This window comes from Salvelinus namaycush, chromosome 4 (genome assembly GCF_016432855.1).
Source record: "Salvelinus namaycush isolate Seneca chromosome 4, SaNama_1.0, whole genome shotgun sequence".
NCBI classification, from domain to species: Eukaryota; Metazoa; Chordata; class Actinopteri; order Salmoniformes; family Salmonidae; genus Salvelinus; species Salvelinus namaycush.
The window spans coordinates 70,364,956-70,509,134 of record NC_052310.1 but is presented as its reverse complement, the minus strand read 5'-3'; the positions used below and the strand labels follow the sequence as shown (position 1 = coordinate 70,509,134).

General features: G+C 42.9%; 3 protein-coding genes, 1 long non-coding RNA gene and 1 other non-coding gene across 5 annotated transcripts in view; 3 read left to right on the top strand and 2 right to left on the bottom strand.

Annotated features, from left to right (window-relative positions):
- The window catches only part of LOC120046784 (eukaryotic elongation factor 2 kinase-like), a 20,332-nt gene extending 4,454 nt beyond the window's left edge, over positions 1 to 15,878 (bottom strand). The window contains exons 1-8 of the mRNA XM_038992290.1: positions 15,155 to 15,878; positions 14,354 to 14,637; positions 13,682 to 13,756; positions 10,659 to 10,759; positions 6,548 to 6,608; positions 6,332 to 6,369; positions 5,414 to 5,585; positions 200 to 349 (exon numbers count right to left, since the gene is read on the bottom strand). Coding sequence (XP_038848218.1) covers positions 200 to 349; positions 5,414 to 5,585; positions 6,332 to 6,369; positions 6,548 to 6,608; positions 10,659 to 10,759; positions 13,682 to 13,756; positions 14,354 to 14,602 — 846 coding nt within the window. The 5' untranslated portion in view covers positions 14,603 to 14,637; positions 15,155 to 15,878. The remainder of the gene's footprint in view (positions 1 to 199; positions 350 to 5,413; positions 5,586 to 6,331; positions 6,370 to 6,547; positions 6,609 to 10,658; positions 10,760 to 13,681; positions 13,757 to 14,353; positions 14,638 to 15,154) is intronic.
- A 19,323-nt stretch (positions 15,879 to 35,201) lies between these two features.
- On the top strand, positions 35,202 to 35,283 carry trnal-uag. Its single transcript has one exon. It is a non-coding gene; the product is annotated as a tRNA-Leu (tRNA).
- Positions 35,284 to 35,530: 247 nt separating this feature from the next.
- Positions 35,531 to 38,556, bottom strand: tha1 (threonine aldolase 1). Its single transcript, XM_038992288.1, has 7 exons — positions 38,178 to 38,556; positions 37,529 to 37,612; positions 37,190 to 37,278; positions 36,912 to 37,097; positions 36,574 to 36,711; positions 36,252 to 36,444; positions 35,531 to 36,117 (listed from the first exon to the last, which is right to left on the bottom strand). The coding sequence occupies exons 1-7, from the start codon at positions 38,467 to 38,469 to the stop codon at positions 35,810 to 35,812; spliced, it is 1,290 nt and encodes a 429-aa protein (XP_038848216.1). The 5' UTR covers positions 38,470 to 38,556; the 3' UTR covers positions 35,531 to 35,809.
- Positions 38,557 to 38,846: 290 nt separating this feature from the next.
- LOC120046783 (myocardin-related transcription factor A-like) lies at positions 38,847 to 111,039 on the top strand. The gene is made up of 7 exons (XM_038992289.1): positions 38,847 to 39,265; positions 39,695 to 39,762; positions 60,504 to 60,689; positions 107,090 to 107,155; positions 108,739 to 108,794; positions 109,163 to 109,238; positions 109,791 to 111,039. The coding sequence occupies exons 3-7, from the start codon at positions 60,566 to 60,568 to the stop codon at positions 110,057 to 110,059; spliced, it is 591 nt and encodes a 196-aa protein (XP_038848217.1). The 5' UTR covers positions 38,847 to 39,265; positions 39,695 to 39,762; positions 60,504 to 60,565; the 3' UTR covers positions 110,060 to 111,039.
- Positions 111,040 to 125,724: 14,685 nt separating this feature from the next.
- LOC120045756 lies at positions 125,725 to 126,795 on the top strand. The gene is made up of 3 exons (XR_005476756.1): positions 125,725 to 125,746; positions 126,121 to 126,196; positions 126,743 to 126,795. It is a non-coding gene; the product is annotated as an uncharacterized LOC120045756 (long non-coding RNA).
- Positions 126,796 to 144,179: the final 17,384 nt, after the last annotated feature.

The following is a 144,179-nucleotide window of genomic DNA, read 5'->3' as shown; positions in this document are numbered from 1 at the left end:
GGTTTACAGGCATTTTGATAGGTTGGAATTTCACACACAGAACAAAGAAAAATGATTAAATTTAAAACCTAGCATCTTCAATTCATAACAAAGATGAAGATGCATTGTTGGGTTCTGCAGCTCAGGAGTAATCCATGAAGTTGGCCTACACATTTACAGCAGTAACAGCCTGATGTTTTCGTCCTTGACGAAGAAGTACCTGTGGAGTGAGCCTGATGTTGTCATCCTTGACGAAGCCGGAGTTGGAGTTGTATTTGGTGTACTTCCCCTCGATGTAGTGCTCCAGGTGGTACAGAGGTTTACCTGGACGCTGCATCATCTCAATCACACACATCTGCATGATGTCCACCTGGGATTGGGAGAGAGTGACAGTGGGAATGGTTAGTTTAATTGTTAGAAAATCGTGGAAAATCCACAATCAATCATCTAATCCAGGGGTTCTTAAACTTTTTCAGCCTGGGACCCAAATGAGAAATTCTGTGTTTTCCTGGGACCCCCTCTTTTGACACCTGCAACTATACGTAAATATCGGTACTTTTCATTGCCCTTATGCCTCAAACAAATGCAATATAGACAAATAACAATGAAATATAATAATATAAATAGCTATTCATGTTTATTTTACCTCATTAAAAACACTCTTATAGTGCATTCGGAAAGTATTCAGACACCTTGACTTGTTCCACATTGTTACGTTACAGCCTTATTCTAAAATGGATTAAATTGTTTTTTCCCCCTCATCAATCTACACACAATACCCCATAATGACAAAACACTAATAGGTTTTTAGAAATGTTTGCAAATGTCAAAAATTAACAAACATTCAGACCCTTTACTCAGTACTTTGTTGAAGCACCTTTGACAGCAATTACAGCCTTGAGTCTTCTTGGGTATGACGCTACAAGCTTGGCACACCTGTACTTGGGGAGTTTCTCCCATTCTTCTTTGCAGATCTTCTCAAGCTCTGTCAGGTTGGATGGGGAGCGTCGCTGCACAGCAATTTTCACAGCAACATTTGTGGCCTGCTGGAGGTCATTTTGCAGGGCTCTGGCAGTGCTCCTCCTTGCACAAAGGCACAAAGGCGGAGGTAGCGGTCCTGCTGCTGGGTTGTTGCCCTCCTACGGCCTCCTCCACGTCTCCTGATGTACTGGCCTGTCTCCTGGTAGCGCCTCCATGCTCTGGACACTACGCTGACAGACACAGCAAACCTTCTTGCCACAGCTCGCATTGATGTGCCATCCTGGATGAGCTGCACTACCTGAGCCACTTGTGTGGGTTGTAGACTCCGTCTCATGCTACCACTAGAGTGAAAGCACCGCCAGCATTCAAAAGTGACCAAAACATCAGCCAGGAAGCATAGGAACTGAGAAGTGGTCTGTGGTCACCACCTGCAGAACCACTCCTTTATTGGGGGTGTCTTGCTAATTGCCTATAATTTCCACCTTTTGTCTATTCCATTTGCACAACAGCATGTGAAATTTATTGTCAATCAGTGTTGCTTCCTAAGTGGACAGTTTGATTTCACAGAAGTGTGATTGACTTGGAGTTACATTGTGTTGTTTAAGTGTTCCCTTTATTTTTTTGAGCAGTGTATATAACATTCTATTAGTTGCAAGAACTTTGTATAGTAATTTAAATTGAAAAATTTGAAGTTTTGAATCCGGCGTTGTTTTGCGTATCAATTCATAAACCATGTGCCATGGAATGGGTACATCGAAAATCTCTTCCCAACTATTTTGCAATTTATATGGCACAGCGGTCAGGTTTTTTGGTCCTTAAATGAAATTGGTATGTTTTTATTTATCACACTTTTCTTTAACCATTTATGTTCTTTAATACAGGGCCGACATACAAGTTCCTTACTTTTTTCTCCTTCTACTTGCCTCTTCCATTTTTGTGGTAATGCTGCAATTAATTGGTTGTAATTTTGGGTAGAGCAGACATTTCCATATGTCTGTGTTAGCTGCATGTGTGACATAACTCCACCAGTCCTATTTATGATATCATTCACTAAAATGTATACCTTTTTTAAACATTTCTTCGAAAAAGACAGTTTTTTAAATCAATTAGTATATTTTAATTTAACCACAATATTTGTTGTATTATTTGTTCTGTCTTTTCAGGTGGATTAAACTGAAATTGCAACCAACTTTCTAAGGTTTGTTTAAAAAATAAAGATATTTTGGAGATTATTTCCTTTTCAAACAACCGAAAGTGAGCAGGTGTAATCTGAATAAAGGGAAAAAGGCCCTTCTTGAACATAGGATGAGACATTCGTACCAATTTACTAGAGAACCAGTTTGGATTTAAGTATAACTTTTGTATGACTGATGCCTTTAGTGAGAGGTCTAATGCTTTAATATTTAATAATTTATGCCCTCCGAATTCATATTCGTTATATAAATAGGCCCTTTTGATTTTATCTGGCTTGCCAGTCCAAATAAAATTGAATATTTTTTGTTCATATAATTTAAAAAGCAGGTCACTAGGTGTATGCAAAACCATAAGCAAATAGGTAAACTGTGATATGACTAAAGAGTTAATCAGGGTGATTTTTCCACAAAAGACAGGTATTTTCCTTTCCATGGTAGCAAGATCTTATCTGTTTTTGCTAACTTTCTATAAAATTTATTGGAGTGAGATCATTTCTTTCTTTTGTGATTTGTATACCGAGTATGTCCACATCTCCGTCAGACCATTTAATTGGTAAACTACATGGTAATGTAAAATTGGCATTTTTAGTGATCCAATACGTAATATAGTACACATCATTATTTGGTTTTAATCCAGAGAGGATAGCAAAAGTATCTAGATCCTCTATGAAGCCGTGGAGAGACTCTAATTGTGGTTTTAAAAGAAAACATGAATCATCAGCGTACAATGACGCCTTAGTTTTTAAGCCACGGATTTCTAATCCCTTGATATTGTTTGATCTAATCTTAACAGCTAACATTTCGATGGCAATAATAAATAGATATGCCGATAGTGGACAACCTTGTTTTACTCCTCTAGATAGTATAAAACTTTCTGAGATGTAGCCATTGTTTACTATTTTACACCTAGGGTTACTATACATAACTTGAACCCATTTTATAAGAGATTCCCCAAAATTGAAATATTCTAGGCATTTATATATAAACTCCAGTCGTACTTTATCAAAAGCCTTTTCAAAATCAGCTATGAAAACCAGGCCTGGTGTCCCCGATATTTCATATTATTCTATTGTTTCCAGTACTTGTCTTATATTATCTCCAATGTATCGTCCATGTAAAAAACCTGTCTGATTAGGATGAATAATATCTGACAATACTTTTTTAATTCTAATTCAATTTTTTTATGAATTGAATTTAAAGGAGAGCCACACACTCTTGGGAGTTTGTCTGTCGAAACGTTGGATATTAGGTTATTACATAAAATTATTTAATCTGAGCTCCTAGAGTGTGCAGCTCTCCTTTAATTTTTCAAGTGTTCTACTCCATTAGCCAGCACCTCACCTAAATAGATGTGCTTTTCTTTTGCCTCTAGATCAATCAATTGAATTTACCACAGGTGGACTCCAATGAAGTTGTAGAAACATCCTAAGGATGATCAATGGAAACAGGATGCAATTGGCCCAGCGTTGTCCGGGTTTGGCCGGTGGAGGCAGTCATTGTAAAGAAAAAAATGTGTTCTTAAAACGACTTGCCTCATTAAATAAAGTTTAAATAAAAAATAAAAATACTAACGTAACAAAATGTGGGAAAAGGGAAGGGGTCTCAATACTTTATGAATGCATTGTACTCATCTGCCTAGGTTGGAACTGTTGCTGTTATAATAAGAAAACATTTTCATTCTAAACTGGAATAAGATGATTGATCACATCACAGAAGTAGACCAGAAAACACACACACAGGCTCAGTTTTTGATAGAGCAACCCTAAGTAACAGTACAGAAGAAACATGATCAGGCCTACTGTACATCTTACTGTAGAAAAAAATCTAGGTTGGAACTGTTGTTAAAATACAATAATTTGCATTCTGAATCGGAATACACTGATTGAGCACATCACACAGATGTAGACCAGAAAATACACACACAGTGCTAATGAGGTGTGTGGCTGGTTGAAGCTTTCAACAAGCATTTATATTCTGGGCTCAGTTTTTAAACCTGAGCCCAGAATATAAATGCTTGAGAATATAAAACTGAGGTCATGCTCAGCACGGAGTCAGTTTCTGTACTTGTTTTTTAAGTATGCCAGAGTTGAGAACCCTGACTCACATAGGTATGTGGTGCCAAACTGGATCAGAACATCTACTGCTTCCTCAGTCAGTCAGGAGACCGCTTCCTGCTGTAGATAAACAACCCAGAACTATGTGTGGGTTTGCCACAAAAAGCATCTGGCTTCAATCAGTTTATTCCAGTTCAAAATAAAAATTATTACTTGTATTTTAACAGCAACAGTTCCAACCTAGACTTGTTTTCAACAATCCTTTCTACAGTAAGACGTACAGTAGGCCTGATAATTTTATCTTCATATGTACTGTAACTTAGTGTTGCACTATCAGTAGCTAGCTAGCTTGCTTGCTTTGGCTAATATTAGCAATCTAACTAACGTTAATAGCTGTGTACAACGGAATTGTTTGAAAGAGAAACTCACATCTACTACTTTGAGAGATAGTATTCCCTTATTTCTGCTTATCATCACCTGTTATAAAATAACAATGCCTTGCTAGTTGACTTACTCACTGTCGTTCAGCAGTTTCCTGTTTCCTGAAGCATTCTGCCCTGTTCAGAAAAAACTCCCTGGGTTTACCATCATGGTGTGGCTGTTTGGTCAGAATGTGTTGTTTTAATTTGTTCGTTTTGAGAGACTCATTACTAAGCACTTCCCCGCACCAAACACATTGTGGGTGCCCCTCGTTATTTCTCAAAGTTTTTTATTAAACCAAGAGAGAGAACCTCATCGCTGTATTTGCGTTTCATGACAATTGAGCTGTCAGAACTTGTGGCAAACGTGACTCCATTTGATGACAGCGGTGAGTGAAGGCGAGTGAGAATGACAAGTCATTGGCTGACAGCGCATCATCTGCTGCTGAACGACAGCGCTGTGTCGTGTGGGTCGCAGAGTGATCTTCAAGAAAACTGCAGAAAAAAGATCCGGTAAACTGCGAAGCACACAGGCATCTCTCTCCCACTCACGCAGCTGCCAAACTGACATGGCTGCTAAGCAGAGAGCGCAATGAATAGAGTCCATTTACACTTGGCCAAATAAATTCCAGCAATTAATGAAATCATACTTTTACTCTAACACGTTGCGACCCACCATTAACAGGTTCGCGACCCACCCATACTTTAAGAAAGGCTGATCTAATCAATCAATCAATTGACCAATCAACTGGATGACTCATTGGTTCATTAAATGTTCCATCCATACCTGTTTGGGTGGCCTGTGGCGGTTGTACTCTTCTCCCCAGAGTTTGGCCTCCATCTGCAGCCTGACATCCTCAAAGTACACATCCCTGTCCACAGGCTCCATGTAGCGCTTCGTCACATAGTTACACGCACTCTTCCAGTTACTACTGTGGGAGAAGTTAGACAGCTTCTTCCTGCAGAAAGATGGAAAGGAAATATGGAAAAATGACAAAGATTAGAAGAATGGCACTGTACTAAAATGACAGGAACATTTAAATGTGTAAATCCAGAAGAATGTTAGTTGAGTTTCAGAATGACAAACTAAGGTGAAATACTCCTAAGGGTTTGAGTGGCGTATCTCTTGGGAATTGTGTATTTTTGCTGATAAACCATAAACATGTTTTCTATGGTGAGAACCTGTGTGTGAGCTTGTTAGTGGGTGAGGGTTTATTTATTGGACTGCCAGTGGTCTGATATAGACAGGATGGATGCCTCATTGCCTCCCCTACACTGTTCCCACAGAAAGAGATCGCATCATAATAAGGTCACAATATTAATAATATCCCAGTTGTGAACATCAGGCTACACCAGAGTAATTTCCTATATACAGAGTTCAGCAAACTTTGAGATAGAGAACTCCACTGGGTGCCATGTTGTCATGAAAAGTTTGAGAGAATTGAGAATGTGAATTAGAATGTTGTAGTCATGGAATGTTTGTTTCTGTCTAGGGATCTATCTAGGGCTCTAAACTGGACTAAATGGGTCTGAGAGAGATATTTGTGGAATGTGGATTGGGGACCTGAGCAGCTCGTACCGTCTTATCATTTTGTTTACACTGCATGAAGAGGAAAGATCACACGGCTCTGAAACTAGCAGGAACAAAAGGCCAATAAGAGGCCGTATGGAGAACATTATTAAAGATAAAGTGTGTGACACTTACGTTCTGAAGCATTCCCTCATGGCACCGCATCCAAAAGGCTGTTAGAAACCAAAAAGACAAATCAATAATTGCTGAGAAACTCAACTCACCAAGCTTAGGAAAATTTTCACATTCATGTAAACAGTGTTACTACATTCCACATACATATCCACAAGTCCAACAATGTTCTGATGAATAATAACATAGATTACTGCTGATTTAGGAGCTGAGGCATACCTGGCCAGACATCTTGATGTGCACTGTGTCTTGAGACCACTCCGCCGTGATAGCCTTGTACCTGTGATCAAGCAAATAACATTCACCAAAATTGATCAAACATTATTATTCCATTCTATATGGGCCAGAATTCTGGACTTGTTTGAGCTATATGGTGATGACTAGACAGTAGAAAATGTAACTTTGGCCACAATGCTCCATATACTGAAGGGGTCGGGGTTAGAACAAGGGGACTGAAAACAAAAACTGACAAACATTAGAGTACTTGGATTTGTTCTAACCAGGACCCGGTCTGCTTATCCTCAAATAGTCCAAATATAGTCATCCATAACCTGAAAATAGTCTAATCTATGATGTCACGTCCCCCAGGATTAAAAAGGGTTGTGAGATATTCCCTTGGTTTGGTGATGTTCAATGTCAGAGCCCAGACCCAAAGACCATGTGGGAATGCATTTATCACCCATGTGAACTTGACGTTACATGTCACAATCAATTCTCACAATTGGGACCATTAACAGTTTGTAGGGTTCCTTCTCTACACTGGATCCGATCCTAGGGGGAGAATTTCAAACACACTGTATGTACAGATTATGAATGCTTGGCTTGTCTGAGACTGGGTCAGCCATACACACTGATAAGACTCATAGCAGACCCAGAGGCAAAATATTTACACAGTCTGTCTCTGCCTAGAACTCTGTGTACCAGGGTTTTTATTCCAGTCAGGAGTCAGCCACTGCTATTGGGGGCATGGGACAAGAAGATGGTACCATGCCATTGGCTAAGAGACCAGAGAGGCTTAGGTAGAGTGAGATTACGACTAGAGTTGTCCGGCAGCCGCGAGTCATGACCGCAACCAAATTCCACATGACCGCTGAGTCACGGGAACTAGGCTTCTCCAAAACTGTGCTCTGATGCCGCTGATGGTCATTAGTAGCCTACCAAACTTTCTAATGGCCTGGTACTCAGTGCCCTACTGTTCCTCTAATCCCTCTACCAAATCAAACACTTCACGAGAGCCCTGGAGTTTGAGCAGAATAGGATCACCTTTGGCACAATGACTTCGGCGATGTCATTTACAAAATAGCCTCCAACACTCTACTCAGCAAATTGGATGCAGTCCATCACAGTTCCATCCGTTTTGTCACCAAAGCCCCATATACTACCCACCACTGCGACCTGTATGCTCTCGTTGGCTGGCCCTCGCTTCATATTCGTCGCCAAACCCACTGGCTCCAGGTCATCTATAAGTCTTTGCTAGGTAAAGCTCCGCCTTATCTCAGCTCACTGGTCACCATAGCAGCACCCACCCGTAGCACGCGCTCCAGCAGGTATATTTCACTGGTCACCCACAAAGCCTATTCCTCCTTTGGCCACCTTTCCTTCCAGTTCTCTGCTGTCAATGACTGGAATGAATTGCAAAAATCACTGAAGCTGGAGACTCATATCTCCCTCACTAACTTTAAGCATCAGCTGTCAGAGCAGCTCACAGATCACTGTATCTGTACATAGCCCATCTGTAAATAGCCCATCCCAACTGCCTCATCCCCATACTGTTATTTATTTATTTATGTTTTGCTCCTTTGCACCCCAGTATCTCTACTTGCACATTCATCTTCTGCACATCTATCACTCCAGTGTTTAATTGCTAAATTGTAATTCTCTCCACTGGGATTCTCTGCCTCTAACCCTATTACAGGGGCTGAGTCACTGGCTTACTGGTGTTGTTCCATGCCGTCTCTAGGAGGGGTGCGTCACTTGAGTGGGTTGAGTCACTGACGTGATCTTCCTGTCTGGGTTGGCGCCCCCCCTTGGATTGTGCCGTGGCGGAGATCTTTGTGGGCTATACTCGGCCTTGTCTCAAGATGGTAAGTTGGTGGTTGAAGATATCCCTCGGCAAAGTGGGTGGGGTTATATCCTGCCTGTTTGACCCTGTCCGGGGGTATAGTCGGACGGGGCCACAGTGTCTCCCAACCCCAACTGTGTCAGCCTCCAGTATTTATGCCTCGGGGTGTTAGGGTCAGTCTGTTATATCTGGAGTATTTCTCCTGTCTTAATTTAAGTGTGTATATATATATATATATATATATATATATATATATATATATATATATATATATATATATATATTATTTCTTCTCTCTCTCTCTCTCTCTCTCTCTCAGGACTACCTGGCATGATGACTCCTTGCTGTCCCCAGTCCACCTGGCCGTGCTGCTGCTCCAGTTTCAACTGTTCTGCCTGCGGCTATGGAACCCTGACCTGTTCACCGGACGTGCTACCTGTCCCAGACCTGCTGTTTTTAACTCTCTAGAGAGCAGGAGCAGTAGAGATACTATTAATGATCGGCTATGAAAAGCCAACTGACATTTAGTCCTGAGATATCAGCTGATGTAAGAAGCTGATGCCACTACGGCCTATTTATTGCCTTACCTCCCTAATCTTACCTCATTTGCACTCACTGTATATACATTTTTTCCCTATTGTGTTATTGACTGTACGTTTGTTTATTCCATGTGTAACTCTGTGTTGTTGTTTTTGTCGCACTGCTTTGCTTTATCTTGGCCAGGCTGCAGTTGTAAATGAGAACTTGTTCTCAACTGGCCTACCTGGTTAAATAAAGGTGAAATAAATGAAATATGAAATTAAATAAGTGTTTTGATAGCCTCTAAAAATGAGGAGGATCCCATCAGCTTTCTATAGGCTAGGCCTACTATATTTATTTCTCAACTTCTCTAATATTAAGCACATTTACAACAAGAGTAGCCTACCTGGTTGGCATGAAAATGAACCACGGGAAAATAGTCCCTTTATTCAGTATTCAAGTGCATACGGATGACATATCTTTTCCCCCCTGACCCTGTTCTGACAGATGCATGATAATGGTCCATTCTAAATCAAAACTATTTTCACACATATATGATTTAGATTATGTAAAGACAAGATTAAATTGAGAATAGTCTGATGGGTGAGAGAATATTCTAAGGCAAGAAACAGCACATGCATTTTTTTTGCAACTATTTCAAATCATAGTAACATTCATCATGTCTTGCCCATAGGCCTATATGTCTTGATAAGGTTTGTATCACAACTAATGTGGCCAAATAACTCTAAGTGTAGCCTATAGGCCTAGGACCCCTGGAACAAGGTTGGAGAGCCCATAGCCTATAGGCCTAGGACCCCTGGAACAGGGTTGGAGAGCCCATAGCCTATAGGCCTAGGACCCCTGGAACAGGGTTGGAGAGCCCATAGCCTACAGAGAGCCTAGTGAAACATGTGTTCCTTGTAAACCCAGTCACTGCGCAATCGCAGAGTTTTGGCTGGCCAGTGGACACTATTTAAAAGAGGATCCCATCTTTCTGGAGCTACTATATTTATTGCTCAATTCTTAAAATTAAGCACATGGATCCGCTTTACAACCGGTGTAGACTACCTGGCATATTACAAACGTAACCACTGCTAAAATTGCATAAATAACTAAATTAACCATATAGGAGGACCCGTTTCAAATTATCACCTTGTTAACGGCTCAATACAGAATAGCCGCAAGTGTACACTCCCTCAGAAATCATTTGGGAAAAATATTCCTTTTTATTTTATTGAGCCATGTTCAATTTTTTTTTCTAACTTTAAAATAATGTAACAGGAATGATGAGCAAATCTTGTCTGCTAAATGAACTAGTGTAGCTCACAGCCAGCCAGATCAGGGCCTAACATAAGGACGACTCAGAATATTCTATTCTGTTCTTCTGAAATAGGCTACATTTTCTTCATATCATGTTTCCTTAGACCTGCCTAAAATAAATAGTAATGTTCATGAGCTGAAATAAAAAATTCCAGAAATGTTCCAAATGTACAAAAAGCTTATTTCTCTCAAATTCTGTGCACAAATTTGTTTACATCCCTTTTGGCTTCAGACTAAGTGTTTTGGCGTGGGCAGGCAGACAGCCCAGATATCTGCCACAAGGGAAATTTGTGCACAGGCCAAGAAAAACTTGTAAGGGCCATAGGAAATGCAGTGATGTTTATATAATGTACTGTACCTACAGAAAGGGCAGGGGTGTGGGGATGATGTGTATTTGTCAACAACTGACACACACACATGAATATGTACCTGTATCGTATGCATGGCTCTGTCTTGACTTCCTCCAGGTGAAACTCAGCCCAGAGATCAGGCATGGCCTTGGCCTTCTCTACGGCTCTATTCCACGCCGCCTGGGACAATGGGAAACAAGACTTATCTTTTAGATAACTATCACATTGTATCACAGCTTATGCTAAGGGAAGCTACAGACACTGAGGAAACATAAATGAAACACACAGATTAGGGATATGACAGTCATGGAATTCTGGTTGATTTATTGGTCAGCCCAAAAAACAAAAACAAATTGTTAGTATTTTTTTTAAGACGCACATTTTCTCCTCTCCTCCGCTCCAGACTGCATGTGCTGCAGGGAGTCGGACACTAATGTGGTTTTCCGACAGCAAGGCTCAGATCAACATGGCAGTGTTGCCATTGTTTATACGTTCTTTCTTTATAATTTATACATGAATTGCAGAAAAGTTGGTTCCTGTTTCAGTCATGACTTTGGTCACGTTCGCATGGGTCAAACAAAAACACCCTAATTATTGGTTGACCATAGATCTTCTTACAATGCAGGCGATGGCTGCAGAATGAAGTTGGTAAAGAGCAGTCGACTAGTCAATTCCCTTTTTTGCTAAAATTCTAATAGTTTGCCTAATTTCAGTTTGTGACAAAACAAGCTGTCATTGTGTAGAGAATCATTGTACCATATAAACCCCTGTGAAATATATTTTCCATAACCCAAATTATTGAATTTCCAGCGGTTTGAAGCAGGTGTACAAAACCCAAAGTAAAAGACGCTAAAACAAAACCTAATGGGAAGCATAGAAATAGCACACATAGAACATATCTACCGCTTCTTAGACTTTCTTTCAATGAGAATGACAGATCTACAACTCAAAAGAAAGTTACATATTGCAGCTTTAAGGTTAGGATAGGAACGTCCTAAGGATCTCGGATAGCAGTGACCCACGTGGGAGAGCACCATCACTGATAGAACAATGAACCAGATATTTCACCGACGCAACTGGTTGGTGTTTCCACTCACTACCAAATATGGTGATGAGAGGAAGCCCAGTGGCCAGCAGCGGGAGAAGATGGAGCAAGATGGATTTTGGCCGACATTAAGCACATTTTCTAAACGATCAAATGTTTAATGTCAATACAGTTTTCTGTTCCCAAAACTAGAATTTGTTGCGAACAGAGTGGACTGTTATGTAAAATTTACCCGTGGCCAAAGTGGGGAGAGTTGGAGAGCTTGCTTTACGGTGTGGTGGTAAATTACAAAGATACATTTATAAACAGTCAAGCTAGTTAGCTAGCTATCAAACTACAAAGCAATCACTTTGCTAGATAGCTTAGCTAAGAAATTGCCAGCACCTAGCTTCCACTTTCCAGCAAATTATTTCACCTTCAACTGACCAGGTAATCCAATCGTATTGTCAATGTGTCTACACGCAGATTTTTTGCATGGAGGTCCCGGTAATAATCGGCGCTTTGGTCAAACATGGCAGGGAACCAAGAGACAGCGAAAATGACCTCCATGCTGAAACCTTTCTGCAGCCTTGCAAAGCACATGTGCGTCAAGTACAGCAAATCCGGACTAGACATCTGCTAAAACAGCATATGGAAAAACGAAAGAGCATTTAGTGGACTTACGGCGTGACATACTCACTATGCCACACACACTCGGTAATTTAGATAAGATATAACGTTACTCTAAGAGATGGAAATTTGTCTTCTGCTTTTAATCCAACCCCCCACCCCAGATATACGTTGCCACATTAGGTTGTAGAAGCTGGAACTGAGAGCAACCACAGTGCAGCGCCTAATAAGCAGTAGGTGGCAACTGACATCCATCTAGCCTAGTGTATATTTAGCCTGAACTATTTACATTTATATACGAAGGTCATGTTTTTAACAGGCAGAAAGCCACGTCTGGTTGGTGAGAAACACACACCGGGCATTGCACGTCAGTCCCTGGTCACCTGCAGTTTGTGTGTCCCTTCACACGTCCCCAATGATACTATATACAGCATAGCTGTGGTTGTACCCTCAATGATATCATATACAGTACATCTGTGGTTGTACCCTTGTGATCAGACACTATTTCCTCACAAAACTGCACCATAAGACACAGTAGTGGTAAGCTATGTGTAACAGTATAACTTTAGACCGTCCCCTCGCCCCGACACGGGCGCGAACCAGGGACCTTATGCACACATCAACAACGGTCGCCCACGAAGCATCGTTACCCATCGCTCCACAAAGGCCGCGGCCCTTGCAGAGCAAGGGGAAACCCTACTTCTAGGTTTCAGAGCAGGTGACGTAACTGATTGAAACGCTATTAGCGCGTACCCGCTAACTAGCTAGCCATTTCACATCCGTTACACTCACCCCCCTTTCAACCTCCTCCTTTTCCGCAGCAACCAGTGATCCGGGTCAACAGCATCAATGTAACAGTATAACTTTAAACCGTCCCCTCGCCCCGACACGGGCGCGAACCAGGGACCCTCTGCACACATCAACAACGGTCGCCCACAAAGCATCGTTACCCATCGCTCCACAAAGGCCGCGGCCCTTGCAGAGCAAGGGGAAACCCTACTTCTAGGTTTCAGAGCAGGTGACGTAACTGATTGAAACGCTATTAGCGCGTACCCGCTAACTAGCTAGCCATTTCACATCCGTTTCATATGGTACAGTATAAACAGCCTGTCTGCCTGTTGCTTTTCTGAAACAGTTTGCACCGCAGTAGAGCTGAAAATAACATTTAGAATAAGAAACAATACCCTGTTTCAACCATTATCGTCATGTGCTTATTAGATTTGCATTAGCCTAACTGTTGATATATTCCTGAGGACTCCTGCACGGGTTAGGGAAGATAAAATTACAACTAAGGAACTAATGGTCTAGATAAAACAGGTCATGCAAGTACAATGGAAGGAAGGAAGAAATGATTTAAAGATTTAATTAATGACGGGAAGGTGAGGAAAAAGGAGGCAGTCACTGATGCAAAAGGAGGGGGGAATGAAACAACGTGGTGAGTAACGTACCCGTGCATTGTCAGATAACGCCCCAAACTCGACCGACCGTTGTTGTGGAGTTTCTTTCTCTGTTTCTGTTTCATTCTATGTGGAGAGGTAGAGAAATTAACTGTTTAATATTAGCAACTTAACCATATATGAGGAGCAGAGCAAAGGATATGCGATTGGTTGACTATGTTGGTGTTGAACATTCCATGAAAAGGGAATTATTATCATGTTATTGCCAGTAGAATGTGTTTTGGAACTTGCTTCCAACATGGCGACCCATAAATTCTACAACTCAAACAGTCTGCCGAACTCTGAGGGAGGGCTATTAATTACTCCCCACTCTACAGGCTGGCCTACTGGATCAAAAGGCCAAGGGTTGCGACTCGTGCTGTGAAAGGGTTGTTTACATATGACATCATCATGTGAGGTGAGAGCTGCTCTCTGGGTACTTCCTGTTCTGAGAGTAGAGACGAGAGGGAGCTGACCTGCTGTCAGCCACAGCAATGCACACACACAAATGCACAAACACACACAGATGGCATTCTCTTGCGCTCTAGCAGTGTGAGCAAGAGCTCAGCATTTTGCATACTGACATTAGAGCAATACAGTACATGGCAACATGTTGCCAGTCAGCTGGTACTTAAAGAATCTTCTGAACCCTGGTAATATTGCACCTACACTACTGCTACTCACCTTGTACATTAAGGAGTTTTGGGGAGAGTTGGACAGCTGATTGCTGTGGACCAGGTTCTTCAGATAGCCACAGATGTCTTTGGCCTGGCTGACAGGGTCGTCTGTGATGGGACAGATGTAGTAGTCGTCCTCACCGCTATCATTAGCTTCGCTAAGGGATGGAGCACGTTGACCTGGGGTCCTCTGTTTCCCTGGGTTATGCTGAGCACTTCCCACCTCCTCCATACTAAACATCAGGTCATCCTCCATGGTGGCTTGTAGGGGTGTGTGTGATGAGTACTGGGCTGGGGAAATGCAACAGAAACACAAAGATGTGAATATGCATGTACACACAGAGATAGACCGACAGATGGCTGTAATGCCTAGTTAAATAAAGGTTCAATAAAAAACAAAAAATACAAATATTGACTCAAATGACAATCTAGCTGTGTTTAACTGTGGCCTATTCAATCAATCACAAATGCAACAAACTGTCACATGTGGATGGCAGTATTTGGTTTAGTCTTACATTGCATACAGGAACACTTGTTGAGACATCCAACTTGTACAACTATTTTATAAAGTAATAATTATTACTACACGTATTACCATTGAACAAAAACTGCAGCTAAACAGTAGTGAGGAAGGCTCAGGGCTCACCCATCAATCACACCTGTCAATTCACCTTTTCAATGTTTTGTAAAGAGTCTCAACTCTACAAAAAAGAGTAAGCCCTCAGGCTTATAAAAAAACATTTGCTGCAGTGCATTTACAGTACATGAGTGTAGACAAAGACAGACAGACAGTACTGCGGCTATTTACCTAATCTGATCAAGGGTGTACAGAGACTACTCGATGAAAATATGCATGCCTTGATAATCCTCCAACAACTTCCTCTGTCTGGCGGTATTTGCAACGTTTTCAATTAGTTGAGTTGCCTTGCTAGCTAGCTGTCATTCCAAGTCAGAGGGTCGCTGCTGAACTGTGGTGGATTCTGACTCTCCGAGGTGGCCAGAGGGTCCCGGGCGAGTCGCTCTTCTCTGTAGTTTTGTATGTTCCCTGGTTCACCCGTCCAGGTTGGCGGCGTACACGTATAGTTTAGTCTCCGAAAGCTGCACCGCTTTAGGCAGCGAGCCCAAACAATAATGTACATAAGTATATGTATGGCCACTGTGAGTGGTCACAAAAACTCAAATGAAATTAGTAGAGTTTGTCACATTTGCATGAAAAATACAGACGATACCACGTAGTGAAAGTTCAGGTCCAAAATCTAGCAAACTGTTGAAAGTCACTCTCAAGCAGCTAACGTTAGCAGTGCGACAGATGAAATGGTTAGTGCTACTCGGGCTCATTGGGACGTCCCTACCCTAACCAGCAACCCAATATAGACTGGGTTGCAACCAGAGAAGCTTCAGCGTCCGCATGCTTCCCATCCGAAACAGTTCGGAAGAGTTCGTGCACATATCATGACGACATTTTGGAAATCTGTGAGGGGTTTTTCGGCAGTTCGGGCACACGGGATTTTTCCCGAGAGGCAAGGAAGTTCGGAGCCGAAGTCTACGCCCCTTCGTCGCTGATTGGTCAAGAGTAGGGATTCTTCTGTAAAGTATTTGTTGTCGTTCAACGAGAGAACACTCGTTTCAAGCAAATGTTTTCATTTTGAAATACTGCACCAAACATCTTAGTTAGATGTAAAATTGCGGGACTAAGATATCCTAGGCAAAAACGTCAAAATTAATGACAGATTTCTTGAGTTGTGTTTAGATGAATTCTGACTGGAGGAAGTTTATACTAACTATGGCGTATCGAAATGGACAAACAGTACTATTAACGCTTTATTCTCCTTTTTCTTTTTCTTCTTCTATGACATAATGGCTGTCCGCAAACCAACTTTAAAGGTGCATGCCGCCACCTACTGTGCTGGAGTGTATAGTCAATCACAGTTTACAACGTTTTTAAATCCTCATATCTAACTCAGTACTTCTGAGAATATAAAAGAGCCCTACTAACTTCTAATAGACCCTCCCAATCCCCAAAATCCCTTCCAACGCTCCTCCCCGAACCCGTCCAACCTCAATGACCCTACACTTCAATCTTTCCCTCTCTTCAACATACTTACAACAATATAACAACATATGCTCCACCGTTTCATCGACCACACACTCCAGACACAAACCATTTACATGCTTGCCAACCAGATGTAATGACAAGTTAAATGTACAATGTATAATTTAGGGGCTGCAGGTAGCCTAATGGTTAGAGCTTTGGGCCAGTAACTGAAAGGTTGCTGGATTAATCACGTTGAGGGAGAAGTTGTTGTCCTGGCACCACACGGCCAGGTCTCTGACCTCCTCCCTATAGGCTGTCTCATCGTTGTTGGTGATCAGGCCAACCACTGTTGTGTCATCGGCAAACTTGATGGTGTTGGAGTCGTGTTTGGCCATGCAGTCATGAGTGAACAGGGATTACAGGAGGAGACTGAGCACGCATCCCTGAGGGGCCACCATGTTGAGGATCAGCGTGGCAGATGTGTTGTTACCTACCCTTACCACCTGGGGGCGGCCCATCAGGAAGTCTAGGATCCAGTTGCATAGGGAGGTGTTTAGTCCCAGGGTCCTTAGCTTAGTGAGGAGCTTTGAGGGCACTGTGGTGTTGAACGCTGATCTGTAGTCAGTGAACAACATTCTCACATAGGTGTTCCTTTTGTCCATGTGGGAAAGGGCAGTGTTGAGTGCAATAGAGGTTGCATCATCTGTGGATCTGTTGGGGCGGTATGCAAATTAGGTGGGTCTAAGGTTTCTGGGATAATGGTGTTGATGTGAGCCATGACCAGCCTTTCAAAGCACTTCATGGCTACAGATGTGAGTGCTACGGGTCGGTAGTCATTTAGGCAGGTTACCTTAGTGTTCTTGGGCACAGGGACTATGGTGGTCTGCTTGAAACATGTTGGTATTACAGACAGTCGGGGAGAGGTTGAAAATGTCAGTGAAGACACTTGCCAGTTGGTCAGCCCATGCTCGGAATACACGTCCTGGTAATCCATCTGGCCCTGCGGCCTTGTGAATGTTGACTTGTTTAAAGGTCTTACTCATATCGGCTACGGAGAGCGTGATCACACAGTTGTCCGGAACAACTGATGCTTTCATGCATGCGTCAGTGTTACTTGCCTCGAAGCGAGCATAGAAGTCATTTAGCTCGTCTGGTAGGCTCGTGTCACTGGGCAGCTCGCGGCTGTGCTTCCCTTTGTAGTCTGTAATAGTTTGCAAGCCCTGCCACATCCGACGAGCGTCTGAGCCGGTGTAGTACGATTCGATCTTAGTCCTGTATTGACACTATGCCTGTTTGATGGTTCGTTGGAGGGCATAGCGGGATTTCTTATAAACTTCCGGGTTAGAGTCCCATTCCTTGAAAGCAGCAGTTCTACCTTTTAGCTCAGTGCGGATGTTGCCTTTAATCCATGGCTTCTGGTTGAGGTATCTACGTACGGTCACTGTGGAGACAACCTCATCAATGCACTTATTGGTGACTGATGTGGTGTACTCCTCCATGACATCCGAAGAATCCCTGAACAGATTCCAGTCTGTGCTAGCAAAACAGTCCTGTAGCTTAGCATCTGCTTCATCTGACCACTTTCTTATTGACCAAGTCGCTGGTGCTTTCTGCTTTAGTTTTTGCTTGTAAGCAGGAATCAGGAGGACAGAATTATGGTCAGATTTGACAAATGGAGGGCGAGGGAGAGCTTTGTATGTGTCTCTGTGTGGAGTAAAAGTGGTCTAGAGTTTTTCCCCCTGGTTGCACATTTAACATGCTGGTAGAAATGAGGTAAAACGGATTTGAGTTTCCCTCATTAAAGTCCCCAGCCACTAGGAGCGCTGCCTCTGGATGAGCGTTTTCCTGTTTGCTTATGGCCGTATACAGCTCATTGAGTGCTGTCTTAGTGCCAGCATTGGTTTGTGGTTGTATACAGACAACTATGCAAAATACAGATGAAAACTCTCTTGGTAAATAGTGTGGTCTACAGCTTATCATGAGATACTCTACCTCAGGCGAGCAAAACCTCGAGACTTCCTTAGATTTCGTGCACCAGCTTTTGTTTAGAAATATACATAGACCGCCACCCCTTGTCTTACCAGAGGCTACTGTTCTATCCTACTGGGAAAGCTTAAAACCTGCCAGCTGTATGTTATTGATGTCGTCATTCAGCCACGACTCAGTGAAACATAAGATATTGCAGTTTTTAATGTCTCGTTGGTAGGATATACGTGATCGTAGTTCGTCTATTTTATTATCGATTGATTGTACGTTGGCTAATAGGACCGATGGTAAAGGTAGATTACCCTCTCGGCGACGGATCCTTACAAGTCACCCGGACCTTCGTCTTCGATACCTCCGTCTCTTTCTCCTGTGAATGACGGGGATGAGTGTCAATGGTGTGCATACTGGGAGCGGAGTCAGGTGCAGGAGAGCAGGGAGTTGTGAACAGGCGCACACTTTATTGAGGCAGGAGAAACCAACAGACGGACGCCACTGTGTCGAAACCTCCAGCCAATAGGAAAAAGTGTAAAATGCGCAAACAGTCACAATAATTATGTTCAAACAAATAAACATACCTCATGACAAAACACGGAATAAACAAACACCAGTCTAGCGCATCACAAATTGACACGTAACACAAAACAATTTCACACAAAGACATGAGGGGGAACAGAGGAATAAATACATGTGGTGTGATTGGGGAATGAAAACCAGGTGTGCAGGGAACAAGACAAAACAAATGGATAAATGAAAAATGAAGCGGCGATGGCTAGAAAGCCGGTGACGTCGACCGCCGAACGCCGCCCGAACAAGGAGAGGAGCCGACTTCTGCGGAAGTCGTGACAATGAGGGCCTTATCGGGCATCTGAAGTAAATCCTTCCCGGCCGACTTTTTGAAGAAAAACTATTCCTCCAGTATGGGTGAGTAATTGCTTTCATGAAATCTAGTAGCTCTTTTCGGTCATAAGACAACGGTGGCAGAAACATTATGTACAAAATAAGTTACAAGTAACGTGAAAAACATGCACAATTGGTTACGGGATCGTAAAACGGCAGCCATCTCCTTCGGCGCCATTCAGGTTTATTATAGCACATACTATGTGAAACGTTGCTGCCCTGTTATTATCGCCAACAGCTAATCTGTTAGTCTTCTGCACATCAAATTCAGGAATGTAAATGCCTGCTCCTGTGCACCCAATATCTGGGTCCTTGGATCCATCTGTGAAAAGCGGTAAAAAAAAGCATAAGAATTTCTACCAATGTAATTGTCAACCAGGTTCCCTTTATCAATAAGGCCCGATAAGGCCCTCATTGACTTCTGACCAATCTTTCCTTTTCTCTACCAAGGTTAGATAAAGAACAGGATCTGGGATTAACCATGGAGGAACATCCCCTATCACCACAGAAGAGCCAACCTCTAACTCCCTCAAACCACTCTCACCAGCAAGCTTTCCAACTGTCCAACCAAAATCATTGCCTTGTCTACTAGTATATTCCCAACAGTCATCTAGAACAGTAGTAGTGGGATGCTCAACCTCACAGCTTTTCAACCTAACCCAATAAGATAATGACAATTTTTTAGAGGTTATATCCAAAGGCATCTCACCTGCCTCCACTAGTAAGGCACATACAGATGTTGATTTAAATGCACCAATACATATCCTTAAAGCTTTATACTGGATTCTGTCCAGCTTCTGAAGCCAAGTCTTCGGCGCTGTTCCATAAACTATACACCCGTAATCAATTGTCTCCCTGCACAGTCTCATTAAAGATGAGATCCTAGCCTCTCTAGCCTTTTAATCCTAGCCTCTCTGGATTAAAACCTAATTATGACAAGTGCACCATATCACGTATTGGGAACGTTAAAAAACACAGTGTTTACACTACCTTGTAGTTTACCAATAAAATGGGCAGATGGTGAGGTAGACATACTTGGTATTCACATCTCAAAAAATATAAATGAACTTACCACAATCAATTTCAATAGTAAGTTAGCAAAAATAGATAAGATTCTGCAACAATGGAGAGATAAATACTTGCCTATTTATGGAAAAATCACATTGATTAACTCTTTGGTCCTATCACAGTTTATTTACTTACTAATGGCACTGCCTACTAAATCATATGAGCAAAAAATATTTCATTTTATTTGGAATGCTAAGCCAGACAAAATTAAACGTGCCTATTTATATAATGAATATGAGTTTGGGGGGCTAAAATGATTAAATATTAAAGCTTTAAACCTCTCACTAAAAGCTTCACTCATACATAAATTATACTTAAATCCAAAATGGTTCTCCAGTAGATTATTAAGAAAGGCTCGTCCTTTGTTCAAAAATGGCCCTTTTGCTTTTATACAGATTACAACTTCTCATTTCCGACTAATTGAAAAGGAAATTTTGTTTAAAGTATCGCCCTTTCTTAAACAAGCCATACAAAGCTGGTTACAATTTCAGTTTTATCCTCCAGAAAATATAGAACAAATATTACAACAAATGTTATGGTTCAACTCAAATATACTGATTAATAAAAAAAAACATTATTTATGGAAAACAATGTTATAAAATGGTATTATAGTTATTAATGATATTATTAATAGAAACAGGGGAGTTATGTCACATATGCAGCTATCGAAAATATATGGTTATATCTGCTCAAGCCAAACTTACAACCAACTGATTGCAGCATTACCACAAAAATGGAGGAGGCTGTAACGTTCGTCTAAGTCGTCCTCCTCCTCAGACGAGGAGAGGCGAGAAGGATCTGAGGACCAATACGCAGCGAGGTATGATGACATAATGAATTTATTTAACAAGACGAAACACTGACAAAACACTAGGGAAATACAAAACAACAAAACGACGTAGACAGACCTGAACTTACGAACTTACAATAGACACGAAGAACGCACGAACAGGAAAGACTAGCCAAACAAACGAAACAGTCCCGTGTGGTATACACAGACACAGGAACAACCACTCCACCGGCTCCGGCGGTGGACGAGGACACCACTCCACCACTGTCTTTGTCCCCCTCCTTAGCGTCCTTTGAGTGGCGACCCTCGCCCACGACCTTGGCCTAAGAATCCTCCCCAAGGCCCCCACATGATTTAGGAGGTAGCTCAGGACAGAGAGGTAGCTCAGGACAAGGAGGTAGCTCAGGACAGAGAGGTAGCTCAGGACAGAGAGGTAGCTCAGGACAGAGAGGTAGCTCAGGACAGAGAGGTAGCTCAGGACAGAGAGGTAGCTCAGGACAGAGGGGTAGCTCAGGACAGAGGGGCAGCTCAGGACAGAGGGGCAACTCCGGACAGAGGGGCAACTCCGGACAGAGAGGCAGCTCAGGACGAATAGCAGCTCCGGACTGAATGGCAGCTCCGGACTGAGTGGCAGCTCCGGACTGAGTGGCAGCTCCGGACTGAGTGGCAGCTCCGGACTGAGTGGCAGCTCCGGACTGTAGGGCAGCTCATGACTGTAGGGCAGCTCATGACTGTAGGGCAGCTCATGACTGTAGGGCAGCTCATGACTGGAGGGCAGCTCATGACTGGAGGGCAGCTCATGACTGGAGGGCAGCTCATGACTGGAGGGCAGCTCTGGCAGCTCCTGACTGGCTGGCGGCTCTGGCAGCTCCTGACTGGCTGGCGGCTCTGGCGGCTCCTGACTGGCTGGCGGCTCTGGCGGCTCCTGACTGGCTGGCGGCTCTGGCGGCTCCTGACTGGCTGGCGGCTCCTGACTGGCTGGCGGCTCTGGCGGCTCCTGACTGGCTGACGGCTCTAGCGGCTCCTGACTGACGGACGGCTCTAATGGCTCGGGACAGACGGGCGGCTCTGAAGGCTCGTGGCAGACAGATGGCTCAGACGGCGCTGGGCAGACGGATGGCTCAGACGGCGCTGGGCAGACGGATGGCTCAGACGGCGCTGGGCAGACGGATGGCTCAGACGGCGCTGGGCAGACGGATGGCTCAGACGGCGCTGGGCAGACGGATGGCTCAGACGGCGCTGGGCAGACAGGCAGCTCAGACGGTGCTGGGCAGACGAGCAGTGCAGGCAGCTCAGACGGCGCTGGGCAGACGAGCAGTGCAGACGGCGTTGAGCAGACGGCCGACTCTGACCTGCTGAGGCGCACAGTAGGCCTGGTGCGTGGTGCCGGAACTGGTGGTACCGGACTGGAGACACGCACGTCAAGGCTAGTGCGGGGAACAGGAACAGGGCACACTGGACTCTCGAGGCGCACTATAGGCCTGGTGCGTGGTACCGGAACTGGAGGTACCGGGCTGAGGGCACGCACCTCAGGGCGAGTGCGGGGAGAAGGAACAGTGCGTACAAGGCTCTGGAGACGCACAGGAGGCTTGGTGCGTGGTGCCGGAACTGGTGGTACCGGGCTGGAGACACGCACCATAGGGTTAGTGCGTGGAGGAGGAACAGGGCTTTGGAGACGCACAGGAAGCTTGGTGCGTGGTGTAGGCACTGGTGGTACTGGACAGACCGGACCGTGAAGGCGTACTGGAGGTCTTGAGAGCAGGGCTGGCACCATCCGCCCTGGCTGGATCTTCACCCTAGCCCGGCAGATGTGGGGAGCTGAGATGTTGCGCACCGGGCTAAGCACACACACCGGGGACACCGTGCGCTCCACCGCATAACACAGTGCCTGCCCGGTACGACGCCCTCTCTCTCCACTGGAAGTACGGCTGGGAGAGCTGTAGCGCCGAGCTGGCAGAGGACGTGCAGGGCTAGGGAGGCGCACAGGAGGCCTGGTGCGTGAGGCTGGCACAGTCTTAACCAGACGGCTAGCACGCACCTCAGGACGAGTATGGAGAGCTGTTCCCGGTGACATCAACTCCCCGACACGTTCAGTCGGGCGGATGTCGTGCCTTATGCACCAAACCAGCACCTCCCTCATTACTCTCTCCTCCAATTTCCCCATTAACTCCTTCACCGTCTCTGCGTCACTCACCTCCAATTCCGCCCTCACCGGCTCCTTACGGTAAGCAGGGGGAGTTGGCTCAGGTCTGACTCCTGACTCTGCCACACTCCCCGTGTGCCCCCCCCCAATACATTTTTGGGGCTGCCTCTCGGGCCTCCAGCCGCTCTGCCGTGCGAGCGCCTCATAATAGCGCCTCTCCGCCTTCGCTGCCTCCAGCTCTTCTTTGGGGCGGCGATATTCCCCTGGCTCTGCCCAGGGTCCTTTGCCGTCTAGGTCGTCCTCCCATGTCCATTTCTCCAAATAGTGCAGCCTCTCCTGCTGCAGCCTCTCCTGCTGCTGCTTGGTCCGGGTTAGGTGGGTGATTCTGTAACGTTCGTCTAAGTCGTCCTCCTCCTCAGACGAGGAGAGGCGAGAAGGATCTGAAGACCAATACGCAGCGAGGTATGATGACATAATGAATTTATTTAACAAGACGAAACACTGACAAAACACTAGGGAAATACAAAACAACAAAACGACGTAGACAGACCTGAACTTACGAACTTACAATAGACACGAAGAACGCACGAACAGGAAAGACTAGCCAAACAAACGAAACAGTCCCGTGTGGTATACACAGACACAGGAACAACCACCCACAATCCCCAACACAAAACAAGCCACCTATATATGATTCTCAATCAGGGACAACGATTGACAGCTGTCTCTGATTGAGAACCATATTAGGCTGAACACAGAAACAGACGAACTAGACACACAACATAGAATTCCCACCCAGCTCACGTCCTGACCAACACTAAACAAGCAAAACACATAAGAACTCTGGTCAGGACGTTACAGAGGCAAGTGGAAAAGGGAGAAAGTAGGGAACTTGTTTGGGTGCCATATATTAAAGATACTAATTGGCTGAAAGGAACTGGCATAATTTGTGGCGGCAGGTAGCCTAGTGTTGGACTAGTAACCGAAAGGTTGCAAGATCAAATCCCCGAGCTGACAAGGTAAAGATCTGTCGTTCTGCCCCTGAACAAGGCAGTTTACCCACTGTTCCTAGGCTGTCATTGAACATAAGAATTTGTTCTTAATTAACTGACTTGCCTAGTGTTGGGGATGAATCAGAATTAGTTGGGTAACTTAGATAAGATGTTTTATTTTCATAATATGCTTGTGAGATACTTGTCATTAGAATGTTTCCCTTCGGACTATAGGGTTGGCAGTTGCAGCCATCCCTTCTCAGCTAGGGCTTAGTCACTTGGGGCCCAGAGAGGGGAGAGGTTAGGCTTGTCTTCATATGTGAATGTGTCTGTAACTATTCCTAAACCATGTGAAGGGATGGCGTGATTAATGGGGAACCAGTTAGTTATCTCCACAATGTCTGTACGCCAGTCACTCCCTCCTTTTCCCATTGGGGGGAGGAGTATGGCAGTGTCTGGAACCATTGTATTACGCCTCTGATGTTGCCCTTCTCTTGACCTAGTATATGACCTAGAGGCTCACTCCCCTCCGTGAGCTTGTCCAGGAGGGGGTGTATTTGAGATGGGAGGATCTAGAATTGACAATTGATATATGCCATTGGATGAGGTAATGTTTTGGTACCAAGAACGAGATTAGAACCTCGTTTAGGAGACCAAACTGAATGATAACTTATAGCGAATGCTGTCTGGCTATGGGATACTCCTCTCTCAAGTCTTTCTTTGTAAACAGTTCCTATTATCTGTGGTTTGTCATGTCGACTAGGGGGTGGATCTTTGCTATAAAAGATCGCAGTTGCCATTATGTTGACCACTCTTTACTTTTTATTAGAGATACTGAAATGTTGAAAGTCAAATGCTATTGCAAAAGCTTAATTATTATTAAAGGTGAAGTTTAAGTATAACTCTGACTGGTGTGTGGTTTGCTCTCTCATCATTTGGTAATACAGGAAATTGCCACAACACTAGTTAAATAAAAGTAAAAGAAATTTGAGGATAAAAATGTTGACAGCTGTGCTGTACAGGTTGCAAAATAAATGGGAAGAGATTTTTGATGTACCAATTCCATGGCACATGGTTTATGAACTGGTACAAAAAAACTACACTTGATTCAACACTTAGTTTTTCAATTTAAATTATTATATCAAATTCTTGCCACTAACAGAATGCTATATAAATGGGTCATACAGCAATCTCAGCTCTGTTGATTTTTCTGCGAAGAGACAGAATTAATAGATAATTTATTATGGTATTGCCCCTATGTAGCTTGTTTCTGGTCACAGGTTCAGGAATGGTTAAAAAATCACAACATACGCTTAAAATGAACCTTACGAATAGCAGTGTTGGCGATTTGGAAAGCCATAGTCAGTCAATAAATAATATAATAATACTCGTAGGACAGGTTTTCATCTTTAGCTCACACTCTGTGGATACTATACGATTAGAAAGGTTAAAAAATGATGTAAAACATCACAGCACAATTGAAAAATATATGGCACATGGAAACCAAACGAGGGTGGTCTATGGTGATAGGTGGGATGGGCTGAGAATGGCTGAGGGTTGGGATTAAAGAGCTTATGTTTGGTAAAGTATTATTGTTATGTGACTGTTTTATATAACAGTACCATGTATGCTAAATGTATATGTAAAATGTATGTTCTGTATATGTAGCAGAAAAGCTGTAAAAATATATATATATATTTGTCCTCCGTGGAGGTGTTAATAAAAAATAAAAAATAATTAAATTTAAAAAATAATTGTCGTCCTGATCAGACCTCTATAAATATCCATCAACAATTGTCTGTCAGCACCCCATTCATAACCAGAGACCGAGCGCATAAGATTCACCACCTTCTTACACTTTGTTTTCAACATTTATGACAAAATCTTTCCATGTATATCGCTCATTGAACCATAGACCCAAATATTTGTCCTTAGAAACCCTCCCCATAGTCTGTCCATACAGAAACAACTGTATATTATCAGCAACTTTCTTCTTTGAGAAGAACATACAACAAGACTTCGCCACTGACAATTTAAAATCCCAGTCAATCGACCATCTTTCAACATCCACTATAGATTGTTGAATAGATTTGATCACGAGAGACATTCCTTCCCCTCTTCCAAATAGCTCAATCATCAGCATATAGGGAAGCCCCAATACCCCTACCTACATTCAAAAACACATCGTTAATCATAATGTTGAACAAAATAGGACTGATAGCGCTGCCTTGAAGAATACCATTGTCAACTCCATAGGCATCAGATAAAATGGATCCTATTTTAACTCGAAAAGAGCGATTTAAATAAGAAGGCCAAAACCCAGTTATATAATCTCACACCAATGACAAGTCTTTCCATCTTAATCAGTAGGCCTTCTCTCCACATAGTGTCACAAGCCTTTTCAATGTCAAAAAACACAGTAGCCATTACTTATTTTATGACCAAAGTTTTTCAACTTCAATGCTCACCTTTACTAATGCATCCAAAGTAGATCTACCTTTATGGAATCCACTTTGACATTGACTCAATAAACCTCTATGTTCCAGGAAATACAACAATCTATTGACTGTCATCTTTTCCATCAGTTTACAAAAGTTAGAGGTCAGTGCTATTGGTCTATAACTATCAGCACATGAAGGGTCCTTACCAGGCTTTACATAAGATCATATTACTGCACGTTTACAACCAGAAGGTATAACCCCCTCACTCCAAATCTTTTTAAATAATCCCAGGAGAACATGTACTGTATGACCTCATCAGGTAAATGCTTAAACATTACATAGCACAACTGATCATGACCTGGGGCTGTATATCCACAACCTATTAAGGCTGAACGCATCTCATGTATGGTAAAATCAGCATCCAATGAATAGTCAACACTATCCCTTTTCTTATACACATTAACATGAGCATGTAAAATCTCACATCTGCGTTGCTTATGTACTTCATCCAAGGTAACCCCACTATGTACCCTAGCAAATGTCTTCCCCAACAAGCTTTTTCTTTATCCGTTACGGCCATTTCTTGACCCACAACCAAAACTGGAATTCGAGTGGACTTTGTGGTGTATTGAGAAATGTATTATGTGTTAATGAGTTTAAAGGGTTTGCAAATAGCCAATGGGATTTGCATGCAGGGGTTGAGTTATTTGAATTATCAAATGACAATGGGGTTTCCATTCTTGCATTGAAGTGATTGGATTATGAGATGCAAGGGCGGTAAAAGTTCAATGATGTATGGGAGAGTTGGGCTGAAGACACTGTAGAGAGTAGTCAACTGTAATGTGTTAAGGAGAACATTAAATAAATCTGTTCCGTTTATTATAAGTACGCTTCAGAGTCTTCAGTAAATAGATTCAGGTTGGATATTCGACAGATATTCACCTGTAGTTTTCCTTATGTCCACCAACAGCAGTTAGGGACCGTCAACATAGTGACAAATCTATTTTTTTTTAAATGTCAATAGCTCTTTAACCATTACTCCTAAAACTTTCAAAACTGGTTCTAGCTAACCCGATGGCCTAGACACACCTTGCACACACTTTTTTTTGTCGGTTTACATCTCACACTATTTTAATTATTTATTCTAATTTTTGAAATTCAATAGTGCCTTGGTCATGTGACCCACACACCTCAAACAAGGTCCATAATGTACACCCAGTGGGCCTTGTGGTAGAATTATTGTAATCAAAAGGAGAGACTTACATTTCTTCAAAACAATCAAACTTTATTATTTAATTACAACAGTAATGGAGCTGGTCGGTAATCACCCCTGGAGGTGATCACTGAGAACTCAACGAGCTGGTTTGAGCCACAGCATTTTATAGCAAAGTCCATCCTCCTTCAGTTGACGTGACAAACAACATATGTATGGAATGGGTCACAAGGTTAAGATTTGTATGAAAGATACTTATAATTCACAGCAGACAGTATCTACTGTAAAAACAGTTCTCATTGTGTAGACTCCAATGTCTGACCCTGGGGTCATCTCTCCCTGGTACCTTATAAAACAGAAACATTAACTCATGCTCTGGAATGCGGTATCACCCAAAGACATTGTAAATCTCCCAGAGGCCCATCCTCAGTAGAATACACACAGATGAGCGTTCTAACAACCCCTTATTCTGTTGCATAAAACAACCATTTGATGCAATTACAGCATTATAACATAATCTTGCAAATTTGCTCTCACAGCCTACACATTGCACACCCTTTTGTTTCAATAGCTTCTTAGTCTTATGACTAGCCTTATATGTAGCATAACCTTTTGTTTGTCCATTTTCATCTCACACGTTTTTACATAAATATTCAATGTTTTTCGGTGTTTCTAATTTCAATAGCTCCTTGGTCATGTGACCTACAACCCTCAAACTACTTTCAGAACATCCAGTCACTAGCCTTACATATTGCATACCCTTTTGTTTGTCCATTTTCATCTAAAAAATGTTACATACATTTTTCAAACTTTCCCATTTCAATAGCTCCTTGGTCATGTGACCTACAACCCTCAAACTGGTGTCAGAATATCCACTGAGTAGCCTTATATGTAGCACAACCTTTTGTGCATTAATTTTCAAAAGTATTCAATGTTTCTAATTTCAATAGCTCCTTGGTCATGTGACCTACTGGACACAAACAAGGTTCAGAATGTCCACTGACTACCCTTCTATATTGCACACCCTTCAGTTTGTCCATTTTCATCTCACGCGGTTTTACATGCATTTTTAACGTTTTTAATTTAAATAGTTCCCTGGTCATGTGACCTACAACCCTCAAACTACTTTCAGAATATCCACTGACTAGCCTTATATATTGCACACCCTTTTGTTTGTCCGTTTTCATCTCACACGATTTTACATGAATTTTGTGAACTTTAGAATTTCAATAGCTCCTTGGTCATGTGACCTACTGACCTCAAACAAGGTCTGTAGTTCCAGGGAGTAAGCTATACTATAAGGCCAAGGGAAAGGGGTGTTGACCGGGTAGGGAGAGTAGGTGTGGAGGCCTGCAGGTCTGTACTTCCAGGGAGTAAGCCATACACTCTCAGGCCCAGGGAGAGGGCAGGCAGGCGGGCAGGGAGTGTAGGCCTAGAAGCCTCGAGTCAGAGGTCACCAGGTCAATGGGGGCCTGCCTGGAGGTCAGGAAGGCCCCAGGGAGAAGGCCCAAGTGAATATGTGTGTGAGTGACACTGTCCTTCAGGTGGGCAGAGCAGGCAGCCCACCCCTGAAGGTCCCTAGAGCCATCCCCAAATATGCACCTGGTAATCCGTCCGGTCACCCTGTGCACGGCTGGACTTAGTCACTGGAGCAAAAGTTGGACTTAGCGCAATGGGACCATTTTTCAGATTTGTCAAAAAATTATAAAAAATGATTAAAAGTACCCATATTTGGACTTGTACCCTCTCTGGTGATGGGCTAGTTACCTGTGGTCGAACCGGACCTAGCCCACCCGGAAGCCCCTCCCCCCCACCCCCAGTACTTTTTCATCACCTTCTGACACGATTATCCTATATTACATTTTATCCAAAAACTGTTTTGATTGCATGGAAATGCGCGTCTTGGCGTGCATCCCAATTGGACTTTTAATTTTCGAGATATTTATTTATTTATTTATCCTTTATTTTACCAGGTAAGTTGACTGAGAACACATTCTCATTTGCAGCAATGACCTGGGGAATAGTTACAGGGGAGAGGAGGGGGATGAAAGAGCCAATTGTAAACTGGGGATTATTAGGTGACCGTGATGGTTTGAGGGCCAGATTGGGAATTTAGCCAGGACACCGGGGTTAACACCCCTACTCTTACAATAAGTGCCATGGGATCTTTAATGACCTCAGAGAGTCAGGACACCCGTTTAACGTCCCATCCGAAAGACAGCACCCTACACAGGGCAGTGTTCCCAATCACTGCCCTGGGGCATTGGGATATTTTTTTTAGACCAGAGGAAAGAGTGCCTCCTACTGGCCCTCCAACACCACTTCCAGCAGCATCTAGTCTCCCATCCAGGGACTGACCAGGACCAACCCTGCTTAGCTTCAGAAGCAAGCCAGCAGTGGTATGCAGGGTGGTATATTAACGTTTAAAGATGTACCGAGGGTTGGGGGATTTGTAAAAGTAAAACGTCGTAACAAGGTTTCTGTAGGTGAAGGGTCATTAACGGGTTGCCAGCCGCCGGCGCGGGGCTGTGCTCCAAAAACAAAAATCTGCTGTGGGCTGGGTAGGGCAGGGGGCTCACGCCCCCGCCTCTCCCTTCCCTCTGCATGGGGTTCTTGGCCGGGAGGGTGGCTTTGGCTCGGACCGGCTACACCCCCCCTTTCCCAGCTAGGCACAGCCGCATAGTGCACATGTGGGCAGGTGCATTGGCCGTGTCCAAAGAGGATCGGGGTGAACCGGGTCTTCTGGTATCCAACATCGAGCGCTTGGGTCTCGCCCAGGACCCTTGTGTGGCTCCGGGTACCTAGCTAACCGCTCTGCGCCCCGGCGCCTGCGGGGGTTTAATGGCTCCCCTCCCGTTGCTACGGCGGCGGCGGAGCGCTCGGACACTTTCATTTGGTTTCAACTTCAAACCACTTTCATTTCATTTCAACCTCAAACCTTTTTGCTCCGTAAACTGTGACCTCTCGCTCTGGCGAAGGGCAGGTGGGGGAAAGGACAAACTAAAGGGTATGCAATGTGTAGGCCCAATGAGTGTACATTCTGAACCTTGTTTGAGGTCAGTAGGTGACATGACCAAGGAGCAATTGAAATTCTAAAGTTGACAAAATTCATGTGAAATCACCTGAGATGAAAATGGACAAACTAAAAGGTGTGCAATGTGTAGGCCAACTGAGTGTACATTCTGAACCTTGTTTGAGGTCAGTAGGTCACATGACCAAGGAGCTATTGAAATTTGAAAGTTTGAAAAATGTATGTAAAATCATGTGAGATTAAAATGGACAAACAAAAGGGTGTGCAATATATAAGGCTAGTCAGCAGATATTCTGAAAGTAGTTTGAGGGTTGTAGGTCACACGACCAGGGAACTATTGAAACTAAAAATGTTTAAAAATGCCACGGCGGTCAGCAGCGCTTATAGCAGGGCCATTCTTTTTCCTTTTCACCACAGACCATCCAAGTCCATGACTTTCATCATCCCCACCTATACCATCAGAACTATCATCCATGTCAACCACAGTCCAGCACAGCTGTTGCTACAATAATATAGAACAATGGATTCTATTTTGAAGTCAAACCTTGCGCGTCCCGGTAGCTGCAGTTGCGATCACTGAGGTATACAGAACTATTCACTCTGCACTCTAATTACTATTACTCTACCTAGTTCAACAATTCATAAAGAAATGTGGAAATGTTCATCCCGTTTTTCTTGTTTTTCAAGTGAAGCCCTTTCCCCTTTAAGGGAGTATGCGAGCATGTAGAGTAGAAGTGGTGCTTCCTCTTGAAAACTCTTTGCTTCTTGGAAGTAGGCGTGAACCTATTCTAGTAAGTAAGTAAATACATTGTGAAAATGTTTTAAAAATATATATTATTAGCTAGCTGGCTGGCTACAGCAGGCCACTGTGTGCAGGCTAATGAGCTGGTTGTTAGCTAGCAAGCCAACTTTACATACTATAGCTAAGTGAAATATCATAATTTAGTGCTGTCCCCGACTAAAAAAAACTTGGTGGACCAAGAGTTGTCTGTTCTTCGTATTTTTCCATATATAGACTCATCCTATGATTGAATAAAATCAGCTATATGTAGACTACTGAGCTCGTCTGATGCTTTAAGCACTGCGATTTAAAAATGAAGACACAAATTACTAAAGAGGGAGCCAGAGATCAATATAGCCTAACCCGAATAAAAAAATACTGTTCCCGACCCTCCTCCTCCCGCTCCTCGCTGCTGCTGGCCTTAGCAGATTCTGCCATTATGCTTCTGAAGTTGCCGGTAATAGGCTACACCAGCGGTCGGCAACCTTTTCCATTCGGAGTGCCAAGTTATCGTACCATTTCTATTGATCTGTGTGCCCTGCTGATTGATTATTGAAAGGGAGAGAACTTGAAAGATTTTTTAAATAGGATACATTGAGGAACTATTGTCATTCTCAATGGATGTAAAAACAGGCTTTGTTTACTTGCTGTTTGAGGCAAAGAAAACATTACTTTGAGAAGCTCTATAGTGATGGTGAGTTAAGACAATAAGAAATAGTATCAGATCCCCAAATAGGCACATTTCAAAGCCTACATTTGCGCACAGGCCAGGTAATCTAGGCCTAATTCTATGCGTAATCAGGTGCTTGTCCTTACTCAAGATTGACAGAAGAGCTCCAAACAAAAGACAATTAATAAATTGACAACTTATAAATGGAATGAAATAAACCAAAACTTTTCTCACAAGTGTAGCCTAGGTTGTGTGCTCGTTCAAACAACATGTCCACTCCTACAATGACAACGGTAAGACTGTAATAATAATATATTGAATGCATTAACAGAAATGACCATAACCAAACAAGAATTGTAGATTACAAATTATGGTAATTAATGGTAAATGTACTACTGGTGATACTGATGTGCAATCCCCGCGGCCTCCACAGGCGTGCCATACAGGTGCCATACAATATGTTTATATATATTTACCACTGCTTGACTAAAAAAACATAGTTCGACCAACAGCCTATCGACCAAACAATCAACCAGTCCCTATGGCGTCAGCCCTAATTGATGTAGGCCTATTTAACATTGTAAATTAAAAACTCATGCTCCAAATGTACTAGTTGGACAGGGCAGGTTGTGGGATGACATGAAAATATTCCCCAGTTTTAGTCCCTAGAGAGGAAAACTAAGAAGACAGACAGAGCGGTAATAGTCAGGCTGTCTAATTGTAATAAAATGAAGCCTGTTTCTTTGATGTCTGTCCTCAGATATGGATAGCTGTCAAAGCCTGTCTGGCGATGAAGAGGTCCCAGTAAATGTCCCAAGAGACTGCTTGCACATCCTTTTATGCCATGGTTTGTATGTGTACTTATGTTAGCAAATGTTGTATACAACAATACAGTTGAAAGTCACACACAATGTAATGTAGGCTACAAATGTATTACACTGTAGCAGGCCAATCCTTCTCCTGGAAGTATGCTGTGTGTGTAGGCTTCTGTTCTAGCCCAGCACTAACACACCTGATTTAACTTATCAAATCTAATGAGTTGATAATAATGTGTATTATTGCTGGGCTGGAATAGAAGTCTGCTCACCCAGTAGATCAGGGAGTGGAGCAAGGTTGGCCACATCTGGTATGGACTTCTTTTTTCACCCAAAATTATGCTTTAGTAATAAAGCCTACCTACTAATATGTCTAACATTTACAAACAAATTTGATTATTTGTACATTTTGAAATTATATTTTGATTAATTCAATGGTAATTCATTGACGTGAAGTGTCAATGTTCATTCATGTGTCAATGTTCGTTTCTCTTTGCTTATTTGAGCTGTTCTTGCCATAATATGGACTTGGTCTTTTACCAAATAGGGCTATCTTCTGTACACCACCCCTACCTTGTCACAACACAACTGATTGGCTCAAATGCATTAAGAAGGAAAGAAATTCCACAAATTAACTTTTAACAAGGCACATCTGTTAATTGAAATACATTCCAGGTGGCTACCTCATGAACCTGGTTGAGAGAATGCCAAGAGTGTGCAAAGCTATCATCAAGGCAAATGGTGGCTACCTTGAAGAATCTAAAATATATTTTGATTTGTTTTTTGGTTACTACATGATTCCATATATGTTATTTCATAGTTTTGATGTCTTCACTATTATTCTACAATGTAGAAAATAGTAAAAACAAAGAAACCCTTGAATAAGTAGGTGTGTCCAAACTCTTGACTGGTACTGTATATATTTAACAAACAAAAGAATACAGTATGACCCACACACCAAATACAGGATATCCCCCACCACATTTGATATGATGCATTGGTGGAGGATGCCCTGGCGTTCTGCAACGTTCACCACGTTGTCCTGAATGCCTAGACATGACAATTTAAGCCTCTCAAGGGAACAAGCCCAATGGGGTCCCATGCTATGGGGTCCCGGAGAGGAGGGACAACAGGAGGCTGAACAATTGTCGTCTCGGCTAGTTATTGGGCGATCAGGAGCAGCCAGTGGCCCTTAAAACTGACCCTGTCAAGCGTAGCTGTGATCAGGGGAAATGGTGGGAACGCATAAAGTGTTGTTGCCGGCCAATCGTGAGCGAGGGCTTCCAAACCCAAAGGGCCTGGAGGGTTCGACATCGAGAACCAGCTAAGACAATGAGTGTTCTCCTGAGATGCAAACAGGTTGCGCTCTCCTGAACCGTTCCCACAGCTGTAACACCACCTGAGGGTGTAGACTCCAGTCCACCTCCGGCGGGCCATTTCTCGAAAGCATGTCCGCTGCCTGGTTCAAGATGTGCGCTGCCAGCAGTGACGAGCCCACAGCGAGAGCTCCCGAGACATTTTGTGGAGGTGCCGTCATCTCAGTACCCCCTGGTGATTGATATACGCCACTACCATGGTGTTGTCTGATCTGACCAGGACATGCTTCCCCTCCAAGTAGGGCAGGAACTGTTGGAAGTGCATCGCGAACTGCCCTGAGCTCCAGCACATTGATTGGCTTGCCACTCCATGGGGGCTCCAGCGTCCGCTCACTGCCATGCCTCTGAACACTGCCCCCCAACCCGCTAGCGAGGTATCGGTGCACACTAGCTCCCTGCAGTGGACTCTGTTCATTATCACTCCCTCCAACAGGAAGGAGTGTGAGTGCCATTTCAACAGAGTCCTCACATACGCATTTGTCACCGATAGCGGACGATGTCTACGTCGTCTCCAATAGAAACTCTTGTTTATTGTTTTGCTTTTGGACTAATGATCATGGTATGTTTATAGCTATGTTGTATTAAAATATCCTTTTGTTTGACACATAATTTATAACGGTAGCGTGGCCGAGTGGTCTAAGGCGCTGGATTTAGGCTCCAGTCATTTCGATGGCGTGGGTTCGAATCCCACCGCTGCCAGAATATTTTAATGTTGTTTTTTCTTTCTCAACCAACCAGGTCGAACAATGTATTACGAGTTATATGGTTTTGGTAATCCAGGTAAACTACAAAATATGTGACAAGTGTCTGGACTGTTGCATAGACTGGTGATAGTAGTACATGACGCACCCATTTCGTGGTAGAACGGCCATGACAAAGACCTGTAGTGACATCTTGTGGCGTTTCATAGTCATTACATTTCAATGAGAGTCCACTCGAGGGCAGCTGCTTGTTGACAATCCCATAATTTATTAGTTTCTTAGTTAGAAAGACTTACTTCTAACAAATACGTCTGTATAAGAAACATATTCCCAAAATAAAGTATATTACCTGTATTTAAATTCATGAAAAGCTGTTATGATTAATATACATATTATTCATAAAATAATCCAAATGAAAATCAACTCTTCGCAAAGTGCTTCAAGTGAATCCCTCTAAATGAGAGATCAATGATCAGGGGCCCAACCAGCAGCTCGTCATGTTGGGGTTAAATCTATGCGAGGCTTCATTGGGCCCTGAGCCTCTGCTGAGAGTGTTGCCTGGCCACAAACTGCAGCTTTTGGATGGCCAGCTGAGTGTCCTCCAGTGAGATGCCCAGATGCCAGACGGCCCTGACAGAGCCTCCAATGTGGGGGAACATGAGTACCCGTACCCCCTGCCCCATAGCGGCCTGCTCGCCTTCCCCCACCCTAGCCATCAGGGCACAGAACTCTGTTGGGGTCAACGAGGCGTCCCGCAGACGAAACCGCAGGATGTTGGTTTCCACAGCAGCCATGTCGACCTCGTAGAGAGGCGGGTCGCACTCCAACAGAGCTACACACACACACACACACACACACACACACACACACACGCAGGTTGTGACAGAGTGGTCAAGAATATATGATGAAATAGAAACGTCCACGTGTGTGTCTTGCAGGTGTAGATTTGTGTGTTTGTGTGCCCACCCTGTGCGAAGGTCCTGGCATGACGGTGGTCTTCCTCCAGCCTGTTGATCATGTCCCCCAATGCCAGCTTGCCAGCAGCTGCCAGAATTCCCACCTGGCGCAGCCCTCCACCCAGGGCTTTACGACAACGCACCGCCCTGGAAATGAAGTCCTGAGGGCCAGCCAGCATGGTGCCCACTGGAGCACCCAGACCCTGCAACACACAGGATCATACGCAGGAGCATACGCAGGATCACACAGCAGGTAACACATAGCAGGTAACACACAGCAAAATACATAATTCCAGCTGATGGTGTGTGTGTGTATGTATATGTGTTCTGACCTTGGACAGGCAGACGCTGACGGTGTGTGTGTTTTGTAGGATTGTAGATGGGGCGACTTTCTGGGCAATGGCTGCATTCATCATTCTTGCTCCGTCCATGTGTACAGCCAGACAATATCTGTCTGCTAACGCCTTTACCTGAAGAAGAGACACGCAACAAAGCAGAGTTACAAAACCATACCTTTCTGCAAGACTCTCAAGCACTCACCTGAAGGATACACAACACACACACACACACACACACACACACACACACACACACACACACACACACACACACACACACACACACACACACACACACACACACACACACACACACACACACACACACAGACCTTCTGCAGGAAGGGTAGGGGCAGCACGCGGCCTCCCTGTATGTTGTGTGTGTTCTCCACACACACCAGGCGTGAGCGGGGGTAGTGGGCGTCGGGGTAACCATGGCGAATCTTGGACTCCAGCTGATCCAGGTCAAAGGTCCCGTCAGGTAGATTGGTCACCGTGGTGGAGTGGACACCAGCCAGCTGACACACACATTACAATCACGTGTTTTAGTGTGCACTTTAAATTTGTGTGTGCAGTGGCTGTGTGAGTAATCTGTGTGTGTTCACTGTACCTGAGCACTCCCTCCCTGCTCGTAGATGTGGAGGTGTGACAGATCTCCAACAATCATCTCGTCTCCTCTCTCCCTGCAGTGCACCATTACTGGACAACACATAAACACACCCCAAAAATATTACACAATAACTACTATGTTGATCCACCTTCTGCACAGCCATGTAGAAAGATCAGCTGTAAACCCATTGCAGATCCAGTCTCCTCTCACCAACACAACTGAACACACACACACACACACACACACACACACACACACACACACACACACACACACACACACACACACACACACACACACACACACACACACACACACACACACACACACTTCTCTCACCTGCTATGAGGTTTGCCATGGTTCCAGATGGGACATAGAGAGCTGCCTCCATCCCAAACACCTCTGCAGCCATCTTCTGGAGCTCTGTACATGCCCACCCAAATTTGCCAAATTAAATCAGGTTCATAAAAATGGAAAGGATGCATCATAAAATGATACAAACAGGACCAAGTCAGTGCAATCAGATCACAGTACCACACGAATGAATTATGCAGTGTGTGCACCCCATATGTAACAGTATAACTTTAGTACGTCCCCTCGCCCCGACACGGGCGCAAACCAGGGACCCTCTGCACACATCAACAACTGACACCCACGAAGCGTCGTTACCCATCGCTCCACAAAAGCCGCGGCCCTTGCAGAGCAAGGGGCAACACTACTAATAGGTTTCAGAGCAAGTGACGTAACTGATTGAAACGCTACTAGCGCGTACCCGCTAACTAGCTAGCCATTTCACATCCGTTACACATGCACTTCACTACAAAATGCTTATTACACTGTTTTACATATTTTTATTGATCGGCCAGAACTTTGATCGGTGAAAGATCAGTATAAAATAATCAGGTCATAATGATGAGCACCTTCTTACAAATCAGTTAAGCAACTCCATATGCTTGCCAAAACTCATACATCATCTAATTTCTCTGACCATTTACTGTTGGATCCTCCCCGAATACATCGTCCCCAACCTCGGCCTCTGCCATGGCCTGACGCATGGCCGCTCCAGGCTTGGTCACGGTGTCGCTACGGAGGTCCACTGTCCGGGCAGAGGATGCCCCGGACAGGGAAGGGTCCACTGGTTGAGCGGTCTCGTAGTAGAGTCGAGAGGGTCCTCGTCCAAGCCCCACGGGGCACACATGGCGATGTTTTGGTGAGATGACACCCCGGTTTACACACTGCAACAAGGCACGGGCCGGAATCGTTAACGTTTTTAAAAACATGTTTGCTGTCGTTTTAAGCACCGCAGAAAACCAGTTCACTCATCCATTGTTTTAGCTGTGAACTTTGGATCGTTGTATTCGACAATCATTGATTAGAACTGCCTTTCGCTGTCAGGCCAGAGTAATGGAAAAAGATCAGAAATGTACCAGAAGGTAGCGCCACAGAACATGTATTTTATTCCACCAGCCCACAACACAGAAAGAGTTCATTGCCATGATCTAACCCTGAGTTTAATGTCTATGAATTCAACTTCTCTTCATGCAAAAACAATGCCACAAAGCAAATACATGTATGCCATACATTAATCTATATTATTCCCCAAGCAGTTAACATCTCATCCAGTCGTGTGGTACTTCAAGTTGTTGCTTACTATAAGGAATTACGGATGTGCATTTCTAGCTGAGAGGAGGGTTTTCCGGTCAAAGTTTCCTTTGTGAGTCGAAGTGGTGCACCACTAAAGCCAAAGCCGTTTAACCTCGTTAACAACATTAATAACTAAAATGATAAGTAGCTAAAGAGAACACGTATTAATTTAAATAATAAAGTCACGACACAGAGAAAGATACCTTGCAATTTGGTTGAAAGCTACAGGCTCCACCGCGTGACTAGACTGACAGGTAGCTGCTAGCATCAGATGCTAAGCTAACTATTTATTGTAGCTAACTGTCTGGAGCGGGGGAGGTGGACTTGTCTAGCTATCTTTACTGTCGATATATTCGCATAAAACCATTTTCTGTTTGCTGCTGTGGAAGTATTGGATTTCGTTATTCAATAGTTCTGCGTTGGACCATTCAGGTAAGCTCCCACTGCGTAACTAACTAGCTAGTTTGCTGGATAGCTAACGTTAGCTATTGTATTGTTGTCTAAGGGTATTGTGTAACATTAGCTACGTTATTTGCTAGCTAGCTGCCACATGAGCCGATGACAGCTGTCGTGACATCCGTGGTTAGCGCAATAGTTAACTGTGGATTTGTTATCTAATCATACACATTGCCCTTGATACCGACGTTTTAACTAAGTTATCAGGCCATCATGTTGCACCATACATCTACATACACACATACATAGATAGCTGACCAGGTCCGTGTAATAATAGTTTGTATTCATGTCATGAATGATGATCTGCATCAAGATGGGGATGGAACAAATTATTGATGAAGAGTAGGCCTAACTGTAGCAATGTGCTTGGACTAAAGACACTCTCTTTTCCTTCCTCTCCTTCAGCACTCATCCCAACTGTGTGCTGAAATGGAAAAACCCTCCCATTTGTTTTCAAGTATTTAGAGGAACAGGTAAGCTCACATTTCCTGTTTAACATCCAGTCCCATCACGAATTTCCTGTTGTCAGAACAGAGCTTAGCTAGATTTCTATTTACCTTCCATTGATGAATGTAACTTATAGATATAGCTATAATACATCATCACTGTGCATTTCTTCTGAGACAAGCTGGTGACAGATGAAGGTTGCTAACAGTCAGTGTTCCTATTCATTAGTAGCTGTTTTGCACTTCTAAGATGCAAAACCCACATTCCAGCCAGGTGGGAGGCATGCCTGCTGTGTTACTTGTGAACGTGATGAGCACAGATCTGCACAGAGTATTGTAGGCGTGCAGTTGGAGGAATGCCAGAGAACTGTCCCTTCCCAATGCCATTATGTTAGCACAATGGACTACATGTTTCAACAATAACCCTCATACAGGAGAGGTGCTGGCAATGCCAAAACAACCATCAGCGATCCAGATCATTTATCTTTTTGTGATAATGTATAATATACGAAAACCTGATATTGATGTTTGGGTGTTATATAAGATATCTTTGTTGCTGTGAGAACTTGTGTGCTCAAGGATTGTGATCAACTACATGGTGACATCGCGTTCACCTCCAAAACTTGACTATGTTCTGATAATACATTGTTATTGTGACATTACGCCACCTATTGAATTGATTGTGATGTGTTCTATTGTGACTCTACCATATCTTGCATTGCAACATTATTCAAGTTCTACTGCTGCACTATGACCTCATCCACACTCAAGAATGTTGAGTTCTTGACTTGCATTGTGATGCATTGCATTGTGACATTTATTGTGTTTTGCTGCATAATGACATCATCCACCAAATGTTTAGTTCTTAGTTTACATTGTGAAGTATTTCTTTGTGACACACCATCTTAGCCTATTTGAGTTCTACTCAGTGGTGTAAATTACTTAAGTAGTACTTTAAAGTATTTTTACTTAAGTATATTTTTGGGTATCTGCACTTAACTTTACTATTTATATTTTGCACTACTTTTACTTCACTACATTCCTATAGAAAATATAGTACTTTTTTCTCCATACATTATCCCTGACACCCAAAAGTACTTGTTACATTTTGAATGCTTAGCAGGACAGGAAAATTGTGAAATTCACGCACTTATCAAGAAAATACATGGTCATACCTACTGCCTATGGTCTGGCGGACTCAATAAACACAAATGCATATTTTGTAAATAATGTTGGAGTGTGCCCCTGGCTATTCGTACATTTTAAAAATAAGAAAATGGTGCTGTCTGCTTTGCTTAATATAAGGGATTTTTTATTTATTTATACATTTACTTCTACTTTTGATACTTAAGTATATTTAAAGCCAAATAATTTTAGACTTTTACTCAAGTAGTATTTTACTGGGTGACTAATTTACTTGAATGACTTTCTATTAAGGTATCTATACTTTTACTCAAGTATGACAATTGGGTACTTTTTCCTCCACTGGTTCTACTTCTGCATAGGGCTGGGAATTGCCAGGGACCTCACGAAACAATATTATCATGATACTTAGGTGCTGCTGTGATATGTATTGCAATTCTCACTTTTCTATATGCATTGAGATTCAATACTGTGATTCTATTGCAGTTCTATGGTCCAAACATATCTCTCACCATATGTCTACTGCAGAGGGACGAGAGAGCCATGAGAAAACAAGTTTTGATCAGTCATGGAAATAAAAGTGCTGAAAAAATTGTGGCTCCCTATTACATTTTTTGATGCAGAACAAGCTATGAAGGAAAAATACTGGAGTTTCAGTGCAGGTACAGCCAACTAGCGCAAAGATGATATTGTCAAAACTATACGATATATCGGCAAAAAATAATATAGTTAAAAATACTTCCAGTTCGCTGCAGCTAGCGACTGGAACAAGCTGCAAAAACCACTCAAACTGGACAGTTTTATCTCCATCTCTTCATTCAATGACTCAATCATGGACACTCTTAATGACAGTTGTGGCTGCTTTGCGTGATGTATTGTTGTCTCTACCTTCTTGCCTTTGTGCTGTTGTCTGTGCCCAATAATGTTTGTACCATGTTGTACTGCTGCCATGTTGTTGTCATGTGGTGTTGATACCATGCTGTGTTGTCCTGTTGCTGCCATGCGATGTTGTTGTTTTAGGTCTCTCTTTATGTAGTGTTGTGGTGCGTCTCTCTTGTCGTGATGGGTTTTGTCCTATATTTTTATTTTTAATCCCAGCGCCCGTCCCCGCAGGAGGCCTTTTGCCTTTTTTACTACTGCATTGTGACATCACCCCATGCTTCGAAAACATGGCCTACAATATGAGTCTTTCAATGGACTGTCTTTCTCTCCCACATATCACTAAAGGGTTAAATGTAATTCTCTCTAAGTTGACCTGTTTCACAGATTTTTTGAAGCTGTTTCTGCTAGTCCAAGATCTCGTTCATGATAGCCTCAATTAGATAAGTGAGGGAACCACGGGCTGAGGTGGTCGCTGATGAGATGAGGTCATTGGTGGGGGTTCTACAGTTATGCAATAGGACATTGGATGATTCGATCAGACTCAATGTGCTGTAATAAACCATAATAAAGGTCAATTACGTTTTGTTGTGGTAAATTGGGTGGAAATGCCTCATGATGTGAGGTCTGAAGGATGAAACAGAGTGTTTCACCGTTTCACCGTGGAAACCCTGTTGAGATTGACCAGAAGAGGTTTTTCGGTTGGGGTGTGTCGTCTGACTGGAGACGACTTCCTCAGGCTGCTGGAACACTCAGAAGACAGAAATCCTCTCTGGCCATATGAGTTTTGTGTTTTTTTTTCCTGAGCCAGTGCCAGGAAACTGCTCCAAATCAAATTTTATTGGTCACATACACGTTTTTAGCAAATGCTATTGCGGGTGTAGCGAAATGCGTGCTTCTACATCTGCATTGCTTGCTGTTTGGGGTTTTAGGCTGGGTTTCTATATAGCATTTTGTAACATCGGCTGATGTAAAAAGAGCTTTATAAATACATTTGATTGATTCCCAGTTCAAACAGTGCAGTAGTGTATAACAATTCACACATCTAAAAGTAAAATAATGTTATTAAGAAATATCTAAATATTAGGACGAGCAATGTCGGAGTGCCATTGACTAAAATACAGTATACAGTCGTGGCCAAAAGTTTTGAGAATGACACAAATATTAATTTTCACAAAGTCTGCAGCCTCGGTTTGTATGATGGCAATTTGCATATACTCCAGAATGTTATGAAGAGTGATCAGATGAATTGCAATTAATTGCAAAGTCCCTCTTTGCCATGCAAATGAACTGAATCCCCCCCAAAAATTTCCAATGCATTTCAGCCCTGCCACAAAAGGACCAGCTGACATCATGTCAGTGATTCTCTCGTTAACACAGGTGTGAGTGTTGACGAGGACAAGGCTGGAGATCACTCTGTCATGTTGATTGAGTTCGAATAACAGACCGGAAGCTTCAAAAGGAGGGTGGTGCTTAGAATCATTGTTCTTCCTCTGTCAGCCATGGTTACCTGCAAGGAAACACGTGCCGTCATCATTGCTTTGCACAAAAAGGGCTTCACAGGCAAGGCACCTAAATCAACCATTTATCGGATCATCAAGAACTTCAAAGAGAGCGGTTCAATTGTTGTGAAGAAAGTTTCAGGGCGCCCAAAAAAGTCCAGCAAGCGCCAGGACCGTCTCCTAAAGTTGATTCAGCTGCGGGATCGGGGCACCACCAGTACAGAGCTTGCTCAGGAATGGCAGCAGGCAGGTGTGAGTGCATCTGGGACAGACTGATATTCTGCAAAAGGTACAGGGATTGGACTGCTGAGGACTGGGGTAAAGTCATTTTCTCTGATGAATCCCCTTTCCGATTGTTTGGGGCATCCGGAAAAAGCTTGTCCTGAGAAGACAAGGTGAGCACTACCATCAGTCCTATGTCATGCCAACAGTAAAGCATCCTGAGACCATTCATGTGTGGGGTTGCTTCTCAGCCAAGGGAGTGGGCTCACTCACAATTTTGCCTAAGAACACAGCCATGAATAAAGAATGGTACCAACACATCCTCCGAGAGCAACTTCTCCCAACCATCCAGGAACAGTTTGGTGACAAACAATGCCTTTTCCAGCATGATGGAGCACCTTGCCATAAGGCAAAAGTGATAACTAAGTGGCTCGGGGAACAAAACATCGATATTTAGGGTCCATGGCCAGGAAACTCCCCAGACCTTAATCCCATTGAGAACTTGTGGTCAATCCTCAAGAGGCGGGTGGACAAACAAAAACCCACAAATTCTGACCAACTCAAAGCATTGATTGTGTAAGAATGGGCTGCCATCAGGCAGGATGTGGCCCAGAAGTTAATTGACAGCATGCCAGGGCGGATTGCAGAGGTCTTGAAAAAGAAGGGTCAACACTGCAAATATTGACTCTTTGCATCAACTTCATGTAATTCTCAATAAAAGCCTTTGACACATATGAAATGCTTGTAATTATACTTCTGTATTACATAGTAACATCTGACAAAAATATCTAAAGACACTGAGGTAGCAAACTTTGTGAAAATTAATATTTTGTCATTCTCAACTTTTGGCCACGAATGTATACGGTTGAAGTCGGAAGTTTACATACACCTTAGCCAAAGACATTTAAACTCAGTTTTTCACAATTCCTGACATTTAATCCTAGTAAAAATTCCCAGTCTTAGGTCAGTTAGGATCACCACTTGATATTGAGAATGTGAAATGTCAGAATAATAGTAGAGAGAGTGATTTATTTCAGCTTTTATTTCTTTCATCACATTCCCAGTGGGTCAGAAGTTTACATACACTCAGTATTTGGTAGCATTGCCTTTAAATTGTTTAACTTGGGTCAAACGTTTCAGGTAGCCTTCCACAAGCTTCTCACAATAAGTTGGGTGAATTTTGGCCCATTCCTCCAGACAGAGCTGTTGTAACTGAGTCAGGTTTGTAGGTCTCCTTGCTCGCACACATTTTTTTCAGTTCTGCCCACAAATTTCTATAGGATTGAGGTCAGGGCTTTGTGATGGCCACTCCAATTCCTTGACTTTGTTGTCCTTAAGCCATTTTGCCACAACTTTGGAAGTATGCTTGGGGTCATTGTCCATTTGGATGACCCATTTGAGACCAAGCTTTAACTTCCTGACTGATGTCTTGAGATGTTGCTTAAAGATATCCACATAATATTCCCTCTTCATGATGCCATCTATTTTGTGAAGTGCACCAGTCCCTCCTGCAGCAGAGCACCCGCACAACATGATGCTGCCACCCCCGTGCTTCACGTTTGGGATGGTGTTCTTCGGCTTGCAAGCCTCCCCCTTTTTCCTCCAAACATAACGATGGTCATTATGGCCAAACAGTTCTATTTTTGTTTCATCTGACCAGAGGACATTTCTCCAAAAAGTACGATCTTTGTCCCCATGTGTAGTTACAAACCGTAGTCTGGCTTTTTTATGGCAGGTTTTGGAGCAGTGACTTCTTCCTTGCTGCGTGGCCTTTCAGGTTATGTTTATATAGGACTTGTTTTACTGTGGATATAGATACTTTTGTACCTGTTTCCTCCAGCATCTTCACTAGGTCCTTTGCTGTTGTTCTGGGATTGATTTGCACTATGCACCAAAGTACGTTAATCTCTAGGAGACGGAACGCGTCTCCTTCCTGAGAGGTATGACGGCTGCATAGTCCCATGGTGTTTATACTTGCGTACTATTGTTTGTACAGATGAACGTGGTACTTTCAGGCATTTGGAAATTGCTCCCAAGGATGAACCAGACTTGTGGAGGTCTACAATTTTTTTTCTGGGGTCTTGGATGATTTCTTTATATTTTCCCATGATGTCAAGCAAAGAGGCACTGAGTTTGAAGTTAGGCCTTGAAATACATCCACAGGTACACCTCCAATTGACTCAAATGATGTCAATTAGCCTATCAGAAGCTTTTAAAGCCATGACATCCTTTTCTGGAATTGTCTAAGCTGTTTAAAGGCACAGCCAACTTATTGTATGTAAACTTCTGACACACTGGAATTGTGATACAGTGGATAATCTGTCTGTAAACAATTGTTGGAAAAATTTCTTGTGTCATGCACAAAGTAGATGTCCTAACCGACTTGCTAAAACTATAGTTTGTTAACAAGAAATTTGTGGAGTGGTTGAAAAACAAGTTTTATTGACTCCAACCTAAGTGTATGTAAACTTCTGATTTGAACGGTACATATGAAATGAGTAAAACAGTATGTAAAGTGTTCTGGACTAATGATGTAAGAAATAACACAAAAAAACTAAATACTGAAAGGTTGCTAAGGAGCTAGAAGTAGAGCTGCAATGTCTGTCGGCTCAATCTCTCCAGAGAGTGCTGTATGCTGCCCCACCCAGACAGACATGGGGAGAGGGGCATTGAGGGAGACTGAGACAGATAGTAGGTTGAGCCTTGGTAGAGCAAGACAACCCCCCCCCCCCCCCCCAAAAAAAAACATATCAGCAATAACCTGAGGTTAACACAGAGATGGAGAGAGTGAACATGAGTGAGTAAGTGTGTGTGAGTGAGAATGAGGGAGGGAGGGAGAGATCCTCAGACAACACAACCTCATTGACAGGCCAGGCCTGCTTTGTTCTAGTAGCATTCCCTTGCTGCAGTCCATGGGTAGAAAACACACTCATGAAAACAAACAGAATCGACCCTGCAGTGTTATCATTTTGTCTTTTGTCGTGACCAAAAGCTCATGACAAATATATATATATATATATGGATTCCTTGTCTTATTGTTAGGAAGAATTATAGTCCAAATCAGATGTTCTGTACTATAGGATTATATAATATATTAAATAAATAATCTTATCTGTTTCTAACTACAACTATTTTGGCAAAAGCTGAGATGGGGGGTGTACATCCTCTCTTGTGCTTTTTGAGGTCCAACGACCCTAAAGGGCAGGTATTCCCAAACTACGTGCAATGCCGTCGGGGATACGCCAAATAAAAATGTGATTCACCTTGACATTTTCTAACAGTCCATTAATATTTTCGTTCGGGGCTATACATTTGGGTAAGGTTTTTTTCTTGCCTGAGTAGCTTCGTTTCACTGCCAAAATAAAACCATCCAGTGTTGCGCGAAATAACAACACAATGTCAAATACAGGTAGCCTAGTCTAATAATTAACATCCGATCACATTAACCGTTACTCTCTCGCGGGAATTCCACTAATGGTCCGTATGTAGCCAAACGTAGCTGCTGCTCTTTCCGTTTGCTCGAAAATCACTAAATGTTTTAAAACAGTAAGGCCCGCGTCCATAGAGACACATACCAGCTCTACTGGTAGTACTGTTTCTACCAGCAGTACTACACCTGCACCTGTCGACGACACAAGTTGTTCTGCTTCCACGAGCACATCCAATGCTAGCATCAGTAATTCTACATTTGTTGTTAGCCCAGCTAGTATGGACACTGACAGTTGTGAATCTGATGCAGCCGAAGAGCTCCTGCCCACTTACCCGGGAAAGCGCCGAACAACAGACATGGACGTTGGACCATCGAAGAGGCGCAAATATGATGAGAACTACATTGATTTGTGGTTCACTTACATTGGGAGTAGTGCCTTTCCTCAACCATAGTACTTTTACACATATAAACACACTATCTCACAACTCGATGAAACCTTCACTCTTGCGCAGACATTTAGAAACAAAACATGCCAATTTGAAAAATAAGCCACGGGATATTTTTGAGCGAGAATTAAGACGACTTTCGAGTAGTAAGACATGTATATAAGCAACGGATACCATTAATAAGAATGGGCTAGAAGCGTCTTACATGGTGAGCTACCGAGTGGCTAGGACAGGCAAGCCCCATACTAATGTGCAGGACTTAATTCTTCCTGCTGCCGCAGATATGGCTGGGACAATGCTGGGGAAAAATGCCCAAAAAACTATACAGACAATTTCTTCATCAAACACACTGTTTCACAACGCATCAGTGACATGGCAGGAGATGTTTTGAAACAATTACTGCTTTGCATACATGCCAGTGAATTCTATGCGTTACAGCTTTATGAGTCAACAGACGTGGCGGGCCTAGCACCTGTCTGTTATGTTTATGGGGGGTCAATTAACTTTTTAGGGATATGGGGCAGCATTTTCACTTTGGATGAATAGCGTGCCCAGAGTGAACTGCCTCCTACTCTGTCCCAGATGCTAATATATGCATATTATTATTACTATTGGATATAAAATACTCTGAAGTTTCTAAAACTGTTTGAATGATGTCTGTGAGTATAACAGAACTCATATGGCAGGCAAAAACCTGAGAAAAAATCCAAACAGGAAGTGAGAATTCTGAGGCTGGTCGATTTTCAACTCATCGCCTATTGAAATCCCAGTGGGATATGGATCTGTTTGCACTTCCTACACCTTCCACTAGATGTCAACAGTCTGTAGAACATTGAATGAAGCTTCTACTGTGATGTGGGGCCGGATGGGAGCTGTTTGAGTCAGTGGTCTGGCAGAGTGCCAGGTCCTGGTCACGCGCATTCCACATATCGACTTGCGTTCCATTACTTCTATAGACACAAAGGAATTCTCCGGTTGGAACGTTATTGAATATTTATGATAACAACATCCTAAAGATTGATTCTATACTTAGTTTGACAAGTTTCTTCGACCTGTAATATAACTTTTTTAAGTTTTCGTCCGACGTTCGCCTGGATCTGCGCGAGCGTTTGGATATGTGTACTAAACGTGCCAACAAAAGTAGCTACTTGGACATAAATAATGGACATTATCGAACAAAACAACAATTTATTGTGGAACTAGGATTCCTGGGAGTGCATTCTGATGAAGATCATCAAAGGTAAGGGAATATTTATGATGTAATTTCGTATTTCTGTTGACTCCAACATGGCGGTGAAATGTTGTTTATCTGAGCGCCGTCTCAGATTATTGCATCGTGTGCTTTTTCTGTAAAGTTTTTTTGAAATCTGACACAGCGGTTGCATTAAGAACAAGTGTATCTTTAATTCTATGTAAAACATGTATCTTTCATCAAAGTTTATGATGAGTATTTCTGTTATTTGATGTGGCTCTCTGCAATTTCTCCGGATATTTTGGAGGCATTTCTGAACATGGTGCCAATGTAAACTGAGATTTTTTTTATATAAATATGCACATTATCGAACAAAACATACATGTATTGTGTAACATGATGTCCTATGAGTGTCATCTGATGAAGATCATCAAAGGTTAGTGATTAATTTGATCTATTTCTGCTTTTTGTGACTCCTATCTTTGGCTGGGAAAATGGCTGTGTTTTATTGACTTGGCGGTGATCTAACATAATCATATGTTGTGTTTTCGCTGTAAAACATGTTTTAAATTGGACACGATGGGTAGATTAACAAGATGTTTATCTTTCATTTGCTGTATTGGACATGTTAATGTGTGAAAGTTACATATTTCAAAAAAATATTTTTGAATTTCCCGTGCTGCCTTTTCAGCGGAATGTTGTCAGGGGTTCCGCTAGCGGAACGTGTGTCCTAGAAAGGTTAAGGAAGACATCCTCTTCTGCAAACCACTGGAAACCAGGACAACAGGAGAGGATATTTTTAAAGTACTGGACAGCTTTGCGACATCAAATGGACTTTAGTGGTTAAGATGTGTTGGTATCTGTACTGATGACGCAAAAGCCATGACAGCGCATGCAAGCAGTTGCTCCCGACACCACTTGGGTACACTGCAGCATCCACCGAGAGGCTTTTGCTGCCAAGGGAATGCCTGACAGCTTGAAAGACGTTTTGGACAGTACAGTGAAAATGGTTAACTTTGTTAACTTAACTCTTGTCAGGGGGCGCTGTTTCCACTTTGGAAAAAATCGTGCCCAAATTAAACTGCCTCGTACTCTATTCTAGATCGTACAATATGCATATTATTATTACTATTGGATAGAAAACACTCAAGTTTCTAGAACTGTTTGAATTATATCTGTGAGTAAAACAGAACTCATTTTGCAGCAAACTTCCAGACAGGAAGTGAAAAATCTGAAAACGAGGCTCTGTTTCAGGGCCTGCCTATTGAATTGCCTTATATTTATGGATATGCATGCACTGCATACGCCTTCCACTAGATGTCAACAGGCAGTGGAAGGTGGAATGGGGTGTCTAGCTTGATCTGAGGTCGAACAAGAGCTCTTGGAATGACGTGTCCAGAATTTCCTTTCTCTACCTAGGCGCGGGAAGTACCTCCATATTGTCTTATGATAAGCGTTCGGTATACACGGCTAATATCTCCGGCTTTGTTTTTATTTGATACATATTAGAAAAACATCAAAGTAGGTTTTTTCAACCGAGTTTCATCAGTTTATTCAACGTTTAATGGGACTTTTGGAGTTTTCCGTTCTCTGCGTCGAGAGAAATTGGGAACGTCATCAACATTGGCTAGCCTTGTGGAGCGAATTCGACAGGAGAGAAGGACATTCTAAAACCAAACAACGATTTATTCTGGAAATAGGACTCCTTGTACAAGATTCTGATGGAAGCTCAGCAAAAGTAAGAACAATTTATGATGTTATTTCGTATTTCTGTGGAAAATGTTGAGTCCTATTCTCTGCCGTTTTGGCGGGCGCTGTCTCGCTATAACGTAAGCTGTTTGTTATGGTAAAGTTATTTGTAAAAATCTAACACGGCGGTTGCATTAAGAACCAGTGTATCTTTCATTTGCTGTCCATGTATTTTTTAGTAAAGTTTATGATGAGTTCTTTGGTCAGATTAGGTGAGTGTCCAAACTAGCTCCGGACATTCTGGTGAATCGATGCTACATATTCACAATGTATAACCACGGTTTGCAGCTCTAAATATGCACATTTTCGAACAGAACATAAGTGTATTGTATAACCTGATGTTATAAGACTGTCATCTGATGAAGTTGGTCAAGGTTAGTGATTAATTGTATATCTTTTGCTGGTTTTTGCGATCGCTACCTTTTGCTGCTAATAAATGCATTTGTGTGTTTGGCTATTGTGGTAAGCTAATATAATGCTATATTGTGTTTTCGCTGTAAAACACTTAAAAAATCGGAAATATTGGCTGGATTCACAAGATGTTTATCTTTCATTTGCTGTACACCATGTATTTTTCATAAATGTTTTATGATGAGTATTTAGGTATTTCACGTTGCTCTCTGTAATTTCTGGCTGCTTTGGTGATATTTTTGATGGTAGCTGCAATGTAAAACTATGATTTATACCTCAAATATGCACATTTTCAAACAAAACATAAATTTATTGTATAACATGTAATAAGACTGTCATCTGATGAAGTTGTTTCTTGGTTAGTGACTAATTATATCTCTATTTGGTCGGTTTTGTGATAGCTACCTATGCGGTAGAAAAATGGTGAAAATATGCGGTTGAGTCTTTTGCTATTGTGGTTAGCTAATAGAAATACATATTGTGTTTTCGCTGTAAAACATTTTAAAAATTGGAAATGATGGCTGGATTCACAAGATGTTTATCTTTCATTTGCTCTATTGGACTTGTGATTTCATGAAAATTATATTATATGATATCCCTGTCGCGTTAGGCTAGGCTATGCTAGTCAGCTTTTTTGATGAGGAGGATCCCGGATCCGGGGGAGAGAAGCGGTAGAGGTTAACTTCTTGAGCCTATGGGGGCGCCATTTCGACTTTGTTAAAATGAGTTCCCAAATTAAACTGCCTCGTACTCAATTCCTGCTCGTACAATATGCATATTATTATTACTATTGGATAGAAAACACTCTCTAGTTTCTAAAACCGTTTGAATTATTTCTCTGAGTGAAACAGAACTCATTCTGCAGCACATTTCCTGTCAGGGAGTGAGATTTCAGAAATCGAGGTCCCTGTTCTGAGGTCAGTTTATAAGTCCCCATGTAAGCCATCGGGCTACATGGACTGCATACGTCTTCCTCTAGATGTCAGTAAGCGGGGAGAATTTGAATGGAGTGGATTGCGCAATCTGGGGCCCTTTATAAGACCGTGGAACGGAAGTACCGTCCTTTTCAACGGTGCGCCTGACGCATGAAGACATCACAATGGCGTCCTGCAAACGCTTTCGTTTTAGTAGTTCTATATCTCCGGTCATGTTTTTATTCGTTATAGGTGTTAAAGACATCATAAGGTAGTTAATTTAAACCGACTTAGCAGTTTATAGCAGTTTATTGCGATTTTCTGGGATTTCTTTGTCATGCGCTTTCACGAGTTGGACACCTCTCCAGTTGGCGGCTAACATTAGCGGCTATTTCGACCGGACAAGAGGACATCTTTCAACCCAAAGACGATTGTTCTGGAGAAAGGACACCTTGCCCAAGATTCTGATGGAAGCTCAGCTAATAGTAAGCAGTCTTTATGCTGTTAATTCGTACTTATGTTGACAAATGTCAGATAATAATTCCGCCATGAATTATGGTGCGGTCTCGCTTTAGCGCACGCTGTATGCTTGAAGTAACGTTAATTTTAAAAATGTAACCCAGCGATTGCATTAAGAACTAATTTGTCTTTCAATTGCTGTCCAACCTGTATTTTTTAGTCAAGTTTTGGAATAGTTACTGATTAGAATAGGTGCCTCTTCAAAGATTTCTCCTGCCATTTTCTGGGCAGCTTTGCTACTTTTCTCATTGTATAACCACGATTTGTGCCGCTAAATATGCACATTTTCGAACAAACTCTATATGCATTGTGTAATATGATGTTATAGGACTGTCATCTGAAGAATTCTGAGAAGGTTAGTGAAAAAATTAATATCTTTTGGTGGTTTATACGTAATCGCTATGTTTGGCTTGAATCAATGCGGTTGTGATGTTTGCTATTGTGGTATGCTAATATAACGCTATATTGTGTTTTCGCTGTAAAACACTTAGAAAATCTGAAATATTGTCTGGATTCACAAGATCTGTGTCTTTCAATTGCTGTACGCTGTGTATTTTTAAGAAATGTTTTATGATGAGTAATTAGGTAATACACGTTGCTCTCTGTAGTTATTCTAGTCGCTTTGGTGAGAGTTGTGATGGTGGCTGCAATGGTAAACTATGATTTATACCTGAAATATGCACATTTTTCTAACAAAACATATGCTATACAATAAATATGTTATCAGACTGTCATCTGATGAAGTTGTTTCTTGGTTAGTGGCTATTTATATCTTTATTTGGTCGAATTTGTGATAGCTACTGATGGAGTAAAAAAGTGGTGTCTTTTGCTAACGTGGTTAGCTAATAGATTTACATATTGTGTCTTCCCTGTAAAACATTTTAAAAATCAGAAATGATGGCTGGATTCACAAGATGTGTATCTTTCATCTGGTGTCTTGGACTTGTGATTTAATGATATTTAGATGCTAGTATTTACTTGTGACGCTATGCTAGGCTATGCTAGTAGCTTTTCTACTGATGGGGGTGATCCGGGTTTGGGAGGTGTTAGAGGTTAAAGCAAGGCCCCTGAACTCTCGTGTATTTTCTGTACTATACAATGATATGGGCAGCGACCATGTAACGCTTTTACAACATACAGAAGTGCGCTGGTTATCAAGGGGCAAAGTATTTACACGTTTTTTTTAAAATTGAGAGACGAGCTTAAAAACGTCTTATGGCTGCAATCCCGGTAACGGGATCGATATGACAACAGCCAGTGAAAGTGCAGGGCGCCAAATTCAAACAACAGAAATCTCATAATTAAAATTCCTCAAACATACGTGTCTTATATCATTTTAAAGGTAATCTTGTTGTTAATCCCACCAAAGTGTCCGATTTCAAATATGCTTTTCAGCGAAAGCACTACAAACGATTATGTTAGGTCACCACCAAACCACAATAAGCACAGCCATTTTTCTAGCGAAGGATAGCAGTCACAAAAAGCAGAAATAGAGATCAAATTAATCACTAACCTTTGATGATCTTCATCAGATGACACTCATAGGACTTCATGTTACACAATAAATGCATGTTTTGTTTGATAAAGTTCATATTTATATAAAAAAATCTGTTTACATTGGCACGTTACGTTCACTAGTTCCAAAAACATCAAGTGATTTTGCATAGCCACATCGTTTCAACAGAAATACTCATCATAAATGTAGATGATAATACAAGTTATACACATGGAATTATAGATATACCTCTCCTTAATGCAACCGCTGTGTCAGATTTCAAAAAAACTTTACGGAAAAAGCTAACCATGCAATAATCTGAGACGGCTCTCAGAACAATAGGCAAATTAGCCGCCATGTTGGGGTCAACAGAAACCAGAAAATACATGATAAATGTTTCATTACCTTTGATGAACTTCATCAGAATGCAGTCCTAGGAATCCCAGGTCCACAATAAATGCTTGATTTGTTCGATAATGTCCGTTATTTATGTCCAATTAGCTACTTTGGTTAGCGCGTTTGGTAAACAATTCCAAAGTCAAAAAGCGTGTCCACTAACGTGACGAAATGTCCAAAAGTTCTGTAACAGTCAGTAGAAACATGTCAAACGATGTATTGAATCAATCTTAACAATGTTGTTAACATACATCTTGAATAACGTTCCAACCGGAGAATTACATTGACTTCAGTTGAGCGATGGAACGGAGCTGCCTCTCACATGAACGCGCGTGTTCAATGCGTGGTCACCTCATGGCAGTGATTACTCATTCCTGTCTGCTTCGGCCCCCCACCACAGCAGAGTCATTAGACAAAGTTCTATTGACTGTTGACATCTAGTGGAAGCCGTAGGAAGTGAAAACTCATCCATATCTCGCTGTAATTTCAATGAGAGCTTGGTTGAAAAACTACCAGCCTCAGAAAAATTCCAAACAGGAAGTGGAACTTCTCAGGTTTTTGCCTGCCATATGAGTTCTGCTATACTCACAGACATAATTCAAACAGTTTTAGAAACTTCAGAGTGTTTTCTATCCAATACTAATAATAATATGCATATATTAGCAACTATGACTGAGGAGCAAGCCGTTTACTCTGGGCACCTCTGTGCACCTTTCATCCAAGCTACTCAATACTGCCCCTGCAGCCATAAGAAGTTAAAGTTTTCTTTACTGACCATTTTCACTTGTCTGACCGCTTGCATGATGACGAGTTTCTCACACACCTGGCCTATCTGGGTGATGTTTTTTCTCGCCTGAATCTAGGATTACCGTGACTCTCCGCAAATATATTCAACGTGCGGTACAAAATTGAGGCTATGATTAAGAAGTTAGAGCTCTTCTCTGTCTTTATCAACAAGGACAACACACAGGTCTTTCCATAATTGTATGATTTTTTTGTGTGCAAATGAACTCAAGCTTACGGACAATGTCAAATGTGATATAGCGAAGCACCTGAGTGTGTTGGGTGCGCAATTACGCAGGTACTTTCCTGAAACGGATGACACAAACAACTGGATTCGTTATCCCTTTCATGCCCTGCCTCCAGTACACTTACCGATATCTGAACAAGAGAGCGGTTCTGTGAAAATGTTATTTAATCAGAAGCCACTGCCAGATTTCTGGATCCTGCCTTTGCAAATCTCGCTGTTAAGACACTGATGCCCTTTGCAACCACATACCTATGTGAGGGTGGATTCTTAGCCCTCACTAGCATGAAAACGAAATACAGGCACAGACTGTGTGTGGATAATGATTTAAGACTGAGACTCTCTCCAATACAGCCCAACATTGCAGAGTTATGTGCGTCCTTTCAAGCACACCCTTCTCATTAACCTGTGGTGAAGTATTCACAATTTTCGATGAACAAATAAGGTTTTATATGTAAGATGGTTAAATAAAGAACAAAATTATGGATGACTATTATTTGTGCCCTGGTCCTATAAGAGCTCAGTGTAACTTCCCACAAACCGGGTTGTGACAAACTCACACTCATTCTTATGCTTAATATATATACACTGCTCAAAAAAATAAAGGGAACACTTAAACAACACAATGTAACTCCAAGTCAATCACACTTCTGTGAAATCAAACTGTCCACTTAGGAAGCAACACTGATTGACAATAAATTTCACATGCTGTTATGCAAATAGAATAGACAACAGGTGGAAATTATAGGCAATTAGCAAGACACCCCCAATAAAGGAGTGGTTCTGCAGGTGGTGACCACAGACCACTTCTCAGTTCCTATGCTTCCTGGCTGATGTTTTGGTCACTTTTGAATGCTGGAGGTGCTTTCACTCTAGTGGTAGCATGAGACGGAGTCTACAACCCACACAAGTGGCTCAGGTAGTGCAGCTCATCCAGGATGGCACATCAAGAAGGTTTGCTGTGTCTGTCAGCGTAGTGTCCAGAGCATGGAGGCGCTACCAGGAGACAGGCCAGTACATCAGGAGACGTGGAGGAGGCCGTAGGAGGGCAACAACCCAGCAGCAGGACCGCTACCTCCGCCTTTGTGCAAGGAGGAGCAGGAGGAGCACTGCCAGAGCCCTGCAAAATGACCTCCAGCAGGCCACAAATGTGCATGTGTCTGCTCAAACGGTCAGAAACAGACTCCATGAGGGTGGTATGAGGGCCCGACGTCCACAGGTGGGGGTTGTGCTTACAGCCCAACACCGTGCAGGATGTTTGGCTTTTGCCAGAGAACACCAAGATTGGCAAATTCGCCACTGGCGCCCTGTGCTCTTCACAGATGAAAGCAGGTTCACACTGAGCACATTTGACAGACGTGACAGAGTCTGGAGACGCCGTGGAGAACGTTCTGCTGCCTGCAACATCCTCCAGCATGACCGGTTTGGCGGTGGGTCAGTCATGGTGTGGGGTGGCATTTCTTTGGGGGCCGCACAGCCCTCCATGTGCTCGCCAGAGGTAGCCTGACTGCCATTAGGTACCGAGATGAGATCCTCAGACCCCTTGTGAGACCATATGCTGGTGCGGTTGGCCCTGGGTTCCTCCTAATGCTGGACAATGCTAGACCTCATGTGGCTGGAGTGTGTCAGCAGTTCCTGCAAGAGGAAGGCATTGATGCTATGGACTGGCCCGCCCGTTCCCCAGACCTGAATCCAATTGAGCACATCTGGGACATCATGTCTCGCTCCGTCCACCAACGCCACGTTGCACCACAGACTGTCCAGGAGTTGGCGGATGCTTTAGTCCAGGTCTGGGAGGAGATCCCTCAGGAGACCATTCGCCACCTCATCAGAAGCATGCCCAGGCGTTGTAGGGAGGTCATACAGGCACGTGGAGGCCACACACACTACTGAGCCTCATTTTGACTTGTTTTAAGGACATTACATCAAAGTTGGATCAGCCTGTAGTGTGGTTTTCCACTTTAATTTTGAGTGTGACTCCAAATCCAGACCTCCATGGGTTGATCAATTTGATTTCCATTGATAATTTTTGTGTGATTTTGTTGTCAGCACATTCAACTATGTAAAGAAAAAAGTATTTAATAAGAATATTTCATTCATTCAGATCTAGGATGTGTTATTTTAGTGTTCCCTTTATTTTTTTGAGCAGTGTATATGTGTGTGTGTGTGTGGCAGGCTTACAATGATGTAAAAAAAAAAAAAAAAACATTTGAGAGTGCGCTGACCCTGGTGCTAGAGGGGGTACGCAGCTGGAGGTTGAATGTTTGAAGGGGTACGGGACTATAAAAAGTTTGGGAACCACTGCAATAGGGTAACGACCCTATATGGTAAAGACTGCGCTGAAGTCAACCATAACTTCAACAAGTGTCAGAGGTCAAGGGAAACGCAAGATGCTAATTCCTCATGATGGTTGACTTTATAATCCTTAGCCTGCAGCCATGCATTCTTAAGTTGGGTGTTCTTTCTGTGTCTGAGAGTTCCATAATTGCACAAGTGTTATGGGTTCTACCTCTCAGCCCTGAGCAACAGACAGATGTAGCTTACTCTCCTATCTATCCTAACCCTCCGCCAAAGTCTTTACAGATCTGGTCATGATGGGAGAGGGTGGGCAAAATTGGTCTTGGACAGCCACAGATTTTAGTCCTACCCCAGGTCAAATACACACCTCATAAAACTAAGTGGTCTAAATGTAAATCCAATATTAAGCTAAACGATATCATAACCGCCATCGATAAAAGACAGTACTGTGCAGCTGTCTTCATCGACCTGGCCAAGGTTTTCAACTCTGTCAATCACCGTATTTTTATCGGCAGACTCAACAGCCTTGGTTTCTCAAATGACTGCCTCGCCTGGTTCACCAACTACTTCTCAGACAGAGTTCAGTGTGTCAAATCGGAGGGCCTGTTGTCCGGACCTCTCGCAGTCTCTATGGGGGTACCACAGGGTTCAATTCTCGGGCCAACGCTCTTCTCTGTATATATCAATGATGTCGCTCTTGCTGCGGGTGGTTCCCTGATCCACCTCTACGCAGACGACACCATTCTGTATACATCTGGCCCTTCTTTGGACACTGTTAACAAATCTCCAGACGAGCTTCAACGCCATACAACACTCCTTCCGTGGCCTCCAACTGCACTTAACCTCTCTGGGATATGTGGGACAGTAGCGTCCCACCTGGCCAATATCCAGTGAAAAATGCAGAGCGCCAAATTCAAATAAATTACTATAAAAATTAAACTTTCATGAAATCACACATTCAATATACCAAATTAAAGCTACACTTGTTGTGAATCCAGCCAACGTGTCAGATTTCAAAAATGCTTTACGGCGAAAGCAAACAATGCTATTATCCGAGGATACCACCCCAGCTAACAATCACAGACCATCATATTTCAACCCTCCTGGCGCAACACAAAATGCAGAAATAAAGATATAATTCATGCCTTACCTTTGACGAGCTTCCTCTGTTGGCACTCCAATATGTCCCATAAACATCACAAATGGTCCTTTTGTTCGATTAATTCCGTCGATATATATCCAAAATGTTCATTTATTTGGCGCGTTTGATCCAGAAAAACACCGGTTCCAACTTGCACGACGTGACTACAAAATATCTCAAAAGTTACCTGTAAGCTTTGTCCAAATATTTCGAACTACTTTTGTAATAAAACTTTAACTATTTTTTCACGTAAATAATCAATAAAATTGAAGACGGGATGATCTGTGTTCAATACCGGAGGAAAACAATGTGTAGCATGCTTTCTGGTCACGCGCCTCTAACAAACAGTACACTTCACTGGAGCCTCATTCTGAACATGGCTACTTCTTAATTTCTCAACAAAAAAAAACTCAACCAAATTCTAAAGACTGTTGACATCCAGTGCAAGCGATAGGAACTGCAGGAAGGTCCCTTAGAAATCTGGATTCCCAATGAAAACCCATTGAAAAGAGTGACCTCAACAAAAAAAAGAAATCTGAAGGGTTTGTCCTCGGGGTTTTGCCTGCCAAATAAGTTCTGTTATAGTCACAGACATGATTCAAACAGTTTTAGAAACTTCAGAGTGTTTTCTATCCAATACTATTAATAATATGCATATATTAGCATCTGGAACTGAGTAGGAGGCAGTTTACTCTGGGCACGCTTTTCATCCAAACGTGAAAATGCTGCCCCCTATCCTAGAGAAGTTAAACGCTAGTAAAACGAAATGCATGCTCTTCAACCGATCGCTGCCCGCACCCGCCCGCCCGACAAGCATCACTAGTCTGGACGGTTCTGACTTAGAAAATGTGGACATCTACAAATACCTAGGTGTCTGGCTAGACTGTAAACTCTCCTTCCAGACTCATATTAAACATCTCCAATCCAAAATTAAATCTAGAATTGGCTTCCTATTTCTCAACAAAGCCTCCTTCACTCATGTTGCCAAACATGCCCTCGTAAAACTGACTATCCTACCGATCCTTGACTTCGGCGATGTCATTTACAAAATAGCCTCCAACACTCTACTCAGCAAACTGGATGCAGTCTATCACAGTGCCATCCATTTTGTCACCAAAGCCCCATATACTACCCACCGCTGTGACCTGTATGCTTTCATCGGCTGGCCCTCGCTACATATTCGTCGCCATACCCACTGGCTCAAGGTCATCTATAAGTCTTTGCTAGGTAAAGCCCCGCCTTATCTCAGCTCACTGCTCATCATAACAACACTCACCCGTAACACGCGCTCCAGCAGGTATATTTCACTGGTCATCCCCAAAGCCAACACCTCCTTTTGCCGCCTTTCCTTCCAGTTCTTTGCTGCCAATGACTGGAACGAATTGCAAAAATCACTGAAGTTGAAGACTTATATCTCCCTCACTAACTTTAAGCATCAGCTATCTGAGCAGCTTACCGATCGCTGCAGCTGTAAATAGCCTATCCAATCTACCTACCTCATCCCCATATTGTTTTTTACTTTTTTGCTCTTTTGCACACCAGTATTTCTACTTGCACATCTATCTATCCACATCTATTCATTTGCAAAGTTGTAATTACTTTGCTACTATTGCCTATTTATTTCCTTGCCTCTTGCCATTTGCACACACTGTGTATATATATACTTTTTCTGTTGTGTTATTGACTGTACGTTTGTTTATTCCACATGTAACTCTGTTGTTTGTGTTGTTGTTTTTGTCGCACTGCTTTCCTTTATCTTGGCCAGATCGCAGTTGTAAATGTGAACTTGTTCTCAACTGGCCTACCTGGTTAAATAAAGGTGAAAAAATAAAGAAAAAGCTGATAAGCTAAATCAAGTGTTTTAGTGCCGGGGTGGAACGAAAGCCTGCATACCCTGCAGTTTCTTGGATCAGAGTTCCCCACCTCGTTCAAATTATCTTTTCTGCGTAGGACCATTTACAAACCTAACCAACCTCCTTTTAATTTTTTTTTCTTTTCTCACAGGTCTCTCTGTCACCCTGGCAACGCTGGAGCCACAGGATGGGACGGAGCCAAATACCGGCATCATGGTTGTTGCTGTAGCACCCGGCTCCGCACCTAGCCCGCGGAGCGAAGCAGTGACTAATGAGCTACAGGAGATGACTCTGCAGCCCGCCTCCAACAACATGCCTGTGCGGGACAGGAAGAATGGTGAGTTGGTGTTACAGGGAAAACGTTCCCTATTGTCCTATACAATTCTCTTTCATCAACTATCAGACATACTGTATCAATCAAATTTATTCAGAACTTATTCCATAATTTTCCTGAGTTCACTGTCCTATGTGTTACACTCTATGCAATGCACTGCCCTTCTGTTTAAATTTCCATTAATTACATTTCCATTCAGAGGTGGGGGAAAGAAAATGTCACTTTTTACATTTGCATATGTAAAAGGAACAGATTACATGCAGGTAACTTCCAAAATAAAGGAAACGCCAACATAAAGTGCCTTAATAGGGCGTTGGGCCACCACGAGCAGCCATAACAGCTTCAATGCGCCTTGGAATAGATTCTACAAGTGTCTGGAACTCTATTGGAGGGATGCGACACCATTCTTCCATGAGAAATGACATAAATTGTTGTTTTGTGGTGGTGGAAAACGATGTCAGGCACTGCTCCAGATTCTCCCATAAGTTTTCAATCGGGTTGAGATTTGGTGACTGAGACACACACACCCTTTAAACCCCCTATGTACCTTTGAGACTCCTCTTTCAAAGTCACTGAGATCTCTTCTAGCCATGGTAGCCATAATAATGGGCAACTGGGCATTTTCCTACATGACGCTAAGCATGATGGCATGTTAATTGCTTAATTAATTCCTGAACCACACCTGTATGGATGCACCTGCTTTCAGTATACGTCGTAACCCTCATTTACTCAAGTGTTTTTCCTTTGTTTTGGCAGTTACCTGCAAGTGTTAAGGTGGGAAAAAAACTGTTCATGAAAAGCAGAAGTTCAGTATGAGGTGTTTCTGTACAGCTCTCCCAGCCATGTACCAGTGGACAGCTTACATCTCCACAGGAGAGGGTTTAGAGAGATGGAGATTAGCTGGTCAGATGAGGATGAAGGAGATGGAGGGTATGTATGATGTAAAGTATCATTGCTGATACTGAGACTGGTAGTGTTCATGATGATGGAGTTGCTGCATTGATTCATTATCTGCTACTGTTGTTATTGTGACTAGGTCCCTAGATTGTATCTCATTGAGACAGCTAATTGTAAGGGGAGTGAAATGGTGAAAGTTACATTAAGTTTGCTTAACAAGATTTGCTTAAGAACCAGATGGGAGTCTCAGTGAAGGCCAGGATGGATAGACCCTCCCTGCAAAGTGAATTACAATGCTAGAAGGTTGAGGTTTAGAGTTTACCCCCCCAGCCCCAGGGCACCACTCCCCGTTTTAAGCAATCCCTACCTGGGCTAATAACGCTTCATACAGGGCATGTTGGCTGGCTGCTAGTTGCAGACATGTTGTAGCAGGACCTTCCCAGTCTCTTATTTGACAACATGGTGGAAGAGACAGAGGAATGTTAGCAAGGCTATCAGTCCATTACATTGATCTAGTCTACCATCTTATTGCTCTCTGAACGGCAGCTATGACCCACCACATCAATGAAACCCTATTTACTCTATGGGCCCTGGTCAAAAGTAGTACACAACATTTGGGATGCAACCTCCTATCTAGTCTATGACAATCTTGATGCCCTGTGCACGGCAGCTATGAGGTTGGTGCTCTCTCTCTTCCAAGTAGAGTTATGCAATCTCTCATTCCACGTGTAAAACCAAGCTCATGCTGTTCTCTAGGTCACAAAATGTTGACCCTGAGGACCTGCATATTTGCACTATAAATTGTGCCAAAATTGAGCTTGTTTCTCAATATAAGTACCTGGGTGTCTGGATTGAAGACAAGTTATCCTTTGTAACGCATATAGAGAATCTGACTAAGAAGCTAAGATCCAAGATAATTTTTTATATAGAAATAAATCATGCCTCAGTATTAACAATAGGAGAAAGATTGTTCAAACAACGCTTCTCCCTGTATTGAATTTTGGTGATATTGTTTACATGCATGCGGCAACCTCTGTTTTGAAACCCTTAGATGCAGTCTACCATTCAGCAATGCGTTTTATCACAAGGGACAATTTTAGGACATTGTAGTCTGTATAAAAATGTGGGATGTACCTCTGTCTTTAAGAAGAGAGCTGCTTTCTCTATTTATGTATTTACAGTCAATCTTACAGACACTCCCTTCATATGTAACTTTATTAATGAAGTTAAGAATCATAAGTTACCAAACCCGTTCTCATGAATGGATAACACTAGAGATCCCTTTAATCTCCACAGATCTGGGAATATCTTCATTTTGTTTTTTTGCCCCTAATTTGTGGAACAGAGTTCACTGCAGTTACATGTGCTGGTACCACTCAGTGTAAATGATTGATTGAGGACCTCTATGTAGTTGAATGTAATTGCTATTGGTATTGTGTGCTGAATTACATTGTTCTATACACATATACAGTACCTGTCAAAAGTTTGGAGACACCTACTCATTCAAGGGGTTTTCTTCATTTTATGATCTACATTGTAGAATAATGGGGAAGACATCAACACAATGAAATAACAATATGGAATCATGTAGTAACCAAAAAACTGTTAAACAAATCAAAATATATTTTATATTTGAGATTCTTCAAAGTAGCCACCCTTTGCCTTGATGACAGCTTTGCACACTCTTTTGACTGGTACTGTATGTGTTTTATTATTAAGTTTAAAATAGATTTTTAATCTCAATGTGACTCCCTGTTTAAATAAAAAACGTAGTACTTTGCTTTATAGAGGAGAGGAGGGCTGAGGAAGATTTATTGTTGTAAATATTTACGTTTTCATGTCAAGGTTTTGTGTGGGCTCAGCACTCGGCACACTGTGTGTGGGCCTAGATGTCAGAGAAACAAAGGAGGAAAGACTGAAAGAAAAGAGCAAATGTTGCTTTACTTTAGCACTTTTCTTTTTGATAGTATGGCCCTGAAGGAGAAAGGTGATAGCAATGTTTTCTGCTGGCGTGAGGTGCTTTGTTTAGAACGGTGATTTTACTTTATTAATGGCTTTATTACAGGTGTTGCTCACGAGGCTTTAGCCTTGTTACTGTAAGACGATAGGCTTGCTATTGTTGCAGATTTCCATTAAGCTCTTAATGAAAAATGTCCTGTCTTTGTATGCATGCATACAAAGTGGAAGAGGCAAATATCTCCAAAATAATCCCAATATGTTTCTATGGGCTTATTTTGGGCGTAAACTGTCTTCCCTCCTTGGGATTGACTCCCATTGTTAGGGCGGAAACATAAGCATCTCGTCATTATATACAGATAGTTTTTTCTGTTGGTCACATTTTACTGTTAAGAGAAAATGTAACCGTTTGTTGACCGGTTAAGGGGGGTCAGTTAGTTGGCAGCAAAATGGACCAAAATTTGCATCCCTATTTCTAATGTACTAGAACTTGGTGGAGAGAGTGGGAGACCCGGGTGTAATAACAGAGAGTAGGGAGAACAGGGCGTAATAACGGAGAGTAGGGAGAACAGGGCGTAATAACGGAGAACAGGGTGTAATAACAGAGAGTAGGGAGAACAGGGTGTAATAACAGAGAGTAGGGAAAACAGGGCGTAATAACGGAGAGTAGGGAGAACGGGGCGTAATAACGGAGAGTAGGGAGAACGGGGCGTAATAACGGAGAGTAGGGAGAACGGGGCGTAATAACGGAGAGTAGGGAGAACGGGGCGTAATAACGGAGAGTAGGGAGAACGGGGCGTAATAACGGAGAGTAGGGAGAACGGGGCGTAATAACGGAGATTAGGGAGAACGGGGCGTAATAACGGAGAGTAGGGAGAACGGGGCGTAATAACGGAGAGTAGGGAGAACGGGGCGTAATAACGGAGAGTAGGGAGAACGCGGCGTAATAACGGAGAGTAGGGAGAACGGGGCGTAATAACGGAGAGTAGGGAGAACGGGGCGTAATAACGGAGAGTAGGGAGAACGGGGCGTAATAACGGAGAGTAGGGAGAACGGGGCGTAATAACGGAGAGTAGGGCTGGTCCGTTGTTTGATAGGTCTAAATGTCTAACCTTTTCCATATATAGACAGAATATATTTTAATAAAATCAACTACATATGCATTGAGCTTGTTTGATGCTTTAAGCACACCATTTGATGAAATAATTAAGACACAATTGACGGAAAAGCCCGATGGTCACCCTATGTTAAAAAAATAAAAATAAAATGACAGCGAGTGCCTGTGGGACTGGCGAACGTTGTCTCACTCTCCTCACTACTGCAGCGAAAAGGCACCACAGCACATCAAGTGTTTATTGCGCTGTCCATGCTGAAGCAGCAACATCATTTCAGCCATTTAGTTTCTTACTTGTTTCTCACTGAAAATATCTATTCCCTCAACCCGTGATCCTCTTTACGTGAAACATGTAAGCATCGCATGCATGTGACAATAGGGCCTGACCTATAGCCTGTCATAATCACATCAATAAATTGGTTATGTACAAACTCCGAACATAGTAACATGTGACAGCAAAACGGATGCGGAGGACGTGAAAAAGAAACTCGAAATGGGCGAATGTTTACTGGTTGCTCAGGAGGGAAAGGGTTGCGTGAGTATTATGTGTGCCAAACAGTTGCTGTAGATTACAATATTATAAATTTTTCTGACTTTCGAACAGTGTAAACAACACTAAATAAGTATATGAAATTGTTAGAACAGACTAAAAACCGTTGCATGCATTTGTGAATTGCAGTTTATTTATTGTTTAGACAAATTTTTAAAGTTCCCTTTGTTATTTAATTTTAAAACTAAAATGCTTGATTGCATTTCAGAGCATGAATGTCTCATATGCTGTGTGATGGCATGAACAAATTAATGATTGATACAAAAGCTTATATATTTAAAGTTACGGTGTTAAGACTGAATAGGACACACTCTTAGGCCTACAGCTCGATGGGGGTTATACAAGGCTACTTATACAAAGCCTACTAACGACATTACTTATTTTTATAATGATGATCATAATAATAATCAGAAGGAGAAGGGCATAGGAGTGAGAGATGCGCGCATATTATGTGTGACAAGCAGGTGCTGTTAGATTACAATATTATTTATCTGCTTGTTTGGAACAGTGTAAACAACACTAAATAAGTAAAACCAGTATGTTCGAACCCAAAAAATGTTAACTCCTTTATTACATCTGAATCTGTGAAATTGCTTCAGCCAATATTTTGCCGTTGCATGAGGCCTGCTGCTCACGGAATCAGGAGGCCATTAACTTCTTGCCGCACGGATCCCTTTAGCGGGATAATTTTCGTAAACAACCGCTGAATTGCAGAGCGCCAAATTCAAAAATAATACAACAAATATTTATAATCATGAAATCACAAGTGAAATATACCAAAACACAGCTTAGCTTGTTAATCCACCTATCGTGTCAGATTTTGAAAATATGCTTTACAGCGAAAGCAATCCAAGCGTTTGTGAGTTTATCAATCACTAGACAAAACGGTAAGAACAGCTAGCCCCAAATTAGCTTGGTCACGAAAGTCAGAAAAGCAATAAAATTAATCGCTTACCTTTGATAATCTTCGGATGTTTGCACTCACGAGACTCCCAGTTACACAATAAATGTTATTTTTGTTCGATAAAGATTAGTTTTATAACCAGAAACCGCCATTTGGTTTGCGCGTTATGTTCAGAAAACCACAGGCTCGTTCCGGTCCTGAAAGGTAGACGAAAATTCCAAAAAGTATCCGTAATGTTCGTAGAAACATGTCAAACGTTTTTTATAATCAATCCTCAGGTTGTTTTTAACATACATAATCGATAATATTTCAACCGGACGGTAACCTATTCAATACTACAGAGAAAGAAAATGTCGAGCTTCATCTCTCGCGCGCAGGAACTAATCAAAGGACACCTGACGCGTTTTGAAAAATCTCGCTCATTTTTCAAAATAAAAGCTTGAAACTATGTCTAAAGCCTGGTCACAGCCTGAGGAAGCCATTGGAAAAGGAATCTGGTTGATACCCCTTTAAATGGAGGAGGGGCAGGCAACGGAACAGGGATTTTTCCAAATAAAAGGCACTTCCGGGTTGGATTTCCTCAGGTTTTTGCCTGTAAAATCAGTTCTGTTATACTCACAGACAATATTTTGACAGTTTTGGAAACTTTAGAGTGTTTTCTATCCTAACCTGTCAATTATATGCATATTCTAGCATCTGGACCTGAGAAATAGTCCGTTTACCTTGGGAACGTTATTTTTCCAAACATAAAAATTCTGCCCCCTAGCTGAAATAAGTTAAACAAACACTCAAACAGGAAACAGAAGCACGCTCTGGCTTATTTCTGTATATATACAGTGTATTCAGAAAGTATTCAGACCCCTTGATTTGTTCCACATTTTGTTACATTATAGCCTTATTCTAAAATGGATTAAATAGTTTTTTCCCTCATTAATCTACACACAATACACCATAATTACAAAGAAAAAACTGTTTTTTTTAATGCATTTTTGAAAATGTATAAATATATATAAAAAAGAACACATCACATTTACAAAAGTATTCAGACCCTTTACTTAGTACTTTGTTGAAGCACCTTTGGCAGCGATTACAGCCTCGAGTCTTCTTGGGTATGACGCTACGAGCTTGACACACCTGTATTTGGGAAGTTTCTCCCATTCTTCTCTGCATATTCTCTCAAGCTCAGTCAGGTTGGATGGGGAGCTCACAGCTATTTTCAGGTCTCTCCAGAGATGTTAGATCGGGTTCAAGTCCGGGCTCTGGCAGGGCCACTCAAGGATATTCAGAGACTTGTCCTGAAGCCACTGCTGCGTTGTCTTGGCTGTGTGCTTAGGGTTATTGTCCTGTTGGAAGGTGAACCTTCACCCCAGTCTGAGGTCCCGAGCACTCTGGAGCAGGTTTTCATCAAGGATCTCTCTGTACTTTGCTCCGTTCATCTTTGCCTTGATCCTGACTACTCTTCCAGTTCCTGCCGCTGAAAAACATCCCCACAGCATGATGCTGCCACCACCATGCTTCACTGTAGGGATGGTGCCAGGTTTCCTCCAGACATGACGCTTGGCATTCAGGCCATAGAGTTAAATCTTGGTTTCATCAGACCAGAGAATCTTGTTTTTAATTTTTTGAGTGTCCTTTAGGTGCCTTTTGGCAAACTCCAACCTGGCTGTCATGTGCCTTTTTACTGAGGAGTGGCTTCTGTCTGGCCACTCTACCATAAAGGCCTGATTTGGTGGAGTGCTGCAGAGATGGTTGGCCTCATGGAAGGTTCTCCCATCTCCACAGAGGAACTCTGGAGCTCTGTGAAAATGACCATTGGGTTCTTGGTCACCTCCCTGATCAAGGCCCTTCTCCCCTGATTGCTCAGTTTGGCCGGGCGGTCAGCTCTAGGAGTCTTGGTGGTTCCAAACTTCTTCCATTTAAGAATTATGGAGGCCACTGTGTTCCTGGGGACCTTCAATGCTGCAGACATTTTCTGGTACCCTTCCCCAGATCTGTGCCTCGACACAATCCTGTCTCGGAGCTCTACGGACAATTCCTTCAACTTCATGGCTTGGTTTTTGGTCTGACATGCACTGTCAACTGTGGGACCTTATATAGACAGGTGTGTGCCTTTCCAAACCATGTCAATCAATTGACTTTACCGCAGGTGGACTCCAATCAAGTTGTAGGATCTCAAGGATCAATTTCAAGTCTCATAGCAAAGGGTCTGAATACTTATATAAAATACGTTTTTTTCAACAACAAAAAATGTATACATTTGCTAACATTTCTAAAAACCTGTTTTTGCTTTGTCATTATGGCTTTTTGTGTGTAGATTGAGGATTTGTATTTATTTAATCATTTTTAGAATAAGCCTGTAACCTAACAAAATGTGGAAAAAGTCGAGGGGTATGAATACTTTCTGAATGCACTGTATTTCTTTTTTTTCTGTTTTATACATTTGCTAAAACGTCTAAAAACCTGTTTTCACTTTGTCATTATTTTGTATTGTGTGTAGATTGAGGAAATTGTTTTTAATCCATTTTAGAACAAGTTTGTAAAATAACAAAATGTGGAAAATGGGAATGGGTCTGAATACTTTCTGAATGCACTGTATATGGATGATATTTAAAGCCAGGCACATTTTAACAGTTAGGCTATTGATTATAGACCTAATTAAGTTGGGGTCACCTCATTTTCTTAGGCAATTAAGCTAAGGCAAGGGCTGTTTCCTCGTCTCTGCTGCTGCTGCCTCCACCGCATTGTTGCCTGCCCGCTCGTCCAGCATCACTACTCTGGACGGTTTTGACTTAGAATATGTGGACAACAACAAATACCTAGGTGTCTGGCTAGACTGTAAACTCTCCTTTCGGACTCACGTTAAGCATCTCCAATCCAAAATTAAATCTAGAATCGGCTTCCTATTTCGCAACTAAGCATCCTTCACTCACGCTGCCAAACATACCCTCGTAAAACTGACCATCCTACCGATTCTCGACTTCGGCGATGTCATCTATAAAATAGCCTCCAACACTCTACTCAACAAATTATATGCAGTCTATCACAGTGCCATCCGTTTTGTCACCAAAGCCCCATATATTACCCACCACTGCGACCTGTACGCTCTCGTTGGCTGGCCATCGCTTCATACTCATCGCCAAACCCACTGGCTCCATGTCATCTACAAGTCTCTGCTAGGTAAAGCCCCGCCTTATCTCAGCTCACTGGTCACCATAGCAGCACCCACCCACGCTCCAGCAGGTAAATCTCACTGGTCACCCCCAAAGCCAATTCCTACTTTGGCCGCCTTTCCTTCCAGTTCTCTGCTGCCAATGACTGGAACGAACTGCAAAAATCACTGTAGCTGGAGACTCTTATCTCCCTCACTAGCTTTAAGCACCAGCTATCAGAGCAGCTCACAGAGCACTGCACCTGTACATAGCCCATCCAACTACCTCATCCCCATACTGTATTTATTTATTTATCTTGCTCCTTTGCACCCCAGTATTTCTACTTGCACATTCATCTTCTGCACATCTACCATTCCAGTGTCTAATTGCTATATTGTAATTACTTCGCAACCATGGCCTATTTATTGCCTTACCTCCCTTATCTTACCTCATTTGCACTCACTGTATATAGATTTTTATTTTTTCTACTGTATTATTGACTGTATGTTTGTTTATTCCATGTGTCACTCTGATGTTGTATGTGTCGAACTGCTGTGCTTTATCTTGGCCAGGTCGCAGTTGTAAATGAGAACTTGTTCTCAACTAGCCTACCTGGCTAAATAAAGGTGAATTTTTTTTTGTTGTTCTCAATCCCAATATGGTGGTACACTTTGCTAATAGGCGCGAATCAGACAGGTGTCTTGTGCACCATAAAAATGTGACTGCTCATCTAAAGAAATCTCGGTCGACCAATAGCCTGATGTCCAGTCGACTAAATGGGGTCAGCCCTAATGGAGAGAGTGGGAGAATCAGGGTGTAATAATGCCTTTTGAGATCATTTAGAACTTGGAGGCGTAGGGGGTTTGAAAGAGGGGGAGGCTAGGAGGAGGAGGAGTGGGAAATGAAAAGGAGTCATCCAAAATATGCAGAGTTGCTTAACTCTGTAGAGTAGAGGGAGGGAGAGAGGAAAACAGCTCGAGACTGGATGGGAGAAGTGTTAATGCTTGAGAGGCCAAAAGGGGACCTGTGATGAAGATCAGATCGGCAAGCCCCAGTGTTTTCCCTTGTTTTCTGCCTGAGCAAAAACAGCAGTGAGTCACGTTCTGCCTGCAGCCTGCCTTTTTAAAGAAAAAAAAGTAGGAGTAGCCCCAGAGAGGTTAAGAACTCAGGGCTGGACTTGGATTGAATCCAAGGAGCAATAAGAAAGAAAATGTCACTGCCTCACACACAGGCCTACACACACCCTTTCTGTCAGGGCGTCCACACACTCGCAGAGAGGCACAGCAGGCTAGGGTTGGGTGCAGCCAGTGTTTAGAAGACGTGGGGTGTACGCACACTCAAACACGCTGTGTTGTTTGTGGATCTTGTGGAGAAATCCTGCTACAGAGAAGGGCGGCATCAAACTTTCTTGTTCTTGGAAACGCGACTCTGCCGGCAGCCTCTCTTTCCTGATATTCTCTTTGGAGTATGGATCCCTAAAATTTAAGGGAGGTTGTACTTAATCCTTCTCGTGAAGAGGGACATGGCTATACAGTCAGGTAAAGATCTCTCTCTTTGCTGAGTATTTGTTTATATCAGCTTTTTGTTGTGGGTGTTGTCACTGTGTGTGTGCGTGCGTGTCATAGTGGCAGTTTAACTTTAACGGAGTGTTATATGTTAATGGCCAGGCCCTCCATTGTGTGAAGTATTTATTCCCATGTCACAGCTTCCTGTTAAAGTTTCACAGCCGCTCTGTAGGCCAATTGAACAGAGGAAAATAACTGTAATCATACTGAATCACACTGCCATAGCCAGACAGCATTATTTTGGTTTTACACCATCATTTGACGCGAATATAAAATGAGAACATGTATTTCCATTAGATTTCCATCCATTTATTTCTGCTTCTGTGGGAACGGTGGCTAAGTAAATGAATGAATGCAATTCTGGCATGTGTGCCTGTATGCTCTGGTGTTTTCTGTGGTAAAGTAACCTGACAACTATCCTACCTGGTTGAAAGAAGAAAGATCACGCTGTAAAAGAAGCCCAGATGTGGCAGGGGAGCCCGGAGCTGGGGTGCCCTGGAGGGGCTTCCCCGCTAAGAGGGGGGCTGGGGTGGGGTGAGCTGGGCTGGGATGGATGGACATATGGATGGAGGGTGGATAGGCAAGTCAGTGGGGATGATGGATTTGACTGTTCTCTCTGAGACGACAGCACTTCATTGAAAGCAGCTGGCCTGGCTATGACTGTCCTCTCCCGCAGGATAGATCTGGGACACTGATCCATGTCCCAGCTTTTCTGACTGTTGTGAATTTTGGGTTGGGACTGCAGAGCACAGATGAGCTAGACCTGCCACCCCCAGAGAGGTTGTCTGACTGGCTGGCTCCTGGGTGTTGTGGAGCCCAGCCCAGCTCAGGGTTTGTCATGTTAAGCATGCTAGCTCCAGGGTTGTTTAGGGTGTGATTGACTGGGACTGTCTGGCCAGTCTGGCAGGGCAGGTCGTCAGTCTTGTCCTGTCTGTCACACTTGGCAACAGAGCAAGTTGGGGTATGTTAACGCATGACTAAAGGTGTGGCTCAGGGGCCTAAACTACTAGAGCTGGGAGAGAATGGGGGGAATAGTCATCGGGTTCTTTCAGAAAATATTCTGTCCATTTAACACGTCTTCTCCCCGTGTAGTGCAAGCCTAGGGATTTTTCATGGTTAGAGGAACAACATTTATTTGGGGAAATCAATTCTTAGAGCCCGCCTGAGGTTAGAACATTCCATTTATGTCATCCATGTGAAAAGGGACGTTATCATTTGTAGGCTTCAGGCTACATAATTACATAAATGTACACAAAAACACATGTTGTATGGAAACTTGGAAAGTACCCTAGAGATGTCCCTCTCCCACATTCTGTCCCCCTCTCTCGTTGGTCTCCTTGTGGGTACGGTGTGATCGGAGGCAGCCTGGAGGCTGTGAAGATTTCTAGCAGCAGTGGTAGGCTGTGGAGGAGCTGTGTGATTGAGTTTATGTAATTTGTAGGGAAGAGTGCCAGCAGCCTGGCAGGGATAGGAGGAGGAGAGGAGAGAAGAGGGGATGAAACAAAGAGAGGAGAGCAGGAAAGGGTTGAGGAAAGAGGTCCTAGAGGGGTCTCGGCTTAGCTAATGCAGGTGAGACACACCGCCGTTTCTGTCATCCATAGATTTTCAAGCAGAGTTAAGTCAAAACTGTAACTAGGCCACTCAGGAACATGGTAAACAATTCCAGTGTAGATTTGGCCTTTTGTTTTAGGTTGTTGTCTTGCTGAAAGGTGAATCTGTCTCCCAGTGTCTGTCGGAAAGCAGACTGAACCAGGTTTTCCTTTCGGATTTTGCCTGTACTTAGCGCTATTCCGTTTATTTGTATCCTTAAAATACTCCCTAGTCCTTGCCAATGACAAGCATACCCATAACATGATGCAGCCACCACCATGCTTGAAAATATAAAGAGTGGTACTCAGTGTTGTGTTGGATTTGCCCCAAACATAATGCTTTTTATTCAGGACATAAAGTTAATTTCTTTGGGGGGTAAGACGCTACAAGCTTGGCACACGGATATACGTCATCAGATATGTCATCAGAGCGCGCAACAGAACATTGTACTGTCTACACTCGGTTTGTTGTTTATATTAAAACATTTGAATTAAATCGATTTTAATCAGAACTAAAGTTTTGTTGCTAAGGACTGCGCTTAGCCTTTACGGCTGGGACTGCAAGCTTGTGTTCCATTTTTTGTTGTTGCATGGATTCCGCGAGTGCAAGCTGGTTGTACCACAGACACCTGTCGTCGTCGTGGGAAAGACTCATTGTTATCTTTTCGTAAAACAACTGCTTGCAGTAAAGAGCCAACCTGGATACTAAGGAGATCCATAGGGAAATCGACGAGTACCAACAGCTTTACGCTATGGAGGAACAACATACTCCATCATGGAAAGATCTGAATACCTCACAAAAGAACTTTAACCCGACAAAAAAAAGAAAAACAGATTAATCTACAGACACGGGTAATTTACTTACCGTTGTAGAGTAAGTAAGTAGAGGCTAGTGCTCTGACTGGAATCCATGCAACACTGGAAAAATTGTGTGCGGAGGTAGCAGGGCTGAGGGGGAGTTTGGCGTTTAGCCAGAGTGAAATTCTCACGCTCCAAGGAGAAAATAAGGCACTCACAGCCAAGGTAAAAATCCACGATTCCAGCATGGATTGTCTGCTCAAGGAAAACAGGGTGATGACGGAGTCGCTACTAGACATACAAAGTCGTAGCATGCGTGAAAATAATTTTTTTCTGGGATTCCTGAGGACACATCCAATAATCCAGAGGGCGCGATCAGAGAATTCATGCAATCCGCCTTGAAACTTCCTATAGAGACTTAACAAGGTGGCTTTCCACCGAGTACACGGACTTGGAGCGACAAGAGCAAGGTTCCCCGACCGATCATCGCAAAATTTGAACACTACCAACAAAAGGAGCTGATCAAAAGCAGGGGAAGGGAGCTAAAAGGGGCCAAATTCGGTCTCAATTACCAATTTCCAAGGGAGAGAAACGAACGTCGTATGAGACTGTATCCGGTACAAAGGCAAGAAAGGGAGAAGGGTAAGCGTGCCTTTCTCATTGTGGACAAACTCTATATAGATGGACAGCTATTCTGAGACAGCTCCATAACACTATGACTGTACTAAATTCTACAGGGACTTCAGGTTACGAAAAAAAGAAAGTATGGGAATTGTAAATATATCTGAACACTATGAAGTGGATATGAACACACACGTACTCAATTACATGCTCACACACACACACACACACACACACACACACACACACACACACACACACACACACACACACACACACACACACACCTGATCTCGCTCTCTTCTCTCTCTCTTTCTCTCTTTTCTCTTCTCTCCCTGTCTCTGTTGTCGAACTGTTTTATAATTTAATGTTTATCTTTTTTATGTATTTGTCTACAAGTTTATATATGTTTACAACAAGCAAGGTGAAGATATCAGAATAGGGGCATTGGGGAATAATAACATATTGTACGGAATACACTTGTACTGTAGTGAAGCCGTCTCTAAAGTAATGCAAGGTCTCTTTCATGATCATGTGAAACATCAATTGCTATTGAAATGCTGGGATGTGTTTTTCAATGATGTTAAAGGTAATTATGTTGCAACTATGACGGTGATACGATATGGATTACAATTATCATCATGAATATTAAGCCTATACACAGATGTTACACACATAGACACTCAACCATGCAAATTGGCGGAGTTATATGGACATCACACGTTAAGAATTACTCTTATACAGACAACATACACACTCTCACTAAATCACATCCAAAGTCAAACATATCAACCTAATCAGATTTACTACACACATAATGTCTTGTCAATTTTCTAACATCTGTGGCATTGGCTCACAGGCAAACAGGCAAGGGAATAAAGCAAATATTGCTAGAACCTATTTCTTGAATTAAAAATATCAGACATTTTGAAAGCTCTGATTTTGACCATCATAATACCTCTGATGGCAGTAACTTTACAAGCACTAATTATGGTCAATGTATACTGAATAGTATCCTGTTATTGGAAGGGGTGAAATAAGTATAGCCAGTTATGATAGTAACGGTTTAGTAGATTATAAAAAAAGATCAGGCTAAAAGAAAAGGAATATGACATGTACTGTCAACAGGAAACTCACTCTACATCCTTAGATGAAGTTGCGTGGGAAAAGGAATGGGGTGGTGAAATAATTTTCTCTCATGGACAAAGGATCTCAAAAGGTGTGATGATATTAATTGACTTCTTATGGCTGGGGGCAGTATTGAGTAATTTGGATGAATAAGGTGCCCAGAGTAAACTGCCTGCTATTCAGGCCCAGAAGCTAAGATATGCATATCATTAGTAGATTTGGATAGAAAACACTCTGAAGTTTCTAAAACTGTTTGAATGATGTATGTGAATATAACAGAACTCATATGGCAGGCAAAAACCTGAGAAAAAATCCAACCAGGAAGTGGGAAATCTGAGGTTTGTAGGTTTTCAAGTCTTTGCCTATCCAATATACAGTGTCAAATTTTGTCCGATTGCACTTCCTAAGGCTTCCACTAGATGTCAACAGTCTTTAGAACCTTGTTTGATGCTTTTAGTGTGAAGGATGAGGGAATAAGAGCTGATTGAGTCAGGGGTCTGGCAGAGTGCCACGAGCTCACTCAGGTGCGCCCCCGTGAGAGTTAGCTGCGTTCCATTGCATTTCTACAGACAAAGGAATTCTCCGGTTGAAACATTATTGAAGATTTATGTTAAAAACATCCTAAAGATTGATTCTATACATCGTTTGACTTGTTTCTATGAACTGTAATGGAATTTTTTGACTTTTCGTCTGGACTAAGTGTGCCTGCGCGTCATGAATTTGGATTTTTGAACTAAACGCGCGAACAAAAAAAGGAGGTATTTGGACAAATTATGAACTTTATCGAACAAAACAAACATTTATTGTGGAACTGGGATTCCTGGGAGTGCATTCTGATGAAGATCATCAAAGGTAAGTGAATATTTATAATGCTATTTCTGACTTCTGTTGACTCCACAACATGGCGGGTACCTGTATGGCTTGTTTTTGTGTCTTAGCGCCGTACTCAGATTATAGCATGGTGTGCTTTTTCCATTTTTAAAATCTGTTCATCAACATTTATGATGAGTATTTCTGTAAATTGATGTGGCTCTCTGCAAAATCACCGGATGTTTTGGAGGCAAAACATTACTGAACATAACGCGCCAATGTAAACTAAGATTTTGGGATATCAATATGAACTTTATCGAACAAAACATATATGTATTGTGTAACATGAAGTCCTATGAGTGTCATCTGATGAAGATCATCAAAGGTTAGTGATTAATTTTATCTCTATTTCTGCTTTTTGTGACTCCTCTCTTTGGCTGGAAAAATGGCTGTTTTTTTCTGTGACTACGTACTGACCTAACATAATCAGATGGTGTGCTTTTGTCGTAAAGTGTTTTGGAAATCGGACACTGGTGGGATTAACAACAAGTTTATCTGGTGTAAAATACTTGTATGTTTGAGGAATTTTAATTATGAGATTTCTGTTGTTTGAATTTGGCGCCCTGCACTTTCACTGGCTGTTGTCAAGTCGATCCTGTTAACTTCTTGACGCACGGATCCCTTTAGCGGGATCATTTTCGTAAACAACCGCTGAATTGCAGAGCGCCAAATTAAAAAAAAAATACAAAAAATATTTATATTCATGAAATCACAAGTGAAATATACCAAAACACAGCGTAGCTTGTTGTTAATCCACCTATCGTGTCAGATTAAAAAAAATATATATATATGCTTTACAGCGAAAGCAATCCAAGCGTTTGTGAGTTTATCAATCACTAGACAAAACAGTAAGAACAGCTAGCCGCAAATTAGCTTGGTCACGAAAGTCAGAAAAGCAATAAAATTAATCGCTTACCTTTGATCTTTGGATGTTTGCATTCACGAGACTCCCAGTTACACAATAAATGTTATTTTTGTTCGATAAAGATTAGTTTTATAACCAGAAACCGCCATTTGGTTTGCGCGTTATGTTCAGAAAACCACAGGCTAGTTCCGGTCCTGAAAGGTAGACGAAAATTCCAAAAATAATTTCTTTAATGTTCGTAAAAACATGTCAAACGTTTTTATTAATCAATCCTCAGGTTGTTTTTAACATACATAATCGATAATATTTCAACCGGACGGTAAACTATTCAATACTACAGAGAAAGAAAATGACGAGCTACAACTCTCGGGCGCATGAACTAATCAAAGGACACCTGATGCGTTTTGATAAATCTCACTCATTTTTCAAAATAAAACCTTGAAACTATGTCTAAAGCCTGGTCACAGCCTGAGGAAGCCATTGGAAAAGGAATCTGGTTGATACCCCTTTAAATAGAGGAGGGGCAGGCAATGGAACAGGGATTTTTCCAAATAAAAGGCACTTGGATTTCCTCAGGTTTTCGCCTGCAAAATCAGTTCTGTTATACTCACAGACAATATTTTGACAGTTTTGGAAACTTTAGAGTGTTTTCTATCCTAATCTGTCAATTATATGCATATTCTAGCATCTGGGCATGAGAAATAGTCCGTTTACCTTGGGAACGTTATTTTTCATAACATAAAAATAGTGCCCCCTAGCTGAAAGAGGTTAACGGGATCTCAGCCATAAGAAGTTAACAAAATGTTGATTTGAATGTGCATATAGTCAGGAATGATTCGCAAGGAAGGTGCATCTTTTTGAATATGAAAGTGGACGAAAAAAAGATTTGGCTCATGAATCAATATGGTCCAAATCAGGATGATCCATACTTCTTCGAAAAACATTTATACCAATTTATTGAACTTACAGGAAACAAAAATCAAATCATTATGGTAGGAGACTATAACACAGTGTTAAGTACCTCAACGGACCATAAAGGAAATCACTCTACAAACTATCTTCACTGTGCCCTTAAGGAAATCTCAAATATTATGGACACATTAGAAATAGTGGATATTTGGAGACTAAAAAACCCTGACCTAGTGAGATCTACATGGAGGAGACTTAATCATGCTCGTCGTCTTGACTACTTTCTTGTCTTTTTCTCTTTTGCATCAAAGGTTAAAGTTTTAATAGGAGACCGAATGCGGTCGGATCATCATCCAATTGGCATTCACATAACTCTTATAGATTTTCCACGTGAACGGGAATATTGGAAATTTAATCAAAGTTTACTGGAGGATAACCTATTTTTAAAAGAGACAAAATAATTTAACAATTTTTCCAGTATATAATAGGTTCAGCAAATCCCCTTATGGTTTGGGATACCTTTAAATGTACTTTCAGAGGTCATTCAATTCAATATTCATCAATATGAATGGAGACTTTTATTTCCCTCACCAACTTTAAACATCTGCTATCTGAGCAGCTAACTGATCGCTGTACATAGTCCATCTGTAAATAGCCCACCCAATTTACCTACCTCATCCCCATACTGTTTTTATTTATTTACTTTTCTGCTCTTTTGCACACCAGTATCTCTACTTGCACATGATCATCTTATGTTTTATCACTCCAGTGTTAATCTGCTAAATTGTAATTATTCGCTCCTATGGCCTATTTATTGCCTACCTCCTCATGCCTTTTGCACACAATGTATATAGACTTTTTTAAATTTATTATTATATATATATATATATATTTTTTTTTTCCTACTGTGTTATTGACTTGTTTATTGTTTACTCCGTGTGTAACTCTGTGTTGTTGTCTGTTCACACTGCTATGCTTTATCATGGCCAGGTCACAGTTGTAAATGAGAACTTGTTCTCAACTAAGCCTACCTGGTTAAATAAAGGTGAAATGTAAAAAATAAAAAATAAAATAAAATAAAAACCTGTCTAAAGAGACAAGACTAACAAGGGAAATCCATGAACTAATAGTACAGGTAGATGGCAATAAAAATGATACTACGGAGATACAAAATATGTTAGAGGAAAAATAAAAAGAACTTGAGGAACTTATTCAAGAACGATCTAATGTAATCTATTACAAAAATAAAGCAAACTGGATGGAATATGGAGAAAAATGCACAAAATTCTTCCTGAATCTCCAATACAGGAACGCTAACAAAAATTATTTGCAGAAACTCGCTACTGAAGACAGAGTCTTCTATGATTCTCCAAATGATATTTTAAAGAGGAAGCTAATTATTTTAGGCAGATGTTCTCTTTTCCATCTCATCCTCTCCCACTGAAGGAAGATTACGGTAAGGAATTCTTTCCAAATAATATAAAAAATGGAAAATTAACAAATGTACAGAAAGATAAGTGCAAAGGCCCAATTATAGAGGAATACCTTTTTGAGGCTATTAAATCCTTTAATTCTGGAAAAACCCCAGGGCTTGATGGCATACCGGTAGAGGTAAGCCTTTTTTGATATACTAAAAGCTCCATTGTTAGATTTGTTTGAACTACTCCTATAAAAATGGTAGTCTGTCAGGTTCTCAGCAGGAAGGTCTGTTTTCTCTGTTATTATAACAAGACCCAGATGGCAAATATAAAGACCCAGTCTGTCTAAAAAACTGGAGGCCCCTTACACTTCAATGTTGTGATGCGAAAATACTAGCGAAATGCATAGCACTCAGAATTAAAAGGGTTTTACCAGGTATTGTTCATCCTGATCAGCCTGGATTTTTCAATTTCGGTAATTATCTAATAAAAGGGGTGTAAAATAATGTATAGCAACCCGAGGTGTAAAATAGTAAATAACGGCTACTTCTAAGAGAGTTTTGAATTGTCAAGAGGAGTTAAACAAGGGTGTCCGCTGTCACCATATCTATTCATTATGGCCATTGAAATGCTAGCTATTAAAATCAGATCCAATAACAACATTAGAGGATTAGAAATACAAGGCTTAACAACAAAGCTGTCCATGTATGCCGATGACTCAGGTTTTATATTAAGTCCGCAAGCTAGATCCCTGCAATGTCTCATGGAAGATCTAGATCATTTCTCTGGACTAAAACCTAATTATGATAAGTGTACAATATTACATATTGGATTAAAAAAAAAAAAAATACAACTTTTACATTACCCTGCAGTTAACCTATAAAATGGGCTGATGGTGAAGTAGACATACTTGGTATTCATATCACAGAAGATATGAATAAACTCTCCACAATGAATTTCAATAGAGAACTGGTAAAAATAGACATCCTGTAACCATGGAGAGGTAAATACCTGTCTATTTGTGGAAAAATTGCCATGATTAACTCCTTAGTCATATCTCAGTTTACTCACTTACTTATGGCGCTACCTACTCCTGATGATTTGTTTTTCAAATCATATGAGCAAATATTTTGCTTTATCTGGGACGCTAAATCAGACAAAATAAAGCATGCATATCTATATAATGAATATGAATTGGGCGGGTGGGTTGAGATTATTAAATATAAAAGCACTAAACCTCTCTCTAAAAACTTCACTTATTCAAAAGTTTTACTTGAGCCCTAAATGGTTCTCAAGTAGATTACTAAGAAAAGCTCTTCCATTGTTTAAAAATGACCTTTTTTCCTTTGTGCAGATTGCCATGATTAATTGAAAATGATACTTTTTTCAAAATATCTCTCTTTTTCAAACAAGCATTGCAGAGCTGGCTACAATTTTCAATTTCATCCCCCTGAAAAGATAACAAATATTATGGCTGAACTCAAATGTGCTGGTTGATAAAATACCTGTATTTATGGGAAAGATGTTTGAAAAGGGTATTTTGTTCTGAAATGATATTGTAAATTGGAATGGTAGAGTTATGTCCTTCATGGAGTTATCAGAATTGTACGGGAAGGTCTGCTCAATCCAAAAGTATAACCAATTGATAGCATTACCCCAAAAATGGAGGAGGCAGGTGGCAGCGGGAGGTGGTAGGGAACTGGTCTGTCTGCCCAATCTAAAGGATCAATACTGGCGAAGGAATAAAAATAGCATAAATAGGAAAGTATACCAGTTTAATTTGAGGACCAGGATGTTGACAACTGTGCCATTCAGATTGCAAAATAGTTGGGAAGAGATTTTTGATTCCATGGTACAGGGTGTATGAGTTGATATATAAAACAACGCAAGATTCAAGACTTCGCGCTTTTCAGCTAAAATTATTGTATAGATTTCTTGCCACCAGCAAAATGTTGAATATTTGGGGCATAAAATCATCGAAGCTCTGCAGATTTTGTTGTGAGGATACAGAATCAATAGACCATTTATTTTGGTATTGCCCTCAGGTAGTCTGTTTCTGGTCTCAGGTTCAGGAATGGCTGAAAATGCATAGCATTGATCTAAAATTGACCCTAGAAATAGTACTGTCAGGAGATCTGGAGAGACCGGGTCAGTCAATTACTAATATACTAATACTCTTAGTAAAAGTATTTATCTTCAACTTAAATCTGTGGGTTCTATTCAATTAGAAAGATTTAAATTATATGTTAAACATCACAGCATAGTTGAAAGATAGGTGTTACGTAGAAACTCGAAGAGGGTGGCCAGCAGAGAGAGATTGGATGGGCTGAGGGAAGCTGAGAGTTGGGATGTGGAATTGGAGACAAGTGGGAGTGGAGTTGCTGTGCGGGAGATAGAATGATGGTCAAAGATAAAAGTACAAAAAAAAGTCTAAATAAACATAATAAAATGTACGTTTGAATGACGCTAGGGGGCAGTGTTTTTACAACTAATGCTGGTTTGCCTGAGGCTGATGCCGTGCAGGAGTTTGTACACATGCATATACACACACTCTCATTCAAATAAACGCATAAAAGAACACACACATACATGTAATAGTGCCAGACATGCACACCAACATATACAGTTGGCATTGCTCTTATGATTTTAGTTGTCCTTGATGTTCTTTTGATATTTTTTTAAAATTTTGCATTGCTTTTTTCTGGTCTCTTATTTTTTCTCTTTAGTTAATTCTCTTGGTTGTTGGTGCATTGGGGGGTTCTTGTGGGTGGGGAATGGAATTAATTGTATTTTTATTTTGGGGGGGACTATGGGAGGGTTCTTGAATGGTTGAGGGTCAGCTATTGGGGAACTGTGGAGGGATCTTGGAGGGTTCGTGTTCACGTTTTTGGCCTAGTGGCAGATGTATCAACGTGCCCTTGAGCAGGGCATTGACCCTGGATGTTTCTGTGTGTCTCTCTGAATGGGAGTCTGTTGGATGACTGGTATGATGTAGTTGTTGACCGGCTTCACTGCAAGCATATTGTATGTTTCGGATATTCAATACATAAAATAAAATTTAAAAAAAGGTAATTTCTTTGCCACATTTTTGCAGTTTGACTTTTGTTGCGAGCAGGATGCATGTTTTGGAATATATTTATACTGTACAGGCTTCCTTCTTTTCACTCTGTCAATTAGGTTATGTGACTTGTTAAGCACAATTTTACTCCTGAACTTATTTAGGCGTGACATAATAAAGGGTTGAATACTTATTGACTCAAGACATTTCAGCTTTACATTTTTAATTAATTTGTAAACATTTAAAAAAACATAATTCCACTTTGACATTATGTGGTATTGTGTATAGGCCAGTGGCACAATCTCAATAAAATCTATTTTAAATTCAGGCTGTAACGCAACACAATGTGGAAAAAGTCAAAGGGTTTGAATACTTTCTGAAGGCACTGTATATGTATATAGGGTTAACCCAAACTTGAACCCTTACTCCTAACCCTAATTCTAACCTTAATTCTAATTGTAACCCTGAACCTATCCCCTAAGCCTAAAATAGCCTTTGTCATCGTGGGGATTTCTGGTACCCACGACGATTCACTCTATCACTCTTTCTCACACAAACACACACACACACACACACACACACACACACACACACACACACACACACACACACACACACACAGAGAGAAAAATGCTTTTTACTGTTGCACTGACAGACTACAGCACATATCACAGTGCTTCATTAGATACAGCTTTGATTTGTTATCCAATAAAGTCCTGGAGTAATACAAATTCTGAGCGTAACTAAACAGTCTCCTGGGATAGGTTGTCCCCTTAACTTCTAGTTCCTCCCAAACCCGGATCCGGGAGCACCCCCACCAGTAAAAAAGCTGACTAGAATAGCCTAGCATAGCGTCACAAGTAAATACTAGCATCTAAATATCATTAAATCACAAGTCCAAGACACCAGATGAAAGATACACTTCTTGTGAATCCAGCCACCATTTCTGATTTTTAAAATGTTTTACAGGGAAGACACTATGTAAATCTATTAGCTAACCACGTTAGCAAAAGACACAATTTTTCTTACTCCACCATTTTTTCACTCCATCAGTAGCTATCACCAATTCGACCAAATAAAGATATAAATAGCCACTAACCAAGAAAAAACTTCATCAGATGACAGTCTGATAACATATTTATTGTATAGCATATGTTTTGTTAGAAAAATGTGCATATTTCAGGTATAAATCATAGTTTACCATTGCAGCCACCATCACAACTCTCACCAAAGCGACTAGAATAACTACAGAGAGCAACGTGTATTACCTAATTACTCATCATAAAACATTTCTTAAAAATACACAGCGTACAGCAATTGAAAGACACAGATCTTGTGAATCCAGACAATATTTCAGATTTTCTAAGTGTTTTACAGCGAAAACACAATATATCGTTATATTAGCTTACCACAATAGCAAACCAGACAACAGCATTGATTCCAGCCAAACATAGCGATAACGTATTCACCACCAAAATAAATTAATTTTTCACTAACCTTCTCAGAATTCTTCAGATGACAGTCCTGTAACATCATATTACACAATGCATATAGGTTTTGTTCGAAAATGTGCATATTTAGCAGCACAAATCGTGGTTATACAATGTGATCAGTGGCAACAGGTCATGCATTCTGGCCGGCGCCATCTTGGAAAGGCACCTAATCTAATCAATAAATAATCGTAAACTTGACTAAAAAATACAGGTTGGACATCAAATGAAAGATGCATTAGTTATTAATGCAACCGCTGAGTTAGATTTTTAAAATTAACGTTACTAGACATACAGTGTGCGTTACAGCCAGACTAGTGCCGCAATAATGGCGGACAAATCCGTTTACATTTTTCCACATAAATACGGAATAACATCATAAATAGCTCTTACTTTTGGACGAGCTTCCATCAGAATCTTGGGCAAGTGGTCCTTTGTCCAAAAGAATCGTTGCTTGGTTGTAAAACGTCGTCTTCAACTTCGGAATTAGCAGCTAACAATAGCTATGTGGCCACAACATGCCCAAATCCTCAAAACGCAATACTAAGGAAATTCCGAAAATAGCAATATACTCGCATAAACTGATATAACTCGGTTTAAAATAACTTTGTTATGATGTTTCTAACACCTATATCGAATTAAATTACAGACGGATATATCTAAGGTCGATAACTGAGCGTTTCAAAATGCCATCCTGAGGTCTTGCTGTGCGCAATGACGAACGTCGAAAAGAGAGCTCCCCTCGTTCCTTGGCCTTTTATAAGCTCTGAGAACTACGTAGAAACTCCATTCCACTTCTCATTGGTTACTGACATCCAGGGGAAGGCGGGTGCAGTTCATGTCGACCCATAGGATACATACAGAGCTTTAAACTGATCTGAGAACAGAGCCTCGTTTTCAGACCTTCGCAGTTCCTGTCATGGATTTCGCTGCAGAAAGAGTTCTGGTTTACCCACAGACATAATTCAAACGGTTTTAGAAACTAGAGATTGTTTTCTATCCAATAGTAATAATAATATGCATATTGTACGAGCAAGAATTGAGTACGAGGCAGTTTAATTTGGAGACCAATTTTTCCAAGATCGAAATAGCACCCCCCATAGGCTCAAGAGGTTATGCTATAGTAGCTGCTTTATCAGCCAACCACAGCCTGTTGCTCTTGGCAACCGCTGCTACAGTTGAAGTCGGAAGTTTACATACACCTTAGCTAAAGACATTTAAACTCAGTTTTTCACAATTCCTGACATTTAATCCTAGTAAAAATTCCCTGTCTTAGGTCAGTTAGGATCACCACTTTTATTTTGAGAATGTGAAATGTCAGAATAATAATAGAGAGAATTATTTATTTCAGCTTTTTATTTATTTCATCACATTCCCAGTGGGTCAGAAGTTCACATACACTCAGTTAGTATTTGGTAGCATTGCCTTAAAATTGTTTAACTTGGGTCAAACGTTTTGGGTAGGCTTCCCACAATAAGTTGGGTGAATTTTGGCCCATTCCTCCTGACAGAGCTGGTGTAACTGAGTCAGGTTTGTAGGCCTCCTTGCTCGCACAGGCTTTTTCAGTTCTGCCCACAAATGTTCTATAGGATTGAGGTCAGGGCTTTGTGATGGCCAATCCAATACCTTGACTTTGTTGTCCTTAAGCCATTTTGCCACAACTTTGGAAGTATTCTTGGGGTCATTGTCCATTTGGAAGACCCATTTGCGACCAAGCTTTAACTTCCTGACTGATGTCTTGAGATGTTGCTTAAATATATCCACATCCTGATGCCATCTATTTTGTGAAGTGCACCAGTCCCTCCTGCAGCAAAGCACCCGCACAACATGATGCTGCCACCCCCGTGCTTCACGGTTGGGATGGTGTTCTTCGGCTTGCAAGCCTCCCCCTTTTTCCTCCAAACATAACGATGGTCATTATGGCCAAACAGTTCTATTTTTGTTTCATCAGACCAGAGGACATATCTCCAAAAAGTACGATCTTTGTCACCATGTGCAGTTGCAAACCGTAGTCTGGCTTTTTTATGGCGGTTTTGGAGCAGTGACTTCTTCCTTGATGACCGGCCTTTCAGGTTATGTCAGTATAGGACTCGTTTTACTGTGGATATAGATACTTTTGTTCCTGTTTCCTCCAGCATCTTCACTAGGTCCTTTGCTGCTGTTCTGGGATTGATTTGCACTTTTCGTACCAAAGTACGTTCATCTCTAGGAGACAATGTGTCTCCTTGCTGAGCGATATGACGGCTACGTGGTCCCATGGTGTTTATACTTGCGTACTATTGTTTGTACAGATGAACGTGGTACCTTCAGGCGTTTGGAAATTGCTCCCAAGGATGAACCAGACTTGTGGAGGTCTACAATTAATTTTCTGTCTTGGCTGATTTTATTTTGATTTTCCCATGATGTCAAGCAAAGAGGCACTGAGTTTGAAGTTAGGCCTTGAAATACATCCACAGCTACACCTCTAATTGACTCAAATGATGTCAATTTGCCTATCAGAAGCTTCTAAAGCCATGACATAATTTTCTAGAATTTTCCAAGGCACAGTCAACTTATTGTATGTAAACTTCTGACCACTGGAATTGTGACACAGTGAAATAATCTGTCTGTAAATAATTGTTGGAAAAATGACTTGTGTCATGCACAAAGTAGATGTCCTAACCTACTTGCCAAAACTATAGTTTGTTAACAATACATTTGTGGAGTGGTTGAAAAACGAGTTTTAATGACTCCAACCTAAGTGTATGTAAACTTCTGACTTCAATTGTATGTATACAGCGGACAGTCAAACGTTTGGACACACCTTCTCATTCCAGGGTTATATGTACTTTTTTCTACATTGTAGAATATTAGTGATGACATCAAAACTATGAAATAACACATGGAATCATGTAGTAACCAAAAAAGTGTTAAACATCAAAATATATTTAATATTTGAGATTGTTAAAAGTAGCACCCTTTGCCTTGATGACAGCTTTGCACACTTTGCATTCTCTCAACCAGCTTCACACGGTAGTCACCTGGAATGCATTTCAATTAACAGTTGTGCCTTGTTAAAAGTACATTTTTGGAATTTCTTACATTAATGCGTTTGAGCAAATCAGTTGTGTTGTGACAAGGTAGGGGTGGTATACAGAAGATAGCCCTATTTGGTAAAAGACCAAGTCCATATTATGGCAAGAATAGTCCATTACTTTATGACATCAAGGTCAGTCAATCCGATAAAGCGTTTTTTAAAAACATTTTGAAAGTTTCTTCAAGTGCAGTCGCAAAAGCCATCAAGCGCTATGATGAAACTGGCTCTCACGAGGACCGTCACAGGAAAGGAAGACCCAGAGTTACCTCTGCTGCAGAGGATAAGTTCATTAGTTAACTGCACCTCAGATTGCAGCACAAATAAATGCTTCATAGAGTTAAAGAAACATTCACATCTCAACATCAACTGTTCAGAGGAGACTGCGTGAATCAGGCCTTCATGGTCGAATTACTGCAAAGAAACCACTACTAAAGGACACCAACAAGAAGAAGAGACTTGCTTGGGCCAAGAAAACATGAGCAATGGACATTAGACCGGTGGAAATCTGTCCTTTTGGCCTGATGAGTCCAAATTTTAGATTTTTGGTTCCATCTGCGTGTCTTTCTGAGACACAGAGTAGGTGAACAAATCTATCTCCGCATTTGTGGTTCCCACCGTGAAGCACGGAGGAGGTGTGATAGTGTCACCAGCAAAGCACCCCCACACCGTCAGTGATTTATTTTGAGTTCAAGGCACACTTAACCAGCATGTCTACCACATGAATGTATAGTTAAAGTGACTATGCATATATGATAAACAGAGAGTAGCAGCAGCATAAGAAGAGTGGTTGGGGAGGGGGGCACACAATGCAAATAGTCTGGGTAGCCATTTGATTGCCTGTTCAGGAGTCTTATGGCTTGGGGGTAAAAACGGTTGAGAAGCCTTTTTGTCCTAGACTTGGTACCGCTTCCCATGCGGTAGTAGAGAGAACAGTCTATGCCTGTGGTGGCTGGGGTCTTTGACAATTTTTAGGGCCTTCCTCTGACACCGCCTGGTGTAGAGGTCCTGGATGGCAGGCAGCTTAGCCCCAGTGATGTACTGGGCCGTACGCACTACCCTCTGTAGTGCCTTGCGGTCAGAGCCTGAGCAATTGCCGTATCAGGCAGTGATGCAACCAGTCAGGATGCTCTCGATGTTGCAGCTGTAGAAACTTTTGAGGATCTCAGGACCCATGCCAAGTATTTTTTGTTTCCTGAGGGGGAATTGGCTTTGTCGTGCCCTCTTCACGACTGTCTTGGTGTGTTTGGACCATTCTAGTTTGTTGGTGATGTGGACACAAAGGAACTTGAAGCTCTCAACCTGCTCCACTACAGCCCCGTCGATGAGAATGGGGGCGTGCTCGGTCCTCCTTTTCCTGTAGTCCACAATCATCTCCTTAGTCTTGGTTACGTTGAGGGATGATTGTTATTCTGGCACCACCCGGCCAGGTCTCTGACCTCCTCCCTATAGGCTGTCTCGTCGTTGTCGGTGATCAGGCCTACCACTGTTGTGTCGTCTGCAAACTTAATGATGGTGTTGGAGTAGTGCCTGGCCATGCAGTCGTGGGTGAACAGGGAGTACAGAAGGGGACTGAGTACGCGTCTCTGTGGAGCTCCAGTGTTGAGGATCAGAGCGTGGCAGATGTGTTGCTACCTACCCTCACCACCTGGGGGCGGCCCATCTGGAAGTCCAGGATCCAGTTGCAGAGGGAGGTGTTTAGTCCCAGAGTCCTTAGCTTAGTGATGAGCTTTGAGGGTACTATGGTGTTGAACGCTGAGCTGTAGTCAATGAATAGCATTCTCACATAGGTGTTCCTTTTGTCCAGGTGGGAAAGGGCAATGTGGAGTGCAATAGAGATTGCATCATCTGTGGATCTGTTTGGGTGGTATGCAAATTAGAGTGGGTCTAGGGTTTCTGGGATAATGGTGTTGATGTGAGCCATTACCAGCCTTTCAAAGCACTTCATGGCTACGGACGTGAGTGCTACGGGTCTGTAGTCATTTAGGCAGGTTGCCTTTGTGTTCTTGGGCACAGAGACTATGGTGGTCTGCTTGAAACATGTTGGTATTACAGACTCAATCAGGGACATGTTGAAAATGTCAGTGAAGACTCCTGCCAGTTGGTCAGCACATGCCTGAAGCACATGTCCTGGTAATCCGTCTGGCCCCGCAGCCTTGTGTATGTTGACCTGTTTAAAGGTCTTACTCACGTTGGCTACGGAGAGCGTGATCACACAGTCGTCCGGAACAGCTGATTCTCTCATGCATGCCTCAGTATTGCTTGCCTCGAAGCGAGCATAGAAGTGATTTAGCTCGTCTGGTAGGCTCGTGTCACTGGGCAGCTCGCGGCTGTGCTTCCTTTTGTAGTCTGTGCACGTTTGCAAACTATTACAATCTCTCACCATATAAACTCACTGACACGCCTTTGTGCACTTCAATTGAAGTTTTATGTTATGTTTTATGCTATCTTGGCTTGTGCCACAAGTTGTGATATAATTGATTTATGTGGTGTGTTCGCTAGTCAGCTTCATATACAGTTTGTGGGATCTATTGTTAGTGAGCCTGTGATGTTCGGGCTTTTTGCTTGGGTATGGTTGTAACACTGAAAACACATTGGGGGACTGAGGTTAGGTCTGCTGTATAGCAGTAAGGTTAAGTTTCCCTGACACGCTGATATAGGCTGAGGTCAATGTTGCTTTGTATGCCCCAAATTATTTAGTTTCGGATTGAGGGAAGGTAAGCTGATCCTTGATCTGTTCATACAGGCAGTTTATGGTTATGGGTCAGATTGAGGAAAAGGTAAGCTGATCCTTGATCTGTTCCTACAGGCATCTTATGGTTATGTCCAGATTGAGGAAAAGTTAAGCTGATCCCTGATCTGTTCGTACAGGCAGCTTCTATCCCGAGCTCCCATTGAGAGGCTGCCCACCGTCTTTTACCATCCTAATGTTACATAAGACTCAACAAGTGGAGCAGCAGGGTAGCCTAGTGGTTAGAGCGTTGGACTAGTAACCGAAAGTGAACTCAGCTCAAGATCGAATCCCCGAGCTGACAAGGTAAAAATCTATCCTTCTGCCCCTGAACTAGGCAGTTAACCCACTGTTCCTAGGCCGTCATTGAAAATAAGAATTTGTTCTTAACTGTCTTGCCTAGTTCAATATAGGTTGAAAGAAAAGTGAAGACTCAAACAAGAGGAGTATTAAATGGGCAATCTGCAGTTCAAACAATAACAAAGTGAACACCCCACCACTGTGTCACAGCTGAGAGATGGGGCTGGAGAAATGTAACCACTTTCAAATTCATAGACGGAGAGCAATGGATGCCAGGACTGACCATCCGTGATATCAAAAATTATCGTTTTAACCATGTTTTGAGGCTATACAGTGTTTGTTTACAATTATTATTGTTTGCCAAGGGAGTTAAACAAACACGTTTATATTTTGGGTTAGACAGTTGAACTCAGCTCATGTATAAGTTATATTCTACAAGAATCAATGGCTATATATCAAAATTGGAAGTAGTAATCACAGATTGGGCTTTCAAGAGTGATAGTGGTTCTGCAGTGATAGTGATCAGAGATGGGGATCGCTGCTCTTCTATAGACACACTCCAGCAGATGTGACTGTATTACTAGTTACTCTAATACTGTACCACTAGTGAGAGGCTGACTAGGCTTGATGTAATGTTTCCAATAAATCTCCAATAAATACCTTGGAACTAATGCTACAGCAATATACCACAGTGTGGAGTCTGCCTTTATTGCTACACCAACTCAGTGAGGCCTCTGTTAAGAGAAGAGGACAGGTGAAGAGATGATTGAGGAAAACACTGGCATAAAAACACATGACTAAAGAGACATTAACTCTTGTAATTTGATAAATAACCATAACAAAATGAATTTGACTTTGCTGCTCTCTGTTCTCTTTTAAATTGTTAGCCTATACGACAGAATGACATGAATCATCCTCTTCTTTCCGAATGAATCAATCTGTTCTTTTCTCTTCGTCACAAGTAACCGGAACCATGTTCCAGACTGCATGCCTGCTGGTGCTTTAGGGGCTGGGCCGTAACTGTAAGGGGAATGATATGGCATCTGTTTTCTGTGAATTAGGCTAGGGGCTTATGTGGTGCAGAATGAAGTGATCTCAGATGTCTGCTATATAACAGAACTATTACCAAAACAGAGCGCCTGGAAAAGGAACCCCCTTTCTCTATTTCCTTTCTCTTTCTCCTCTCCTTGTCTTCTCTCTCACTGCTCAAAACCTAACTAGCTGAACTCAGCCTCACCTTATTCCCTCACTTCCTCGCCCTCTCTCTCTCCCTTCCTCGCCCTCTCTCTCTCCCTTCCTCGCCCTCTCTCTCTCCCTTCCTCGCCCTCTCTCTCTCCTTCCCTCGCCCTCTCTCTCTCCCTAGACCTCGCCCTCCCTCGCTCATCCTCTCTCGCCCTTCCTCTCTCTCTCTCCTCCCTCTCTTATGCTCTGCTGTCCCATATTACCAGAGTCTAACAGCTGCCCTGATTGCTCTTTCCTTCCCTCTCCCTTCTTCTCGCGCTTCTCTCGCTCTCTCTCTCCTGCTGACACTGTCTGTCTACCCCGCTGTCTGTCTGTCTGCCCCGCTGTCTGTGTGTCTGTCCTTTGCTCTCTCTTACTCACTCTGTTTGCTGAATAGTGAGGCGTGTTGTTTTGAGGAGTCAGTGTGGACACTGATCATGTGTGGTTGCTATCACTCACCATCAAACACTTCTATTTACTCTGCATGGTATTATCCACAAGGTGCTGTCTTGCAGACTGTGACTTTACAACTTGAGTTAGCATATATCTGGTTTCTTTTAGTTTTCTTATCATCCATGCTTTCCTTACCTTGTAAAACAACCCCCCTAACAGGTAATGAACCCACAACCCGCTTCTTTTTTGGCTTCTGTTAGTCCTGCCTAACCACATACAACCTCTGTTTATTTGTCCCAACACTGGTCACATTATGCAACTGGATTTTTATTACACACATCTGTTAGATATTGGCTCCAGTGCTACAGCGACAGGGTGGTGTTATTGAGATCCAGTCTGTTCAGCAATGGATACAGAGACTGACTGAACAGAGAGGTAGTAGGCCTATAGATTGTTGTAAGGGAAGGGCGAGGGCATCCCAGAGTCACAGAACGTCAACACACTTGGTATGCAGTGAATTTCAAGGGAGAAAGAAACCGGAAGGGCAGAAAAAAACACCTGTTTTCGCTGGAGGAATTTTAATGACTGCCTTTATGTTTCCTTGTCACTCCCTTGTTTTGGAATCTGTTTTCTGGACGAACGGCCCATACCGCCGACTTGCTTGTAGCAGTCCCACCCTTAACAGAGCTGGTACACACGCACACGAATGCACACACGTAGATACGTGTATGGAGGGATAGGAGGTTGTGGAAGGTTACTGGTCTGGCTGTGTCTCTCCAGGCGTTCCAGCCTCCTCCTCCTCCTCTTCCTCCTCCCCAGGACGGGGGCGACCCAGCAAGGTGACCTCAGTGGCAGTGCTCGACCGCCCGTACCTTCACGCTTCCCCTGGATGTTTGAGCCAATGAATTACTAAGAACTCCATAAAAATACTATATCCTGCTGAAACAACATAGAAGAGGGTTTCACTGAGGGTGCTGTGTGGCTGTTTCCTTAGCTGAATGCACCCTGGGTAAGATCGCCTTCTTAATGACTGAAATGTCAAAACAAAAATTGGATTGGCAGGGGCCCCGCTTTGCCTCATACAATGTTAGTGGTAGGTGGGAAACACTAGGCCTCAGATAATCTCCTCAATATGCCCAAGTGTGAGGCTTTGTGAGACTATGCCCGAGGGGTCTTCCTTACATGCAGTGGTTCCCAAACTGACTGGTTTTAATATAATACATCAATAAAATCAATTTAGCCTCAAATAAATAATGAAACATGTTCAATTTGGTTTAAATAATGTAAAAACAAAGTGTTGGAGAAGAAAGTGAAAGTGCAATATGTGCCATGTAAGAAAGCTAACGTTTAAGTTCCTTGCTCAAAACATGAGAACATATGAAAGCTGGTGGTTCCTTTTAACATGAGTCTTCAATATTCCCAGGTAAGAAGTTTTAAGTTGTAGTTATTATAGGAATTATAGGACTATTTCTCTCAATACCACTTGTATTTCATTAACCTTTGACTATTGGATGTTCTTATAGGCACTTTAGTATTGCCAGTGTAACAGTATAGCTTCCATCCCTCTCCTCGCTCCTACCTGGGCTCGAACCAGGAACACAACGACAACAGCCACCCTCGATGCAGCGTTACCCATGCAGAGCAAGGGGAACAACTACTACAAGTCTCAGAGCGAGTGACGTTTGAAACGCTATTAGTGCGCACCCCGCTAACTAGCTAGCCATTTCACATCGGTTACACCAGCCTAATCTCGGGAGTTGATAGGCTTGAAGCACAGCAAAGAGCTTCTGGCAAAACGCAGGAAAGTGCTGTTTGAATGAATGCTTACGAGCCTGCTGCTGCCTACCACCGCTCAATCAGACTGCTCTATCAAATCATAGACTTAGTTATAACATAATAACACACAGAAATACGAGCCTTAGAGGTCATTAATATGGTCGAATCCGGAAACTATCATCTCGAAACAAGACGTTTATTTTTTCAGTGAAATAAGGAACCGTTCCGTATTTTATCTAATGGGTGGCACCCATAAGTCTAAATATTTCTGTTACATTGCACAACCTTCAATGTTATGTCATAATTTCGTAAAATTCTGGCAAATTAGGCGGCCCAAACTGTTGCATATACACTGACTCTGCGTGCAATGAACGCAAGAGAAGTGACACAATTTCACCTGGTTAATATTGCCTGCTAACCTGGATTTCTTTTAGCTAAATATGCAGGTTTAAAAATATATACTTCTGTGTATTGATTTTAAGAAAGGCATTGATGTTTATGGTTAGGTACACATTGGAGCAACGATGCGCACCGCATCAATTATATGCAACGCAGGACACGCTCGATAAACTAGTAATATCATCAACTATGTGTAGTTAACTAGTGATTATGATTGATTGATTGTTTTTTATAAGGTAAGTTTAATACTAGCTAGAAACTTACCTTGGCTTCTACTGCATTCACGTAACAGGCAGGCTCCTTGTGGAGTGCAATGTAATCAGGTGGTTAGAGCGTTGGACTAGTTAACTGTAAGGTTGCAAGATTGAATCCCCCGAGCTGACAAGGTAAACATCTGTCGTTCTGCCCCTGAACGAGGCAGTTAACCCACCGTTCCTAGGCCGTCATTGAAACTAAGAATGTGTTCTTAACTGACTTGCCTAGTTAAATAAAGATTAAATAAAGGTGTAAAAAATACCGATTTCCGATTGTTATGAAAACTTGAAATCGGCCCTAATTAATCGGCCATTCCGATTAATCGGTCGACCTCTATATATATATATATATATATATATATATATATATATATATATATATATATATATACACTGCTCAAAAAAATAAAGGGAACACTAAAATAACACATCCTAGATCTGAATGAATGAAATATTCTTATTAAATACTTTTTTCTTTACATAGTTGAATGTGCTGACAACAAAATCACACAAAAATGATCAATGGAAATCAAATTGATCAACCCATGGAGGTCTGGATTTGGAGTCACACTCAAAATTAAAGTGGAAAACCACACTACAGGCTGATCCAACTTTGATGTAATGTCCTTAAAACAAGTCAAAATGAGGCTCAGTAGTGTGTGTGGCCTCCACGTGCCTGTATGACCTCCCTACAACGCCTGGGCATGCTCCTGATGAGGTGGCGGATGGTCTCCTGAGGGATCTCCTCCCAGACCTGGACTAAAGCATCCGCCAACTCCTGGACAGTCTGTGGTGCAACGTGGCGTTGGTGGACGGAGCGAGACATGATGTCCCAGATGTGCTCAATTGGATTCAGGTCTGGGGAACGGGCGAGCCAGTCCATAGCATCAATGCCTTCCTCTTGCAGGAACTGCTGACACACTCCAGCCACATGAGGTCTAGCATTGTCTTGCATTAGGAGGAACCCAGGGCCAACCGCACCAGCATATGGTCTCACAAGGGGTCTGAGGATCTCATCTCGGTACCTAATGGCAGTCAGGCTACCTCTGGCGAGCACATGGAGGGCTGTGCGGCCCCCAAAGAAATGCCACCCCACACCATGACTGACCCACCGCCAAACCGGTCATGCTGGAGGATGTTGCAGGCAGCAGAACGTTCTCCACGGCGTCTCCAGACTCTGTCACGTCTGTCACGTGCTCAGTGTGAACCTGCTTTCATCTGTGAAGAGCACAGGGCGCCAGTGGCGAATTTGCCAATCTTGGTGTTCTCTGGCAAATGCCAAACGTCCTGCACGGTGTTGGGCTGTAAGCACAACCCCCACCTGTGGACGTCGGGCCCTCATACCACCCTCATGGAGTCTGTTTCTGACCGTTTGAGCAGACACATGCACATTTGTGGCCTGCTGGAGGTCATTTTGCAGGGCTCTGGCAGTGCTCCTCCTGCTCCTCCTTGCACAAAGGCGGAGGTAGCGGTCCTGCTGCTGGGTTGTTGCCCTCCTACGGCCTCCTCCATGTCTCCTGATGTACTGGCCTGTCTCCTGGTAGCGCCTCCATGCTCTGGACACTACGCTGACAGACACAGCAAACCTTCTTGCCACAGCTCGCATTGATGTGCCATCCTGGATGAGCTGCACTACCTGAGCCACTTGTGTGGGTTGTAGACTCCGTCTCATGCTACCACTAGAGTGAAAGCACCTCCAGCATTCAAAAGTGACCAAAACATCAGCCAGGAAGCATAGGAACTGAGAAGTGGTCTGTGGTCACCACCTGCAGAACCACTCCTTTATTGGGGGTGTCTTGCTAATTGCCTATAATTTCCACCTGTTGTCTATTCTATTTGCATAACAGCATGTGAAATTTATTGTCAATCAGTGTTGCTTCCTAAGTGGACAGTTTGATTTCACAGAAGTGTGATTGACTTGGAGTTACATTGTGTTGTTTAAGTGTTCCCTTTATTTTTTTGAGAAGTGTATGTATATATATATATAAAAAATTGTAATCAGTCCGGCTTTCAACTTACTCTTGGAAGTTGTAATAGTAGAATGCACAGGGGGCAATTTCGAAATTGGGTAGTGCCATCTCTGTCGCTGTATTCTAGCATGTGATGCAGGAGTTGCCGCAACTCACTGCAAAATGGCATGAGGTATTCCATTGCAGTTGTTCTACTATACAAAGGTTGCAAATCACACGAAGAGCCATAGATACTCAATGTATGAATATGTTCCATCATAGAGTAAAATATACAGTACTGAGAGAAATAGAAAGCCGGTTGTACTTCAAGGTCATTGTCATCACTGATTGGATAAAGTCTCCTGCATTTTAACTATGGATGATGACTCACAAAAACCATTAACATGATCGATCTGTGTTCTAAATGTCTCAAGTAGGTCATCAGAATAACACGTTGTTTATCAACAAAATCCTTTTCTCTGGCGGAAGGCTGGGTCTGTAGGTTGAGCTGTGAATTGGAGGGGGGAGGTACAGTACCCGTCAAAAGTTTGGACGCCTACTCATTCAAGGGTTTTTCTTTATTTGTTCTATTTTCTACATTGTAAAATAATAGTGAAGACATCAAAACTATGAAATAACACATATGGAATCCTGTAGTAACCAATAAAGTGTTAAACAAATCAAAATATATTTTAGATTCTTCAAAGTAGCCACCCTTTGCCTTGACAGCTTTGCACACTCTTGGCATTCTCTCAACCAGCTTCACCTGGAATGCTTTTTCAACAGTCTTGAAGGAGTTCCCACATATGCTGAGCACTTGTTGGCTGCTTTTCCTTCACTCCGCGGTCCAACTCATCCCAAACCATCTCAATTGGGTTGAAGTCGGGTGATTGTGGAGACCAGGTCATCTGATGCAGCACTCCAACACTCTTCTTGGTCAAATAGCCTTTACACAGCCTGCAGGTGTGTTGGGTCATTGTCCTGTTGAAAAACAAATGATAGTCCCACTAAGCGCAAACCAGATGGGATGGCGTATCGCTCCAGAATGCTGTGGTAGCCATGCTGGTTAAGTGTGCCTTGAATTCTAAATATATCAACATCAGTGTCACCAGCAAAGCACCCCCACACCATCGCACCTCCTCCATGCTTCACGGTGGGAACCACACATGCAGAGATCATCCGTTCACCTACTCTGCGTCTCACAAAGACACCCTGTTTGGAACCAAAAATCTCCAATTTGGACTCATCAGACCAAAGGAAATTTTCCACCGGTCTAATGTCCATTGCTCGTATTTCTTGGCCCAAGCAAGTCTTCATCTTATTGGTGTTTTAGTCGTGGTTTCTTTGCAGCAAATCGACCATGAAGGCCTGATTCACGCAGTCTCCTCTGAACAGTTGATGTTGAGATATGTCTGTTATTGAACTCTGTGAAGAATTTATTTGGGCTGCAATTTCTGAGGCTGATTACTCTAATAAACTTATCCTCTGCAGCAGAGGTAACTCTGGTTCTTCCTTTCCTGTGGTGGTCCTCATGAGAGCCAGTTCCATCATAGCTTGATAGTTTTTGCAACTGCACTTGAAGAACCTTTCGAAGTTCTTGAAATTATCTGGATTGACTGACCTTCATGTCTTTAAAGTAATGATGGACTGTCGTTTCTTTTTGCTTATTTGAGCTGTTCCTGCCATAATATGGACTTAGCCATATTTGGTAAAAGACCATCTTCTATATACAGTTGAAGTAGGAAGTTTACATACACTTAGGTTGGAGTCATTGAAAATCGTTTTTCAACCACTCCACAAATTTCTTGTAAACAAACTATAGTTTTGGCAAGTTGGTTAGGACATCTATTTTGTGCATGACACAAGTAATTTTCCCAACAATTGTTTACAGACAGATTGTTTTCACTTATTCACAGTATCACAATTCCAGTGAGTCAGAAGTTTACATATACTAAGTTGACTGTGCCTTTAAACAGCTTGGAAAATTCCAGAAAATGATGTCATGGCTTTAGAAGCTTCTGATAGGCTAATTGACATAATTTGAGCCAATTGGTCGTGTACCTGTGGATGTATTTCAAGGTCTACATTCAAACTCAGTGCCTCTTTGCTTGACATCAAAAGAAATCAGCCAAGACCTCAGATTTTTTTTTTTGTAAACCTCCACAAGACTGGTTCGTCCTTGGGAGCAATTTCCAAACGCCTGAAGGTACCACATCTGTAAAAACAATAGTATGCAAGTATAAACACCATGGGACCACGCAGCCGTCATACTGCTCAGGAAGGAGACGTGTTCTGTCTCCTAGAGATGAACGCACTTTGGTGCGAAAATTGCAAATCAATCCCAGAACAACAGCAAAGGACCTTGTGAAGATGCTGGAGGAAACGGGTACAAAAGTATTTATATCCACAGTAAAACGAGACCTATATCGACATAACCAGAAAGGCCTCTCAGCAAGGACTGCTCCAAAACCGCCATAAAAAAAGCCAGACTTTGCAACTGCACATGGGGACAAAGATCATACTTTTTGGAGAAATGTCCTCTGGTCTGATGAAACAAAAATAGAACTGTTTGGCCATAATGACCATCGTTATGTTTGGAGGAAAAAGGGGGAGGCTTGCAAGCCGAAGAACACCATCCCAACACCATTGTGCGGGTGCTTTGCTCCAGGAGGGACTGGTGCACTTCACAAAATAGATGGAATCATGAGGGAGGAAAGTTATGTGGATATATTGAAGCAACATCTCAAGACATCAGTCAGGAAGTTAAAGCTTGGTCGCAAATGGGTCTTCCAAATGGACAATGACCCCAAGCATGCTTCCAAATTTGTGGCAAAATGGCAACAAAGTCAAGGTATTGGAGTGGCCATCACAAAGCCCTGCCTGACCTCAATCCTATAGAAAATTTGTGTCCAGAACTGAAAAAATGTGTGCGAGCAAGGAGGCCTACAAACCTGACTCAGTTACACCAGCTCTGTCAGGAGGAATGGGCCAAAATTCACCCAGCTTATTGTGGGAAGCTTGTGGAAGGCTACCTGTAACGTTTGACCCAAGTTAAACATTTTAAAGGCAGTGCTACCAAATACTAATTGAGTGCATGTAAACTTCTGACCCACTGGGAATGTGATGAAAGAAATAAAAGCTGAAGTAAATCATTCTCTCTACTATTATTCTGACATTTCACATTCTTAAAATAAAGTGGTGATCCTAACTGACCTAAGACAGGGAATTTTTACTCTGATTATATGTCAGGAATTGTGAAAAACTGAGTTTAAATGTATTTGGGTAAGGTGTATGTAAACTTCTGACTTCAACTGTACCACCTCTACCTTGTCACATCACAACTGATTGGCTCAAACGCATTAAGAAGGAAAGAATTCCACAAAAAAACTTTTACCAAAACACACTTGTTAATTTAAATGCATTCCAGGTGACTAGCTCATGAAGCTGGTTGAGAGAATGCCAAGAGTGTGCAAAGCTGTCATCAAGGCAAAGGATGGCTACTTTGAAGAATCTAAAATCTATATTGTATAACACTTTTTTGGTTCCTACATGATTTCACTACAGCATTCCACGCTGCATCCCGCTGCTGGCTTGCTTCAGAAGTTAAGCATGGTTGGTCCTGGTCGGTCCCTGGATGGGAGATCCAGATGCTGCTGGAAGTGGTGTTGGAGAGCCAGTAGGATGCACCCGTTCCTCTGGTCAAAAAAATATCCCAATGCCCCAGGGCAGTGATTGGGGACATTGCCCTGTGCAGGGTTCCGTCTTTCGGATGGGACGTTAAACGGCTGTCTGACTGTGGTCACTAAAGATCCCATGGCACTTATTGAAGGAGTAGGTGTTCTAACCCCGTTGTCCTGGCTAAATTCCTAATCTGTCCCTCATACCATCACAGTCACCTAATCATCCCCAGTTTACAATTGTCTCATTCATTCCCCTCCTCTCCCCTGTAACTATTCCCCAGGTTGTTGCTGTAAATGACAATGTGTTCCCAGTAAACTTACCTGGCAAAATATTTTTGGGTTCTTTTTAAAATTTATTTCATTGTTTCGATGTCTTCACTATTATTCTACAATGTAGAAAATAGTAAACATTAAGAAAAACCCTTGACACGGTGTGTCAACTTTTGAATGGTACAGTACTGTATGTGGGCAGAGATTCAGATTGTAACTGTGAATGAATGGTAACAGCTGCGCGGGAGAACTCTATCACTAACACCACCACATGCGCGCGCGTGTCGTGACTGAGGAGCCGCAAGCAGAGCAGTCTCTCTCTGGGCTCGCCTCTGCTGCTGCCCTCCTTTTTCTCTCATCCCTCGTTCTCTCTCTTTTTCATCTTTGGCTTTACCCTGTCCATTTACACCGTCTCATTGGACACCTTTGTAGAGCAGCTCTATCGTTTCTAGCTGACTGTCACAACGAGAGAAAACGAGGGAAGGATGGAGAGACAGAGAAGAAAGTAGACGTTCTGACCTGGAAGACAGAAGACTGCACAAGCTTTCTTGAATCGAATCACCCCCTTTTTTGATAGAATTTTCAAGCTACTTTTTCTTAAATTCTGACTGTGCTTGTCAAAGGTTGATTATCTGGACAAGCAATGAATAAGACTAACGTCTTCTCCCTGCCTCGGCGTAGGTGAAAGGAAAGCCAATACGATCTTGATTTCGTCTATTGCAGACGAGACCTCTTTTTAGAGACCCGCCTGCCTTTAGCTCCATATCGGTGGCCACCGCTATATCAGCGTCCATTCAAGACTTGAACGACGACACCGCTTTATGAAAATTAAATGTTTACCAAGATAATTAATAGCAAGTCTAAATAATAATGCTGGACACCAACCACTTCCTGTCCTTTGAGCCCGCCCCCTTGGACTATGTCCCAATGGGGGAAGAGCTGGACAAGCAGGACTTGAGGATGGACTACGAGAGACATACTTATCACAGCCTAAAAAAAGGTGGGCGGGGTTAGAATACTAAAAGAAGGTGGGTGGGTGGGGTTAGAAGACTAAAAGAAGGTAGGTGGGTGGGTGGGAGGGGTTAGAAGACTAAAATAAGGTGGGTGGGTGGGGTTAGAAGACTAAAAGAAGGTGGGTGGGTGGGGTTAGACGACTAAAAGAAGGTGGGTGGGTGGGGTTAGAAGACTAAAATAAGGTGGGTGGGTGGGGTTAGAAGACTAAAAGAAGGTGGGTGGGTGGGGTTAGAAGACTAAAAGAAGGTGGGTGGGTGGGGTTAGAAGACTAAAATAAGGTGGGTGGGTGGGGTTAGAAGACTAAAATAAGGTGGGTGGGAGGGGTTAGACGACTAAAAGAAGGTGGGTGGGAGGGGTTAGACGACTAAAAGAAGGTGGGTGGGTGGGGTTAGACGACTAAAAGAAGGTGGGTGGGTGGGGTTAAACTAAAAGGTGGGTGGGTGGGGTTAGACGACTAAAAGAAGGTGGGTGGGAGGGGTTAGACGACTAAAAGAAGGTGGGTGGGTGGGGTTAGACGACTAAAAGAAGGTGGGTGGGTGGGGTTAGAAGACTAAAAGAAGGTGGGTGGGAGGGGTTAGACGACTAAAAGAAGGTGGGTGGGAGGGGTTAGACGACTAAAAGAAGGTGGGTGGGTGGGGTTAGACGACTAAAAGAAGGTGGGTGGGTGGGGTTAAACTAAAAGGTGGGTGGGTGGGGTTAGACGACTAAAAGAAGGTGGGTGGGGTTAGACGACTAAAAGAAGGTGGGTGGGTGGGGTTAGACGACTAAAAGAAGGTGGGTGGGGTTAGAAGACTAAAAGAAGGTGGGTGGGTGGATGGGGTTAGATGACTAAAAGAAGGTGGGTGGGTGGGGTTAGACGACTAAAAGAAGGTGGGTGGGTGGGGTTAAACTAAAAGGTGGGTGGGTGGGGTTAGACGACTAAAAGAAGGTGGGTGGAGTTAGACAACTAAAGAAGGTGGGTGGGTGGGGTTAGAAGACTAAAGAAGGTGGGTGGGGTTAGACGACTAAAGAAGGTGGGTGGGTGGGGTTAGAAGACTAAAAGAAGGTGGGTGGGTGGGGTTAGACTAAATAAGGTGGGTGGGTGGGGTTAGACGACTAAAAGAAGGTGGGTGGGAGGGGTTAGAAGACTAAAGAAGGTGGGTGGGTGGGGTTAGACGACTAAAAGAAGGTGGGTGGGTGGGGTTAGACGACTAAAAGAAGGTGGGTGGGTGGGGTTAGAAGACTAAAAGAAGGTGGGTGGGTGGGGTTAGAAGACTAAAAGAAGGTGGGTGGGTGGGGTTAGACGACTAAAAGAAGGTGGGTGGGTGGGGTTAGACGACTAAAATAAGGTGGGTGGGTGGGGTTAGACGACTAAAAGAAGGTGGGTGGGTGGGGTTAGAAGACTAAAAGAAGGTGGGTGGGTGGGGTTAGAAGACTAAAAGAAGGTGGGTGGGTGGGGTTAGAAGACTAAAAGAAGGTGGGTGGGTGGGGTTAGAAGACTAAAAGAAGGTGGGTGGGTGGGGTTAGAAGACTAAAAGAAGGTGGGTGGGTGGGTTAGACGACTAAAAGAAGGTGGGTGGGAGGGGTTAGACGACTAAAAGAAGGTGGGTGGGTGGGGTTAGACGACTAAAAGAAGGTGGGTGGGTGGGGTTAGACGACTAAAAGAAGGTGGGTGGGTGGGGTTAGAAGACTAAAAGAAGGTGGGTGGGTGGGGTTAGAAGACTAAAAGAAGGTGGGTGGGTGGGGTTAGAAGACTAAAAGAAGGTGGGTGGGAGGGGTTAGACGACTAAAAGAAGGTGGGTGGGTGGGGTTAGACGACTAAAAGAAGGTGGGTGGGTGGGGTTAGACGACTAAAAGAAGGTGGGTGGGTGGGGTTAGAAGACTAAAAGAAGGTGGGTGGGAGGGGTTAGACGACTAAAAGAAGGTGGGTGGGTGGGGTTAGACGACTAAAAGAAGGTGGGTGGGTGGGGTTAGACGACTAAAAGAAGGTGGGTGGGGTTAGAAGACTAAAAGAAGGTGGGTGGGTGGGGTTAGAAGACTAAAAGAAGGTGGGTGGGTGGGGTTAGAAGACACTCAGTGGAAAGGGGAGATGTGATTTGTGTGTTTGTCATTTTAGATGTAGGCTTCCCCAAGATGTTATAATTCACAAGTGTATTGTCTAGCACAAGCTTTGGGTTTGGTTCTGTATGGTGACCAGACTTCTGTCAAGCTTCATCCATCCTCTTCTTGATCCTTTTTTATTGATCCGTGTCGTGAAGTCATTGGCTTCGGCCATTCCTCATATATCTCCCTGGTTGTGGTGTGTAATGATCAAGCTAATGTCCAAATGGTGAGGTCATTGGATGATTACTGTGCTTTCCAAATAGAACTGTTCCAATGGCCATGCCAAGTGTTCGGCCATGCCAAGTGTGTGTGCGCATGTGAGTTCATAAGGGAGACTTCTAGGTGTGTGTGTGTGTGTGTGTGTGTGTGTGTGTGTGTGTGTGTGTGTGTGTGTGTGGGGGCAAGGGGAAGATATACCTAGTCAGTTGCAGAACTGAATGCATTCAACTGAAATGTGTCTTGTGCATTGAACCCAACCCCTCTGAATCAGAGAGGTGTCGGGGGTGCCTTATTCAACGTCATCTGCGTTCTGGGAACAGTTGTTGTTGGGGCTTAATTGCCTTGCTCAAGGGCAGAATGTCAGATTTGGGGATTTGAACCAGCAACATTTTGGTTACTGGCTCAACGGTCTTAACCGTGTGTGTGTGTGTGTGTGTGTGTGTGTGTGTGTGTGTGTGTGTGTGTGTGTGTGTGTGTGTGTGTACGCACGCACGCACGCACAGTAGGTGTGGGCTATGCTGTGCCAGGTCTGGAGGCCCTTTGGGGACAGTGGCAGACATATTTAACTAGACCTAATGACACATGAGCACACTGTTGGCCCTCCTCCCTGTTCTTTTGTCTCTTTTTTCTCTCTCACACTCTCTGCATTCTCTCTCATCTTTCTTCTCTCTCTCAATTCAATTTAAGGGGCTTTGTTGGCGTGGGAAACATATGTTAACATTGCCGAAGCAAGTGAAATAGATAATAAACATAAGTGAAATTAACAATTCAAATTTACTGTAAACATTACACTCAGAAGTTCCAAAATAATAGACATTTCAAATGCCAAATTTTGTCTATATAGAGTGTTGTAGCAGTGTGCAAATAGTTAAAGTACTAAAGGGAAAATAAATATGGGTTGTATTTACAATGGTGTTTTGTTATCAACTGGTTGCCCTTTTCTTGTGGCAACAGGTCACAAATCTTGGCGCTGTGATTGCACACTGTGGTATTTCACCCAGTAGATATGGGAGTTTATCAAACTTGGGTTTGTTTCGAATTCTTTGTGGATCTGTGTAATCTGAGGTAAATATGTGTCTCTAATATGGTCATACATTTGGCAGGAGGTTAGGAAGTGCAGCTCAGTTTCCACCTAATTTTGTGGGCAGTGTGCACATAGCCTGTCTTCTCTTGAGAGCCAGGTATACGGCGACCTTTCTAAATAGCAAGGCTATGCTCACTGGGTCTGTACATAGTCAGAGCTTTCCTTAAGTTCGGGTCAGTCACAGAGGTCAGGTATTCTGCCACTGTACTCTCTGTTTAGGGCCAAATAGCATTCTAGTTTGCTCTCTCTCTGCATTCTCTCTATTCTCTCTCTCATCTTTCTTCTCTCTATTATCTCTCTCATCTTCTCTCTCTCTCTGAATTCTCTCTCTCTATCCTCTCTCTCATCTTTCTTCTCTCTCTCTGCATTCTCTTATTTTTATTCTCTCAATTCAATTCAATTTAATGGCTTTATTGGCATGGGAAACATGTTAACATTGCCAAAGCAAGTGAAGTAGATAATAAACTAAAGTAAAATAAACAATACAAATGAACATTAAACATTACACTCACAAAAGTTGTAAAATAATATACATATCACATCAAATATCACATGTGCAAATAGTTAAAGTACAAAAGGGAAAATAAATATAAATATGGGTTGTACTCTCTCTGCATTCTCTCCCTCTCAACTTCTCTCGCTCTCTCTCTGCATTCTCTCTTATCTTTCTCTCTCTCACTCTCTCTCTGCATTCTCTCCCTCTCAACTTCTCTCTCTGCATTCTCTCATCTTTCTCTCTCTTGCTCTCTCTCTGCATTCTCTCCCTCTCAACTTCTCTCCCTCTCTCTGCATTCTCTCCCTCTCAACTTCTCTCGCTCTCTCTCTGCATTCTCTCTTATCTTTCTCTCTCGCTCTCTCTCTGCATTCTCTCCCTCTCAACTTCTCTCTCTGCATTCTCTCCCTCTCAACTTCTCTCGCTCTCTCTCTGCATTCTCTCTTATCTTTCTCTCTCTCGCTTTCTCTCTCATCTTCTCTCTCTTCTCTCCTTATTCTTCTCTCCTCTCTAACTGTGGATGCCTGGGGCCTGTATTCTAATAAATAGTCTTCTCCTCGTCCTACTTCCTCCGTGACTACAGCAGATCCAGAGGGATCTTCATGGTGGAACTTACAACTGTGCCCCTTGCTTTCAGATGTCAGTGGTCCAGAAGGAATGACGACATGGATGGAAAGGAGAGGTGTGGAAGAGTATTTAGATTTTGGTCTGGACTGAAGGGACAGGGAAGCAGGACACTCACTTACACTTCTCTTGAAAGGACACAGGCTATCTCGTGTCACTCAAACACAAAGTAGTTTAGGTGGTTAGGTGTCAGCAATGGTGGAAAAAGTACCCAATTGTCATACTTGAGTAAAAGTAAAGATATCAAAATATAAAATTACTCAGTCACCCAGTAAAATACTATTTGAGTAAAAATCTAAAAGTATTTGGTTTTAAATATACTTAAGTATCAAAAGTAAATGTACTTACTAAATATACTTATTTATCAAAAGTATAAATCATTTCAAATTCCCTATATTAAGCAAACCAGATGGCACCGTTTTCTTGTTTTATTTATTTATAGATAGCCAGAGGCACACTCCAACACTCAGACATAATTTACAAACGAAGCATTTGTGTTTAGTGAGTCTGCCAGATCAGAGGCAGTAGTCATGGCCAGGGATGTTCTTTTGATGAGTGTGAATTGGACCATTTGTCTGTCCTGCTAAGCATTTCAAAATGTAACAAGTACTTTTGGTTGTCAGGGAAAATGTATGACGTAAAAAATACATTATTTTCTTTCGGAATGTAGTACAGTAAAAGTTGTAAAAAAGATGAATAGTAAAGTACAGATACCCCAAAAAACTACTTATGTAGTACTTAAAAGTATTTTTAAGTACTTTACACCACTGGGGGTCAGGTCAGTTGTTCTGACTGGAAGACTGATAAGGACCTGCTTACTTCCCTTAATTGTTGCAAGACTTGCATTACCAACAATTCTTTCTGCGTTCTTTACATTGATACCATAGCTTGGCTTGATAATACAGGCTGCTGCGAGGAATGCATAGTAATAGGTCGACCTAAGAATGGCAGTGGTAAAACAGTCTGCTGACAGAATTACCGCCTGCATCTCTCGCTCTCTCTCTCGCTCTCCCTTTATCTTTCTTTTGCTCTCTCTATCTCCCCCCTATCTCTCTCTTTCGCTCTCTCTAGCTCCCCCCTATCTCTCTCTTGCTCCCTCTAGCTCCCCCCTATCTCTCTCTTTCGCTCTCTCTAGCTCCCCCTTATCTCTCTCTCGCTCCCTCTAGCTCCCCTCTATCTCTCTCTTTCGCTCTCTCTTGCTCCCCCCTGTCTATCTCTGAAGTAGATAATACAAAAAGTGAAATAAACAAGAAAAAATTGCAGTAAACATTCCAAAAGAATAAAGACATTTTGAATGTCTTTGTCTATATACAGTGTTGTAACGATGTGCAAATGGTTAAAGTACAAAAGGGAAAATAAATAAACATAAATATAGGTTGTATGTACAATGGTGTTTGTTCTTCACTGGTTTCCCTTTTCTTGTGGCAACAGGTCACAAATCTTGCTGCTGTGATGGCACACTGTGGTATTTCACCCAGTAGATAAAGGAGTTTATCACAATGGGTTTGTTTTCAAATTCTTTGTGGATCTGTGTAATCTCTCTCTCCCTTTATCTTCCTCTCTATCTCTCGTTTGCGCTCTCTCACAGACACACATACATTCTGTGTGGGTTTTTATAAGCGCACTGCGCAATCAACAACCGAGAGTTTAGAAACAGGAAGTTTGTAATAAATGCCACCATACTCCACCCTCCCTTTGCCCTCTGCCACAGCTTTTTTTAAGAGTGAGGGAGGAAACGAAAGAGAATGAAAGAACGAGGGAGTGGGTTCTGTCCATTGAGTCCTGCTCTAGCTGTCTACTCCAGTGTTTGTTGACACAACGATACCCTCTCTGCCGTGCGGATGGACGGTTCAGTGTAGGATGGCAGTCTGGGCCTGAAACTCTGGTTTTGAAGAGGTGGTTGTTTCCATGCTGGCAGTTGCTGACTCTCCTCTATCCCTCTCTCTCTGTTGTCATGCAGTCCTCCAGCTCAAACTACAGCAGAGACGCACCCGGGAGGAGCTGGTCAGCCAAGGGATCATGCCACGTAAGTAGTGCCCAAACTCTCTATTCTTATCTCTAGAGTCTAGGCCAGCAAATATAATACAATGTCACCCTCTGCATTCTTGACCAGCACAGTGTCTGTTCCTGGTCCCCATGGACTGACAGGCCTGTTCTGTTCTGTTGTAATTTGCATTGTGTTGTTGTAATTTGTGTTATGTTCTGTGGTGGTGGTGTTGTTATCAAGTGGGCCAGCCAGCTTCCCCTTCTGTGTCCACTTCCTGTTATGTGTTCTCTTCAGTAGCTGAAGAGACTAAGGAGACTCAGTGTTCAGCTGTTGATAGGAGGAAGTGCATGGGCTACTTCTTACAGGAGAGAGGCACTGATTGTGTTGCGTCGTGCCTAAGAACAGCCCTTACCTGTGGTATATTTGCAATCAGTGCTTCTCTCCTGCATACCACACCCCCTCAGGCCTTATTGTTTACGTGTCTAACCTGGCCATAAGATGGGCCTCTCTCTCCCCTGTGCTCCCAGTCTTATTACACAACAACAACGGGCCAGGAGAACTAGGTGTCTCTACGGTGGCCTGGCTCAGACATACAGGACTTGATTCCAGATTAGTCCAGATTACTGAGGGTCAGGTTGTCTTCTTGTGGAGGAGGAGGCATTACCAACCAGCCTTTTAAAAGGGACTTCTTATGACCATGGCCCAAAGCTATAGCAGAACTGCTTTACCGCCAAGGCTCTGTAGAGTTAATAGACCGTAATGTGCTCATGCCATGGATTTACAGTCGCAGTGCAGTTGGTGCTATAAAGCAGACTGAATTACAGAGAAGGCTGGATCCTCCATGATCCATTTGCATGTATTTGTAGGCAAAAGTCGTCTTGATTTGATTAGTTACATCACAGGAATCCCAGGCCAATATTTAGGCCTGCCAGTCTGCGACCCTCCTAGTTGACCTTCCGTAAGCCAGCATTGCGTCCCTCAATAAACACGCACACACACAGCAGGGCCAGACGTCACTGTTTGACAGTTGAGCTGATTTAAGGCTTCACATTGGGCAAAAGGTGATGATGAAATCTCCAGTGTCCCTCCAACATCCTCTTCAACCATCCAGTGTGTGTGTGTTGGTGTGCACGTCTTTGTGTTTTCCAACTTCTGAATGATGTGACACACAGGGGCATGCTGAAGACCCATACAGTTGAAGAGAGTGATAAGTGTAGAAAGTCCCTCTCTCAGAAAGTCATCCCATCACTCTTCTCTCAGCTCTCACATGTCCTCCTTAAATTTCCTGGCTGTGCTGTAATTCACATCTTTATTGATAGTTCTATGGGTTTTCATGCGTACACCTCTCTTATACTATAGCAAGCCGTTCCTCCTTCACTGTTCTGCTGAAACAGGTCACTCACTAGTCAAGACAAAAACATACTGTTCTGTTTTCTGTTCTTACTGTTTGGTGGATAGAACTCCAGTGACTTTTTCATATAGAGAGTTCTGCTTTGTGTGTGTTCCTCAGTATCAGCTCTCACACTGTCTCCACTAGTGCTTTGCGCTGTACTCATTTGTTGGAGTTTTCATTCACGGTCGTTCCCTCTCCTTTATTGTTTTCTCTCTTTCCCTCACCACAGCACTGAAGAGTCCGGCGGCCTTCCACGAGCAGCGGAGGAATCTGGAGAGAGCCAGGGTAAGTCTAGTAGTCTCTCCAGCACTTTTTCTCTTTTTAGTTCAACAAGTGCAGTCTTTGTTGAAGTGCATCCTCTCCCTCTCTCTCTCGCTTCTTTCTCCATCTCCTGTCCCTCTCCTCCCTCTCCTGTCCCTTTCTCCCTCCCTCTCCTGTCCCTTTCTCCCTCCCTCTCCTGTCCCTTTCTCCCTCCCTCTCCTGTCCCTTTCTCCCTTCCTCTCCTGTCCCTTTCTCCCTTCCTCTCCTGTCCCTTTCTCCCTCCCTCTCCTGTCCCTTTTTTTCCATCTCCTGTTCCTTTCCTCTTCTCCCCCCTCTCTCCCTTTGTATCTCTCCCCTCTCTCCTCTCATCCATCTCTCCTCCTCTCTTCCAGACTGAGGACTATCTGAAGAGGAAGATCAGGAGTCGTCCTGAGCGCTCAGAGCTGGTCAGGATGCACATACTGGAGGGTGAGTCACAGCGCCCCCTCGCTGATCACCACAGAACTACACCCCCACACACTACTTCTCTAGAGGCAGTGAGCCAAATATACCACATCTGTTTGTGCTGATCTACACTGAACAAAAATGAAAACGCAACGTGTAAAGTCTTGATCCCAGAAATGTTCCATACACACACAAACCTTATTTCCCAAAACATATGGAAAAAATGTGTTTACATTCCTCCTTTGCCAAGATAATCCATCCACCTGACAGGTGTGGCATATCAAGAATCTGATTAAACAGCATGATCATTACACAGGTGCACCTTGTGCTGGGGACAATAAAAGGCTATTCTAAAATGTGCAGTTTTGTCACACAACACTGCCACAGATTTCTCAAGTTTTGAGGGAGCGTGCAATTGGCATGCTGATTGCAGGAATGTCCACCAGAGCTGCTGCCAGAGAATGTAATGTTAATTTCTCTACCATAAGCTGCCTCCAATGTCGTTTTAGAGAATTTAGCAGTACATCTAACCGGCCTAATACCGTGTGTTTTTGTTCCTCTTCTCTCTTCACACAGAGACGTCAGCGGAGCCGTCTCTGCAGGCCAAGCAGCTGCAGCTGAAGAGGGCCAGGCTGGCTGATGACCTTAATGATAAGATCTCCCACAGACCTGGTCCTATAGAGCTCATCCACAAGAACATCCTGCCTGTAGACCTGGACTGTCCTCTGCAGCACTCACTACTGGGTATGAACACACACTGTACACTGCAATACACACACACAGAATGTCCACTGAAACACTCACTTCTGTTCTTGGTATGTACCCATTCTTATTGTCCAGTGTAACATACATTACAGATCAAGTATACAACACTACTTGTCATTGCAACACTTTACTGGGTACATACACAATATAAGTTCCAGTATGTACACAACAACACCTTAGTCAACTGGGTAGGAGCGTCCTTCCTGTGCACAGTCCACTGCAACATGTTTACTGGCCAGGTGAAGTAGTCCCTCACTCAGACAAATTTACCCAACCACTCCCAAACTCCCTTCAATTAGTCACTGTTCATGGTTCACGTTCAAATGTTCCTCAAATGTTATCATTGCAATACATCAATTTCACAATACTGGACTGGTGTGGGGACATTGTTATTGCTAAATCCTTGTGCTGGAGAGACTGTGACCACTTCCATCATTAGTAATTCTGGTTTGGCCATCGCCTCTTTTTGTATTGCCAATTACTATTCCCTCTGTATGAAATACAGTTGATGTTTGTTGTAGTGAGACTCAACCTCACAACTAATCAACCTGTTGTTGTAGTGAGACTCAACCTCACAACTAATCAACCTGTTGTTGTAGTGAGACTCAACCTCACAACTAATCAACCTGTTGTTGTAGTGAGACTCAACCTCACAACTAATCAACCTGTTGTTGTAGTGAGACTCAACCTCACAACTAATCAACCTGTTGTTGTAGTGAGACTCAACCTCACAACTAATCAACCTGTTGTTGTAGTGAGACTCAACCTCACAACTAATCAACCTGTTGTTGTAGTGAGACTCAACCTCACAACTAATCAACCTGTTGTTGTAGTGAGACTCAACCTCACAACTAATCAACCTGTTGTTGTAGTGAGACTCAACCTCACAACTAATCAACCTGTTGTTGTAGTGAGACTCAACCTCACAACTAATCAACCTGTTGTTGTAGTGAGACTCAACCTCACAACTAATCAACCTGTTGTTGTAGTGAGACTCAACCTCACAACTAATCAACCTGTTGTTGTAGTGAGACTCAACCTCACAACTAATCAACCTGTTGTTGTAGGGAGACTCAACCTCACAACTAATCAACCTGTTGTTGTAGTGAGACTCAACCTCACAACTATCAACCTGTTGTTGTAGTGAGACTCAACCTCACAACTAATCAACCTGTTGTTGTAGTGAGACTCAACCTCACAACTAATCAACCTGTTGTTGTAGTGAGACTCAACCTCACAACTAATCAACCTGTTGTTGTAGTGAGACTCAACCTCACAACTAATCAACCTGTTGTTGTAGTGAGACTCAACCTCACACTAATCAACCTGTTGTTGTAGTGAGACTCAACCTCACAACTAATCAACCTGTTGTTGTAGTGAGACTCAACCTCACAACTAATCAACCTGTTGTTGTAGTGAGACTCAACCTCACAACTAATCAACCTGTTGTTGTAGTGAGACTCAACCTCACAACTAATCACCTGTTGTTGTAGTGAGACTCAACCTCACAACTAATCAACCTGTTGTTGTAGTGAGACTCAACCTCACAACTAATCAACCTGTTGTTGTAGTGAGACTCAACCTCACAACTAATCAACCTGTTGTTGTACTTGTGAGACTCAACCTCACAACTAATCAACCTGTTGTTGTAGTGAGACTCAACCTCACAACTAATCAACCTGTTGTTGTAGTGAGACTCAACCTCACAACTAATCAACCTGTTGTTGTAGTGAGACTCAACCTCACAACTAATCAACCTGTTGTTGTAGTGAGACTCAACCTCACAACTAATCAACCTGTTGTTGTAGTGAGACTCAACCTCACAACTAATCAACCTGTTGTTGTAGTGAGACTCAACCTCACAACTAATCAACCTGTTGTTGTAGTGAGACTCAACCTCCAACTAATCAACCTGTTGTTGTAGTGAGACTCAACCTCACAACTAATCAACCTGTTGTTGTAGTGAGACTCAACCTCACAACTAATTCAACCTGTTGTTGTAGTGAGACTCAACCTCACAACTAATCAACCTGTTGTTGTAGTGAGACTCAACCTCACAACTAATCAACCTGTTGTTGTAGTGAGACTCAACCTCACAACTAATCAACCTGTTGTTGTAGTGAGACTCAACCTCACAACTAATCAACCTGTTGTTGTAGTGAGACTCAACCTCACAACTAATCAACCTGTTGTTGTAGTGAGACTCAACCTCACAACTAATCAACCTGTTGTTGTAGTGAGACTCAACCTCACAACTAATCAACCTGTTGTTGTAGTGAGACTCAACCTCACAACTAATCAACCTGTTGTTGTAGTGAGACTCAACCTCACAACTAATCAACCTGTTGTTGTAGTGAGACTCAACCTCACAACTAAGTATATATAATAATAAAAAATTGTAATCAGGGTCCGGCTTTCATCTTACGTCTCTGGAAGTTGTTCAATAGTAAATGCACAGGGGGCAATTTCGAAATTGGGTTAAGATGTCCATCTCTGTCGCTGTATTCTAGCAATGTGGATGCAGTAGTTGCCGCAACCTCACTGCAAAAAAATGTGCATGACGGTTCATTCCATTGCAGGTTGATTCTTACTATACTATAATCAAAGGTTGACAAATCACACACGAAGAGAGCCATATATACACTCAATGTATGAATATGTCCATCATAGAGTAACTATACAGTACTGAGAGAAATAGAAAGCCGGCTTGTACTTCAGGTCTTGTCATTCACTGATTTGGATAAAGTCTCCTGCATTTTAACTATGGATGATGACTTCACAACAAACCTTAACATGATCGATCTGTGTTCTAAAATGCTGCAAGTAGGTCATCAGAATAACACGTTTGTTTATCAACAAAAATTCACTTTTCTCTGGGCTGAAGGCTGGGTCTGTGTAGGTTGAGCTGGTGACAATTTGGGGGGGGAGGTACAGTACCCGTAAACAATGTTTGGACCGCGCTGACATCTTCAAGGGTTGTTTCTTTATTTTGTACTAATTTTCTACATTGTAAATAAATAGTGAAGACATCAAAACTATGAAAAAGAAAATAACACATATTGGAATCTGTAGTAACACAAAGGTTAAACAAAATCAATATATTTTTAGATTCTTCAAAGTAGCCACCCTTTGCCTGTGATGCAGCTTTTGCACACTCTTGGCATTCTCTCAACCAGCTTCACCTGACTGCTTTTTCCAAGCTCTTGAATGGGTTCCCACATATGCTGAGCACTTGTTGGCTGCTGTTTCCTTCACTCGCGGTCCAACTATCCCAACCATCTCAATTGGGTTAGTGGGTTGATTGTGGAGCCAAGTCATCTGATGCAGCACTCCAACTCCTCTTCTGGTCAAATAGCCTTACACAGCCTGAGGTGTGTGGGGTCATGTCCTTTTGAAAAACAATGATATGTCCACTAAGCGCAAACCGATGGTGGTATCGCTCGCAGAATGCTGTGGTAGCCATGATGCTGGTTAAGTGTGCCTTGAATTCAATATTCAATCAATCAGTGTCACAGCAAGCACCCCACCCATCCACCTCCTCCATGTTCACGTGGGGAACCACACATGCAGAGATCATCCTTCACCTACTCTGCGTCTCACAAAGACATTGCGGTTGAACAACAAAAATCTAATTTTGGACTCATCAGACCAAAGGAAGATTTCAACCGATCTATGTCCATATGCTCGTGTTTCTGGCCCAAGTCAGTCCTTCTTGTTGGTGTCCTTTAGATAGTGGTTTCTTTGGCAGCAATTCGACCATGAGGCCTGATTCACGCAGTCTCCGCTGAACAGTTGATGTTGAGATAGTTGCTGGTATATTGAACTCTGAAGCATTTATTTTGGTTTGCAATTTCTGAGGCTGGTAACTCTAATAAACTTATCCTCTGCAGCAGAGGTAACTCTGGTTCTTCCTTTCCTGTGGTGGTCCTCATGAGAAGCCAGTTCCATCAAGTGCTTGATGTTTTTATGAACTGCACTTGAATAAACGTTCAAATTCTTGACATTTTTTGGATTGACTGACCTTCATGTCCTTAAAGTAATGATAGACTGTCATTTCTTTTGCTTATTTAGCTGTTCTTGCCATAATATGGACTTGCTTTTACAAAGAGGCTATCTTCTATTTACAGTTTGAAGTAGGAAGTTTACATACCCTAGTTGATCATTGAAAATTCGTTTTTCAACCACGTCACAAATTTCTTGTACAAACTATAGTTTTGGCAAGTCGGTTAGGACATCTATTTTGTGCATGACACAAGTAATTTCTCCAACAATTGTTTACAGACGATTATTTTTCACTTATTCCAGTATCACAATTCCAGTGAGTAGAAGTTTTACATACAATAAGTGACGTGCCTTTAAACAGCTTGGAAAATTCCAGAAAATATGTCATGGCTTTAGAAGCTTCTGATAGGCAATTGACATTCAATTGAGCTCAATTGGTGTGTACCTGTGGATGTTTTCAAGTCACTTCAAACTCAGGGCCTCTTTGCTTGACATCAAATGGAAAATCAATAACAGCCAAGACCTCAGATATTGTAAACCTCCACAAGTCTGGTTCATCTTGGTGAAATTTCAAACGGCCTGAAGGTACCACGTTCATCGTAAAAACAATAGTGATGTCAAGTATAAACACCGTCTTGGGACCACTCCCATGCGCATTGCTCAGGGAGAGAAGACGGGTGTCTGTCTCCTAGAGTGAACGTCCACTTTGGTGCGAAAATTGCCAAATCAATCCAGAACAAGCAAAGGACCTTGTGAGAGTGCTGGAGGAAACGGATACAAAAGTATATTATATCCCAGTAAACGAGACCTATACGACATAATTAAAAAGGCCACTCAGCAAGGAAGACCTGCTCCAAAACCGCCGTAAAAAACCAGACTTTTGCAACTGCACATGGGACAAAGATCTACTTTTTGGAGAATGTCCTCTGGTCTGATGAAAAAAATAGAACTTTTTGGCCATAATGACCATCGTTATGTTTGGAGAAAATAAAGGGGTGGCTTGGCAAGCCGAAGAACACCAATCCGCACTTCAGCGTTCATGTTGTTGGGGTGTGCTTTTATCGTCTTGCAGCTAGTTTACGTGTTTCATCTCACCAAATACGATGCACGTGTCCAATAATTCATAATCATGAGGAGAAAAAGTATGTGGATATTTGTGAATTCAACATCTCACAGACTACCTCACGTTCAGGAACTGTTTAAAGCTGGGTCGCAAATGGGTCTTCCAATGGACACAGTACCACCCAAGATAGCTTTCCTAAATTTGTGGCAAAAGCAGGCAACAAAGTCCAGGTATTGGAGTGGCCATCACCATAGCCCTGACCTAACCAATCCTATAGAAAATTATGTGGTCAGAAACTGAAAACGAATTGTGCGAAGCAAGGAGGCCTACAAACCTGACTCATTTACACCAGCTCTGTCAAGGAGGGAATGGGCCAAATTCACCCAGGCTTATTGTGGAAGCTTGGGGGAAGGCTACCTGTAACGTTTGACCCAAGTTAAACATTTTAAAGGCAGTGCTACCAAATCTACCTCATGAGTGCATGTAAAACTTTTCTGACCCACTGGGAATGTGATGAAAGTAAATAAAAGCTGATAGTAATCTCTTCTTTCTTACTATTATTCTGACATTTCACATTCTTAAAATAAAGTGGTGATCCTAACTGTGACCTAAGACATGGACATATTTTGTTACCTCATTATATAGTACGGGAATGTGAAAGAATCTGAGTTTTAAAATGTATTTGGCTAAGGTGTATGTAACTTCTGACTTCACACTGTACCACCTCTCCTGTCACATCACAACTGATTGGCTCAAACGCATTATATTAAGTGAAAGAATTTCCACAAAAAAACTTTACCAACACACTTGTTATTTAATGCATTCCAGGTGACTAGCTCATGAACTGTTGAGAGAATGCCAAGTAGTGGTGCAACAGGCTGTCATCAAGGCAAATGGATGGCTATCTATTGAGAATCTAAAATCTATATTGTATAACACTTTTTTGGTGTTCCTACAATTTCACTACATGCATTCCAAGCTGCATCCCCGCTCTGGCTTGCTTCTGAAAAAGCATGGTTGGTCCTGGTCGGTCCCTGGATGGGAGACCAGAGCTGCTGGAAGTGGTGTTGGGGCCAGTAGGAGACACCCTTCCTCTGGTCAAAAAAATATCCCAATGCCCAGGGCAGTGATTGGGACTTGCCCTGTGAGGGTCGCTGTCTTTCAGATGGGATGTTAAACGCTGTCTGACTGTGGTCACTAAAGACCCATGGCACTATTGTAAGGTAGGGTGTTACCCGTTGTCCTGCGCTAAATTCCTCTGGCCCTCATACCATCAGTCACCTAATCATCCCCAGTTACATGCTCATTCCTACACTCTGCTGTCTGTCTCCCCTGTACTATTCCCCAGTTTGCTGTAAATGAATGTGTTCCCAGTAAACTTACCTGGCAAAATTATTTTTGGGTTCTTTTTTAATTTAATTTTTTTTTTCATTGTTTCGATGTCTTCACTATTAATTCTACAGATGTAGATAAAATATATGTAAACCTTAAGAATCAAATCCTCTGTGACATACGGTGTTGTCCACTTTTGCAATGGTACAGTACATGATTTGGGCAGCGAAAGATTCAAGATGGTAACTGGTATGAAGAATGTAAGCGACGTCTGCGGGGAGAAAATCTATCACTAACACCACCGACCAAAATTGCGCGCGCTGGTGTCGTGACTGAGGAGTCCGTCAAAGCAGAGCAGTCTTGCTCGTGCTCTGTGCGCTCTGCTGGCTGCTGGCCCTCCTTTTTCTCTCATCCCTCGTTTCTCTCTCTACTCTTTTTCATCTTGCTTTACCCTGTCTCTTTACAACCGGTCTCATTGGCACCTTTGTAGAGCAGCTCTATCGTTTCTACAGCCTGACTGTCCAACGAGTAGTCTAACGTAGGAAGGATGGAGACGGACATGAAGCGCAACGTTTTGACTGGAAGACAGAAAGACTGCACAAGCTTTCTTGAATCGATCACCCCTTTATTTGATAGAATTTTCAAGCGACTTTTCTTCAAATTTCTGACTGTGCTTTCTTGTCAAGGTTGATTATCTGGACAAGCAATGAATAAGACTAACGTCTTCTCCCCGCCTCGGCGATAGGTGAAACGGGAAGCAATCGATCTTGATTTCGCTCTATTGCAGACGAGACCTCTTTTTTAGAGACCGTCCGCCTGCCTTTACTCCATATCAGGTGGCCACACGCTATATCAGCGTCCATTCAGACTTGAACGACGGACACCTGCTTATGAAAAATTAAATGTTTACCACAGATAATGTAATAGCAAGTCTAAATAATATGCTGGACAACACCAACGCACTTCCTTTCCTTTGAGCCGCTGCGCCACTATGGACTATGTCGCCCATGGGGCGAGAGCTGGACACAGCAGGATACTTGGGATGGCCTACGAGAGAATACTTTATCATCAGCCTAAAAAAAGGTGGGCGGGTTAGAATACTAAAAGAAGGTTGGGTGGGTGGGGTTAGACAGACGTCTTAAAGGTAGGTGGGGTGGGTGGGAGGGGTTAGAAGACTAAAATAGGTGGGTGGTGTGGGGTTAGGAAGACTTAAAAAGAAGGTGGGTGGGTGGGGTTAGACGACTAAAAGAAGGTGGGTGGGTGGGGTTAGGAAGACTAAAAAAAGGTTGGGTTGGTGGTGTTAGAAGACTAAAAGAAGGTGGGTGGTGGGTTAAGAACTAAAGAAGGTGGGTGGGTGGGGTTAAAACTAAAAATAAGGTGGGTGGGTGGGGTTAGAATGACTAAAATAGTGGGTGGGAAGGGGTTAGACGACTAAAAGAAGGTGGGTGGGAGGGGTTAGATCACGACTAAAAGAAGGTGGGTGGGTGAAAGAGAGTTTGGTAAGAAAAGTAGGCTAGCTAAAAGGTGGGTGGGGGGGTTAGAGACTAAAAATGGTGGGTGGGTGGGGTTAGACGACTAAAAGAGTGTAGAGTAACGACTCGAAGGTGGTTGGTGGTTTAGACAATAAAGAGATGTTGGGGCTGTAAAACTTAAAGGTGGGTGTGGAGGGGTTATGACGACTAAAAAGGTTGGTGGTGTGAGTGAGGGCTAAGTCGCGCGGGGTGGGAGACCGACTAACAGCATGTCGGTGGTTGGGGTGAGAACTAAAAGTGGGTGGGTGGGGTTAATACTAAAAGTGGGTGGGGGCTCTAAAAGAAGGTGGGTGGGTGTTAGAAGAACTAAAAGAAGGTGGTGTGGTTGGTTTAGAACGACTGAAAAGAGGCTGGGTGGGGTTAGAAGTACTAAAAGAAGTGGGTTGGTGGATGGGGTTAGATGACTAAAATAAGGTGGTTGGTGGGGTTAGACGACTAAAGAAGTTGTTGTGGTGGGGTTACTAAACTTAACAAGCTAGTGATCTGTGGTTGGGTGGGGTTACGGACGACTAATAGAAGGTGGTGGAGTAGAACTAACTAACAAGGTGGGTGGGTGGTGCGAGACTTAGCTAATAGTGTAAGGTTAGTGTAGATAGCACTAATACGAAGTGGTTCGTTGGCGGTTGAGAAGGACTAAAACGTAAGAGTTGGTGGGTGGGGGTTTGACTTAAATTAGTGGTAGTGTTTGGGGTTAGACCGGACCTAAAAGTTTAATGGGTGGGAGGTTTAGAAAACTATATAGACAGGGTGGGTGGGTGGGTGGTAACGATCTAAAATGAAGGTGGGTGGGTGGGGTAAGCGACTAAAAGTTGGTGGGTGGGGTTTGAACTGAAGTACATGGGCTAGAAGACTAAAAGAAGGTGGTGGGGTGGCTGTGGTAGACTAAAATTGGTGTGGTGGTAGGTGGGGTTAGACGACGTAAAAGAAAGTGGTGTGCGTGTTGTGTGGGTGGGTAGAGTTACTAAAGATAAAGGTCGGGTGGGTGGGTGTAACACTAAAAGAAGGTGGGGTGGGTGGCTTAGAAGACTAAAAGAAGGTGGGTGGGGGTGAAGAAATGAGGTGGTTGGGAGAGAGACTATAAAGAAGGTGGGTGGTGGGTGTAAGAAGACTAAAAGATGTGGGTGGTGGGGTTAGAAGACTAAAGAAGGTGGTGGGTGGGGTCTAGAAACGACTAAAGAGAGGTCGGGTGGTGAGGGGTTAGACGACTTAAAAAGGCGGGTGGGTGGGGTTAGTAAGCGACTACAAAGAAGGTGGGTGGGTGGGTTAGACGACTAAAAGAAGGTGGGGTGGGTGGGGTTCAGAAGACTAAAAGAAGCTGGGGTGGGTGGGGTAGAAGACTAAAAGACAGGTGGTGGTGGGGTTAGTCAAGACTAACAACGAAGGTGGGTGGAGTCGGGTTGAGACGGACTCACAAAGAAGTGGGTGGGATGGGGTTAGACACTAAAAGAAGGTGGGTGGGTTGGGGTTAGCCGACTAAAAGGTTGGGTGGGGTGGGGTTAGACTAAGCTAAAAGAGGTGGGTGGGAGGGGTTAAGACACTAAAAGAGTGTGCGGTGAGGTGGGGTTAGACGACTAAAGAAGGTGGGTGGTGGGTATCAGACACCGACGGGATAGCAAGCACCCGCAGGTGGGTGATGGGGTTATACGACTCAAAAGAAGGTTGGGGGTGGGGTTAGAGATACAGAGTGTGTGTGTGAACAACTCAAGTCGGAAAGGGAAGATGTGATTTGTGTGTTTGTCATTTTTCAGTATGCGGCTTCCCAAGATTTAATAATTCACAAGTGTATTGTCTAAGCACAAGCTCTTGGGTTTGGTTCTGTATGGTGACCAGACTTCTGTCAAGCATCACATCCATCCTCTTCATTGAATCCTTTTTCTATTTATCCGTGTCGTTGAATCATTTGGCTTGCGGTGGCCATTCTCCATATATCTCCCTGGTTGTGGTGTGTAATGATCAAAGCTAACTGTCGCAAATGCTGTGAGGTCATTGGATGATTACTGGTGTCTTTCCAAATAGAACTGTTCATCCAATGGGCCATCCAAGTGTTCGGCCATTGACCAAAGTGTGTGTGCGCATGTGAGTTCTATACAGTTGACTACTTCTAGTGTGTGTGGTGTGTTTGTTGTTGTGTGTGTTTTGTGTGTGTGTGTGGTTTGTGTTTGTTGTGGGGTGCAAGGTAGATACTATACCCCTCGTCAGTTTGCACAACTGAATGCCATTCAACTGTGCAATGTGATCTTGTGCACTTGAAGCCCAACCCCTCTGAATCCAGAGAGGTGTCGGGGGTGCCTTTATTCAACGTCATCTGCTTTCTGGGTAACAGTTGTGTTGTTGGTGGCTTATTGCCATTGCTCAAGGGGCAGAATTTCAGATTTTGGGGACTTTAACCACAACATTTTGGTTACTGGCTCAACGGTCTTAACCGTGTGTGTGTGTGTGTGTGTGTGGTGTGTGTTGTGTGTGTGTGTGTGTGTGTTGTTGTGTGTGTGTGTACGCACGCACGCACGCACAGTAGGTGGGCTATGCTGTGCCAGGTCTGGAGGCCCTTTGGGGACAGTGGCAGACATATTAACTAGACCTAATGACATCATGAGCACACTGTTGGCCCTCCTCCCTGTTCTTTTGTCTCTTTTTTCTCTCTCACACTCTCTGCATTCTCCTCTCATCTTTCTTCTCTCTCTCAATTCAATTTAAGGGGGCTTTGTTGGCGTGGGAAACATATGTTAACATTGCCGAAGCAAGTGAAATAGATAATAAACATAAGTGAAATGAAACAATTCAAATTTACTGTAAAACATTACACTCCAGAAGTTCCAAAATATAGACATTTCAAATGCCAAATTTTGTCTATATAGAGTGTGTGTAGCAGTGTGCAAATAGTTAAAGTACTAAGGAAAATAAATATGGGTTGTATTTACAATGGTGTTTTGTTATCAACTGGTTGCCCTTTTCTTGTGGCAACAGTCACAAATCTTGGCGCTGTGATTGCACACTGTGGTATTTCACCCAGTAGATATGGGAGTTTATCAAACTTGGTTGTGTCAATTCTTTGTGGATCTGTGTAATCTGAGGTAAATATGTGTCTCTAATATGGTCTACATTGGCAGGAGTTAGGAAGTGCGCTTCAGTTCCACCTAATTTTTGTGGGCAGTGTGCACATAGCCTGTCTTCTCTTGAGAGCCAGGTATACGGCGACCTTTCTAAATAGCAAGGCTATGCTCACTGGGTCTGTCATAGTCAGAAGCTTTCCTTAAGTTCGGGTCAGTCACAGAGGTCGGTATTCTGCCACTGTACTCTCTGTTTAGGGCCAAATAGCATTCTAGTTGCTCTCCTCTGCATTCTCTCTATTCTCTCTCTCATCTTTCTTCTCTCTATTATCTCTCTCATCTTCTCTCTCTCTCTGAATTCTCTCTCTCTATCCTCTCTCTCATCTTTCTTCTCTCGTCTCTGCATTCCTCTTATTTTTATTCTCTCAATTCAATTCAATTTAATGGCTTTATTGGCATGGGAAACATGTTAACATTTGCCAAAGCAAGTGAAGTAGATAATAACTAAGTAAAAACAATCAATACAAATGAACATTAAACATTACCCACAAAAGTTTGTAAAATAATATACATATCACATCAAATATCACATGTGCAAATAGTTAAAGTACAAAAGGGAAAATAAATAAATATGGGTTGTACTCTCTCTGCATTCTCTCCCTCTCAACTTCTCTCGCTCTCTCTCTGCATCTCTCTCTATCTTTCTCTCTCTTCACTCTCTCTTCTGCATTCTCTCCCTCTCAACTTCTCTCTCTGCATTCTCTCATCTTTCTCTCTCTTGCTCTCTCTCTGCATTCTCTCCCCTCTCAACTTCTCTCCCTCTCTCTGCATTCTCTCCCTCTCAACTTCTCTCGCTCTCTCTCTGCATTTCTCTCTTATCTTTCCTCTCTCGCTCTCTCTCTGCATTCTCCCCTCTCACTTCTCTCTCTGCATTCTCGTCCCTCTCAACTTCTCTCGCTCTCTCTCTGCATTCTCTCTTATCTTTCTCTCTCTCCTTTCTCTCTCATCTTCTCTCTCTTCTTCTCCTTATTCTTCTCTTCCTCTCTAACTGTGGATGCCTGGGCCTGTATTCTAATAAATAGTCTTTCTCCTCGTCCTACTTCCTCCGTGACTACAGCAGATCCAGAGGGATCTTCATGGTGGAACTTACAACTGTGCCCCTTGCTTTCAGATGTCAGTGGTCCAGAAGGAATGACGACATGGATGGAAAGGAGAGGTGTGGAAGAGTATTTAGATTTTGGTCTGGACTGAAGGGACAGGGAAGCAGGACACTCACTTACACTTCTCTTGAAAGGACAAGGCTATCTCGTTGTCACTCAAACACAAGTAGTTTAGGTGGTTAGGTGTCAGCAATGGTGGAAAAAGTACCCAATTGTCATACTTGAGTAAAAGTAAAGATTCAAAATATAAAATTACTCAGTCACCCAGTAAAATACTATTTGAGTAAAAATCTAAAGTATTTGGTTTTAATATACTTAAGTATCAAAAGTAAATGTACTTACTAAATATACTTATTTATCAAAAGTATAAATCATTTCAAATTCCCCTATATTAAGCAAACCAGATGGCACCGTTCTTGTTTTATTTATTTATAGATAGCAGAGGCACACTCCAACACTCAGACATAATTTACAAAAACGAAGCATTTGTGTTTAGTGAGTCTGCCAGATCAGAGGCAGTAGTCATGGCCGGGATGTTCTTTTGATGAGTGTGAATTGGACCATTTGTCTGTCCTGCTAAGCATTTCAAAATGTAACAAGTACTTTTGGTTGTCAGGAAAATGTATGACGTAAAAAATACATTATTTCTTTCTCGGAATGTAGTACAGTAAAAGTTTGTAAAAAAGATAATAGTAAGTACAGATACCCCAAAAACTACTTATGTTAGTACTTAAAAGTATTTTAATAGTACTTTACACCACTGGGGGTCAGGTCAGTTGTTCTGACTGAAGACTGATAAGGACCTGCTTACTTCCCTTAATTGTTTGCAAGACTTGCATTACCAACAATTCTTTCTGCGTTCTTTACATTGATACCATAGCTTGGCTTGATAATACAGGCTGCTGCGAGGAATGCATAGTAATAGGTCGACCTAAGAATGGCAGTGGTAAAACAGTCCTGCTGACAGAATTACCGCCTGCATCTCTCGCTCTCCTCTCTCGCTCTCCCCTTTATCTTTCTTTTGCTCTCTCTATCTCCCCCCTATCTCTCTTCTTTCGCTCTCTCTAGCTCCCCCCTATCTCTCTCTTGTCCCTCTAGCTCCCCCCTATCTCTCTCTTTCGCTCTCTCTAGCTCCCCCTTATCTCTCTCTCGCTCCCTCTAGCTCCCCTCTATCTCTCTCTTTTCGCTCTCTCTTGCTCCCCCCTGTCTATCTCTGAAGTAGATATAAAAAAGTGAAATAACAAGAAAAATTGCAGTAAACATTCAAAAGAATAAAGACATTTGAATGTCTTTGTCTATATACATTGTTGTAACGATGTGCAAATGGTTAAAGTACAAAAGGGAAAATAAATAAACATAAATATAGGTTGTATGTAAAATGGTGTTTGTTCTTCACTGGTTTCCCTTTTCTTGTGCAACAGGTCACAAATCTTGCTGCTGTGATGGCACACTGTGGTATTTCACCCAGTAGATAAAGGAGTTTTACACATTGGGTTTGTTTTCAAATTCTTTGTGGATCTGTGTAATCTCTCTCTCCCTTTATCTTCCTCTCTATCTCTCGTTTGCGCTCTCTCACAAGCACACATACATTCTGTGTGGGTTTTTATAAGCGCACTGCGCAATCAACAACCGAGAGTTTAGAAACAGGAAGTTTGTAATAAATGCCACCATACTCCACCCTCCCTTTGCCCTCTGCCACAGCTTTTTTTAAGAGTGAGGGAGGAAACGAAAGAGAATGAAAGAACGAGGGAGTGGGTTCTGTCCATTGAGTCCTGCTCTAGCTGTCTACTCCAGTGTTTTGTTGACACAACGATACCCTCTCTGCCGTGCGGATGAGACGGTTCAGTGTAGGATGGCAGTCTGGGCCTGAACCTCTGGTTTTGAAGAGGTGTGTTTCCATGCTGGCAGTTGCTGACTCTCCTCTATCCCTCTCTCTCTGTTGTCATGCAGTCCTCCAGCTCAACTACAGCAGAGACGCACCCGGAGGAGCTGGTCAGCCAAGGGATCATGCCACGTAAGTAGTGCCCAACTCTCTATTCTTATCTCTAGAGTCTAGGCCAGCAAATATAATACAATGTCACCCTCTGCATTCTTGACCAGCACAGTGTCTGTTCCTGGTCCCCATGGACTGACAGGCCTGTTCTGTTCTGTTGTAATTTGCATTGTGTTGTTGTAATTTGTTTATGTTCTTGGTTGGTGGTGTTGTTATCAAGTGGGCCAGCCAGCTTCCCCTTCTGTGTCCACTTCCTGTTATGTGTTCTCTTCAGTAGCTGAAGGACTAAGGAGACTCAGTGTTCAGCTGTTGATAGGAGGAAGTGCATGGCTACTTCTTACAGGAGAGGAGGCACTGATTGTGTGCGTCGTGCCTAAGAACAGCCCTTACCTGTGGTATATTTGCAATCAGTGCTTCTCTCCTGCATACCACCCCCCTCAGGCCTTATTGTTTTACGTGCTAACCTGGCCATAAGATGGGCCTCTCTCTCCCCTGTGCTCCCAGTCTTATTACACAACAACAACGGGCCGGAGAACTAGGTGTCTCTACGGTGGCCTGGCTCAGACATACAGGACTTGATTCCGATTAGTCCAGATTACTGAGGGTCAGGTTGTTCTTCTTGTGGAGGAGGAGGCATACCAACCAGCCTTTAAAAGGACTTCTTATGACCATGGCCCAAAGCTATAGCAGAACTGCTTTACCGCCAAGGCTCTGTAGAGTTAATAACCGTAATGTGCTCATGCCATGGATTTACAGTCGCAGTGCAGTTGGTGCTATAAAGCAACTGAATTACAGAGAAGGCTGGATCCTCCATGATCCATTTGCATGTATTTGTAGGCAAAAGTCGTCTTGATTTGATTAGTTACATCACAGGAATCCCAGGCCAATATTTAGCCTGCCGTCTGTCGACCCTCCTAGTTGACCTTCCGTAAGCCAGCATTGCGTCCCTCATAAACACGCCACACACAGCAGGGCCAGAGTCACTGTTTGACAGTTGAGCTGATTTAAGGCTTCACATTGGCAAAAGGTGATGATGAAATCTCCAGTGTCCCTCCAACATCCTCTTCAACCATCCAGTGTGTGTGTGTTGGTGTGCACGTCTTTGTGTTTTCCAACTTCTGAATGATGTGACACACAGGGGCATGCTGAAGACCCATACAGTTGAAGAGAGTGATAAGTGTAGAAAGTCCCTCTCTCAGAAAGTCTCCCATCACTCTTCCTCAGCTCTCACATGTCCTCCTTAATATTCCTGGCTTGCTGTAATTCACATCTTTATTGATAGTTCTATGGGTTTTCATGCGTACACCTCTCTTATACTATAGCAAGCGTTCCTCCTTCACTGTTCTGCTGAAACAGGTCACTCACTAGTCAAGACAAAAACATACTGTTCTGTTTTCTGTTCTTACTGTTTGGTGGATAGAACTCCAGTGACTTTTTCATATAGAGAGTTCTGCTTTGTGTGTGTTCCTCAGTATCAGCTCTCACACTGTCTCCACTAGTGCTTTGCGCTGTACTCATTTGTTGGGTTTTCATTCACGGTCGTTCCCTCTCCTTTATTGTTTTCTCTCTTTCCCTCACCACAGCACTGAAGAGTCCGGCGGCCTTCCACGAGCAGCGAGGAATCTGGAGAGAGCCAGGGTAAGTCTAGTAGTCTCTCCAGCACTTTTCTCTCTTTTAGTTCAACAAGTGCAGTCTTTTTGAAGTGCATCCTCTCCCTCTCTCCTCGCTTCTTTCTCCATCTCCTGTCCCTCTCCTCCCTCTCCTGTCCCTTTCTTTCTCCTCCCTTCCCTCTCCTGTCCCTTCTCCTCCCTCTCCTGTCCCTCTCTCTCCCTCCCTCTCCTGTCCCTTTCTCTCCTTCCTCTCCTGTCCCTTTCTCCCTTCCTCTCCTGTCCCTTTCTCCCTCCCTCTCCTGTCCCTTTTTTCCATCTCCTGTTCCTTTCCTCTTCTCCCCCCTCTCTCCCTTTGTATCTCTCCCCTCTCTCCTCTCATCCATCTCTCCTCCTCTCTTCCAGACTGAGGACTATCTGAAGAGGAAGATCAGGAGTCGTCCTGAGCGCTCAGAGCTGGTCAGGATGCACATACTGGAGGGTGAGTCACAGCGCCCCCTCGCTGATCACCACAGAACTACACCCCCACACACTACTTCTCTAGAGGCAGTGAGCCAAATATACCACATCTGTTTGTGCTGATCTACACTGAACAAAATGAAAACGCAACGTGTAAAGTCTTGATCCCAGAAATGTTCCATAACACACACAACCTTATTTCCCAAAACAATGGAAAAATGTGTTTACATTCCTCCTTTGCCAGATAATCCATCCACTCCGACAGGTGTGGCATATCAAGAATCTGATTAAACAGCATGATCATTACACAGGTGCACCTTGTGCTGGGGACAATAAGGCTATTCTAAAATGTGCAGTTTTGTCACACAACACTGCCACAGATTTCTCAAGTTTTGAGGGAGCGTGCAATTGGCATGCTGATTGCAGGAATGTCCACCAGAGCTGCTGCCAGAGAATGTAATGTTAATTTCTCTACCATAAGCTGCCTCAATGTCGTTTTAGAGAATTTAGCAGTACATCTAACCGGCCTAATACCGTGTGTTTTTGTTCCTCTTCTCTCTTCACACAGAGACGTCAGCGGAGCCGTCTCTGCAGGCCAAGCAGCTGCAGCTGAAGAGGGCCAGCTGGCTGATGATTGCAGGAACTGCTGACACACTCCAGCCACATGAGGTCTAGCATTGTCTTGCATTAGGAGGAACCCAGGGCCAACCGCACCAGCATATGGTCTCACAAGGGGTCTGAGGATCTCATCTCGGTACCTAATGGCAGTCAGGCTACTTCTGGCGAGCACATGGAGGGCTGTGCGGCCCCCAAAGAAATGCCACCCCACACCATGACTGACCCACCGCCAAACCGGTCATGCTGGAGGATGTTGCAGGCAGCAGAACGTTCTCCACGGCGTCTCCAGACTCTGTCACGTCTGTCACATGTGCTCAGTGTGAACCTGCTTTCATCTGTGAAGAGCACAGGGCGCCAGTGGCGAATTTGCCAATCTTGGTGTTCTCTGGCAAATGCCAAACGTCCTGCACGGTGTTGGGCTGTAAGCACAACCCCCACCTGTGGACGTCGGGCCCTCATACCACCCTCATGGAGTCTGTTTCTGACCGTTTGAGCAGACACATGCACATTTGTGGCCTGCTGGAGGTCCTTTTGCAGGGCTCTGGCAGTGCTCCTCCTGCTCCTCCTTGCACAAAGGCGGGGGTAGCGGTCCTGCTGCTGGGTTGTTGCCCTCCTACGGCCTCCTCCACGTCTCCTGATGTACTGGCCTGTCTCCTGGTAGCGCCTCCATGCTCTGGACACTACGCTGACAGACACAGCAAACCTTCTTGCCACAGCTCGCATTGATGTGCCATCCTGGATAAGCTGCACTACCTGAGCCACTTGTGTGGGTTGTAGACTCCGTCTCATGCTACCACTAGAGTGAAAGCACCGCCAGCATTCAAAAGTGACCAAAACATCAGCCAGGAAGCATAGGAACTGAGAAGTGGTCTGTGGTCACCACCTGCAGAACCACTCCTTTATTGGGGGTGTCTTGCTAATTGCCTATAATTTCCACCTGTTGTCTATTCCATTTGCACAACAGCATGTGAAATGTATTGTCAATCAGTGTTGCTTCCTAAGTGGACAGTTTGATTTCACAGAAGTGTGATTGACTTGGAGTTACATTGTGTTGTTTAAGTGTTCCCTTTATTTTTTTGAGCAGTGTATATCATCCCCCCCCCCCCCCCCCCCCCCCCCCAGTGCACCAACAACCAACAAAATGAACAAAGGAGAAAAAAAAACTGTAAAAATCTAAAGACATCAAGGAACCAAAAACCACAACAGCAAGGCCAAATGAATATGTTTGAGCGTATGGCACTATTTATATGTGTGCGTGTCTGTGAATGCACGTGTGCATTCGAATGAGAGTGTGCGTATATTGCATGTGTACAAACACCTGCACGGCACCAGCCTCAGGCAAACCGGCATTAACTGTGCAATTGAAACTGACTTTTATGTTTTATTTTGACTCTATTTTTTTTTATTTTGTCTTTGACGGTCATTCTATCCCCCGCCCAGCAACTCCACTCCCACATCCCAACCCTCAGCTTCCCTCAGCCCGTCCCACCTATCTCTGCTGGCCACCCTCTTTGGATTTCTATATACCATATATCTTTCAACTATGCTGTGATGTTTAACATACAATTTCAATCTATCTAATTGAATAGAATCCACAGATTGCGAGTTTAAGATAAATACTTTTACTTAGAATATTAATGTATTAGTAATTGACTGACCCGGTCTCCCCAGATCTCCCAACAGTACTACGAAGTCTTGAATCTTGCGTCATTTTATATATATATATATATATTATTTTTTTTACCTTTATTTAACTAGGCAAGTCAGTTAAGAACAAATTCTTATTTTCAATGACGGCCTAGGAACAGTGTGTTAACTGCCTGTTCAGGGGCAGAACGACATGTGTACCTTGTCAGCTCGGGGATTCGAACTTGCAACCTTTCGGTTACTAGTCCAACGCTCTAACCACTAAGCTACCCTGCCGCCCCATTTCATATCAACTCATACAACTCGTACCATGGAATCGGTACATCAAATTCTCTTCAACTATTTTGCAATCTGTATGGCACAGCTGTCAACATCCTGGTCCTCAAATGAAACTGGTATACTTTCCTATTTATGCAATCCTTATTCCTCCGCCAGTTTTGATCCTTTATATTGGGCAGACAGACCAGTTCCCTACCTACTCCTGCTGCCACCTGCCTCCATGTTTTGGGTAATGCTGTAATCAATTGGTTGTAATCTTGGATTGAGCAGACCATCCCATACAATTCTGACTGCGAGAATCAGGCCTTCATAGTCGAACTGCTGCAAAGAAACCACTACTAAAGGACACCAATAATAAGAAGAGACTTGCTTGTGCCAAGAAACACGAGCAATGGATGATCTCTGCATGTGTGGTTCCCACCGTGATTCATGGAGGAGGAAGTGTGATGGTGTGGAGTGCACACTTAACCAGGCACACTTAACCAGCATTGCTACCACAGCATTCTGCAGCGATACACCATCCCATCTGGTTTGCGCTTAGTGGACTATCATTTGTTTTTCAACAGGACAATGACCCAACACACCTCCAGGCTGTGTAAGGGCTATTTGACCAAGAAGGAGAGTGATGGAGTGCTGCATCAGATGACTTGGCCTCCACAATCACTCAACCCAGTTGAGATGGTTTGGGAAGGAAAAGCAGCCAACAAGTGCTCAGCATATGTGGGAACTCATTCAAGACTGTTAGAAAAGCATTGCAGGTGAAGCTGGTTGAGAGAATACCAAGAGTGTGCAAAGCTGTCATCAAGGCAAAGGGTGGCTACTTTGAAGAATCTCAAATCTCAAATATATTTTGATTCGTTTAACACTTATTTGGTTACTACATGATTCCATATGTGTCTTTCATAGTTTTGATGTCTTCACAATTATTCTACAATGTAGAAAAATGTAAAAATAAAGAAACACCCATGTATGAGTAGGTGTGTCCAAACTTTTGACACAACACATGGAAGAAGTTGGGAACCACGAAGACTCTTCCTAGTGCTGACCGCCAGGCCAAACTGAGCAATCAGGGGACAAGGGTCTTGGTCAGGGAGGTGTCCAAGAACTCGATGGTCACTCTGACAGAGCTCTAGAGTTCCTCTGTGGAGTTGGGAGAACCTTCCAGAAGGACAACCATCTCTGCAGCTATCACACCATGAGAGAAAATATTCTCTGGTCTGATGAAACCAAGATTGAACTCTTTGGCCTGAATGCCACATCTGGAGGAAACCTGGCACCACCCCTACGGTGAATTATGGTGGTAGCAGCATCATGCTGTGGGGATGTTTTTCAGCGGCAGGGAATGAGATACTAGTCAAGATCGAGGAAAAAATAAACGGAGAAAAGTACAGAGAGATCCTTGATGAAAACCTGCTCCAGAGTGTTCAGGACCTCAGACTGGAGCGAATGTTCCCCTTCCAACAGGACAACGACTCTAAGCACACAGACAAGATAACGCAGGAGTGGCTTCGGGACAAGTCTCTGAATATCCTTGAGTGGCCCAGCCAGAGCCCGGACTTGAACCCGATCGAACATCTCTGGAGAGACCTGAAAATAGCTGTGCAACGACGCTCCCCATCCAACCTGACAGAGCTTGAGAGGATCTGCAGAGAAGAATGGGAGAAATACAGGTGTGCCAAGCTTGTAGCGTCATACCCAAGAAGAATCAAGGCTGTAATCACTGTCAAAGGTGCTTCAACAAAGTTCTGAGTAAAGGGTCTGAATATATGTAAATGTGATATTTCAGTTTTTTATTTTTAATAAATTAGCAAACATTTTTAAAAACATGTTCTTCTGCTTTGTCATTATGGGGTATTGTGTGTAGATTGATGAAGGGGAAAAAACAATTTAATCAATTTTAGAAAAAGGCTGTAAATGTAACAAAATGTGGGAAAAGTCAAGGCGTCTGAATACTTTCTGAAGGCGCTGTATATATATAGGCGCTGTATATATATATATATATATATTGTTTAAAACGATTAAACGTTTAATCAAGGAGAGTCAGAACATATTTAAATGAGAAGAACAAATGCTTATTTACAATGATGGCCTGAAGTCCCATACGTACATGTGATTAAAATACAATGATTACATACAGTGACTACAAAGGTACGAGAAATAAAAATAAAAACTTTAGTCAAATAATTTCTGTTCTGTATCTCTTGGGATATTATATACAGACTACTGAGAGCTAGAAGACCACTATCAGATCAAGATGCAGACACTGCCCCCAGTATTGCCCCCACTCTCCCTGCCTTCCCATTGGTACTACTGCTCCATGTTAGTGCAGCAGACAGAGCCATCCCTGCTGGACCCAACAGAGCCCCCACGGTCGCCCAATTCCCCAGGACTGACTGGTAATAATCCCCCTCCTCCAGCTGCTGCTCCTGGTTTCACTGCTCCTATTTTTGTATTATTATGATAAAACATGTTTAACCCTTTTTTTACCAGGTAAGTTGACTGAGAACACATTCTAATTTACAGCAATGACCTGGGGAATAGTTACAGGGGGAGGAATGAGCCAGTTGTAAACTGGGGATGATTAGGTGACCGTGATGGTATGAGGGCCAGATTGGGAATTTAGCCAGGACACCAGGGTCAACACCCCTACTCTTACAATAAGTGCCATGGGATCTTTAGTGACCACAGAGAGTCAGGACACCTGTTTAACATCCCATCTGAAAGACAGCACCCTACACAGGGCAATGTCCCCAATCACTGCCCTGGGACATTGGGATATTATTTTAGACCAGAGGAAAGGGTGTCTCCTACTGGCCCCCAACACCACTTCCAGCAGCGTCTGGTCTCCCATCCAGGGACCGACCAGGACCAACCCTGCTTAGTTTCAGAAGCAAGCTAGCAGTGGGATGCAGGGTGGTATGCCGCTGCCAACCGAGCCGTTACCAAGGCTGAGAGTAAAGCCACAGTAAGTGCTGCTATAAGAAATGCACATTTTACAAGCCCATATTTGTACACAATTAGGAGTTCAGACAATTTTCCAATTATGGTTTCCATGAGGTGTCCCAAACCTCCACATGCAACAGTGGTCGCTATCAGAACTGCAGTCACCTCCGTAGCATTCAGCTCAGTCATCCCAACCCTCCTAATTCTCCTAGAGGCAGTTTTGGCCAGTTGTCCTCCTACTATCATGGGCAGAAACAACATCAGAGGAAATCCTATAAGAAGAGTCATTGACATGTAATGCTCATGATAGGCCCCTAATTATTTTATTTTAATGTCTCCTGGTGGAGGCCCAAACCGGTCACCTGCTGCCACCGTGGAGGATAGCAAGTAGCTTCCAGGTACTCCAGACGTAAATCCCAGTACTCCTGCTATTACAGCGTCACGAAAAGCTATGTGGGGGGAGATTAATTAATACTTATTAATAACTACTAGGCGTCCCAACCCAAAGCTACCCCAAACTACCAAAAACAGCGACCACAAACGACCCAAAACAGCTAGCACAAACTACCCTAAACAAGTAGCACAAACTACCCTTAACAAGTAGCACGAACTACCCAAAACAAGTTGCACAAACTACCCAAAACAAGTACACAAAACCACTAACACAAACTACCCCCCAAAAAACTGAAACTACCGAAGACAGCCTCAAACTACCATAAACAGCTACAACAAATTACACAAAACAGCTACAACAAACTACACAAAACAACTACCACAAACTACATAAAGCAGCTACCACAGACTACACAAAACTACTACCACAATCTACACAAAACTACTATCACAAACAACTAAAAACTACAGTGATAGCTGTTTTAGGTAGTGATACAGTGATACAGTAACTGCAGTGATAGCTGTTTGGGGTAGTCAGTAGGACCCACAATGCTAAACAGTTAACTAATGTTACTAAAAGCATCATCATCAAGTCTCCTGTTCAACAGTTGAGTTTCTTTAACATGGTCCTAGATCAGTAGACATGAGCCAATGATAATGACCTAAAATGCTCCAGGAACGGTCTTATCAGCATGGGGTGTTGTCAACCAGCAAGCAGTCAGCATTTAGCTGAACATGTCTAGCTTGATCACGGAGATGACACCTAGGGTTTTTAATTAAAAAAAATATTTAACCTTTATTTAACCAGGTAGGCCAGTTGAGAACAAGTTCTCATTTACAACTGCGGCCAAGATAAAGCAAAACAGTGCGACAAAAACAACAACACAGAGTTACACAAGGGATAAACGAACATACAGTCAATAACACAATAGAAAAATCTGTATGCAGTGTGTGCAAATGAAGTAAGGAGGTAAGGCAATGAGTAGGCCATAGTGGCGAAGTAATTACAATTTAGCAATTAAACACTGGAGTGATAAACATGCAGATGAGGATGTGCAAGTAGAAATACTGGTGTGCAAAAGAGCAGAAAAACAAAACAAATATGGGGATGAGGTAGGTAGTTGGTTGGATGGGCTATTTACAGATGGGCTGTGTACAGCTGCAGCGATCGGTAAGTTGCTCTGACAGCTGACGCTTAAAGCTAGTGAGTGAGATATAAGTCTCCAACTTCAGTGATTTTTGCAATTCATTCCAGTCATTGGCAGCAGAGAACTGGAAGGAAAGGCGGCCAAAGAGGAGTTGGCTTTGGGGATGACCAGTGAAATATACCTGCCCATAGCGCGTGCTATGGGTGGGTGTTGCTATGGTGACCAGTGAGCTGAGATAAGGAGGAGCTTTACCTAGCAAAGACTTATAGATGACATGGAGCCAGTGGGTTTGGCGACGAATATGTAGCGAGGACCAGCCAACGAGAGCATACAGGTCGCGGTGGTGGGTAGTATAGTATATCCAGTTTGCTGAGTAGAGTGTTGGAGGCTATTTTGTGAAGGACATCGCCGAAGTCAAAGATTGGTAGGATAGTCAGTTTTACGAGGGTATGTTTGGCAGCATGAGTGAAGGAGGCTTTGTTGCGAAATGGGAAGCCGATTCTAGATTTAATTTTGGATTGGAGATGCTTAATGTGAGTCTGGAAGGAGAGTTTACAGTCTAGCCAGACAGCTAGGTATTTGTAGTTGTCCACATATTCTAAGTCAGAACCGTCCAGAGTAGTGATGCTAGTCGGGTGGGAGGTTGTGGGCAGCAATCGGTTGAAGAGCATGCATTTCGTTTTACTAGCATTTAAGAGCAGTTGGAGGCCATGGAAGGAGCGTTGCATGGCTTTGAAGCTCGTCTGGAGGTTTGTTAGCAGTGTCCAAAGAAGGGCCAGATGTATACAGAATGGTGTCGTCTGCGTAGAGGTGGATCAGAGAATCACCAGCAGCCAGAGCGACATCATTGATATATACAGAGGAGAGAGTCGGCCCGAGATTTGAACCCTGTGGCACCCCCATAGAGACTGCCAGAGGTCAGGACAACAGGCCCTCCGATTTGACACACTGAACTCTGTCTGAGAAGTAGTTGGTGAACCGGGCAAGGCAGTCATTAGAGAAACCAAGGCTATTGAGTCTGCCGATAAGAATGCGGTGATTGACAGAGTCGAAAGCCTTGGCCAGGTTGATGAATACGGCTGCACAGTATTAATTTTTATCGATGGCAGTTATGATATCCTTTAGAACCTTGAGCGTGGCTGAGGTGCACCCATGACCAGCTCAGAAACCAGATTGCATAGTGGAGAAGGTACGGTGGGATTCAAAATGGTCGGTGATCTGTTTGTTCACTTGGCTTTTGAAGATTTTAGAAAGGCAGGGCAGGATGGAGATAGGTCTATAACAGTTTGGGTCTAGAGTGTCCCCCTTTGAAGAGGGGGATGACCATGGCAGCTTTCCAATCTTTGGGGATCTCAGACGATATGAAAGAGAGGTTGAACAGGCTAGTAATAGGGATTGCAACAATTGCGGCAGATAATTTTAGAAAGAGAGGGTCCAGATTGTCTAGCCCTGATTTGTAGGGATCCAGATTTTGCAGCTCTTTCAGAACATCAGCTGTCTGGATTTGGGTGAAGGAGAAGTTGGGGGTGGGGGGGCTTGGCCCAGTTGCTGCGGGGGGTGCAGAGCTGTTGGCCGGTGTTGGGGTAGCCAGGTGGAAAGCATGGCCAACCGTAGAGAAATGCTTATTGAAATTATCGAATTTCGTGGATTTATCGGTGGTGACAGTGTTTCCTATCCTCAGTGCAGTGGGCAGCTGGGAGGAGGTGCTCTTAATCTCCATGGACTTTACAGTGTCCCAAAACTTTTTGGAATTAGTGCTACAGGACGCACATTTCTGTTTGAAAAAGCTAGCGTTTGCTTTCCTAACTGACTGAGTATATTGGTTCCTGACTTCCCTGAAAAGTTGCATATCGCGGGGGCTATTTGATGCTAATGCAGAATGCCACAGGATGTTTTTGTGCTGGTCAAGGGCAGTCAAGTCTGGGGTGAACCAAGGGCTATATCTGCTCTTAGTTCTACATTTTTTGAATGGAGCATGCTTATTTAAGATGGAGAGGAAAGCACTTTTAAAGAGCAACCAGGCATCCTCTACTGACGGAATGAGGTCAATATCCTTCCAGGATACCCGGGCCAGGTCGATTAAGTGCTCGCTGAAGTGTTTTAGGGAGCGTTTGACAGGGATGAGGGGTGGTCGTTTGACCGCAGACCCATTACGGACGCAGGCAATGAGGCAGTGAATACTGAGATCCTGGTTGAAGACAGCAGAGGTGTATTTAGAGGGCACGTTGGTCAGGATGATATCTAAGAGGGTGCCCATGGTTACGGATTTAGGGTTGTACCTGGTAGGTTCCTTGATAATTTGTGTGAGACTGAGGGAATCTAGCTTAGATTGTAGGACGGCCGGGGTGTTAAGCATGTCCCAGTTTAGGTCACCTAACAGTATGAACTCTGAAGAGAGATGGGGGGCGGTCAATTCACATATGGTGTCCAGGGCGCAGCTGGGGGCTGAAGGGGGTCTATAACAAGCGGCAACAGTGAGAGACTTGTTTCTGGATTTTTAGAAGTAGAAGCTCAAATTATTTGAGATACAGACCTGGATAGTATGACAGAACTCTGCAGGCTTTCTCTGCAGTAGATTGCAACTCCGCCCCTTTTGGCAGTTCTATCTTGTCCGAAAATGTTATAGTTTGGGATGGAAATTTCTGGATTTTTGGTGGCCTTCCTAAGCCAGGATTCAGACGCGGCTAGGACATCCGAGTTGGCGGAGTGTGCTAAAGCAGTGAATAAAACAAACTTAGGGAGGAGGCTTCTAATGTTAACATGCATGAAACCAAGGCTTTTACAGTTACAGAAGTCAACAAATGAGAGCGCCTGGGGAATGGGTGTGATGCTGGGGGCTGCAGGGCCTGGATTAACCTCTACATCACCTGAGGAACAGAAGAGGAGTAGGATAAGAGTACGGCTAAAGGCTAAAAGAACTGGTCGTCTCGTGCTTTCGGAACAGAGAGTTAAAGGAGCAGGTTTCTGGGTGCAAAGAGTAGATTCAAGGCATAATGTACAGACAAATGTATGGTAGGATGTGAGTGCAGTGGAGGTAAGCCTAGGCATTGAATGATGATGAGAGAGGTTTTGTCTCTAGAGGCACGATTTAAGCCAGTTGAGGTCACTGCATGTGTGGGGGGTGGAACAAAAGGGCTAGCTAAGGCATATTGAGCAGGGCTGGAGGCTCTACAGTGAAATAAGACAAAAATCACTAACAAAAACAGCAATAGACAAGGCATATTGACATTAGGGAGAGGCATGTGTAGCCGAGTGATCATAGGGTCCAGTGAGTAGCTAGGCGAGCTGTAGGCACGGCGATTCAGACAGCTAGCAGGCCGAGGCTTGCAGGCTAGCAGATGGGCCTCAGGGGGACGTCGCAACGGGAGAGCCTGTTGAAACCCCCTCGGACGGTTACGTCGGCAGACCAGTTGTGATGGATCGGCGGGGCTCCTTGTCGGCAGCAAAAGGTCCAGGCCAATTGGAAAAAGTGGTATTGAAGCCCAGGAATTGTCTGATGGATCTCTTCGGCTAGACGGGAGATGGGCCTAGCTCGAGGCTAGCTCCAGGCTAACTGGTGCTTGCTTCAGGACAGAGACGTTAGCCAGGAGTAGCCACTCAGATAGTAGCTAGCTAGCTGCGATGATCCGAAGTAAAGGTTTTAGAGCTTGCAGTAGGAATCTGGAGATGTGGTAGAGAATTAACAATCCGATATGCTCTGGGTTGATATCGCGCTGTTTAGACTGGCAGGAATTGATCGGGCTGAGGCTGGCAGATGTCTGAGTTAACAGTGATGTCCGCTAGCAGTGGCTAGCGGCTAGTTAGCCGGCTAGCTTCTGGAGGGGCTTCGGGTTCTAAAGTATAAATAATAGCAGATCCGTACCACATTGGGTGAGGCGGGTTGCAGGAGAGTATGTTCAGTCCGTAGATGGAAATTGAGATTAAAAATATTTAAAATATATACGAAGAAAAACGATATATACACGGGATGGGACAAGACAATCAAAACAGACATCCGACTGCTACGCCATCTTGGAACTCATATTCGATGGACATTAGACCGGTGAAAATTAGTACAAATTGGAGATTTTTGGTTCCAACCGCCGTGTCTTTGTGAGACCCGGTGTAGGTGAACGGATGATCTCTGCATGTGCATTTCCCACCGTAAAGCTTTTAGGAGATGGTGTTATGGTGTGGGGGTGCTTTGCTGGTGACACTGTCTGTGATTTATTTAGAATTCAAGGCACACTTAAAATCAAATCAAATCAAATGGTATTGGTCACATACACATGGTTAGCAGATGTTAACCCTTATTCTTATAAAAATAGCCTCCTCTCTTCTTTCGCTTCCTGCCGTCCTCCCCTCCTTGACTTTCCCCTGCACTTGAAGTAAATGCCTGCCTTTAGTATCTCTATTCCACTGCTCCTGCCATCTCTGCACCATCACTGTCCATATCATGCTTTTTGCCTCTGCCTTGCTCATTGAAACTACAACATCCACATCCCCACTACTAAGTGCTTGTTCAGCCAGTACATCAGCTGCCTCATTCCCCTTCATCCCCACATGGGCTGGGACCCAAGTAAAACGTGTCTGTATACCCATCTGTCTAACCCTGTCATTGGTTTGTACTACCTCATAAAGTAGGTATTGTCTGCTACATGAGCTAAAGTTCTGGAGACTCATTAACACTGCAGAAAAACACAATTTTGACCATTCAGGTCCTTTAAATGCTCTACCCAGAACCTTCGGGGGTGTCTATGACGTGGGAGGCAGTTGTTAATGTGTTCAGAGGGCCCCTGGTTCGAACCCAGGTAGGGGTGAGGAGAGGGACGGAAGCAACATTGATGCAGTTGACCTGGATCACTGGTTGCTGCGGAAAGGAGGAGGTCAAAGGGGGGTGACAGTAACCGGTGTGAAATGGTTAGCTACTTAGCGCTGTGCACTAATAGTGTTTCAATTGGTGACATCACTCGTTCTGAGACCTTGAAGTAGTTGTATCCCTTGCTCTGCTTTTGTGGAGCGATAGGTAACGATGATTCGTGGGAGGCAGTTGTTGATGTGTTCAGGGGGTCCCTGGTTCGAGCCCAGGTAAGGGCAAGGAGAGGGACGGAAGCAACACTGTTACACCTGTGTATGGGCTTCCGTGTGTGTTTGTATATATGAGTGCCCCTGTCTTTTCACTCACACACATGGACTCCTTAATTTCTTGGTTAATGTGTCTAGATTTGAGCCCAGAAGCTGGTGGGTTTGGCCAGTCTCTCCCTGCTGTGATGGAATGCCTTCACATCAAATCAAATCACATTTTATTTGTCACATACACATGGTTAGCAGATGTTAATGCGAGTGTAGCGAAATGCTTGTGCTTCTAGTTCCGACAGTGCAGTAATATCTAACAAGTAATCTAACAATTCCCCAACAACTACCTAATACACACAAATCTAGAGGGGTGAATGACAATATGTGCATGTAAGTAAATGGATGAGCGATGGGTGAGCGACATAGGCAAGGTGCAATAGATGGTATAAAATACAGTACATACATGTGATATGAGTAATGTAAGATACAGTTGAAGTAGGAAGTTTACATATACTTAGGTTGGAGTCATTAAAACTCGTTTTTCAACCACTCCACAAATTTCTTGTTAACAAACTATAGTTTTGGCAAGTCGGTTAGGACATCTATTTTGTGCATGACACAAGTAATTTTTCCAACAATTGTTTACAGACAGATTATTTCACTTATAATTCACAGTATCACAATTCCAGTGGGTTAGAAGTTTACATACAATAAGTTGACAGTGCCTTTAAACAGCTTGGAAAATTCCAGAAAATTATGTCATGGCTTTAGAAGCTTCTGATAGGCAAATTGACACTTCAATTGGACTGTCAATTGGAGGTGTACCTGTGGATGTATTTCAAGGCCTAACTTCAAACTCAGTGCCTCTTTGCTTGACATCATGGGAAAATCAAAATAAATCAGCCAAGACCTCAGTAAGAAAATTGTAAACCTCCACAAGTCTGGTTCATCCTTGGGTGAAATTTCCAAACGCCTGAAGGTACCACGTTCATCTGTACAAACAATAGTACGCAAGTATAAACACCATGGGACCACGCATGCGCCATTCCGCTCAGGGAGGAGACGCGTTCTGTCTCCTAGAGATGAACGTACTTTGGTGCGAAAAGTGCCAATCAATCCCAGAACAACAGCAAAGGACCTTGTGAAGCTGCTGGAGGAAACAGGTACAAAAGTATCTATATCCACAGTAAAACGAGTCCTATATCGACATAATTTGAAAGGCCACTCAGCAAGGAAGAAGCCACTGCTCCAAAACCGCCGTAAAAAAGCCAGACTATGGTTTGCAACTGCACATGGGGACAAAGATCGTACTTTTTGGAGAAATGTCCTCTGGTCTGATGAAAGAAAAATAGAACTGTTTGGCCATAATGACCATCGTTATGTTTGGAGGATAAAGGGGGATGCTTGCAAGCCGAAGAACACCATCCCAACCGTGAAGCACGGGGGTGGCAGCATCATGTTGTGGGGGTGCTTTGCTGCAAGAGGAACTGGTGCACTTCACAAAATAAATGAAATCATGAGGCAGGAAAAGTATGTGGATATTTTGAAACAACATCTCAAGACATCAGTCAGGAAGTTAAAGCTTGGTCGCAAATGGGTTTTCCAAATGGACAATGACCACAAGCATACTTCCAAAGTTGTGGCAAAATGGCTCAAGGACAACAAAGTCAAGGTATTGGAGTGGCCATCACAATGCCCTGACCTCAATCCCATAGAAAATGTGTGGTCAGAACTGAAAAAGCGTGTGCGAGCAAGGAGGCCTACAAACCTGACTCAGTTACACCAGCTCTGTCAGGAGGAATGGGCCAAAATTCACCCAGCTTATTGTGAGAAGCTTGTGGAAGCCTACCCGAAACGTTTGACCCAAGTTTAACAATTTAAAGGGATTTCTACCAAATACTAATTGAGTGTATGTAAACTTCTGACCCACTGGGAAATGTGATGAAAGAAATAAAAGCTGAAATAAATCATTCTCTCTACTATTATTCTGACATTTCACATTCTTAAAATAAAGTGGTGATCCTAACTGACCTAAGACCGGCAATTTGTACTAGGATTAAATGTCAGGAATTGTGAGAAACTGAGTTTAAATGTTTTTGGGTAAGGTGTATGTAAACTTCCGACTTCAACTGTATGTAAGCATTATTAAAGTGGCATTATTTAGAGTGGCATTGTATTAAGTGACTAGTGATCCATTTATTAAAGTGACCAGTGATTGGGTCTCAATGTAGGCAGCAGCCTCTCTGAGTTAGTGATTTCTGTTTAGCAGTCTGATGGCCTTGAGATAGAAGCTGTTTTTCAGTCTCTCGGTCCCATCGACTACAGCGCCGCATTGGGTCTCGACCCCGCCCTGTGCAACTGGGTCCTGGACTTCCTGACGGGCCGCCCCCAGGTGGTGAGGGTAGGAAACAACATCTCTACCCCGCTGATCCTTAACACTGGGGCCCCACAAGGGTGCGTTCTCAGCCCTCTCCTGTACTCCCTGTTCACCCATGACTGCTTGACCATGCACGCCTCCAACTCAATCATCAAGTTTGCAGACGACACTACAGTGGTAGGCTTGATTACCAACAACAACGAGACGGCCTACAGGGAGGAGGTGAGGGCTCTCGGAGTGTGGTGTCAGGAAAATAACCTCACACTCAACGTCAACAAAACAAATGAGATGATCGTGGACTTCAGGAAACAGCAGAGGGAGCACCCCCCTATCCACATCAACGGGACAGTAGTGGAGAGGGTAGAAAGTTTTAAGTTCCTCGGTGTACACATCACCGACAAAATGAAATGGTCCAACCACACAGACAGCGTGGTGAAGAAGGCGCAGCAGCGCCTCTTCAACCTCAGGAGGCTGAAGAAATTCGGCTTGTCACCAAAAACACTCAGAAACTTCTACAGATGCACAATCGAGAGCATCCTGTTGAGCTGTATCACCACCTGGTACGGCAACTGCTCAGCCCTCAACCGCAAGGCTCTCCAGAGGGTAGTGAGGTCTGCACAACGTATCACCGGGGGCAAACTACCTGCCCTCCAGGACACCTACACCACCAGATGTCACAGGAAGGCCGAAAAGATCATCAAGGACAACAACCACCCGAGCCACTGCCTGTTCACCCCGCTATCATCCAGAAGGCGAGGTCAGTACAGGTGCATCAAAGCTGGGACCGAGAGACTGAAAAACAGCTTCTATCTCAAGGCCATCAGACTGTTAAACAGCCATCACTAACATTGAGTGGCTGCTGCCAACATACTGACTCAATCTCAAGCCACTTTAATAATTAAAAATTGGATGTAATAAATGTATCACTAGTCACTTTAAACTATGCCACTTAATATAATGTTTACATACCCTACACTACTCATCTCATATGTATATACTGAACTCTATACCATCTACTGCATCTTGCCTATGCCGTTCGACCATCGCTCATCCATATATATTTTTAAGTACATATTCTTATTCATTCCTTACACTTGTGTATATAAGGTAGTTGTTGTGAAATTGTTAGATTACTTGTTAGATATTACTGCATGGTCGGAACTAGAAGCACAAGCATTTCGCTACACTCGCATTAACATCTGCTAACCATGTGTATGTGACAAATACAATCTGATTTGATTTGAAATCACTACTAAAGGATACCAATAATAAGAAGATATTTGCTTGGGCCAAGAAACACAAGTAATGGACATTTACACCGGTGGAAATCTGTCCTTTGGTCTGATGAGTCCAAATTTGAGATTTTTGGTTCCAACCGCCGTGTCTTCATGAGACGCAGAGTAGGTGAACGGTTGATCTCCGCATGTGTGGTTCCCACTGTGAAGCATGGAGGAGGAGGTGTGATGTTGTGGGGTGCTTTGCTGGTGACAATGTCAGTGATTTATTTAGAATTCAAGGTACACTTAACCAGCATGGCCAACACAGCATTCTGCAGCGATACGCCATCCATCTGGTTTACGCTTCGTGGGACTGCCATTTGTTTTTCATCAGGACAATGACCCAACACCTCCAGGCTGTTTAAGGGCTATTTGACCAACAAGGAGAGTGATGGAGTCCTGTATCAGATGACCTGGCCTCCACAATCACCCGACTTCAACCCAATTGAGATGGTTTGGGATGAGTTGGACTGCAGAGTGAAGGAAAAGAAGCCAACAAGTGCTCAGCATACTGTATGTGGGAACTCCTTCAAGACTGTTCAGGAAAAGCATTCCAGGTGAAGCTGGTTGATAGAATGCCAAGAGTGTCCAAAGCTGTTTGAAGAATCTAAAATATAAAATGTGTTTTGATTTGTTTAATACTTTTTTGGTTACTACATGATTCTATGTGTTATATGCATTGCGATTCAATACTGTGATTTTATTGTGATTCGATGTTCCTAACATATTGCTCACTATATGTCCACAGCAGAGGGACAAGAGAGAGCCATGAGAAAACGAGTTTTGATCAGTCATGGAAATAAAAGTGCTGAAATCAAATGGCTCCCTATTTTAAAAGAAGACCATGAAGGAAAAATACTGGAGTTTTGGTGCAGGTACAGCAAACTAGTGCAACAATTATATTGTGATATTGTCAAAACGATACATCATCCAAAATAATATCCTGATATGTATGGTGAATTAACGTAATAATGAATTCCCTCTTATGGTGAATTTACCTAGAATCAATGCATCGTTTGGAACCTTCATTTAGAATGACCATGGTGAGAGTACGCCGTCATTGTAAATAATAATTTGTTCTTATCTGACTTGCCTAGTTAAATAAAGGTTACATTTTTTTTAAATAAAATAAAGAGTTGGGTTGATAGGGAGGGTGTCACGATTGTAATATCAATTAATTTACTCTTGTGTCATTGTCATAACGGCCCTGGGCTCCAGCCCTAACACAATGGGACGAGGTGGAGATGTAATCGGGAAAATTTTGTGAACCAATTACAGGAATTGCTAATCATTAATTGATTGGGATCCTACAGGATCACAATGATGATCGTGGGCTTTAACCCGGAGAGAAATCATCTGTGGTAAAACCATTGCTTGGGGCTGTAGATTGCAGTAGTCTTCTTCACATTTTGCTGGTTATATTCATTGATCTCATTTCCTCCCTATAGGTACAGTACTTCCCAGCCCCAACACCCCCACTAGCAACTACTAACTCCATCACCATCACCTCAGCACAGAGAACCAAAGTACTGAATCTCTTCTCTGCCTCTGCTCCAAGGTTTGGACTTAAAGCTGTGATCGTTCGTTAATGAACGAGTTATTAACGACCTCATTATCAACGTTCGCATGGTGGGGTCGAGGGGGGTGAGGGGGATTGGATGGGGGAAGCTCGAGGGGACGCTCTTGGTGGTGTTTTGGGATGTTTTATGACTCCTCTCTCCCAACACCCACTCACCGTGTTGAACTGACAGAACAGACCACCCTCCCTCGCCATCCCCCCACCACATACACACTCATACACAGTCACTTTGTTCCGTTCACACACGCTCACCCATATCTCCCAGTCCTTCCTACTACTCCCTGCAGCTAGTACAATCAGTACACACACACATATAAAGACACCAAAGTCCACCATCATCACCTTGGCCCACCCTGTGTCCCATGGAGTCAAAGTGAAGTCAGACTCCCCTACTCTCTCTGCACTTTCAGCCCCATCTCATGGAGTTGTCCTTCTATCTCTCTGCGGCTGGCTGGTATTAAACTAACTTTCCCTGAGAGAGAGAGAAGAGAAAGAGAAGAGAAAGAGAAGAGAGAGAAGAGAGAGAAGAGAAAGAAGAGAGAGAAGAGAGAAAGAGAGAAAGAGAGAAAGAGAGAAAGAGAAAGAGAAAGAGAAGAGAAGAGAAGAGAAGAGAAGAGAAGAGAAGAGAAGAGAAGAGAAGAGAAGAGAAGAGAGATCAAAAGGGTTCAATGCTCAGTCAGTGCTCATTC

Bases quoted from the DNA above. Each gene is read 5' to 3' on its own strand.
- LOC120046783 (XM_038992289.1), top strand. From the start codon at position 60,566: ATGGTTGTTGCTGTAGCACCCGGCTCCGCACCTAGCCCGCGGAGCGAA. The intron at 108,795-109,162 runs GTAAGTCTAGTA...CCTCTCTTCCAG, and splicing joins GGAATCTGGAGAGAGCCAGG to ACTGAGGACTATCTGAAGAG. The intron at 109,239-109,790 runs GTGAGTCACAGC...CTCTTCACACAG, and splicing joins CAGGATGCACATACTGGAGG to AGACGTCAGCGGAGCCGTCT.
- tha1 (XM_038992288.1), bottom strand. From the start codon at position 38,469: ATGTTTTTAAAAACGTTAACGATTCCGGCCCGTGCCTTGTTGCAGTGT. The intron at 37,279-37,528 runs GTGAGAGAAGTG...TGTGTTGTCCAG, and splicing joins CATGGCAAACCTCATAGCAG to TAATGGTGCACTGCAGGGAG. The intron at 36,712-36,911 runs GTCTGTGTGTGT...TCTCTTCTTCAG, and splicing joins CCCTACCCTTCCTGCAGAAG to GTAAAGGCGTTAGCAGACAG.